The sequence below is a fragment of the Gobius niger genome (genome assembly GCF_951799975.1).
Source record: "Gobius niger genome assembly, chromosome: 23".
NCBI lineage: Eukaryota > Metazoa > Chordata > Actinopteri > Gobiiformes > Gobiidae > Gobius > Gobius niger.
Genome location: NC_136874.1, coordinates 7,433,533 through 7,577,711, shown reverse-complemented (window position 1 = coordinate 7,577,711; position 144,179 = coordinate 7,433,533). Strand labels below are relative to the sequence as shown.

The 144,179-nt window shown below is 42.2% G+C and overlaps 1 protein-coding gene and 1 long non-coding RNA gene across 2 annotated transcripts; both read left to right on the top strand.

Moving 5' to 3' along the window:
- Nucleotides 1-28,970: 28,970 nt before the first annotated feature.
- Nucleotides 28,971-91,532, top strand: LOC306982079. The gene is made up of 4 exons (XR_013794164.1): nt 28,971-29,106; nt 90,725-90,816; nt 90,895-90,955; nt 91,429-91,532. It is a non-coding gene; the product is annotated as an uncharacterized lncRNA (long non-coding RNA).
- A 19,596-nt stretch (nt 91,533-111,128) lies between these two features.
- Nucleotides 111,129-113,830, top strand: spry2 (sprouty RTK signaling antagonist 2). The gene is made up of 2 exons (XM_079581415.1): nt 111,129-111,676; nt 112,812-113,830. Exon 2 carries the CDS (start codon nt 112,860-112,862, stop codon nt 113,748-113,750), a length of 891 nt encoding a protein of 296 aa, XP_079437541.1. The 5' UTR covers nt 111,129-111,676; nt 112,812-112,859; the 3' UTR covers nt 113,751-113,830.
- Nucleotides 113,831-144,179: the final 30,349 nt, after the last annotated feature.

The window sequence follows — 144,179 nt, the reverse complement described above, 5'->3', positions numbered from 1 at the left end:
TTATGATAAGTACTTCAATAGCATTTTTGAAGATCTGTATTTTCCTTAAAGCAGCACTAAGTAACTTGTGCCCCAAGAGGCCATTAGCACCACTGCAGGTGTCGTAGCATGTTACAGTTTTCTGCTCATTAATTGTCCGTTGAGATCAAATACTACGCTGACAGAAAAGACAAAGGGAGAGTGGGATATTGTACATCCAATTACACAATGGAGATAATTCTTTTCACTCAAACTTAGCTGCACATTCTGTTTAAGTGGTGCCAGCCCGCAGTTAGCTTTGCCCGTTAGCCTGTTAGCTTCTTCTTCCTCGTGATTCCATTAATGTGTATTGGGGCCTCCAACCCGGTGCAATTGTGGTTTTCTGGCCCGAGACACCAGGGGGAGATGAAAGACCCCCCAATCATTCCATCAACACTTGTATTACCCCAGAGGGACTACGGAAAGGATTTATTAAGGTAAACAGTTACTTAGTACTTATTTCCTGATTTTTGACATAGGGCCTCAATTCCTAGTTATCCAGAGTGTTGTTGATTTCTGGAGATATATATCTATATATTTTTATTCATGCAGTCCTTATATTTGAAGACCAAGTGGTGCTAGGCTAGTGCATGTCTATGGTAACTAGTAGCCTGCATTAAAAACAGTCCGACCCAAGCACAGTGCCCCTGAGGCAAATCACTTATAACACCAGACTACCCATATAAATGTTTGTGTTGACTGAATAATTTTTGAAATATAACCATTTTGCTTATTTTTGAGCAGCATCAGCTTCCTGGTTGTAAGCTACACAGCGGCGGAGTCATCTGCTAGGTTACCGGATCTACAGTAGTTTGTTTACCGGCATTATGTGGAATGTGGACTGTGGAATTCACAAAGGAGCTTTCTACAAATCAGATATGGCAACGTTTGGAGGACTACCCCATGATTTTGAAGAAGTTTTTTAACGCAGGCTACTAGCTACCATACCATGCACTAGCCTAGCACTAGCCTAGCACCACTAAACTCTTCAAATATAAGGACTGCATGAATAAAAAAAAATAAAAAAAGGAAAAGCTGGCACATGGCTAAGCCCTATAATACTCACTCCAGAACCAACTTATGCATCATTTTACTTTAAATCCGTCAGCAGACAAACTGAAGCAGTCTTTACTCCCCTTGTGCATAAATTCTAACCTTGGTTCATCCTTCAAGACCTTTCGCCCGCAATCCCCGTTTTTATGATCTCACCATGCGCCGCTATGACATCACTCGTATAGTTTCAAGGCACACGCCATTATCCAAATTATCACTGGCATTTATCAAAAGTTTGAGCTTGACAGAAAATTACGTCAAGAGCTCCCGCGCACAAATACCATGTGCTCCACACGCGGTAATAAATCTTCCAAAATAAGCTATGAATGTTTCATGGCCTCCAGTAATTTCCACCCCTGCGCTGCTTCTGCTGTGCGAATTGAAAAATGTAACGCAAGGAATATTGATGAATGATATGCAGAAAATATCTGGATGTCTCGAAATGATAAGAATCGATATGTCATATTTGAAATTATACTCCAGCCAACCCTGACATGCACTTATTATGCGAGCGTTGAGATCATTTTCCAAGAGAGGCCCGCGAGCGAATGGCTTCACGTGATTATGCTAAGATCTCGTACATCATGCATTTACTGAGGGCAGTGTGCACATCAGTTTCTTATCAACGCAAATGCTGAATGTTCTGACTTTCCGATGACTTTGAGGGAAAATGATGTTGTCCATTTTTCAGAATGAAGCAAAAACTAGACATCGAGACATCTGCCAAGGCGTGTCAAGACGAAACGGTGACTTGAGGGATGTATGTAAAGGCTAAAATGAACAGACGTATTGTAAAGGTTTTCCATTTTGAAAGTAAACTAACAAAATCCTCATGGAAATTCTGCTACCTGACCTAACATTCTGCGCAGTGTAAGGCTTCGCAGGCTGACGCGACAAAAGCGAAAAATCCACAGAGGTTCATGTAAAAAGCTGCTTCTTCTTCTTTTTTTTTTAACTCCCCAATTCAGAGCCGCGAAGGAGATGATCTCAAACATTTCGTGGCTTATGCGCTGACCAAAACTGTTTAGTCTGAGCGGAGGGAGGGAGTAGAAAGACGGAAAGACTGTGTGCAATTTTAGCTGCTGACCTTTTAGAAGTCTGGCTTATGCTCGTCTAATAGTTTTTAACAATACCGCAGCTGGCAAATGTGTGAAGTGTGTGGAAATAGATTTAAATCCCACATCTTCAGAGCTCGAAATGCAAATCCACTCTGTTTGGCGACTGGCTTGCACTGCCCATACAACAGTTTGTAACTTCCAGTAAATATTGTTGAAGTAGTGGCCATAGCATTAGAAACAATACAGTTTGAATGCAATTTTTTGGTTGTGTACTGTATATGAAGATCAATATGTAAAATACTAAAGATACATACAGCATCTCGTCATAGAAGGGGGCGTGGCCTCACCGAGGGGAAAACAGAATCCTTTGAGAGGGAGACTCTTTTTAGCTATTTTCTGGTGAAATATGAACTTATTTATCACATGCAAATAAAGTCAAGTCTAAATCGGGTCCATATGGATGTTTATTCACAGCAGATTGATCAGTACAAGCGAAAATACGTGAAAAAGCTGTGACTAGCACTAGCAAGTGTTAGCATTAGCATGTTGTTTATGTATTTATGGGCTGTTGAACCACTTTGCGCCAAGTAGTTTTTGAAAATGTTGAGAAAGTTTAGATTTTTAGAATTGTTTTCCCCCTTAACTGTTTTCAAACATGGCCATATATGGGTAATTCCAGATATATGCGTCATAGTAAGGGGGTGTGGCCTCGCCAAGGGGGAAAACAGAATCTTTAGGGACTCTTTTTAGACATTTTCTGGCGAAATATGAATTTATTTATCACATACAAATAAAGTCAAGTCTAAATCGGGTCCATATGGATATTTTTGCACAGCAGATTGTTCCGTAGAAGCGAAAAAACGGCAGTCATTGCTAGGGCTAGCACGATGCTACCATGCAGCAATATGTTAGCATTCTCCGTTATTTATTTATCTATGGGTTGTTGAACCACTGTGCTCCTCTCCATGTCTTTGTATCTTTATATAGTAGAAAACTATATTCATAATTCAGCATTTGTTAAAGTAGTTTTTGAATAGTTAGAGAAAGTTTAGATTGTTCGCCAAATTGTTTTCAAAAATGACCATATATGGGCGAATCCAGATATCCGTCTGTAGCTTTCTATAACGATGGTAGCATAATCCATTCAGTCCGTCAAACACATGCGGACAAGTCTATTTGAAGTCATAGTCTGACCTTTCACACTCCCGGTCCCTGCATAAACAAATGGTATTGCTTCATCTCAGCTCCGTGCGTCGCGGGAGGTCGGCCGCGGCCAGCGATGTTTCAATCTCTGTGTGTCGAAAAAAATGTCAAATGCGCTTTCCCCCTCGCGCTGATGGGATTGATGAAATGCTATGGCGCCAACACACACACTAGTATGAGGTGAGTGTGTGGATCTGTGGACGTCTGCTCCTCTGCCGGTGCTGGGAGCGGATATTGATTTTGAATTATGACGGCGCGCTGCTTTGTGCCATCAAACGGCGGAAAGAATATAGACTGAATATACGGACAAGAGAACTATGCAGTGGGAAATGGTTAATATAAGACAGGTTTATGAAATTGTAGATGTGGCTGGCATCGAAATGAGGGAAATAAAGCATTGCGAGCTACGTGCAATTCATGGTTTTGAAACTGCGCTGTCCATTTCCTCCCGTTTTCAGTCAGTGAAAGGCACGATATGAAAAAAATCTGGGAAATGTAATCGAAATGAAGCGGGGGGAAAAATGCTGTGTTCATTAAGGAATCTTTTTTGTTCTTGACTGGCTCCGAGACATGTTTTGACTTCATTCTTCATACATGTTTTATGAGCGGCTCTAACTTCGCTGGTTGTTTCACGGGATATAATTGGAGAATGGCCACACACGGGATTCTTATGGTCCAAAACCGCCACAGAGATTTAAAACAAACAGGGAAAACATGAAAGAAGAAATCCTCAGTATAAAACACAAGTGGGAAAGATCAATACAAAACACAGGGTTTGGCAGGGGGGGAAAAAGTTTGTTGTATTGAGTAGAAAATCGAGTGGGAAAACAAAAGTTAAGGCACATGAAAGTACATCCAATATGCAATTCGAAAGGAAACATCTGGACATGTTTCAGTGGGTTGGTCTGGACACTTAGATAGCTTTTGCGCATTGCAGTATGTAACTCAAAGCCCAAGGTCTAAAGCGTACTATAACCCCCTCGCATAGGTACAATTGTGTCTTTTAATAGCCAGCAATTTCCATCCGAGCATGAAGCCCGAAAATGTCGTCATGTTTGTATAAGTTGCGTCAGCCATAATGGCTTTCTTTGAACTTTCGCCGGATCAAACGTACCCGAGTCATTATTTCCAAATTCAGCTTACCGTGAAAAGCTTTGCATCATTCCCCCCCCCCTCAGTCTCGATCCCTCAACAAAAAAAAACTACCACCCACTCGCCCACCCCATGTACTTGATCATACAGCCAAGACGTCCTTTTGTGCTGCAGCGGAGGTTTAACTTTAATGGTGTGAGATATAATACCTCATCCACGACTGTAGACGATGGCGGCGCGTGTGTGTGTGTGTGTGTGTGTGTGTGTGTGTGGGGGGAGGGATGGTGGGTCAGAGATGTGGGCAGGTGGGAAAAAAGATGGAGAACATTAGCTGTTCGCAAGGAGTAGTTCAGGATAAGGAAACTGTAGGGAGTAGTTCAAAGTGGGGGAGCGTTTTAAGGCATGAAGACATTAAATACAAAGATATGAAAAAATCTGAAATCATACAACAATTATCTGGCAGGAATTAGATAGTAGTACAGGCCTTTTCAGTGTTAATTACGTCGACTAAAATATTTAGTCTTAATTTTAGTCAAAGTGATATTTTTTCCGACTAAAATTGGACAAATTAAAAGTTTCTCATGAGACTAAAACTATGACTAAAATGTCCAGATATTTTTGTCGACTAAAATAAGACTAAATAAAAATGAAAGGGAGAGACTAAAATCATCCAAACTTGTATTGACCGTCTGAAAAAGCCTCAGATCATGTAAATTCTCTGCCAAAGGATCAGCTCTGAGCTTTGTTCATGTGGAGCAGCTCCATGAAGCAGAGGAACAAGATTAAATATGATTATAATGAATATTATCAATGCAGAGTCGACTAAATTAGTCTTAAATTTAGTCGACTACATTGACATGCAATTTTATTCGACTAAAACTAGACTAAAATTGAAACTTTTTTTTGACTAAATCTCGACTAAAATTAAATTACATTTTAGTCAAAAGACTAAGAAATAAAATAAAATATGTTGTCAAAATTAAAACTGGGCCTGTTAAGTTTGGAATCTGTTGGAGCAGAGAAAGAGTGCGAAGAAAGCCTCATTTCGAGAAAACAGGCCCCTTATAACATCTACATCTACTTTTGGATTTCAGTGTCATTTTGGACGCCTTTTGTGCCACACGTGTATACCAAACCTGTCAATATTTGTGAATGAATACGCATGGGAAAGACAAGGTTCCGCCGTGGCGCTGTGCTGATTTCCTGAGAAACTACACCGGGCAAGTCGAGAAAAAGTCATGATGGTGATTTTGGTCCTTTCGTTTTCTCCTACCATGTCTAGGACTAATAAAGAACTAAATCAGGGGCTAAACTAGAACAATGAGGTGTTATGCAGTCAGGTTGCTTTCTGGGACTGTCCCGATAGAGAAATGTGTCCTCTGTATTTGACACAACCTTAAAAACAACAATGTATCAGTCAATATAACCCCACAGGTACCCTTACACATAGCTGAAAATGTAAGGGAAAGTTCCTTACTGCCGAGATTACACGTATCCAGCCACTGTACAGGCGTATTCCCACGAGACCAAAGCACAAATCAATTTCCTGCCTCCGGTGAGAGCTTGAAGTTGCAACGTCACGAGGGAGGCGCGTGGCGAGAGGAGAACTGCGTATTACGTGGGTTTTCTAAGGAATTCAGATAAGGTTACATTGTACAAATACTCCAACGCGCACAAAAACCTGCAAGGTCAAACTCTGTTGCAAAGACTTGTCACTAGTGAATTTAATCCAGCGTTTTGCAAAAGAGTGATGAGACGCTGACCTTGGAACATAGTGCGAAAACTTTGATGACTTCTTTTCCAAAGTACGATTAGGCTTTTGCGAAGGTATTTCTCAACAGTTAGGTGTTTGCGGCACAAAGACACCACTCACAGTCTTACAGTTTACAAGGTCTCAAGTTTCAATTCTTTCTTTGTGGAGTGAGAAAAAAAACAAAACAAGGTAAAAACAAAATAATGTTGAAGAGATCTCTAGGATTCGACCAGAAGAGATGGAAAAATAATGGTGAACATTAAAAATGAGAACAACTGAAGTGGCTACTTGGGGCTTGTGTCATAGCGGTTAGCTCTCTTCGTTGGTGGGCTAATGGTCCCTCCTTACAAAAATGAAACTTTCTCCCATTATTCCAAAAATGAAATAATTCTTCTACTAAATAAAGATACAGAGACATGGAGAGGAGCAAAGTGGTTCGACAGCCCATAAATACAGAAATAACTGAGAATGCCAACCATGAAGCTATCGTTAGCTTCATGCAACATAATGATAACGCTAGCTATGAGTGCCGTTATTCACTTTTACTTGACAATCTGCTGTGAATAAGACATCCATATGGACCCGATTTTGACTTGACTTTATTTGTGTGATAAATATGTTTATAGTGTGCCAGAAAGCGTGTTGTCACGTAGCTAAATCGCTATACATTTACGTGCAGTAGTGCTAGCTAAAAGAAAAAATATATAAATGAAGAAAGAAAATAAAGTTCTAGAAACATAATGGCATAATATAAGTAATATAAGCAAGTATAAATATAGTAATAAAGGATGTACAAAAATAAAAAACAAAACTACAACATTTGGAGTCCTATCTTAACTAATACTCCTTTAGTCTTGAGTTGTTATGCCAGACCTGAACATGAGCAGTATGAGCTATCCTCCAGCTAGGTGCGCAACCTTGTAACTAAAGTTAGCATGCAATTGTTCCATGAGTCTGTGCCCCTCACTGAACTTCTCTGCTTTATATATAGGCTCTGCTTATATGACTGCGGTGAGTGCAATCTAGTGCAGAGACGTCTCGGTGGCAACTAGCTGAGATGAAAAAATAATGCTGAATGTTAAAAGTAATACAAATATTCTAGTCCCGATCACGGAGAAGTGGCTATATGGGGTTAGCTCTCTTCGTTGGTGGGTTGATGGCTCCTCCTTAGAAAAATGAAACTTAAGAGGGAAACAGATTACTCCAAAAATAAAAAAAAATACAAATTCTACTAAATAAAGATCCCATCCCATAAATACAGAAAAAACTGACAATGCTAACCATGAAGCTATCGTTAGCTTCATGCGACATATGCTAACGCTACGAGTGCCGCTATTCACTTCTACTGGACAATCTGCTGTGAAAAAGACATCCAAATGGACCCTGACTTGACGGGGCGATATCTGGCTATACGGTTACATGCAGTAGTGCTAGCTAAAAAAAAACAAAAAAATTAAATGAAAGAAGAAAAGAAAGAAATATAATGGCATAATGCATAAAAGCAGCATTTGTATAGACAAAGTATAAACATATAAACAAACGTAATATATGATTTAGAAAAATAAAAATCAAGAATATAAGCAGTATAAGCTATCCTCCAGCTCGGTGCGCAATCTTGTTACCAAAGTTAGCATGCAATTATTCGGTAAGTGCTCTCCTCTTCTCTGCTCCTTATTGAACTTTGCTGCTTTATATATAGACTACACTTATATATGACCGCGGTGAGTGCAATCAAGTGCATTTATCGAAGTAGCGCCTGGATATTGTCTTGGAACGGAGACCCGGTTCAAAGCAATATCCCTCCCCCTCATTAGACCAATTAAACAGGCATGCAGTAAAGTATGCCCGTGGATGGTGGCAGTTTAGTATAAGTCTAATGGCCACACTTGAATATAATCGCACATATTCAGAAAGCCATGAGGACAATGGGCTGATTTTCATATAGGCAATGGCTGCGTTTCCTATAGCGGAACTCAATGGGCGAGCGAACACTCAAACTTCCCTTACAATCACTTTTTCACCAGCCATTCTTAAGATTCTGAAAGCAGAGAATTACTTCAGAATTTCACTCTTTTTACTTATTCACAGCGATCTTACCAAATGCCACACTTTTACATATTTCCTTTGCATATATGCTATTGTAAGTGATATGGTATGACAAACAATGCAAAGATGACCAATAGTATTTGAATATTAAGGCACGGTTTGCAAACAACACGCTGGGAGGGTGGAACATTTTGTATTTACGCATTTGGATCATGATAGAAAGGCTGAAAACTAAGTGCTCTCCAAAGCTACTGCTCAAAATATTCTTTTCATGACCGAATCCAGACAATCTCGCAACTAAAAGTCCTGGAAACCTCACAAACGGCACCAAAACAGGTCTATGTTTGGACTGAATCTCCTTGAAACAGTCCTGAAGCAGTTTGTGTACCGCCATTGTACTCCCAGCACGATCCGAGAACCAGGGCAATATAATATAGAACACACTTTTCAATGCGGTAAACAACATCGCCTAGAGGCTACAATGGCAAACTTGCATATGCGTTTTCAGTGTGCGGAATGCTCTCTTTCCTCGAGCAGCTTCCTCAACACTCATCACCTACTTTTGCGAGAAACTTGTCTCTCTTCTCTGCAGGCGCGATCCTCTCCGCTAGACCTTCACCCACTTTGGTATTTAGGCCTGTCAGCGCAAGATCCACGGTATAGACTCCAGACTTTTCCACGACCCCATTTGGATGCCCCAGTTATATTCTGGATATGTGCCACAAGAAACAAAGTCACTGAGGCTGTCACAGTGTCAGGCGAACTTGGAGGTTGTCCAAATTTTCGTTGAAGGGCCTTGGCGCGGCGGAATATCGACGCACATGTGTTCTTTCCATTCTTAACGGAAGACCTCAATAACGACAATGCATCCTCGACACTTCTTTGACTTAAATCGCTGTTGTCATGCTGGAATGTCACGCATATACCCTCTATTGTAGATTTCTGCAGTGACTTTTTATAGAGTCAAGCAAACATGGTCATGAAGCTGTTCCTGAGCAACGACTTTATACAGTTCATGGTTGATTGGTTGGTTGCCTGATCCACGTAATGCACTTTCCATTGCATTATCTCTTCACTCTCACACCTCCCTGGGGCTGAATGTGGCAAACCAATATCCATCGCACAGTAATTCACACACAGGCGAAGGTGGATGAAGTAATTTGTCCTTGGACATAATGACAGCATGTTTTTATCTACGTGTGGTGTCATGACAAGACATGTTTCTACTGACAAACTATGTACACGTTTGTCCAGCAGACTAAGTTGTTGTTTGTGGCGCAGTTGGTAGAGCTGGTCGTCTCATGAACAGAAGGTCAGGGGTTCGAATCCCAGCTCCTGAAGTTGCACACTGGCACAAGACACTTCCGCAAGACACAAGACACTTCCGCCATACCGCCTTTGCTAGGCCCAATCTCGTAAGACCTTGGAAGCTAAGCATGGAAGGGCCTGGTCGGTGCTTGGATGGGAGACCGTTTGGGAACACCAGGAAGTCTGGCGAATGGAGTGAGTGAGTGAGTGAGTGAGTGAGTGAGTGAGTGAGTGAGTGAGTGAGTGAGTGAGTGAGTGAGTGAGTGAGTGAGTGAGTGAGTGAGTGAGTGAGTGAGTGAGTGAGTGAGTGAGTGAGTGAGTGAGTGAGTGAGTGAGTGAGTGAGTGAGTGAGTGAGTGAGTGGGTTGGTTGGTTGGTTGGTTGGTTGGAGGGGCCTAGGGCGCAGACCGGTTGCCTCGCTTCCGTCAGCAACACCAAAAGCCAGTCATTTTAAATTGTTTGTAGTCCAACTACTTGTCACATTACTACCCATTTGAGACCATTTCAGGGGAGAGTACACTGTAAATCCAAACAAGTTCAGTTTGTTTTAAATGTGTTATGTTATTTCCAACCTATAAGTTACAAGTTCTGTGGACTCATCTGTTTTTTTTTTAAAGCTTAGTAGGCTTATCATGTATACTGTTTTGACCATTTGAACCTAAAACTTACAAGTTCAGCACACTCATTACACTAACTTTTTCCTGTCAATTTCAACTAAAGGTTTAGCAGACTCATTATATTAACTTTTGTCTGTCTATCTCCACCTATAATTTATAAGTTTAGCAGACTCATCTTACTGACTTACAGGCACATGGTTGTAGCTCTGGTCCACGCTACACCAAAAGCCAGTCATTTTAAACTGTTTGTACTCCACTACTTCTACGTCTAAATATAAACCTGCGCAAAGCCTAAAAATCTGGTATTTTGAGCATGTGGGTTAGCTGGCATTGGCTTCTCACATGAGCCGAGCGACTGAGAACGGCCCCCCCGCTGCGAGTCAAAACCACCTCCTCCAGAGTTTAGTGCTTCCCAGTGCCAGTGAGCACGTCGCATGCCGTAGCGTAAATCTCAGGTGCTTCCCGATTCCAACGTACTGCCACTTTGTACGTGCGCAAACTGCCCCGAAGTGTGATTGGTCAGAGTTAGAAACCCTCGCCGAGCACTAAAGCACTAAACAAACCATCGGACGCGGTTTGTGCATCTACTGTGCTCTGAACAGCTCATCTGTGGGCTGTCACACTGCTGCCAATACTGTGTGTCATGTTTCATCATATGGATTGTCCAACTGTAAAGTAGACCTATGACTGAAGCACGCAAGGCTGGCCATATTGTCCAGTACATACTTGACATTTGGAGGATCTGCTGAAGACTTGGCATGTCGGTGTACTGGGTCCTGTAACGGCTGTGTCTATGTAGATTCTGTGAGGTGCGGTTGGATTTCTGTCATGTACTCAGAACATGGCATTGCATCCTCTGTTGAGTTCGGCAGTCATGCACCAACACGTGTAGTAGCGCTAAATGCTTAAAAGAACATATGGGCCGCGCACATAAGGCTGCTCCTGCCACTAGATGAGATTACAGCAACAGCTTGAGAAGGAAATCAGCAAACGGCACTCAATCAACCACAGTTTAAACATCGGATTAAGCAGCACACGCCGCCATATGCAAATCTGCGATCAAGGTGATACTGGAAACGCCAATGGAGTCACTGAAATCAGGTGGAGTCACAAAAGTTTTAGATCTGTTTTCATCTGTTCCACTGTGGCTCAGGCTCCAAACTCTCCAATCTCGTACTTAGCAATATTTTGAAGGTAATCGCTAATTCCTAGCTTGATTTGTCGACAAGAGATCCTTTTTTTTTTGCAACAGCAAGCTCCATAATCCTCCCTGAGAAAATCTTTGGAACTAATATTTCATCCAAATAAAAAAAACTTCTCCCCTCATATTTATATCAGTAATCAACAGCAAAGGTTTCAAATTGATATCTCGAAATGAATCTTTTTTTCCTTAGTCATCTGCCTTATTTTGAAGCCGCCACTTTCTCACTCCTTGTTTGCATCTAAAGTACAGCCTTGTTAAAATCCCGCTCTTTTTGACACTTCTACCAGCGGCTCTCCCTGACACCGTCTCGCAATGACTCACAGCTGTCCGCTAAAAATAGCTCCTAAGTCTCCTCGCAATCTCCCCTCCTTATCTGCCCCCCCCCCCCCCCTTCTCCCCCCGCTCCCTCGGTGTATACCCTCTTGTTCTGCACAAATCGCCCCGAACGGGTGAATTAGCATTACTGTGAATCATCCGCCGCGTCTGGGAGAAAGAAAAAAAAGCACAAAAATATATAAAAACCCACCAAAAAAAAAAAAGAAAGAAAGGGGAGGGTGGGGATGATGTAGCACAGCTGGGGGAGAGAATGTAGGTCAGATGGAGCTGATGGTATCAAAGCTTAACGCCGACAAAGGGGGATTTACATGGAGTTGTTCCACATGCATAACCTACTTCTCTGTCTGACTCCGCCATTGTCTTTATTATCTAATAGAATAAACCGGGGTTGAGTGGAATTTGAACGGATTACTTTTTATAGGAGTGTATTTTTGGACTAAAGTGTGCTTCTTGAGTACTTTTGTAGCCCTTTAGATACATAAAAGGGTTGGTACCAAGAGCTGGACCAGATGACTTGGTATTTAGCCTGATGCCTGATAAAGATCACTTGTCGCTGATGAAGCTTCTTGGTTGAGAGGCGAAACAACACTCAAGCGAGAACCTTTGTCTACTCACGAAACTCCTGAATGACTGAGCAACTACACACACATGTGATTTAGGTAGTTTAGAGTAAGTTTGTGTCACATTACTACCCATTTAAGACCGTTTCTGGAGAGAGTACACTGTAAAATCAAACAAGTTCAGTAAACTCAAAACTTTTGTGGAAACTCGATTTTGACATCAATTTTGAGTTAATGAACCTATAAGTTACAAGTTCACTGGACTACACTAACTTTTTTCCTGTCAAATGTAAAGGTTTAGCAGACTTATTATATTAACTTTTGCAAATCCATTTCAACCTAAATATTAAAGTTTAGCAGACTCATTACATCCAACTTTTGTCTGTCTATCTCCACCTTTAATTTATGAGTTTAGCAGACTCCAATTCGGCAAAAATGCTACCTATAATCAACTTTAAATACAAAAAAATATCCAAGCATTCAAAGCCCGAGAATTTTCACTGACTTACAGGCACGTTGTGTATAAGTCAGTAAAATGGTACGAGGCCAAACGCTAACCCCAGACATGTTCAGTTACGACCTGCACCTGTTGTACTGTACAGTGCATTGACAGAGCAGAGACAAGATGTGAATATTTAATGTGAGAACGATTTCTAGTCTTTAGAAGAAAAGGAGAGGACATGCTCACAAAAGCTTTTTCTGCAAAGCTGTCCTTGTAGACATTGTAGCCAGTGTATGAATACAACACGGAAAGGGAACTAAACAATTCAAGATGGAACAGTATGTAATAAATACATTAGGTTGTGCAATATGTAAATATCGTACAGCAGTGATGTGTGGTGAGGTTTGCAGCTGGTGAGGTGCGTCCTATAGACTCCAGTATGAAATCTCACTCTCGCTGTTACATGGAAATAACAACAGGTGCATTATGCAACTTTTTATGTGAAAATAAAGTTGATCTTTATGGTTATTTGACCTCGTGAGTGGTCAGCATGGCTTTCATTTCCATCCCAGTGGTCTGTAGGATCAATTGTTTTGTCGGTTTTCTGGTGAAAGGGCCTGTCAGAAGAGTAAACCTTCCAAACTATTGATCCTGGAGTGTCCGAGAGATCACAGTGATGGGAAGTAACGGCACCATGTGGAAAAGCCGGTCTAGTCAATAAAGTTTCCACTGTTAATCATCCCTTTATGTTGCTGTTTAATTCTGGATTCTTGGTACATTCTCTAGGCCTACTAATAAACCATCCATCATCTTCCACTAGTCCATTGCCGGGTCGTGGGGGCAGCCGTTGGGGCAATGCACAATGCACCAGCCCCTTATGGCTCCTCCTGCAGGTGGTAGGTCCACGGGAGGACGGCCTTACAATTAAACGGGCCCCCGACAACAGAGCTCCCGGATCATTCGGGTGCTCAAACCCCTCCACCACGTTAAGGCGGCGGTTCCAGGAGGGATACTAATAAACCTCGCTGTTTTAATACAAGCATTTGGACAACAACAGTGTTAGGAGTATAAACAGTGAAACATTGCTCATTACTGCACATTTCATTTATTTTAGACACCAACCTTCCACTATCTTTCTTTACCCACATCCACCGCTTTAAGAGATGAAGGCACTTCCCTTTATAAAGTGAAGAGCTTTTCCAGCCCAGTATCAGATGCTCTTTAAAAGGAGATGTTTGTCTGTCCAATCCGGTGCAGAAGCTTCAGCACCAGCGACATGGTACACTGGAGAAAATAAATCAAGAGAATGTTATAAAAAAGATTATCCAACACACTGTTTGAGCATCGTGAATTTGGGTGCATGTGTGGATATTTTCTCTCCATGTTTCTTCTTCCACTGTGTCCTTTTTTTTTCTTTCCAGAGCTAAGACAGGAAGGGTGCAAAAACACGTGAAAGCGAAATGTGCGCTTTTGATTTGGCCTTTCATCCGCGCTTATGCCGACAACACCGCTGTTACTTCGCACACCCCCTCGCCGCGTTCTTTTGCCAAGCTAACTTTCCCTCTCCCTGGCACGGCCGCTCTTCATTAGTAAATGTAATCTAGCCCGCATTAATAGACTTCCATCAGTACCGCTTTCTCCACACAAAAAAAAAAAAAAAAACCTGACCAAGTGTGGATCTGGCAGCGTCCAGCCAGACCCCGCTTCTGTCAGGGGTGTGATAAAGAATATGGTAATTTTCCAAGCTGCTAATAACAGGCACGGCTCCATAGGATCAACGCCAGCACCTGAGAACATGGAACGGCAGACTTGGAGGTTGGAGGAGCGCCACTTCCGCACTGAATTATTTAGTGCGTGTTGGACAAGGACAAAAGTCAAAGGACATTTAAAGGCGGCCATTATGTTGTCCCGTGTGTGGACCTCGCTCACGAACTGACTCTGGAACCAAAAGACCTTCTAATTCCACGCCGACTCTATAGACTGTTGCGGCACTGTTGTATCACTTTACCAATGAATTAATGAGTGTGTAGCTGTCAGTGTTGCCCCATTTTGTGAGGATTGGGGCGGTCTCAGCGAATACCACAACTTCTCAGAGTTTAGTTATTCCCTCTCACTGTCTGAAGGTTCGGGACTATAGGGGCCTCTGTAAATTTTTCAAGATTTGACGTGTTTAGATCGAGTATGGACTTTGAGATAGGTTGAGATACGGTGATGTAAAAGCTGTTTTCGCTTGCACTTTTGGTCCATTCAGAAAACAGAGTGAGCACTTTGAATTGTCAGATAGTGGGACTAAAACCAGTCTGCAATGACGACACAAGTACTCTCTCCAACTTTTAAAATCCCACCTCCTTTCCCCATCAGATTAGAGCCAGTACAGGCCTGTAGGTTTAAAGGAACAGGCTACAGTTTTTCCCATACTGAGATATGTTCTTACCTGAGCTTAGACGAGTTGATGCGTACCTGTGTTTAATTTTGTGCAACGAGACATGGATCGACTCACGTAACTGTATTGAAATAGGGAAAACGTGGAAGAGCTCGGTCGCTTCTAACTTCATCCCTGTTTGGCCCCGTAGAGCAGAGGAAGAGAGGCTACATGCTAGCAACATCTTTTGTCATTTTGCGTGACTGAGCACACGCGTGGAGACCAGACAGGTACGCATCAACTCGTCTAAGCTCAGGAAAGAACGTATCTCAGTATGGAAAAATGGTGGCCTGTTCCTTTAATGCCTTTTACCTGTGTCCTGCTACAGTATATCGATTTATCATTCAAAAAACAACAGATATACAACACATTTTTGTTCTTTATTTTTCACCCTAAGGAGGTTGTATTTCGTTGTTTATGATGGGATGGGCTAGTTTTTGTAGCTATGGTGACAGACATGTATTGTGTCCTTGCATCTCAAGACAGCTCAGGAGTTTGTTAAAGGGATGTTTCAGGATTTTTGTCACAGGGCCTCATTTCCTAGTTATCCAGAGTGTTGTTGATTTCTGGAGATTTTTTTTTTATTCATGCAGTCCTTATATTTGAAGAGTTTTGTGGTGCTAGACTAAAGCTAGGCTAGTGCATGTCTATGGTAACTAGTAGCCTGCATTAAAAACCATAAAAAATCATGGGGTCGTCCTCCAAATGTCACCATATCTGATTTGTAGAAAGCTCCTTTGTGAATTCCATGTGTAGTAATGCCGACCGCAGGTAAACAACCTACTGTAGATCCGGTAACCAAGCAGATCACTCCGCCGCTGCGTAGCTTACAACCAGGAAGCTGATGCTGCTCAAATAAAAGTTATTTTAAATCCAAAATATATTCAGTCAACACAGACATTTATATGGGTAGTCTGGTGTTATAAGTGATTTGCCTCAGGTGCACTGTGGGTCAGACTGTTTTCAATGCAGGCTACTAGTTACCATAGACATGCACTAGCCTAGCACCACTAAACTCTTCAAATATAAGGAAAACTACGCTTTACATACTGTCATAAACATATTAAACACCCTATCTCCTCACTGCATAGTAAATAAACTGCATCTCCGCTTCAGCGATAATTTTTTTGGAGAATGCTAATTTCGAGACACGTTTAATATTCATCGGCTTATTTTAGGACCCTTCCTTGAGGCCACGCAAACTTGTGAGTGCAGCATAAAAGTGGCGAGCCCCGGCCGCCTTTTTTTTTCCTCCTTTGCTCCGCTGTAATTAGCTAATGTACCAAACAAGTGCCAAGATCTGATACGAGTTTGCGGGGAGGCTCCACTAAATTAAAGCAACGACTAAAAATACCGGGCTTTTAATACCAAAAAGTAGCATTGGAAAAATAACATCTGAACTCGGCTGGCACGGACGGAGCAGCGAAAACGGCCGCATCCTCTTGCCTCTCGGTGATTCAGCGCTTATACGCACAGAGGTTATTGATATGCATTAGCGAGGTGCGTTCATTTTTTGGAGCAAAGCGAGATTAATGTAAACCGTGTAAACATCCGCGCTATCTCGGTTTTAGGCTCCAGTGGTCCCCCCCCCCGCCCCTCTGTCTGGTTAATTGCACACACACACCCCTAACTTCCTGCCCGGGCCCCAGCAGCGAGCGAGTAAATCAAGCATTCATTCCACACAGACCGCGGGAGCATGAAAGACGCAGACGCAACCTTTCATTGAGAAGTCTTTAAGAGTCTATTTATAGACTCTTATCAAGACCGAGCCAACCAAGCGTGGGGTCATCAACACCTGGCTGATGCGCTTCCCTACGTATCCGCAGAGTTTTGTCGGGGAATTATCTCCTAGTAATCGGAAGGAATATCTTGGGTAATGTTTCGTTTTCTTTTCAAAATCACAATCTCTGCTGCAGTCGATTTCAGTTATTGGCATCTTTAATTGCTCATATATTGTCAACAAACGAACAAACAAATACCCATTTCTTCCATTAGGCTACATTAAAGTTACACAATGCAACTTTTTAAGTGAAAAAAATAGAGTTTTTATTAGTGCGTAATTGAGTAATTGAGTGGTTAGCTTAGCCTCACTACGTTCAATCCCGATGATGCTTCAAGATCAATTTTATTTCTGTTTATTTTATAGGATTTCTGGTCGTTTTTTTGTAATGGAATCTATACGTAGCCATGGATACAGTTCAATCAACAGTTCAATGATCCAGGAGCATCCTACAGGGATCGGGATTGTAAGTAAAGGCACTATGCTAACCACTTACGCATCTGCTGGGTCACTGAAAGGTCAAAGACATGCACACCTTTAACAAATACTGTATTATGAGCATATTTTTATACATAGTAAAGATATAGAGACATTGAGAGCGCATAAATACTTAAAAAACTGGAAATGCTAACCAGGAAGCTACATTAGCGGCATGCTACATGTGCTAACATTAGCAACAAGTGCTGTTTTTTTTCTTAACTGTGAAATAACATCCACATGAACTCGATTTTGGCTTAAAAGGACTAGATGCAAGTTGGTCATTTTCATACTCGCTACTGCCACCTCAGGTCTTATGTGTAACTGCAGGTTCTGTATTAAGCTCGTGCATGACGGCACTTCAGACCTGAAGTAACACCTTTTTGAGTGAAAGTGCAGGATGTTAGAGGCAGTGGTGAATAGGTCTGAGCTCATTCTACACATTAGGTCATGGCTGGAACATTGAACATTTTTACTCCGTATAGTCACTTTAACTTTAATCCTGTGTGATAATGTTTATAGTCAGCCAGGAAACGGCTAAAAAGAATGAAAAATTGTGATTCCATGAGAGCTATCGTTCCATTCCATATCCTCTCCAGATATCTTGTTTAGTTTTAGAATATGTTAGCTGGTAGAGCCAAGAAAAGAAATAAATTATCAGCTTATGAAAACCCTTGTGAAAAAAAAAAACATTATACATGATGTTTTGCGTGAGTAATTGACAAAGGCAAGAGCTGTACCGCAGAAAATAACAAGGTGCTTCTGTTCTGCTCGATATCGCTAACATTTCCTAAGCATTTGAGTCAGAAAAAAATGACCCGGGCAGGAGCGAGCCGAGACCGAGGGCTGGCTAACTAGCTCCCTCGTCGCCGCAACAGTTGGTTCGGCCATCGATACAGCGCGGGCGGCAGCTCTGGGAATTATTAAGAGGCCCCTTGACCAATCACGACGGCACCTGTTGTGATGGAACCACAGTCGTTTCCTAAGGCTTTGTACGCAACGTTTGAAGCTTAAAAACAAAACTACTGTTACATGTTTCTATTGCAGAGATGCACATTTAAAGCTGAACTAAGTATCTCATGCCCGTGGAGGCCATAAGCGCCACTGCAGGTGTCGTAGCATGTTACGTTTTTTTACTAATTAATTGTCCGTGAGAGTAAATACTACTCTGACAGAAAAGACAAAGGGACAGAGGGATATTGTACATCCAATTACACAGTGGAGATGATTGTATTCACTCAATTTTGGCTGTAAACACTGTTTAAGTGGTGCTAGCCCGCAGTTAGCTTTGCCCCTTAGCCTGTTAGCTTCTTCTTTGAGATTCCATTAGTGGGTATTGGTGATACCGGCCCGGTGCAGGAAAGCTGCAAGTGTTGTTTTCTAGCCAGAGACACCAGGGGTACTACATTAACACTTGTAGTACCCCCAGAGGGACCACGAAAAGGAGTTATTAAGGTAAAGAAGTTACTTAGTACTGCTTCAACTGTGGTGTTGTTAAATCCATTTCCTGTCCAAGAAGCTTATTACAAAAAGAACTTTGCAACATACCTCCATTCTAACATTAACCATAGGAACTGGAAATATTCTCTCCGTGGCTTTGTTCGAAATAGTCCTGAAGTCCTTTTTTAAGTGCACTGATAAAATTTTGTTCACATATATAACAAATGCTCCGGGCGCTATAGAATCCAATGGACTCTCGTGTTATTTATAGCTTCCATCCGCCTTCTCTGCCTTCATTTTTGACGCCCTCTGAGCCTGTCTGTTCTGTGAGATTGCGGTTGAAGCGGCGTATCCCGCGTTAGCCGCGCGCCGGAGACATTTGAAGTTGTCAGGAGTGGTCCGAGCGCCCTGGAGCCCGAGCGGAGGAGAAGCCATCAGGGCACGTCAGGTGCAGACCATGTCGGAGGCAGCAGTGCTAAATCAACTCCAACACTCATGGGATCTTGTTACTTGGGGCGGTTTGATTGAGGACATTTAGGAAAGGATTTTGAACGTCTTCTTTTGGAGACGCTATACGAAAATAACCAGTCCTTTCAAAGGTAGATTCCTTCAGATTTTGTTGCCGGCAATACACCCAGCAAAACCGGCGTGTATAAGAAAGGCGATAACAGTGTCAGGGTAAGAATACCGGATTTTGCTCAAAAAATGTCACAAAATATGACAACGGTATTTATTATTCATAAGAGAAGGAAGTTTGAGACTGACGGCTTTCGTGTCTGCTGCTGCCTGCCTTATAGGGCTGTACATCTGGATCTTCAATAGTTTTCCATAGAGGCACAACCTTTCAGTGCATGACCTTAATATTAGTCATGTCTCGCTATTAGACATGGTTCCAGACTGTCAGCCGGAATAAAAACAGCCCCCGAGAAAAGTTTCCTTGAAGTGTTGATGTCTTGATGAACTTGTTGAATGTGTTTTCCCAACTCTCTAAATTTTTAACAAGAACACAATGGAACTTACACGTTCCTTTCTGCCTTCCACGACGATAACTAATCATCAAAGAAACATTAGAACCTCCTTGGCAGCCTTTGTCGAAACACCAGGGAGGGGAAATATGCTGAGACTGTATAGCTTGCCAACAGTATGTCCCACTTTTTCACTCCATAAAACAGCGCAGTTTAAATGTAAAACTTTGAATATGCACATATATAGTACAGTATATCTGTTTGAATGGCCGCCGGCGATGTTGGAGACGCGAGCCGCACTGACACGCAGCGCGAGGGAATTATTTTCATGCTTGGCCAACGTTTTAAAGCACAAGCTCCATGTCAAAGCAGGAGCTTCTGTTGTTTTGTTACAATAGGAGGTTTGGATGAGTAAATAACATGAAATATTTCTCACTATAGAGAAGAGGCCATTCATTACAACAGAAAGTTATTTACTTCTTAAGATACTTTAAAAAGACACAATGGTGGCTAGAAATGAAGTGAACTTACCAAACTGCTGTATTTCAGTGGCGCTTTTGAGGATCTGTGCTTAACTTTAACACTATTTGAACTTATTACTTTTTCTCCACTTCATTTGAAAGACTAATATAATACTTTATACTTCAGAAGCCTTAAAAATGCAGTCTCCACATCAGTAGGTGGCGCTGTGCAGCTGTACTGTCAAATGACGTTTACTTAAGACAATGAAGAACTTTTGACCCCGTGGTGTTGCCGCACACACATGAAAAGTGATTTGTATTTTTCTACTTTGAATCCTTAACCTCTTACCACCTGCCTGAGTGCATTTTCTCCAGTTCGGCTTTACCCAAATCTAAAAGCTTCTCGACTCGAGAGCAACAGTGTAGCGCCTCATTTGAAAGCGAAAGCCTGTAAAACTGATCATAACTTTTTAGTTGCATTTTTGTCACATTTTCTTCGCTTTTTGTTGCTTTTTTTGTTGTGTGTTTTCGTTTTGTGTTTTCGTCACGTGCTTGTCACCTTTTTATCGCTCTTTAGTTGCTTCTTTGTTGCTTTCTTTTGTTACTTTTTCGTAGCATTTTTGTCAAGTTTATGTTGCGTTTTATTCACGTTTTGGTCGCTCTTTTTATGCTCTTTTCAAGAAGCGTTTAGATTTGGTTCAAAGGAACAGGCCACCATTTTTCCACACTGAGATATGTTCTTACCTGAGCTTAGACGAGTCTGGTCTTTGTGCGTACGCTCAGTCACGCAAAAAGACCATAGACGTTGTTAGCATTTAGCATCTCCTAGCATGACTGAGCGCACGCATAAAGACCAGACAGCTACGCATCAACTCATCTAAGCTCATGAAAGAACATATCCCAGTATGTAAAAACGGATTTCCTCTATTGGAGCAATGTTGGACTAGTCGCATCTGTACTTTTACTCAAACAGTGAAGTACTTTGACTCATAACTTTGCTGCGAGCAGGGCGTCAAAAGAAAGGATGGAAATGCGGCTGCCTTGCTATCGCTACAAGTGGTCAAACATAAAGTTTAAAATATGAAGTCCATCTCCAGGTGCTTTATTTCAATGACCTTCCGCAATAAAACAGCATTGTTGGCGTCCCGTTGATCATTAAGGAGCATATTTGGTCTCTCTGGCATGTTTGTGTTTGGAGTCTTATGACATATAACCTGGGACGTTCCGCCGTGAGCACGGATCCAATTGCCACACATCACCGCTGGAAACCTGCGCTGTTTTGTTTTGACTAGACGCGAGTGGGCCGGCCGCAAATGTCACCGGAGGGATGCATCATGCCTTGTCTTGCGGCTAATATTACTGTACCAGCCGCGGCGAGCAGCGGTAGCAGCACAGGGCACTCTCTTAAACCCGTCCATCACGGTCCGCCCCCACAGCGTACCGTACAGTTGCTGCCGCGGTGCCGCTTCCCCTCTCCTCCGCGCTCCCTCGCTCCTCGCCTTCCATCGCGCGGACTCATTTGCTAATTGGTTTTTGCAGCAGGAACGCACTCGCTTGCTTCTGTCTTCGCGCGGCACCCTCGGGCTCTCTTCCACCGCCTCTTTAGATGATTCCCCTGTCTGCCGCGCCTGCCAACTGAGCCGAGCATTCACCAAGCCTTGTTATTCTGTATTTCCTTCTCCTTAGTGTAAATTCACTGAGGTGCAGGGGGCTAAGAAGCATGCAAGCTGAAATCTCAATTGTGTTAAAGCTGGGATGTGACATATCCTCTGCTTCTGAGACTATCGACTTAGTGCGCTATTGATCCAAAGTTTCAATCGATGTTTTCATGTTCTCCTGGAAGTCGTACAGTGTTTTGAAGTTTTGGCAATGAATTTCATGGGTATTCACGTAATTCCATAACATTCTAGAGCCCACTGATTAATATAGAGGTGAGGAACAGGTCGGAACTCACAGATGGAATATTGCTGGGCCGTGAAAATTGTCTTTTCTGTCAGTAAAATAAGATGTTTTATTCTTCTTTATTTTGTTTATTATATTGCTAAATTGTAGCAGGGAAGTAGGGAAATGTAATCACATAGTCTCGAGGTAAGCCACATAATAGGGCAGAAAACGGCTGGTCCCTAAACCCACGCAGAACCACATTTGGTGAATAATATTTTATCTTTTAAAGCAGCGAGCCTTGGGAACACTCTTCCAAACGAAATGAATAGAAGCGCAAACTATTGAACATTAACGGCCTGACCAAATGGTGGTTCTTATCAACGCAAACCGGTTCGCACTGAATGACTGTGATGTGAAAGAGTGATAGTCTCCTGAAGTGGGACGGTTTTCAAGATCTGAGCGAAATCGTGATGCTCCTCCGTGTATTGTATACTGTCTTTTTTAGGCTAATGTCTTTTGTGCATGGTCCCTGATCAAATAAGTACACTTCTGTTACAAACTCCACGTGCAACGGTCCCCAAAGGTTCAGAATTGTCTTGTTTTGAGGAAAACAGTACTAACAACTTTTAGCCTGGCGAGTCCAGAACGATAACCTTCGAGTATTACAACAGAAACGCTAAAAACATCGCAACAACACTCGTCAACCCTGGATGGTTTACAGTGGTTCTTATCAAAGCAAACCTGTTCGCACTGAATCACTGTGATGTGAAAGAGTGATAGACTAAAGTGAGACAGTTTTCAAGGTCTGAGAGAAATCCTGATGCTTCTCTTTGTATTGTCTTGTTTGTTTGCTTCATGACGTACTGTCTTCTTTAGGCTAATGTCTTTTGTGCATTGTCCCTGATCAAGCAAATACAATTCTGTTATAAACTCCACATATAAAGGTCCCCAAAGGTTCAGAAATGTCTTGTTTTGAGGAAAATAGTACAAAGAACTTTTAGCCTGGCGAGTCCAGAACAATAACCACGAATAACATCGCAACAACAACGGTAGACATTCATCATCCAATCAGAGACGTATTAAGATTAGGCACCAGCCCACTATCCTTAAGGTTAGTGGCTAGGGCAGAGGCAGAGTTAAGCTGATTGGTTGGTATATGCATGACATGACTTGTGACTGGTTGATCTACCAACTATCCTAGGAAAAATATTATCGCTTGTGCACGTTGGCCTAGCGTACATGGATAATACTGCAAAGATTCACAAGTGATGAAAAGCAATTAAAAAGAGTCTTTTCTATCTCCCTTTTTTGTTGACCTTTTGTTGAGTTTCAGTGGAGAAAAAATGTGGGAAAGAAGCTGCCGTTACAACTACGACCTGACCAATGGGCACTAAAATTGTCACAACATATTTAAAAACACATGCTATGCAATGTTTGTCTTGGAAACGCTTAGACAAATTAACCAAGACAAGACAGGAGTGGGAGAACTTGCAGTGTTCCTAGGAGGCTTTGGGGGGGTAGGAAACAAAATACATTTCCTTCGCCTGACAAGGACTTTAAAGTTTAGTTTTCTAATTAATTAGTTCAGGAGGTCTCGAGCGTGTGCACTGGGGAGTAGCTTGGGCCCGATAGCCTTAAGCAAGAACTGTAGTTTATATTTGGACGTGGCTCGACATTTTGCTTTGCTTTGCCAGGGAAAAGAAAATGGCACTGTGTAATTGCTGAGTAGCATTTAGTGTGTTTAAGCAGGTTTTTTCTCAAGGACTCTCTTTACATATCAGATTGCGTATGTTCCTTGAGTATTTAGGACTTTGGTGCAAAAGTAAATGCTTTCCTCGCAGCTCTATAGCATTTTCTCTGATAGTAAAGAATCAAACGGCGTCTCTTCTATTCTTAGCCCCGTCTTTTCTTCTGGACTAAAAATACCGTGACGCGATGCAGTTAGGCTCTTCCTGCTCGGATGCACTGGAGGTGGGATTCGCTTCAGTGCACGGTTTGTCTGTAGGAACCCGTAATATGGACTGACTTACAGAAGCTGTGAGTCAGTGGCGGGGCAGCAATCGGAGTCAGAGAGTTTGCCACGATGGCGGATGGGAAGTTCGTTGATCGGATTCGAGATGGTCGATGAGGCAAAGATACGGTAACGCAGAACCTTAACTACGTGAAGCAGAAATACTGTAGTGTGTGAAACTCCAACTTCTTGTGCTCATTTAGAAAAAGCAAATATCTTCTAAAGTTGGCACCGGTGAGAAAATGTTGAACGCCAAGGAGTACAACTTGGGCTGAGAATGATCTAGTAAATTTACAAACCAGTTCACACATTGTATATTTATTCCCTAATCTTTATTTTCTCAAAGGCATATTGTCGACACCTGCTTTTGTTGACGCTTCAGATGAACCCCTGCCACTCCCCACTTCTGACTGTTTATTTTCCACCGCTCTTCCTCATTCCCCCTTTGTCTTGTTTTGCACAGAATGTGAAATGAAAGGACACAAACCGCAGCGGTCGCCAGCTGCTCACGGCCGTTCAGAAAGCGTGCGCTGGTAACATTGAAGAAACTTGAGTAACGCGCAACCGTGCCGTGAATCTTTTCGGTTCAGTTACCACTCGCTCAACCCTTTTTGAAGTGCCCAAATGTTCGTATTCCAAGCATTAAATGGATATTTCAGAATTTTTGACATAGGGCCTCATTTCCCAGTTATCCAGAGTGTAGTTGATTTCTGTAGATTTTTTTTTTTTTTTTTTTGTAATTCATGCAGGCCTTATATTTGAAGAGCTTTGTGGCGCTAGGCTAGTGCATGTCTATGGTATCAGCTAGCCTCCATTAAAAACAGTCTGACCCGCTCCACAGTGCACCTGAGGTAAATCCCTCATAACGCCAGACTAATGATATAAATGTCTGTGTCGATACTATAATTTTTTTTAATATAACTGACCTCGTATCACATGAATTACCGCATTTGAGGGACTATTTTCTAGCAGGTCACTCCGCCGCTGCGTAGCTTATACAACCACAAAGCTGATGCTGCTGAAATATAAATGCAAACAGTTATAATGATTCTATTAACACAGACATTTATATGGTTGGTCTGGTGTTATAAGTGATTTGCCTCAGGTGCACTGTGGAGTGTGTCAGACTGTTTTTTAATGCAGGCTAGCTGATACCATAGACATGCACTAGCCTAGCGCCACTAAGCTCTTCAAATACAAGAACTCCATGAATTACAAAAAAAATATCTCCAGAAATCAACAACACTCTGAATAACTAGGAAATTAGGCCCTATGTCAAAAATCCTGAAATATCCCTTGAAGTTGTAATAGCACTGCTTCTAATTTCAGCGTGTTTCAATCCCTACTGTTGTCTGTAGAGGGCAGCAGAATCAAGCAATCTCAGTAATCTCTTAAAAGGACAAAGTGCACCAATTTGGGCGTTCTGCTCTCCCAAAATTTCATCCGATGGGCAGGGGAGCGGCTGAATTTTGCAGTGCATTATGGGTAACAATAGTCTTCGCAAGTTCCGGTTCTGCCGGAGCGTTTTCGTTCCCTCTGCTTGCTTCATCTTCTGCTAAGAGAGGAATACAATTCAGCAGCTGATGTTTGATGATGCAGACTTTGACTGTTCCGACTCCTTACATTTACATACCTCCCGCCCCCCCTTTTAGCCACGCACTGCCCCGCTGTACGGTCTCCCGCCCGGCTCGGAGCCTCAAAGGCCGGGCAGGATAGCTTAGCATTGCCCCTGGGGTCTGTGAGCTGTCCCTGGGAGACTATAGTAAAAAGCAGCCATTTCATAAGTACTGACAGCCTCTGATTATCTCTCTGCTCAAAACAACTTTATCGAGTCTGTGTTTTCAACGTGAGAACATCAGCCATGTCAAAAAATAAGTCCGTAGTCGAGCTGCTAACCGCTCGCTCGGAGCTAACTAGCTCCTTAGCAGCGCATAGATCCGGTGAAAACAAGTATTATGCAATAATAACGTCACTACAGCCGGTAACTATACAAAGCAGCCTTTGAGATGATCACACACTGAGCCGGGCTTGATGCATTTGTGGTTTATTGCAGACTTTTCATCAACAATGAGCGGTAGGCGATTGCAAGCTAACGGGACTAACCTGGAATAACCATTGTCCACTGGCACAAGTAATCGTCCTTTTTTCGGACATATGGGCTGGATGTGTGCTTAAACACGAGGGAGATCTTCAACTATAGCTATACACACGATCTACGTGTGTATAGCTATAGTTGAAGATCCAGAGCACATGGCAGTAACAAAGAGGGACTGGTTAGAACCAAAACTGCAGTTCTTTTTCAGTTAAGAGATCCTTCCTACGCTTCAGAAGTGGTCAGTGGTTTTGTAAAGCCCAATATCACAACAGGAGTCACAGGGCTGCACAAACCATTAAGGCAATAAAACAGAACAGAAAAGTCTCCATCGCGTTCAGTCTGAATGCAGTATAATAGCAGCATTTTTTATCACAGCGCCGCTCAGTGGATGAAATCTTGGAAGAGCAGAACGCCCGAATTAAAGACATGTTCCAATCAGGCGTCGTAATGTATGAGCTTCCAAATACCTGCAAATGCATAGAGCCAAACCAAGCGTCTTTTCTGTCTTTTATACGAGTCGAGTAATTAGCTCAGCGTAATTGAATCCGCGCTTTAGAAACAGGATTTTTTAACGCTCCTGGTTGCATTTGTGAACTTGCCTGGAAACCCACCGCGAGGCATTCACATCAAAAAGAGATTTCTGACACCTTTTTGTGGGAACTGCTTTATTCGAAAGTATGAATCTTAGCTTTTAGGGACATTCAAAGGCGCTGCTTTACATATCAATGGCGAACTGTGGCTTTTTAACTCCCCCTCCACCCCCACCGTAAAAAAGAAGAAGAAGAAGAAAAAAAAAATCTCTCATCAAGTCTTCAGAAAGCCGTAGCAAAAGAAGAGTCACCTCATTTCAGCAAGTTCACAGATGAAGTTTCAAGTTTTCTGCCGCCGCGTTCCTCGGGGTTATAGGAGCGTCTCACAGTCCCTCGGTGCTGCTTTGTCGCCTCTGGGATATCTTTTGACTCTTGGGACTTTGCTGCCGACTGGCACTTTAAGCAAAGCAGCGATCACGAAAACAGATACAGTGCACAGCAGGAAGAACGGATTGGAGAGCTTAAATTTGACGATTGGAATTGTTGGTGTTTCTCATCATCCTCTCAAGATGTTTTGCAAATCTTTCTTGTGATTGATCGATATGTTCAGTGCATATGACTATTTATTTTCTTTTTTTGCATAGAGGCACAGTAAGAAAGACAAATCACTCTTCCTAAATGGGTTTCTAAATCAATGTTGGAGTGAGTGCTTCCAGTATATTCAAACAGTCTATATCCAGCAAACCTTACCAGACATTTTTGCCCATCTGTGTGTTTCAAAAGCAGATATTTGTGGGGAGAAATAGACCTTTGTGCACTGTCCTGTTAATTCTGAAGCCCTTTTTAGCTACGGTTAGCTAGCAGCTAGTTTAGGTTGTCGTTTACCATGACAGTATTGCTCCCTCATAGTCGTGAAACATGGTTATAAACTCCATCCATCCATCCATTTTCTGCCACTTTTCCGATTCCGACTCCTGCAGGTGGTGGGTCCACGGGAGGACGGCCTCACGATTAAATGATGCTGTTGGTCTCTTATAAGGGGCTTCTGAAGCGCTCTTTGTCTGACCCGTCACCTAGGACCTGTTTGCCATGGGAGACCCTACCAGGGGCACGAAGCCCCCGACAACAGAGCTCTCAGGATCATTCGGGTGCTCAAACCCCCCCACCACGATAAGGTGGCGGTTCCAGGAGGGGGGTTATAAACTCATCTCTTTGAATAATTGTGATGTCAGAAATCAGTTGAGAAAGTTGCAATCTAGCAAGCACAAAAAAATCAGGTAAAGTGCCTTTAAAGGTGCACTATGCAACTTTTGAAGTGAATTTTTTTTCTATATATTTGTGTATATTTGACCTTTTTGACTCAGTGACTTTATAGATGCAGCACGGCACCTTTGCTTTCCCTCACAGAAACCCCAAAACAATTGATTCTGGAGCATCATAGAGGCCACTGTGAGGGAAAGCAAAGGTGCCGTTCTGCACCTATAAAGTCACTGAGTCACTAAAAGGTCAAATATACACAAATATTAACTTTTTTTTTTCACTTAAAAAGTTGTATAGTGCAGCTTTAAGGACCAAACTGTAACTGTCTAAAGAATCGTCAAACAGGGTGACAAACTGACATAAAAATGTTTTTGTAGCCCTTTTGTTCCCTCCCAAAACACCAAATAAGGCTTTCTATGTTGGTGCATATTCATTTTGTATTTTGATATTTTACATTCACATGATTAAAATGCACAATAAATGCCATGTTAACACAAAAGACAAAAAGAGCAATCTTTTACAATCACTTTAGATTGGTTTTATTATATTATATTATTTGTGTTATTTACATCATTGAATATCTGATAATTTATGTACGGAACTTACGAATATTCAAAATGATATTTGTTTAAGATAAAGTGAATTCCATAAATTAATTCCTTTCACTGTGACAATCCGTCCCATTGCTTTGCATCTGAACCTTTTTTTTTTTTTTTTGCATACCTCTGTTCCCCTGCTCATTGGTGTAAAACTCTCAGACCTTGATGCGCCGCACCTCTTCTCCTCTGACTCCGTGACAGCCCGGTGTAAATTGGCTGTGCATTGGTCCTTCCCGCAGCAGTCAGCTCTGTTAGCCGCAGACAGCACCCATTATTTCTCTCATCTCCTCTCTCCCTCTCCCCCCCTCTCTCTCCCCCCCTCTCTCTCTCTCTACACCCCACTGGCGCAGATCGACACAGACAGATGGTTCAACCTTCGCCGAGCTGTGCCCATTCTCCGGCGGTCCCCACGTCCTCCAGACGGGACCTCACAATGTGGCCGTCCAAATGTCTCCGTCCCATACCAGGAGCCCAGGTGGAGGCGCCGGGAGAGGTGGGTTTTCGAGCGAAAGTCATCAAAGTCTCTCCTGAGCTGTCTGGAAACTGCTTTTGTGGTCACTTTGAAAGCAGCAGGGTGCGATGGGCAACTTCATTCAGCGATGCTCGACAGCCGGCACAGACGCTCCACATTTCGCTGCACAACTGGTGAAGGATTGTGTCGCATACCTTGAAATATAAGCCGTATAGTGTCTCTTCAACCAAATTGAAATACTGACGGCATCTTTGCATTTATATGATCATTTTCAAAGCCACAAAACATAGAGAGAAGACAAAAGAATCTTCCATTTCTTCGCCATTACTTTCACAAATGCTGAATTATGAATACATGTTCCTTCTAAATAAAGAGACAGAGACATGGAAATGAGCAAAGTGGTTCAACAGCTCTTAAATCAGGAGTCTCCTACCTTTGCTTAACAAAGCCATCAGAGCTACTTATGCTTCAAAGGCACTTGTGTTACAATGCATCTTAGGAGGAGTTCACCCCTTGAGTTTGTAGTCAAGATGTTTCAGCAAAATTGAAGACAATTGCTTGAATTTTGTCCTTATACTTTATTGACCTTAATGTTTGCAGATTCTGTTCAGAGTATGAACAAAGAACAAAAAGAACATACCTGTGTAATGTGACTTATTAAACGCATGTAGAAGCAACCAAGAGCTACTGATTGGAAATTCCCAACATAAATCCTTAAAAATCCGACAATGTCAACCAGGAAGTCAATGGTGCGTTCCAGGCAACTGGTGACTGGTATTTTTCCCACTTGAAAATTGCGACTATAACAGTAACACAACCTCAGAGCGTTCCAGCTGAATAAACTTATATGTAAACAAAACGGCTAATGCTACAACAGTTAGCTAATAAGATGCTAACGTTATATGAAAGTTTCTAAGCACTAGGTATAATTCAAAACACGCTTTTCCAGGAAGGGAACAAAGCAAGGAGTAATAAGAAACTTGCCTTGGTAGATACTGTAAGTGTGGCAAATATATCCAAGGCACTCTGACGGACATTAAAAGTCCTTTACTAGGAGAAAGGGACGCCCCAATGCGTTTCGACCAACACACTGGCACATAAGCTCTGAAGAAGTCGTATAACTCCATGCTATAGGCACGATATATTGAAGGCTGTGACCAAAAGTAACCTTCACATCACAAATGCAGTGATTTTGTCAAAGTTTTATCATTAGCTGCACATATCCACTGGGGGGCGCCATTGCTGTCTTCATCTCATATCTGAACTCGGAGCAGTCTGAACATCTCCGAGATTGCAAGTTGTAATTACCAGTTTGAGCGCCGTTCCAATTCATTTTTCCAATTGGAAGGTGCGTTTACCAGTTGCCTGGAACACCTGATGATGTTAGCTTCAAGCTACATACGCTAACGTTAGCAACAAGTGCCGTTTTTAGCTTCTACTGCCAATGTGCTGTCAAAAACCATCCATATGGACCCTATTTGGATTTGACTTTTTTGTGTGTGATAAATATGTTTATAGTCCGCCAGAAAACAGCTAAGATTGAGAGGTTTTCTTCCCCCTCGGCTTAGCCACGTCCCCTTGCATGACACATTGCAGTCTGTATCTATAGGAGGCTACACAATTCAGCATATTATATTTTAATACTTCTTTAAACAGAACTTTGAAAGAATCCACATTTTGTCTCAAGTATTTAAGTTGGCTCTATTCTGAAAAGCTACATCTGGGACGCATCTAAATTAATTTTCCTGTTCCTTTTTCTTCCAAGGCCTTAAGTTATGACTGTGTGGACCTTCTTTATTGCGCCAACTCTAGAGAAAAACCCACTGAGGCTTGTGTAATGTGGGATATGTGAACCGCTGGGCTGTATATGGGGTATGTGTGTATAAAGCATGAAGGACAGTCTCATCGAAATACATATTTTCATCCGGCTGCGAGCCACAGACACCACTGGGATCGATGTGGGAAAGGCTGTACGTGTGAAAGATTTGAATTTTTTACGAGGTGACGTATATGGTACATCTTTGCGTGGTTTGGACGGAGGAGAAGTCAGTGGTAAATTAGGACTCTCGTCTATCCATCCATCTTCTTCCACTGGACAGAAAGCAGTAGTGTTATATACATATACTTATGCCGCCTTTTTAGCTGATTGTTTTGAAGCCAGCACAGGTTCAATGTAATTTCAATTCCCACTTCCTCAAAAGCGCTTGTATTTTCCAATTCACAACTACAAAGGCTCATCTCTCCCACAGCTCATGAAGGCAGCAGAAGTCCAGGGCGTCCTATAGGTATTCCCCGAGGCCTCTAAGCACTGAGCGCGTTGTTTGTCTAGTAAAAAATTGAAAAAGAAGCTAACTCCTTCCTTTTGAATTTGATGAGTTTGATTAAAAACGCTCTCTGATAAATCCATACGCCGTCACCGCTGTTGAAAGAAAATGAAAATAACTTCTACATCGGCGCATTTTATTCTGGGCCGACATTCTTTTGCTTATCATGAGTTATTGGCGTTTATGAAGAGTGCGAACGAAATATTGGATTTCATGTTCTTATATAAAAGACGCCGCTTTGGGACGCAAACTCGTAAATCAATACGGCCGACGAGCACAATACGTCTCTATTTTTAGTTTAGTCTGTAGGTTTTCTCGCAGCTTATTATGTCCTGCTTTGTCTGATAGCCTTGTATTGGGGGGAAACACTTCCTTCTGTGCAGGAGCGGTCCCACGGCTTATTGACTCAAACAATTCAAACATTGGTGGAAAATTATGACCACTTATTATATATACAGCTACGACTATTACTGCTCCATTGCAGCAATATATAATCTCTGCCTTGTGCTTGTGCTACTTTACTACTTAAACTACTGCTGTACTACTGCTACTATCACAAAGACCCATATGACTCATTTACAATTACTGCTTATATTCCAAATATAAACCACAATTGCTCCTGAGTCATATATTAATTTCATTTGCGCTTGATTTAAAGGTGCACTGCGTAAGATTTTGGATTATACTGTTGCCTATCCAAAACCTGCTCCAGCTGACGAGTTTGACGCAGAACATGGCATTTTTTGCAATGGGTAATCAAAGAATGGATTTGTCTCACCAGCCTGGAGACTAGTTGTAGACCGAGTTGCCGCTAGTCACATAGATGTCTCTTATATATCCCCTGGCAAAAAGGCGGATATGTTGGATGTCAGGGTGTCCACATGATCTCCAAGAGGTCTACATGGTCTCAAGCAGTTGTCTCGCGAATCCTAGGTGACGGGTCAGACGAAGAGCCGTTCAGAAGCCCCTGAGAGACCAACAGGCCCAGTTAGAATCGTGAAGCAGTCCTTCCGTGGACCCACCACCTGCAGGAGGAGCCATAAGGGACTGGTGCAATGTGATTCCATGACCCAGCAACAGTGGAAGATGGATGGATGGATGGATGGATGGATGGATGGATGGATGGATGGATGGATGGATGGATGGATGGATGGATGGATTGTATTCTCTTTATTGGGTGAAATGTTACTCAGTGTGGCTTTAACCAAGAAAAGTCTCACTGAAACCAAGAATAAAATGGTAAATGGTCCCTATTTATAGAGCGCTTTTCCACTCACCCAGGGGTCTGCAACCTTAAACATCAAAAGAGCCAAATCAGTTTTGAACCCAAAGAAAGACCTACGACTATTTTTATCCACACACAACAAAGCACACACTTTTCGAATTGATATTAAAAGTTAAAAAAAAATATGCAACATCTTTGAAACTGTCCTGATCGCAGGAACAAATTTCAACAAATCATTTCTCACAGGCCTCATTGCGGCGCAGATTTTGACTCATACTAATGCAGATTGTCGCTCATATAAATAAACATTATGGTTTTACTTTTCTTAATCGGCTACAGAGTACAGACAATGACTCAAGAACCTTCATATAGGATTATTTTTCATCGAAACAGCTGCATGAGGCTTGATAGCGGTTGTAGTATTTGTCATCATGATACTGTTGTATAGACACAGATTTGACTCACCCATGCTGTCTGCTCGTCTCCTTCTGCCTGTCCCTGCGCCTTAACCAACTGCTGTGACTCACGATCTATACAACTGTCCCTGTTTGCCAGCACACACTCACCAACTTAGACCAGAACCTTCAACAACCACTGGGTTTCTAACATGGACAGAAACCTCAAAAAGTTACTCTGCCTTTTGAATACTATGAATAGCCTATATCAGAACAAATGTATTCAAATAGGGTGCTAAGTCAAGTGCTTCTTTTGGGTTTTAAAGCTGGAAGTAACGCCATCATGCCACAACAAGGGCTATGAGAGGCAGAATATGCTCCATTGTCATGATAATTTCTCTCATTTCGAGGTTTCCATGGCGAAAAGTAGGAGATGGCGGGCTCCACGCAGCGATCCTCGGTCCTCATGAATATATAATTTGAACGGAGCTAAATCGCGCTGGCACGGAGAGACACCGGCTGCGGAGGGATGTCAAAGAAAACATGTTTGCAAATGTCCAAATATGTATGCAGTAAAACAAAACGAGACTCCCTGTAGTGTTGTGGATAAACCGTGAGGAGTTGAATAAGAAGCCTGTGACGGGCTACGGGGCTGAATACTTTTAGCACATTTTAGTCGGCAGTAATGTTTATGAAAGTCAGAGGAACGTGTCTTCAAAGTAAGTCCTCTCAACTTGAAGGGAAATGTAGTCGCCCAGATAGGAAGACGAGAAAGGTACTGGACGGAAACTGAGGTTCAATACAAAATGAACCGTTGTCATATGCAAATTGACTCAATGTGGAAAGACAAGAGTTTAAGAATAGAAAACTGTCAAATGATTGAAAAATGAATGACTGCAATGAACATTTTTTGATAAGCTTTTTGAATTTTAAAGAGTTAAAAGACATCGGCAAAAGTACTCCGACACCTTTGGTATAAATAAGAGTGGAGACTGAGAGCCAGGCCTTCTTGTCCAACGTTATGGATGAAGAAATGGATGTCACTAAAGTTGATTGAGTCAAGGCATGTGTCTGAATACTTTTGGCAATAAAGTGTATGTTGTGCTTTGTAGCCTGGTGAGACCAGAATGATCCCCCTCTATAGAGAGATCAGTCTGGAACCCCCACCCCCATTGGCGGCATCAGAAAAATCAAAACGATCTCGTATATCATCGGTAGACGCCAACTCTTCGCCGATTGGTTTACTCCAATTCCTGTTTGCTTGCATATGTACCACTGTGGGAAAGGCTAGGAAACAAAAGCTTTTGACTCAATGTGGAAAGAGAAGAGTTTTGTTTTTGTTTCGTTCAAGAATATAATACTGTTTCAGATAAGCTTTAGATATTTCTCGGACAAGAGATGAAAGATATCGCCAAAAGTACTCCGACACCTTTGAGATGAATTAGAGTGGAAACTGAGAACCAGGCCTTCTCGTCACACCATTCTTCAAATGCAGTACTGGAAGAACTGTCAAAATGGTCACAAGTCCCTATCAACATGTTGTGGCCAGCCTTCCCAGCTGCAAATGGTGGACCAACGTCATGAATGAAGAAATAGAGGTCACTGAAGTTCATATGTGAGTCAATACAGTGCATGTTGTCCTAAAGACGTAGTCATTTGCTGTTAAACACAGTCTGATTTCTCTTGACTCTTCTATGGGGCATGTGTCCTCAGCCTTTGACCCACCCTTCAACCAGAGCAGCGGGTCGCGGCGGGCAGAGGGCGACCGCAGTGCAGCGCCCCAGGACCCAGCTCTAGATCTTAAGCCAGGATCTCAGTCAGGAGTATTTATAGCTGAGGAAAAAATACCCTGTCTACGTGCTGGGAGTAGAGAGAGATGGCCACTCAGCATTAGCCTTAACAATCAAGTTCATTAGTCTAAAAATATAATCTGCTTTGGTTTACAGTAATTACATTTTACCATACAGGCTTCAAAGTCCTAAAAGGATAACCAGATTATTGCTGCAAACCCTATGTCCATAAACAACGTATAATCTTTTAATCCTTCGGGAAAAAAAAATGAGAAAAAAAGATTTATATTTATACATTCCCTCCCCCCCCCCCCCCCCCTCAAAAAAAGCACGGCCTTAAATCTCCCCCTTCCCCGGAGGCGTCTCAGTGCACAAAAGTCCGACTAAGCATAGCGAATTACCAGGCCTCCCCAAGCAAAGCCGATCTCTCACTCTCTCAAGTTCATCTGCAAACTGCTTACTTAGCGTTGGCCTGGCCCACGTCGCAGATTGTGATTAATAGTAGCAGATAGAGATAGCGTAGTGATAGCATAGCCGGGACAGTGGCAGAGCGGTTGAGGACTCTGCTGTTACTGTATCGCCTCAGGCCACCGCTGCGCATAGAGTCAGTGAACTGGAGAGGACTTGGCGTAATGTCTAAAACAGCAGTAATGGGGCAACGAGGCGTGCTAAAGATAACTTATGGAAATGGAGATCCTTCCTAAAAAAGGACCTGGAAGTGGAGGTTGTGGTTCCGCTTATACTTCAACAAACTACTTAATTCTGAGCCTGATGATCGTACTTCAACTCAGTAAAGCTCTAGTCTTGCTGAGATGGACTGTGTAAGACCAAGTTAATAGAACAACAAAAGGACAAGTTCAAGGATTTACTCCAACAACAAAAACAACAAGAGAACGTCAAAGGATTTGTTAAACTCAATCTGGAAACTAGAAACACCAAATTGGATGAAATATCAAAGGACATCCAAGTATGAGATGGTCGGCCCATTAGTCCGACAACCCATTAGTCCGACGTCTCATTGTTCCGAAAATTTCCCACTTAATAGGGGTTTAAGAATAAAATTAAGTTCAGACAAGTCTACTAGCCTTAAGGTTAGGGCCAGTGGTTGTATATGGCTCCATAATCCAACACAACTGGGTCGGACTAATGGCACCTCTGCTCAATGGTAAATTTTCGGAATACTGAGACGTCGGACTAATGGGTTGACCAATGGCATGGCACCGTGATGGTTTGCTCACCTTCTCGGATAAAATGGAGGTACCTGGAGGGGCCGAGGCGCAGGAACAAGCCGGTCTTTGAGGAAGTGATGGAAAGATGGGTAATGTGTCATAAAGTCGTCAAAAAGATGTTTACCGAGAAGCTCCAGCTGCAGGACTCCATTGTTAAACGGGGTCAGCAGAGAATTGATCTTTTAAGGAAACTGAACTCTTTGCATGTGAAGGAAAGTATTGTCTGCAACTCTTACTGCAATTCATTGAGAGGCTCTTCACGTTTTGTCTGTTTGCTGGTTCTAAGGTTTTTCAGTGAAAGACAACAACAATCTGCAAAACATTGTCAAAACCTGCTCTTGAAGCATTGGAGTGAAACAAAGAGACTTACATTCTCTATGGGAGGTGCTAAAGAAGGCTAAATGTCTGTCCTCAGAGTTTTTGTTGATTCTTCTGGATGTTGTTTTTATGGACCTTCTTGGAAAACTAATGGTTTGTGTGACCGTGGCTTTGTATCTTGTTAATATGAAGCGCAACCAAGTATTATATGGAGCTCACTCGATCATAAAGTGTTATGGCATGTTCACTTTGAATAAAATGTACAAATATTTAAGAAAACCTCCCATGCAGGCAGCAGCTGTATGCAAACATGTGCTCTAAGTAGGTCTATGGTAAACAAGCGCCCTCAAAGTCAACATGGCGTTTCGAATAATTCACAGAGACATGCTTAGAGTGAACACACGCCCAAGGGAGAGAGAGAGAGAGTGGGGTCCTCAGTAGTTAATCCACTGTGCTGTGAGTTCAATCGGCCTGAAGGTATAGCGTGTAGCATGTAGTATAAGGGATTGTGCGCTGTTGTACTGTGAAAGAAATGGCACAGACTGGTACAAAAATAAACTGTTGGTTGGAGGCGCATGATGTCGAGAGGTCAGTTTTGCTGTTTTCCATGTTTTCTGAGCGGCTAAGTGTCTCTTGTGTTTGGAAATCTGAATATTTATGAAAGTTTTCTTTCATGCCAATAGGCGATTGAGCAGCATGCTGGGTAATCAGGGGAGTCGGGATGTTTCCTGGTGGGCCTTGGCACTTTTGGGCCTCAAGAAACAGAAGATTAATAAACAGAAAAGTTTTTAAAAAAATAAAGAAAATAGAAGTACTTTGACCTCAGTGAGAAACCATTTGATGTTGAACCCATCCACACAAGCTTAAGTCCAATCTTCAATCTTTGTTGAGCTCATTAAACAAGAGCTCGTAAGTGGGACAAAAACATGGGAAAAGGTCACGTGGGGGGTACATTAGCTACCCATGTGTTAAAACCAGTGGTTGGACGATAATTGGGGATTTTACAATATCAGTTATTGGCCGATATCTCTGGGGCAGAAAGTGATGGAGACTCCCGAGAACAAGTCCTCCCACAATTCACTCAGCCTCAGGGAAACAGAGAAACATCACAATGAAAATTTGTTAGCCACAATATTGTTCAATATTGCTCAGTAAATATGGACATGGCTGCATGTCATTTTAAAGCACAGAACCTGGAGAATTCAATCGCTGAGTTAGCTCCATAATTGTATTTTTGGTCAGCGTACAAAATTCTGTGGCTAGCAACGGTATGTTAATGCTAACGGCATCTAATCAGAGGTGGGACAGAAACGATGATTGGATCAAGTAATAAAATAAAATCGGTCTCTGCTGCGACCAAGTATTCATGATTTTACAGGATTATAGACCAGACATTTGGAAAAATCGGCCAAAAATGGTGTCTGAGCATTTCGGCATCGGTCAATTAAACCCCCCAATGATCGGCATTGGCCTTAGAAAAACCCATACGGTCGACCTCAAGTTAAAACAATAGAGTTCCGGAATGTCATACCGCTTAGCATCATGGGATTAGCTGCAATAATAAACTAATGGAGATTTTAAAAGGTAAAATACTGGAGTTATTGTTCACATTAAAACACCGCAGTATATTAGATGTATTTAGAAAGTAGTGGCTCAACAGCTAGTTGAGTTGTTCTGCGGCGTTTTTTCCTCCACTTTTTGTACTGTTCTTAGCTAATATTAGTCTATGGAACATGTATGCTGACAACCTCAAAGATGGCGGATCTTGTTGTAACAAGAAAACGTGCCCACAGGAGTGAATTTGTGTATTTTCCAGGTGAGCTTATACCAACTGTCTGAAATGCTCTCAGTCTGTTGCACTGACTAGCTGAACGTGGGCCGGTCCAAAGCCTCAAACTCTAGGGCTAAAATGAGCTCCCAGCACGCCACTTTTACAGTCTATCCATGCGTGTGTTGCAAATTGCGAGGTAGTTTCCCAATGAGTCAAATGTAGATGGGTTCCATGATGACTCCTTGAGAAGAGCATTTGAACCATTGAGCCCTATAATATCTCGTTTAGTTGTTAATTCTCAATCCAGAACAAAATCTTAAATGTGAAATCTCAATTCAAAGATGTTCCGAAGCGTCTCCCCCCCCCCTCCCTGAGCTGCACCATTTCGAGTGTGAGACAGTCTGTGTGAGTTAAATAGAGTGGACGTTTCTCCTCAGTGGCTGTCAGAAGAGTATGGGCAGAGCCAGAGGAGCAGGTGGGTTGTTAATGTAAGTGCAGCCTTTGCCTCTCTGAGCGGAGGATCCCACCAGGTAACTCCTGTCAGTCCAGCGCACAATCACACAGCTGGCACTGGCTCCACTTAAATGTGCAATAACCGCGGGCTGCTTTTTCCTGACCGGCCTTATTCCAAATCCGAAAGACATGCTCCCGACCTGTTGACTCTCGAGATGAACAGAGGGGACATGCGGTACTAAAACACACAGCCAACTTCGCTTCTCGACTATGCAAATATGAGCTAACACTATATATGGTAAACTGCTTTAAAATGTGCAGTTAGATGGATTTACCAGCAGTGACCCAGCAGCTAACGGAGCTGTTGTACGGCTTCACTTTAGCTAATGTTAGCCTATGGAAAAGTATGCTAACAGCAGTGAAGCACCTTGTGTATGAATTGTCCTCTACAAATAAACTTGCCTTGCCTGTGGAATTTTTGGGATATGATCAATTAAAGTCAGATTGATTTATGTTAAAGCGATAGTTTGTAAGATAACAATATGAGGATAGAGATAGAGACAGAAAAAGTAAACAACCATGTCCCTCCCTCCCGTCCTGATTGGATCTGAAAGCCCCTCCTCGCTTCCTGTGCCCGCGATTGACAGGCCGGTTCACAGGGGAGCTCGTCTCATTGGTCAAGGCGATGGCACCGAGATTCTGACTAGTTTCTGAAATCAGCAAATGGAAGGAGTTTAGATACAAATAGAATTTATTAATGTTACTTACGTCAAATTGCAGACCCATGTAGCTAATTATACGCAGTCTATCAAGTTCGTAAAACATTTCAACTTACAGATTGTCACTTTAACCTCTTACGGGTCAGACAGAGTGGTTCAGAAGCCCCTTTTGAGAGACCCTATTAATCATGAGGCCGTCCTTCTGTGGACCCACCACCTACAGGAGGAGCCATAAGGGGCTGGTGCAATGTGATTTGGGCAGCTCCAACAGCCCCCACGACCCGGCAACGGACAAGTGGAAGAAAATGGATGGATGGACATATAATTGGTGTGAACTCAGGATTTTTGTTATGCAAAAGTCGCTTTTGTCTATTTTAAAACAAGCCTGGACTCCACCAGCACTTGAAGTCATGAAGAGCTCTCTTATTGTGTATCAAAATGAGACCTTTTCCACTTACTTTCTATAACATTACATAAAGCTGTTACACGTCCGTCCACATCTTCACACTTGTTGAGAACCCATGTGGACCGAAGTAACCAAGGCTACATCCAGACCAGTCCTGCAGCCACAGCGGGCCTCCTTTTATCACATTATTATTGACACCGAAACAGAGCAGCCGCCATTTTACCTCAAATCTCCCCGACACGTCTTTTAAAACTCCGCAGTGGCAGGAACGTCGTGACCTGACACCGCCTGAGAAATAAATGGAACATAATTTCAACTTCCACCGGTTGTTCGGGAAGATAAGTTCACGAGAGAAAGCAGTTGTGGGTTATCGAAATGTTGTGTACGACAAGCTGAATAATGATGCTTTGTTATCGGGGCAAAAGGAGAAAAAAAAAGTGAACAGTGTTTTTCAACAACCTGAATGCAGCGCAGAAATGAAAGCTTGTTCTGGTTTGGGACTCCAGACTCTAGGGGGCAAATAGGATAATGGATGTGGCCTAAATATGTGAAACTGGCTCACAACACAGCATGAAAGACTGTCATAGTTTTGCCTATATTATCGAGAAGGTATAACTTTGGCAGGGCTGTTTCTCATGTTTCTCCCTTATTTTTTTTAGGTATGGGCCTGTTTTGAGCTGCACACAGGGTGAAATGTTAGGCCCTGTCGCTTTAAGTCAATCTCTTAACCCCCACCTCAATCGGGCGCATTTTGCCCAGTCTGGCTTCACCCAAATCGAAAAGCTTCTTGGAAAGTTCAAATCCCAGCTCCAGCAAATGCACACTGTTGTTGTGTCCTTGGGCAAGACACTTCACCCACCTTGCCTACAGTGGCTGTGTACACTGGTGTATAAATGAGAGCGTGAATGGGTGACTGGTTCCTTACTGTAAAGTGCTTTGGGCCTGATAAAGGTAACTATCACTTGAAGCTCGTCTACAATAGATGGGATTTAGATTAAAACCACCTCACCCCAGGTAAACCCAGCGCCTGTAGCTGATCCACGTACCCCTCAAAGCTCCCTGGTGTAAAAACATGTCAGAGCGCTTTGTCTGAAACTCCGAATGAAGTGGCCCATTGATTCTAGGTCACTCTTCGATTTGAAAAGTGAGGTTTAAACACATGACACTTTCCCACGCTTGAAGATTGCAATCAGAGCGGCTTTGTTAGCGCCGTTACCTCAGCGCTCTTAGCTTTTTGAAGGCTTCTGCTCCTTCTATAATCAATGATGAAATTGCCGCCGCCGAGCGAGAGGGAAAACATGTAATTAAACAACAAATCGCGGGCGCAGAAGACAAACGAAGCTATCATGAAACGTCTTTTCTTCTGTGGACAATTTTAATGCTATTGTCAAGGAAAAACGAAATACAGCAGTGAATTAAACTTCCAAGAAACGCGCGGAGAAACATCAATACCTTTAGCTTCAGTAAATGGAGGTTTGGGGCTAAGTGTGACGGAGCGTTGGTGAATGAATGGTTTGAACATTTTAATTTGCAAAGAAAAAAAACAAGCCATTCAAACTCCCGTGGCAATGGCAGAAGGGACTAAAAGCATATCCATTAGAGTGTTTTGTCACTGTTTACTGTACTCTCCTTTCGACATAAATTACAACAACAATGTTTACAAGGTGGAAGTGAGTGCAGACTCAAAACATCGTCAGACAACTCAAGCTGGCTTTCATTACAGTCACAAATCCAAAGGTTGTTCTTTGGGTGTAACGACGCGTCTCTGATTTGTCGATATCTTAACCTCTTAACCCGAGCACATTTTCTCCAGTTTTCCAAATCTAAAAGCTTCTTGAACAAAGTGTCAAAACAAGTCTTGTCTTGAAACCTCCGTTGTCTTGACACTTCCGTTGTCTTCACACTTCTGTTGTCTTCACAATTCCGTTGTCTTGACACTTCCGGTGTCTTGAAGCTTCCGTTGTCTTCACACTTCCGTTGTCTTGACACTTCTGTTGTCTTGAAACTTCCGGTGTCTTGAAACTTCCGGTGTCTTGAAACTTCCGTTCTCTTCACACTTCCGTTGTCTTCACAATTCCGTTGTCTTGACACTTCCGTTGTCTTGACACTTCCGTTGTCTTGAAACCTCCGGTGTCTTGAAGCTTCCGTTGTCTTCACACTTCCGTTGTCTTGACACTTCTGTTGTCTTGAAACTTCCGGTGTCTTGAAACTTCCGGTGTCTTGAAACTTCCGTCCTCTTCACACTTCCGTTGTCTTGACATTTCTGTTGTCTTGAAACTTCCGGTGTCTTGAAACTTCCGTTGTCTTGACACTTCCGTTGTCTTCACAATTCCGTTGTCTTGAAACCTCCGTTGTCTTGACACTTCCGTTGTCTTGACACTTCCGTTGTCTTGACACTTCCGTTGTCTTGAAACCTCCGTTGTCTTGACACTTCCGTTGTCTTGACACTTCCGTTGTCTTCACAATTCCGTTGTCTTGAAACCTCCGTTGTCTTGACACTTCCGTTGTCTTGACACTTCTGTTGTCTTAAAAATTCCGGTGTCTTGAAACTTCCGTTGTCTTGACATTTCTGGTGTCTTGACACTTCCGGTAGGCCGCGAAGTCCGTTCATTAAGCGGAGAATGAGGGAAAATGTTCGCTGCAAAAATCTGAACTTCTCCAGTCATTAAGACATGCCAATCGCTTCATCTTTCTCAAATAGACAAACATATTTTCCTCGACCATGTTATGAGATATGGGCTCCCACCTATCGAAGTTAAATCCAGATGCCAACATGCGTTCAGTGAAGAGCTTACACTGTAGAAGAGGCTGGATTATACTTGACACAGAGTTCAGTTCGAAGCGATTGCTGATTGTTGAGACTTCCCCTTCCCACTTATTCTCTCCCACATCTATGCTTTAAATCCCACAACTTTATCCCCATCTCCATCCTTCTATAAATATGCCAAGAGTCTGACATGCCCTTTGGAAGATTGTCTTTTGCTTCACATTTGATTTCAATACTGGCCAAGCGCTATTAGCTCTAAGCATACGCACACATGCACGCCAGCAGGAATCGATGGTGTACTGCGGCCTGTCTCATAGCGTGGGTAAGCAGAAGTGTAAAAAATGTGCGAGTAATTAGCAGGAGGCGCAGGGTCGATCGGGGAGACAGTGGGGACGATATATGCGCAGTCGGCCATGTTTTGTTGGCTTTTGCGCTTGATTTTTATACAATGGTATAAGCTGCCTGTCACTAAGGGTACTATTGTTTTCTCAAGTCTGTCCGGTCAACTCCTTCCTCCTACACCTCCATCACAAAGACAAACCAATGGAGATAAAGTAAAGCTCAAAGTGCAGCTTCTCCCTCTGGCGGTGTTTATTCTTGTCCTACCACTTAAACACTGCAACTCAACGACTGCTAATCCACTCCTGATACAGCCGAGGTAGAACTGGACTTTTTACACAGGGCCTCCGCATTAAAGTCATTCAATTCATTATGTCAAAATTAAGGCATTAAATCTAGATTTCTTGGGGAAAAGTTTCACATTGTGGAATGGCCTTAAAGATGCATTATTCAACTTTTCTATGTGGGGAAAAAAAAGTTGATATCTGTGTGTATTTGACCTTGCAGTGACCCAGTGGCTGTATGGCGCCTTTATATTCCATCACAGTGGTCTCTAGGACGCTCCAGGATCCATTGTTTGGAAGATTTTCTCTGATGATGCACCCTCTGAATAGAAAACCAACACAACAATTGACCTTGGAGTGCTGTAGAGACCATTGTGATGGAAAGTAAAGGTGCCATGCTGACCACTCATGCACTTTTCGCTCCAATTTACCTTTTTGTTTTGGCTCAAAATGTGCCTGTTTTGTTTGATGAATTGTTCAATTTTTAAACAACAATAACACAAGAAAAAAAGCATCAAAATCACAACTAAGAAGTGATGAAAAGCTACAAAATAGAGCGACACAGAAGCAACAATAATGCAACAAAAAAGCCATAAAGAAAGTGATGAAAAAGCGAAGAAAAACAAAAGCAGAACAAAAAAAGCCAGAAAAAGTGACGAAAAAATTTGACAAATTTTCTTTTTGACAAAAAAAACGCAGTAACAATACGACAAAAAAGTTGCAATCAGTTTTGAAGGTCTTAGCTTTCAAATGAGGCTGGCCTGTAGGCTGTAAGCTCCCATCAAGAAGGTAAAGCTGAATTGGAGAAAATTGGTTAAGGCCTTAAAAAGCATTCAATTTGACTTGCTGCAGCCTGTATACGCCATGTCACAGGTTTAGCTCATTTAGGCAGTTGCTTCTCTCTGAACCAGACGATCAGGATGATCTCTTCTTCTCATTAGGCTTCCACAGGCTTCAGGGGCTTATAAGAAAAAGTGACTTTTGACAGTTCTGAGGTTCTGAGTCTGTTGATCGCCAATTGGTCTTTAAATCATCACAGATCCAATGATTTTGGTCGGATTTTGATCATTTTTTCCTGTGGAATGTGTCTACAGTCTGTCGAAAATAATGGCATATTGACTGATTCCATAACTGGGTGGAATAGTTGATTGCCAATGAAGTAAAGATAAAAGATAAAAACGCCTAATTTTTTTTGCATTAAATTGATGCTATTTTTTCAGTGGTTGTTCTCAGCACATGTGTTCTGTGTATCTGGAATGCATGTATTGAGAGCCTACCCAACCCACTGAGGATTTGAGGGAAAAAAATTGTTTTTCACATTTTTCTGATAAAAATACAGGGTGCATACACTAAAATGGCCACAATTGTTTTTTGCGATATTTCCAGCAGAGCAGACCCTCCAATTATTGGTCCTTAGGGTCAAAGTTAAAAGATAAAACACACATAAAAAGTATAGCAGACCACGTCAGGTTCAACCCAATTTAAAGACCTTATGAGACTTTGGGTCCCTGTCAGGTTGTTGGGACTCCCTTCACTCTGCTGTAGTGGGAGGCCAAACTAGAAGGAAGGGCTTCTGGTGGAATCCCGAAAAGCCATTGCTTGTTTTTGTGACACATTGGGAAAATGAATCGTAGCAAAAAAGTTTCCAAAATCTGACGGCAAACATATTCCCAACACCGTCTCGGCATCCTTGACTTCCTCATTATTTGCCCCCAAATCAAATCTTGGCATTTGCGTTCGCGCTAATTTACAACTCCGAGATTCTCCGAGCGAAAATATAGACGGGAGAGGAGAAAGTAGATAAATTCATTAAAAGTCTAGACTGCAAATGGAGAGAGCAAATCAAACATCGCTGTAAAAAGAAAACGGCGCGTCCTTCAGGGAGCGCATCATTTATCATAAGGCCGATTGCTCCAGTACCGACATGCCTTTTGATTTTCGATGAGGGCTTTCAGTGATGGGCTTGCAACATATGAAAGAAAGCGGGCTGTGATGTAACCTATTGAGTGGATTGAACGAGCGTATGGAACGGAATGTCTCCAATGATTTTGGTTCTTTCAGAAATTGCATCTTCAAGGCGCGTTATTTGTACAACAAGCTAAGAAAAATGTCTATTCGTTGTTGATCAAAGGCTTTGGACGGACATTACCCGTGCCACTTTATACGATCGGTAACCTTGCTTTTCCGACTTCAGAGCTTGCAATGTACCACCGCAAATTCCATCTCCACTCACCCCGTGTTGCTCCCTTGTTTCTTCTTTCCCTCTCCGTCACACCCTTTTGACCTTACACTATTCCCTTCACAGATTCGCTCCTCTGCTCCACCTTGACCCGTCGATCTCCCTCTCTCTCTCTCCACCCACCCCCTTGAATTCGTCTTCGGGTGACATCCGGAACAACAGGGGAAAAGGGTCTGATCAAACCGAGCAAAATCAAGGATGACGCGTGGAGGGATGGGGGTTTTGTACCGGAAAAAGCCTGGTCTATTCTTTCCCCTTCTTATAGTATGTGTGACTACAGGTGTGTGAGCGGTATAGGGGGCGGCGCAGTGGTGTTAGCGGATCACTGGGCTGTGAAGGGATACAGTCACCTTGAGGAGAAAGATGAGCAGAGAAACAGAAGAGTGGCAACATGTGCGGACAGAGATAGGAGGATGTGCAGATGCTAATAGGTCAATAGGGGACTGGATCAGAAAGTCTAGAGTTGAGCAATTTTCTGAATATTTCATGTCTACCAAGTTCGAGAATGGCTAGGGCTAATCCCAGAGCTAACATTAGGGACATACAGTATGCATCATGATTTGAAGCTGTACTGACTACTGAACGACTCGGACACATAAGCTGTATGGTTTTCGTCGGACACACAGTTTTGTGTATGGTGCATTGCCCTCACTAGACCACGGTTCCTGGGGTTTCACACGAAGTGCAGCTAATCCACGTCATGCCTGCTCTTTTCTGTTGCTGCCACAGAAATCCATATATCCAAATGAATCCAGCGATAGTTTTCCCCTTCAAAGTGAAACTTGCACTTTGGCAACATAAAAACATAGTCCTGGGTTCTTTTGGTTCTTTTGTCAAGAAAATACTGTAAGTATGAATAACAGGTGCAACAGGCATGTCCGAATATGGACAAAACTTTAGGTTTAAGTGAACAGGGTGTATGATCAAATATGGTGCCTGCTTTTTTCATGCTGTAATTTCACTTATTTCACTACGTTCTACAAAAACTAACATATATCATCACTTAGCACAATTATTCACCAATAAAATGTGAGTTTCATCAACTTACCATGGTTAGTTTTCAAGTTATGTAAAGAAATGTACCATGAACTTAGCCAGACTTGGGTCTTTTTCAGACTTCAGAGAAAACAGGAAGTTGAGCGACAGGTCTCTGCTGATTGGTCAAATGCCACAATAGTGTGATGTGTGATGTAGGGTGATCTCTTCTGATTGGCTGAGTGAGGACGACATGCTTCTTTACCTTATACTGATGTGCAGCAGGGAGGCCATATGTGCGGAAAGGACAAATTATCTTGCCTCTGAATAAAACAGGCCACAGCAGTTTAATAATGTGCAATTCGTATTTTTGTTTTTACATCTCTCACCACAAATCCTGCCCTGGTGCAGCAAAGTCACGTAACTAAACAGAGCTGGTTGTCAGATCTTTAAACTGTCAGATCAAACAAATGAAATCCACGCCTTTTCTACAGCTGCTGGCGCATTACTAAGTCGCATTGCTAATGTTCATCTCATCACAGAACAAACTCTTTAACCTCTGAAGACAGACTCTCCATTCTAACCACGGCGGAGTTCGTGGCGATCTGGAGCTCGTCATTCTCCCGTGTGTCTCAGTCTGTACCACGCAGCAGTCATTGTGCTTCTGTCACGCCGTCGTATGTGCACGTGGGCGCCTTCTCACTTTGGGACTGACTCAAGCACTGTCCAGTCATTAATATTCCTACTACTGCTGCTGCATGTCTTGGGCTGTGCTATATTCCCCCGTACAAAACGCTGATATTGACACAAATTTGAGGCAAGGAAGGAGTAAAAAATTGTGCTTTGTTGTTTGTTGTTGACGCTGTGATCCAAACATGGTCATGGATTAAGACGAGAGAAATATACAGGGCGTAAACATTACAAAACTTTAGGTCTGCTTTCTAGTGATGGGCGAGTGAAGCCTTTCCTGGCAAAGAAGTGTCATAAGCTCCGAAGTCTCTGAGCTGTTTCATTCTCCTTGAACACTGACCTCTTGTGGACAAACGTTATTATTGCGTCTGGATCTTCACAGGTGGGAGGGCTGTGAACTTTTAAAGTTTGAAACGATTGGATCTGGATTTTACCCAGTCGCTAGCGTTTGGTCGTCATGTATGTAATGCGCCCGAGTGAGAGAAGCAAACGATCATAACTCTTGGGGGGCAGCAGCCTTCAATTTCAATTTCTGGATATTTGGAAGCCAGAACGGATTCCTTTCCTTTCGTATCCGCCGCCATTGCCAAACTACATCCAGCAAATGCTTGACGTCACCGACAACACCCGCCTCCAGACCCAGCGTAACATGTAGAGAAATGATAACTGACCGGAGTTTATGGATGGCTAAGGCCAGGCTAGAAAATGGGGGGAAAACAGCACATGTATTTATCACTAGTAATCAACATTGCTTTATGAATGGAGGCCCTGAGACGAAACTCACAAAATGAGGCACTTTTGGAGCCAGTCACGTGACCAGCAGTTACTGAAAAAGGCTCCAACACAGTGTTTCCAATCTACTTCAGGAAGAGCGATACAAACTCCGGAGTGACAAGTTTCTTGGCCATCACTACTGTTTTCTCTAAATTAGGTTTTCTTTACACTCTTCCGACAACATCTCCATTTTAGTAGCTCCTACAGGCTTCAAACTGTTCGAGTAAGAACAAAACCTTTCCAATTTTGTACTTGTATCAAATATTTTTCTCATATTAAGGTCAGTAATCTACAGCAAAGGTTTCAAATGTAATCTCTTAATGAGTTATTTCCCCCCTAGTCACCTTCAGTGTCTCGCCTTAATCACGTCATAATGGTCTTCCCTTCATGGCGATAGTCGTCGTTGCTCACCATTTTGTGTAAGCCCCATGATTTTTTCCCCTTTCCCATTTAGGTCATAAGCCTTTGCGGTTTGGGGGATTTTTGGGCTGTGTGATTCACCTTTCCTCCCCTGCCTTTCCACCTGGCCTGACCGGAGCTTCGGGCTGATCCAAGCTGACACCTGTCTGCTCCCATGCGCCGCTACAGGAATCACACACACACATGCACTTACGCGGGCAATATGGCCGCCCATGCATAAAGAGAGAATCCCCACGCACACGTAAACGAAGGCGCCCCGGCTCGAAAGACACAAAGGGACAGGAGTTTGTATAGGAAGGAACGAGGTTGTGTCCACACTTTTCGAGAGCATCCTTGGGGTTAGTACACCTAGAAAGAGAAGGAGTGAATGTCAACTTTTGTCGGAAGGAGGCAGTGATTCACAACCTTATCCATAAAACATAAAACTCCAAATAAGCTCGGTGGAACTCTGGTAGGTTCCACTGTTTGGGTATTACTTTGAATATTCCAACAGGGAAATGTTATCTGCCATTTTAACAGTAAGATATGAGATGTCTATCTTCTCGGCTGTGACTTGCAAGGGAAATTAAGAAAAACGACTCCCTTTTACTCGTGACTTCCTGTGTTGTAAGATCCTTTGTCGTCAGCGGGACAATGGGGCGCGTGATTCACGTGTGATACTGTAAATAGCCCTGTCAAACACACTCACCCGATCAAAGACGTCCAAGTGTCAATACGGCTCTTCTGTTCTCTCATTGTCACTCGTGCACATGAGGGGACAGCCTTTTATAGCTGCTTATGCGTCTGTTCGGAAAAGACATCTTTGTGCCGTGTCTAAAAATAAAACGGTGAAGTGAAACGAGGCTTTTACGTTTGCTAGTAATGTTACAGTCCTGGCATAAAAGTTCAACATAGTGTGGGATATCTCTGTTTCATCCCAAAATCTAAATGCCCATCGAGCTATAGTCACCTGAAGACATATTGCTGACTATATTGATGTATCTCTTTCATTTATTTCTCATTTAGTTTCTCTGATCCAACAAATCAGTCCTAAAATTATGAATAATGTAGAAATCTATTACGCAATATCGACTTTTTAGAGCTTTTTACCCTGTGACAACATTGATCTCGCCGCTATAGCGCATCTTCGGATCTTCACCGGCGGCTTCTCTCATGCTGCCTTCATGTACGCTCTTGTAATTACGGTAAATACCACTTACAGAGTAAAGAATTGCACCTGAATGCCACCTCCACCGTGTGTTTTTCACAACAAAGAGCAGAGAAAATACATGTTTTGATTTAGCTGATTGTCATGAAGCTTTCACTATGCCTTTAGCTATTTACAGTGGGAGGAAATTGTATGTGGCCATAGCATGTAAACATTCACAGGACAGTGAATGTTTATATGTTGTGGCCATTGAAAAATATGATAACATGTAATCATTTGTATGATATTAGTTTATGCAGACATTAATTAATTAACTCATTCTTATGATTTTGATGAAGATCAGACCACATTTTATTAACAATTTAGACGGAAATGTGAGCAATTCGAAATTCCACATACATTTTCCTCCCACTGTAGCTACTAAATTGTAATATATCGTTTTTTTGTTGGTTGGTTGGTTGGTTATTGGTTTGTTTGTTTGTTTGTTGGTTTGTTGGTTTGTTGTTTTGCTGGTTGGTTGGTTATTGGTTTGTTGGTTTGTTTGTTGGTTGGTTATTGGTTTGTTGCTTTGTTGTTTTGTCGGTTGGTTGGTAGCTAGTAAATTGTAATATATCGTTTTTTGTTGGTTGGTTTGTTGGTTTATTTGTTTGTTGGTTGGTTGGTTTGTTGCGTTGTTGTTTTGCTGGTTGGTTGGTTGGTTGGTTGGTTGGTTGGTTGGTTGGTTGGTTGGTTGGTTGGTTGGCTTCTTTGTTGGTTGGTTGGCTTCTTTGTTGGTTGGTTGATTTTTTTGTTTTTTGTTTTTTTGTTTTTTTTCTAAGTTTCAGTCTAACTGGAAAGGATCATCTTTACCAGAGCACATGAAGGCAGCATCAGCACCTTGGCAAAAGTTCGACCCTCCATAAAGTCACTTCCCCTAATTTGTTTATTGTTTATTGCCTCAGTCATAACAACAGAAAGTTATTGCGCAATCCTACGCGTCCTGATGTCCAGTGATTCCCCGTCCGCCCACTCTCTCCCTCCCTCTGACTCAGCGCATGTGTCATCAGGCGCACACGGACATCTAGCTGTGTTGTGAACACAAAAAAAAAAGGGAGGAATGCTAATTTGCAGTCAGTACCGGTCTAGCTCTTACTGGGACTCTGCCACCGGCCAACGCCAAAGCACAGAGCATTTCGGGAGAGGAGAGGATCGCCCTGCAGTCGTTCTAATGTGTTTAATGAGCAGATAGAGTTGTGCCCGGACAGGGAGGTTGGAGGGAAGGAGAGGGGACAGGGGAGGGGAGGGAGAGCGGCGGCGACGGTAGTAAGTGCACCCAGGAGGGAAAGCAAAACAAAGTCTGGGCCGAGGGAGCAGGGCTTGTGTGGATAATCGAAGATAGCTCACGGCCAGGAGAAACAAAATAAAATGCTTTCCATATTTGCACGAGGTCTGTCACTCTGTAAGTCAGTGCCTTCTGATGGGCAGAAAATGTTCAGTATCTGCGGTAGCGTTACATTTGTTTGTTGTTGCCCCTTCTATATACTCATACTGTGTTTACACCAATGGTAGAGTACTCTTAGATTAGTATTTTTTCAATCCGTTAGAAACAGTAACACTGATTTAACCTTTAACCTCAAACTGTGTGGCTTTTTATGGTCTGATGTGAGGAAACATTGAGAGAGCTCCTTCATTGACAAATGTTTTAGAAAAATATACCATATTCTCCGGACTATAAATCGCTCCGGATTATAAGTCGCACCAGCCTTGGCAGCTACCTGGTCCTGGAGGCGTAACTGCACCGTTGACAAGCCTCTCCCGGCATCACGTTGTTCAAGCACCCGCTTGTGAACTCGTTCCTCTAGCTATGGCAGCTTTTAGCCCACAATAAGCTTTTTTTGTTTTCTTCATTGCAGTAAGAGTGACCTCCACTTTTCGCCAGTCACTCAGAGGTTTCTCGCACACTCCAAACTTTTTAATCTTCAGTGGTACAGGAGTAGCAGATACTGGAACACAAGCCGAGAGCAGCCTCTAGCGGCTGTCAGTGTGAGATTAACAAACATGTGAAATTACATATTTTGATACATAATTTATAGGTCACACCTGAGTATAAGTCGCACCCCAAGCCAAACTATGAAAAAAAGGGCAACTTATGCTGCGTTTTTCCTTTGTTTCGAAGACAAATTTGGAGCTATTGCAAATTTTACATCAAGATTCCTCCAAAATGGGACAGAATTGAATATAAAACCAATTAAAACAGACGGCATGAAGTCTATTTATGGTTTTGACTCAAGGTTGCCTTTGTATGGCAGCATTGGCATTGCAATTAAGAATTCAAAACAAATAAAATGCTACACTTTGATTGGTGAATCAAAGGATATGGTCCTATGTAGAGTTCGGGTTGCCATGCTTCCATCGTGAATTAAGAAATGCTCCATTGTGTCACAAAGTTGGAAGCTCCACTCATTAAACTTTTGGACTATCATGATCTCACTGAACCACCTGTTTCATCGTAAAATGTAAAAGCTCTTTTGTGACATGGATGTTTCCATGAGTGGCTCCTACATCCCTTTTGAAACATACTTGACGCCTGGCACATTGACTTGAAGAGGTGAGCCGTCACATTATGGTATTACTGAGTTAACGACACGCATTAGCGCTCCACGCACTCTTTCATACTCCTCCACTCCAGGGCCTTTTCCTCCTCGTCGCTCGGAAAGAAACTGTCGCTCTCCAAAGTAACGCCGCCCGTGTAACCACTGCGGCCACTTTCGGAGAGCACTTTCGGAGAGCGCCGTCTCCATGGCAACGGCGTGCTATAATGACAGCGCGTTGGTTCGCATTGTTTGGGGGGCTCCTTCTTTTTTTTTTTCTCAGTCATTTCGAGAAAGAAGTGTGAAGAATCAGTCACAGTTATGGGACGAATGAGGCGGCACACGATCCCCCCCCAGCCCCCCTCCCGCCCACCGCTCGTTACGTGGGTGATTTGGGTGCTGCGTGGGTGCCGCCGTGGGCTGGGAAACGAGTTGGTAGGCCACACGTCAGACCGTGTCATGGAAAAGAATAGCAGCGGCAGGCTGGTGATGTGCTACAAGGTGAGACACGGAGAGCTCGAGTCACCAAACCATCTGTGAGAAATATATATATTAATTTATATATGAGGACTGTTGTGAGTTATGAAGTAATTGTAGTTCTTAGAGTATAGTTTTATATAGATTTTTATGAATTAGCCAAATATAACTCGAGAATAACACTCTATTGTAGCTATGCCATTACATGGTTTCCACAGGGCATTCAATTAAGGCCTTAAATGCCATTAAAAGGCATTAAATCAGACTCCAGTGGGCAGCTAAATCTACATTTCTTTGAAAAAATATAATTGTTTGAGCTTTTGTGTCATAATACATAATACATTAACAGTATCTGCTTAAACTAATACCACCCAAGCAATTACATGATGTCATATTTTTATTGGCCATAACAACTGGTTGCCCCTCCTTTGACAGCGATAACTTCATCCAGCTGTTTCCTGTCGTTGCAGATTACATGCACAATGATCAGAATCAATCTTGGACCTTTCCTTTTTACAAAACTGTTGCTGTTCAGCGAGATTATGTCTGGTGTGAATCGCTTTCTTGAGGTCAGGCCACAGCATCTCAATTGGGTTTAGGTCTAACTGTGGATTTATGAACATAAAGACATTTAGAAAGAAGATCGTTCTTGATCATAGGTTTTCAGACAGCTCTTTTGAGTGAGGTATGGTGCTCATCAGACAATGCTTCTCAGCAAGAGACAATTCTTAGCTAGTGTGTGTTTTTCACAACTGACTCTAAATGTCTGCATAAATTAGTCAAATTAGCTCTTGGAACATCCTTAGCCCAGGGGTGTACTCACTTTACATGTTATGGCCTACAAAAATATGATAACATGTAATTGTTTGGGTAGTATTAGTTTAAGCAGACACTGTTGACTCATTCTTGTGATGTAAATAAAGATCAGACCACACTTGATGACCAATCACCAATCACCTAATATTCTGATTTACCCGGTCCCCAATTTGCAAACCACTTTGTTAGACAGGTCTAATTGTCTTCTCTGCATAACTTGTGTGTAAGTTATTTGATATTCCAGAAATAAAACAGTCTCGCCCGGATTGCGATGATGATAATACTCTTACCTTGTAATAGTTTCCCGCTGACTAAAATGGAATCAAAGTCTGTTGGCATTTCAAATAATTAAGTAAACAAATGAATCCATATTTGCAGGATAATTTTGCCTTTTAGAAGTTAGCCTGAACACAATTACTTTTTTTATTTCCATTTGGCAAAGAATTATTTTTGCACTTTAAAAAGGTCACACACGGCAACCAGGCTACATTTTTAGAGATGCGTCATCCCCTTTTCCCATTAAAGCAAAAAAAGAGCGGAGGATACAGAGGCGACCGGAGGAGAGCAGAGAAACGGTGACTAAAAATGTCACCCAAAATGGAGCCGTTAAATATGCTGTTTGGTCAGGGTTTGTGTGCCCCCCGCGAGGTGAGGGCATCACACTGGGCAAGCTTCTCCGACTCTGATGCTTTCCAATCTTAGCTCTGTCTTTGAAATTGTCCTGTTACCAGAGTGCTCATGTGTTGGGAGTAGATGTAGTCGTGTACTTAAAAAATCACTGCTTTGCAACAATTTCCAAAGGGCTAAACAGGTTTGGTAAATTGCTCTGTACTTATTTGCATATAATTTCATGGATCTTGTTTCCACTCCCTGATGTTGCCATTTTACATATTTCTTCTCAGTGTTACATGCCTATAAAGCAGAGTTATTTCATCGAAATAAATGTTTTACATTTGTGATAGTTAAAGGTGAACTCTGCAACTTTTTATGCGGAAAAAAAAAAGATATGATATGATGTATTTAACCTTTCAGTGACCTAGCGGCATGGTTAGAATGATTCCTGTTACCATCCCGGTTGCCCCTAAAACGCTCCATTATCAATTGTTTTGAAGGTTTCTGGTTGGTTTTCACAGCAGATTTAACCATCAACATGGTTACGTATCCATTCCTTTCAGAAAACCTACCAGACACCCAAGCAAAAAGGTAAAGAAAACAAAACTTGAAATAAAATGTATCAGGAAGCATCATGGGGCCATCGGGATGGTAAGTAAAGGCGTTAAGCAAACACCCAAACAGATGCTGAGTAACTGAAAGGTCAAATATGCACTAATATCACCTTTTTTAATTTATTTTTTTAAAGGTGCACTATGCAACTTTTTATGGAAAAATAAAAGTTGATATTTATCAACTTATATACATATATAACTTTTATAGTCATTTACTTACTTACTTATCATCCCGATGGCATGTATGACACTTCAGGATAAAACATGTTGTTTAGGTTTCACTATAGATTGAACCATGTCTATGGTTGCATACATTCTATTCCGACCTACCAGGAATCCTAAAAAAAAAAACTTTAAAAATGGCTCCTATGATCCTGAAGCATCATAGGAGCCATCGGGATGGAAAGTAAAGGCGCTAAGCTAACCACCCATACAACTGCTGGGTTACTGATAGGTCAAATACGCTGTAATATTAACCTTTTTTCTTTTTTTTTTCTTTTGTGCACTTTTAAGCACGAATTAGGATTGCACTTTACAATCATATACTTTGACCAGTCAATGTATTTGTAGAAAGAGGAGGAGTGGAAGCAATGGTAGTCATAAGTAACGGAACCAGAAATCAGTAAGTATAAGCACAATGAAGGTAGTGGCATTAGTATCCATGCCAATTTTAGAAAGACAGTACACAAGACAGATATAGTTGTGTTGGGGTTATAGCGTATCAACATTAGGGTGAGGACTACTATTATGCCGTATCATCAGAAAAAAAGTATTTTGTTTTAGTTAAGCAAGAATGTGGATAGCACTTGTCTAATTCATGCTGTTCATTTATAAATCTTTAATTGGCAAACTCCTCCCATACCTCACCCGCTCTGTTCGACATCCATAACCCCAGACGCACGCTCCGCTCCAGCGGCTGCACAAACCGCTCTGTTCCCGAAGTCCGCACGTCCCGTTGGTCAATTTCCATTTCAGTTCTCCGCTCCTAACGACTGGAATCACTCACTTCATTTGTTCCAATCGCATCGGTCAAAAAGCTTCATTTCGCTAAAGCGCTATACAGTACAAGCCTAATGCATCATCAGTACCATTATTTGTTGGAGTAACTTTTCATTTGGAGTGGCACTGAGTAAGCAATAATCAGCAAGCAGAAAAGTTAGAGGCAACACAATAAGTCTTGCCTTTAGAACTACATTGTGAAGTGTGGTAGTGTGGGGGTAGCAGTAGTAATGGCTCCATAAAAGGTAGTACTCTTTGTGCTCCTCGATTATGCTGGTTCTTTTGTGGTGACGGCGCTGGCCCCAGACCTCGCTGCTCCCTCCAAACACATAAACAGCTGACTGAATGAGATTTAGCAAATGACTCTGGACTCATTTGCATCAAATTTCATGCATCTTGTCTCTGTCTTTTTTTTTTCTCTCTCTCTTTTTTTTCCTCCCGCGGCGCCGCTTCGTGTCCTAAAGTCACCCGATCAGAACGCGGCGACAGTAAACTGGCTCCCCGCGCCGTCCAAAACAGGCAGCAAGGGCTTTAAAGCTATGAGTTTGGCAAGTCCTAGTGCCAGCGGACTCGAAAGGGGAACGTGGGACGATTTCAAATGGATTTACAGCGTGGTGAGTCCTGCAGAGATGGAAGAAGCAATCTGAATGAAGTAATTAAAAGTACTAAACTGTTTCTACCCATCTTTCAAAGGGGCAGATACCTGTATTTTTCACACTTTCTCCAGTCCTTGTGTGTCGACTCCCAAGTCTTTACAGGCCCATATTCGTCTAAATGTTAACAGCCCAGTCGTCATGATGGCTGTGAGAAGAGCCAGGACATAGAGGCATGATGGGATACCGTGGGGTTCCGGGCTAATGTTGTCTTTACCAGTCTGTGAGAGGCCATTAAGCATTCAAAGAGAGTGAATGGTTTTGGGGGCATTTCTTTGCAAAAAATACGTTGTCAAACATTTACAGCTTCAATTATGGATTTATTTTACTCTTCTTTTGTCATATTGTTCATTTCGAGTGCACCAGAGCGTAAAGTTTGGGGAATTACCTTTATTTAACAAGTCAAGTGAGAACCTGACTCTCTTTTCATGATGGTGACAAGTGACTACTTACTGGAACCCTTCCCCTGGCCCTAGAAACTTGATGGTTCACTCAAACCCCAGAGGAAGACAGACTCATCAGACTGTGTGAGTCTGGAGAGGCTGTAAAGGATACTCAACTTGTGATGTGCAAGGGCACGACCATAGAAATGTGTTGTGCGGTGATTTGTTTGTTGAAGAAGCTGAGACGTTCTGGATCGATGGCGACGACGAGTTGAAATGGTTGTTCAAGAGTAATGTTGTTTGTTAAAGCCTGGAAGAGGCGGCAGACGAAGTGTGAGTTGTGCCTACTGTCTGGAAACTGCTCTTTATGTTCTTTATTGGTGTCTTAGAAGCCCATAGTCATTCATTTATTCTTTTGGTTTGGTAAGGAAAACATACGTATACTTATCGAGAAACGGCGAAACTCCACACAGAAAGGTCTCACTAAGTCTAGGAGCGGAACTTAAGATTTTCTGGCTCTACGCGAAAGCGCTGACCATCTAGAGTTGGTTTGGTTCTGGACTAAACTTTTCATATGACTTTCCTAGTAAAAATATCTAAAATAAAGTCCAATTTGCCTTCTGAACGCTAGCTTGTCTGAACACTCTCGACAAAATCAAAGCAATATTGTCAAAACTGTATTGCTCCTACCTCTTCTGCTTCTCATCGCTTCCAGGCTGAATACTTATTTGACAGACAATCTTCATCTTTTCTGCGCCAAAACACTATTCCGTTATTGCAGTTATACACCTTTGTCAACCCCGTGCGTCAAACTCTTTCCATCTATCACAGTCTCCTCCAAAAGACTTTTTTAGTTTTATGTTCAAATGTTCTGCCTTCATGGGGTGACATTTTATATAAGGAAGTGATTCACAGGCAAAAAATAATAATTGCTTCCGGTGTGCATGCATAAGAAATCCGTGACGCACAGTTTCGGCCATCAGCGGCTTGTTATAATGACATGGCTCTCAAATGTCACAGGACCAGCACACGTCCACGTCAAAAGTTTTGTCAAGGCACATTGAACACGATGAGCTTAATTTAAAGCTTTGTTTTGTGATAAATTGGTCTATTCTTTTATGCTTCCTGAAACTTGACTTGACAGCGGCTGTGCGTCGTCTTTGTATAGAAAAACAAATTAGGATGTCGACAGCTTTGCTAGTATTGACTACCTTTGTCTTTAAAACGTATGTATCAGACTTCCATTAACCACAAAGTCACGCTAATGTCAAACTTCCACAGAACTGTCTCAGCGCCCTGGAGGATTAATTTGTCTCTCATTTATACAACCTATCTGCGCCTCGTATTAGCCGTGAATGAGGCAAATTCTATAACGGCGAACCAATTACTTATTTTCGATACAATAATCCCGCCGCGGCCCCATCCGCCCACACAGCCGACAGCAAACAGAGCCCTATATGTGCACAGCAGTGACTGAAAATCAATGACGTGTTTGTTCTCCATGTGCGACTCCCCACCTGCCGATGCGGACGCCATCTTTGTGAGGTCTTATTAGAGGGACGCCTTTCGCATTTGACGATTGCTCTTGGAGAAAGGGAGCGCTAACTCCTAACAAGAACAAAGGTCAATAATAAAGAAGTTGAATAGAAGCACCATGTGTATTATGGAGTTATATATTTGTGAAAGTTGTGAAACCTGCTTATACACTCATCTCATGGTAGAATTTTAGAAATGTGTCACCACGATTAGGGATGGACCACAACTTACAATTTAAGGAGAGAGACAGCAGCTGAAAACATAGATTTTTCACACAGTGGTCAATGTTGAGATTATTTTCTCCCTTCACGTCTTAGTTCGATGCTTATTTTATGACATTTCGTCTATGAGCAACCCCAAGCACCAGTTGCTTTAACACGCTTATTCATTTACAAATATTTACATCATGGGTTGAACTCGTTTTGGGTCGTGGGCCGAAATTCAGGCAGGTCGCTGTGGGGGGCTGAATTGTGAAGGTCACAGTCCTGCATATATTGAATGTCTTACACGTATTGCGCCTTATCAGCCTGTGACACACGTTTCTGAAAGTACTACATATAGTCATTATTCATTCAGTCCGCATGCGATGGAGGCAAGTTGCAGCCACAGCCGCCCTGGAGCAGACTGACCATTCACCACATGGCTATAATATGCTGTTTATGTCAGCGCCCTCTGCTGGACACATGTGGAATTCGTTCTTATATAAATTTAAAGCTACCCCCTAGTGGCTGGATTGATCATTCTGGCTATTTAAAAAAAAAAATTATTTTGACATACTCAGAAATTCATGCTGGGCCACATTAAATTGGCCGAGATGATGACCTAATCCAAAGTAGATTTTCTTCACATTCTTGCAACAATATCTCCAGCTCCTACAGACTCCAATCTTTCCAGGCTTGGACAATATTTTTTCAGTGGGATTTTTTTGATATATCTAATTCCTTGCCTGATTTATTGAGCTTTGAACCACAAAGTTTTTTTTTTTTTACATATCTTTTCACTTATAAATTGCTTATTGAAAAACTACGATATCCAAAATGTTAGTTTGTAAACCAACAAAAATCTATACCTGATTCGAGAGGCAGCCACTATATTAAAATGTTACTTATGGTCCACCTTTAAGTCTAATTTGTCCTTTAAAGAAGGGCATTGTGATTTTCACTGGTTTTTGGTTCTGCTTGAACACATAGTCCGTTTTGTGCTTCAGTAGAAAACACCAAGTCACAACTAAACTCTACCGTTACCTCAGGCGCGACGCCAACCTTATATTGTCGTTACTGAAGTGGCGATCCCCTCCCACTTACCAAGCAGACCCGTCCCATCCCCGCGCTCCGTTCCCACAGGCCGTCTGACCTCATCCAGGTGGGCCATCCTGCACACGTCGGCTCCGCTCTCCATCATCGCGGCGCTGGCAGCTTTCGAGCTCGCCGGGTCAAAAGCGACAACACTTTCTTCTCCGTCTCTCAACCGTCTCATGTCACGGGCGGCTTGACCGATCCCGCCTGGCAAGTCGGGGATCCGGGAATAAAAGTGGCACCCAAAAACACGCAATGGATTGGATTCAGATTGCGCCCTGACGTGTTGACAGTGTGGGAGATGGAGTGATGGATGTTGGAGGATTTTCATGTGTAGCAAGCAGATGCAGTCGAGAGAGGAGAAAGTGGGAAATACTTCACTCATTTTAAAATATACCATGGCTAAATATAGAAAATGTTGGATAACAGTTACAGAATTGGGACCTAATTGGGAGAGCGATAATTGAAGGAAAACCTGAAGGAAGACCACTCATAGGAATTGTGCCTACCATATTCCGTACTATGTTGTGTATAACTTGGGGTAGATACACAGTGGAATAATGTGTGCTAGTAGTTTGGAGGTGCATTTTTATCACAAACAATGAAACAGGAAGCCACTAAATTAAAATGCTATGCGGTCCAAACTCGTATAACTTTCCAAACATATTTGCAGCACCATAATTCTTCACAGGGCTGACTTTACAGGCACATTTCACAACTTGCAGGGTCACTTTTCAGGGTCACATTTACAGAAATGCAACAAAATGAGCGAGCAAGTTCATGGAATTGATACACATGCTTTATAATTACACAGTGGTTTCCCCACAAATGTCACAGTTTACGATATCGCTAAGCATCATGGGATTTGCAGCAATATAAACTCATGGAGATTTTAATGGCGTGTTACATTTGGACAGTACATTGAGTTGCATGGACTTACCAGTAGTGACTCAGCAGCTTACAGTGTTGGTAATTGTTAATTCCACTTTTTATGTTGTTTTGAGCTAATGTTAGTCTATAGATACAGACGCCATGGTGTCATAGAAGGGGGTGTGGCTTCACCGAGGGGTAAATGGCAAAATATATACTTGTTTATCACATACAAATAAAGTCAAGTCTTCATCAGGTCCATATGGATGTTCATTCACAGCAGATTGTTCAGTAGAAGTAGACGGCAGTCGCTAACTAGCGTTAGCATTAGCACGGTGCCAACATGAAGCATCATGTTCGCATTCTCCATTATTTTTATTAAAGCAGTACTAAGTAAGTCCTGCCCTAGAGGCGGACACTGCAGGTGTTGTAGCAAGTTGCAATTTTTTTACTTATTAATTGTCCGTGAGAGTAAATACTACACTGACAGAAAAGACAAAGGGACAGAGGGATATAGTACATCCAATTACACAATAGAAATATTTTATTTCACTCAAACTTGTAAATACTGTTTAACGTGGCGCTAGCCCGCAGTTAGCTTTCCCCATTAGCCTGTTAGCTGCTTCTTTGTGATTCTATTAGGGTGTATTGGTGACTCCGGTCTGGTGGCAGTCAAGCTGCAATTGTGGTTTTCTGGCCAGAGACTCCAGAAGGAGATGTAAGACCCCCCCAATCCTCCCATTAACACTTGTATTAAGTCCAGAGGGACTACAGAAAGGATTTATTAAGGCAAACAAGTTACTTAGTACTGCTTTAAGATACAAATTGTTTTACCCATAACTGTTTTTAAACATGACCAAATATGGGCGATTCCAGAGATTTGATTTATTACAGGAGGAAGAAACAAATTCTGTTCTATTCCTATAAAAAAAAAAAAAACATAAGTTATAGTACCTTTAAGCCTTGTCTTGTGTACCTCTGAACTACTAATACACATTATTTAATGATGTATGTAATACATAGGTACACATTGTTACACATTGTTACACATTGCTACACATTGTTATACATTGTTACATAGCACATTAAATTGTAGTAAATGTGGTAAGTACAATGTGTCAAGGGTAGTGTTAAATAAAGTGACCAAAAAAAAAAAAATCTTGGCCTCCTGTTCATACTTATACTTACAGTAGGTATTGTTTAAGAATTATTAGTAGCTGTCATATTAAAGGTCATAGTAGCAGCAGTTGCAGCAACATTGTTCAGATTGGTTTAATTCACTACAGCTCTCACAAATGATCGCCTGGATGTGACGGCTGTTTGGAGCATTTTGTAAAAAAGCGTGAGCAGCTGATTGCCTGCTCGCCGCGCATCAGTCACGCATGTCTGGCCCCAGGTAGGAGCCAAAACATCATTTGCCCGCTCAACTGTATACACAAAAACAGCCCCACATGCAATAACGGGAGCATCAAGTACACAAGACTTAATATGTTTAGCCTAGTCATGTGACCCCGGCAAAATGATGAAACGTGCACCATAAGCGCCTCACGGGTCGTCTCCGGAGCGAGTTCAGCCAAAGAGCGATTTCCTTCCGCGTTCGTGCTTTACAAAGATCAGAGGGTGATGGGGGAAACCAAGTAGAACGCGGAAAATAATTTAAAAGATTATTCATGTTTAGCGCCGCTTCGGTGACTTAATACAGGGCCGTGAGCACTTTGAAATATTGGGGATTTCAATACTTATTTATATATTATTGCAAGATAACCATACTATCACCTGCACACTCTTACTAATCCTACTTGCTTTTCTGTTCCTCTTTCTGAGTATACAGTATTTTTGCTTTATGGGAGCTATTAAGAGTTTTGAAGTGTGCAAAATAACTGACCTTTATGTGATTTGCAAACCCTTATTTTCCACACCTGAGAACAAGCCGTTTGTGGAGTTGTGTGAAATGCCACGCTCCTATAAAACAGAACCGTTTTCCACAGAGCTGCTTGTAACTTTCTTGTCCAGGTGGAATATTCTTTGATTGCATTATCCATGCAGTACACACAAATACACCACAACAACACAACCTCTCACACATCCTTGAAGACTCAGATGTGGTTTTAAGTTCCCTTGATAATGAGTTCCACAGGTTCTGCAGTGTGGAATCATGTAGTTAGTAGTAAAGATGCATTTCGATATTCATTGGGATGTAGTCTCTGATTACCTTATTTCCATCCACTTTCGACTTGTCCATTGCCGGGTCGTTGGGGCAGCTGTTGGGCTGTCCAAATCACATTGGACCAGCCCCTATGGCTCCCCTGCAGGTGGTGGGTCCACGGAAGGACGGCCTCACGATTCTAACCGGGCCTGTTGGTCTCTCATAAGGGACTACTGAACCGTATTTTCTCTGACCCGTCACATAGGACCTGTTTGCCATTGGAGACCCTACCAGGAGCACAAAGCCTCCGACAACAGAGCTCCCAGGATCATTCGGGTGCTCAAACCCGAATGAAGCAGTACTAAGTAACTCTTGCCACTAGAGTGAATCCATGAGAGTAAATACTACACTGACAGAAAAGACAAAGGGAGAGAGGGATATTGTACATCCAATTACCCAACAGAGATATTTTTTTCCACTCCAACTTTGCTGTAAATACTGTTTAAGTGGCGCTAGTCAACAGTTAGCCTTCTAGCTTCTTCTTTGTGATTCCATTAGTGTGTATTGCGCCTCCTACCCAGTGCAGAGAAAGTTGCAATTGTGGTTTCCTGGCCAGAGACACCAGGGGGAGATGAAAGACCCTCCAATCATGCCATTAACACATGTATTACCCCCAGAGGGACTACGGAAAGGATATATTAAGGTAAACAAGTTACTTAGTACTGCTTCAAGGTGGCGGTTCCAGGAGGGGATTAGCCTATTAATCGAAGTAATTCTAAAAACAGTAGGGCTGGGTGTTGCCAACAGCTTCATGATTTATATCCCGATACACAGTTCACAATACAATACGTATTGCAAATCAAGTGTATCACAATAGTGCCCATATATATAAGATATATTCTGAATTATTGGAAGGTAATAGGTGAACAAAATGAAGTTTTTTATAATACTGAATTAGCTCAATGTGCAATTTCAGCCTTTCATTAGGGTATTTAGTGTAAAGAGTATGGTTAGAAAAACACATTTCCGTATCACGATACAGGTGCCTTCCATACAATGCACGTATTGTCACGATATATTGCCGACATTATATTGTGCACAGCTTTACAGGGCATCCAGATGTGAGAAAGCAATGTGACAGACAACCATGAGCAGTTTAATAGACTGTCGCTAGTTTAACTGTAATTTAAAGCTCAATAAGGAATAAAAGAAAGTCGTATGTTCAATCAAAAGACATTTGTTTTACTCCTGTTCTACAACTGTTTCCATCACGATCCCTTTGGCTCACTTTTCTTTACTGCCACTCTTTTATCTATACATATATTTTTACTCTTTGCTCCGTGGCCCTTTTCGCAGATCAACTTTAACAAAAAAAGGAAAAAAGGACCAGCTCAGCACCAAAGTTGAAATGACTATAACTAAACTTGGCAAGAGGATATAGAAGCGGTGACCCCGTGTGGTGTACGTAGACCGAATCAGCAGTCTCGACTATCCTGGGACTTTGAGGTGAATTTACTGAAGTTTCTCTGAGCGGACAGGTCCAGATGGCCAGGTCGCCTCTGACTCCGGAATGGACGAGATTTCCGCATCTTGCTCACGGGAGGCGCAGAAAAAAGCTGAAAGACATCGGTGGTTTATTGTGTTGAGAGGTGGAAAGTGGGAGGGTCTAAAGACATTGTATGGTAATCCTTGGTTTCCATGAATATTTACCTTGTGTAAAACTACAGTACAATTCTCCAGTGTTATTATCTCTGACGCAGTGACACCTGTGGTCATTAAGTGAACTGCACCTGTGTCTCAAAGCAATTATAAAACTCCCTTGTCCTCTGCCCATTGAGGACTTATATTGACTTTTTCTCTCCAATATTTAAGTTGGCAATTAGACCAGGCAGTGCGCGTGATTCCTTTATGATTTACTCCTGTCTAATGGGCCTGCGAGGCTTTGAAGTTTTTAACAAGCTGTCACTGCGCGTTTTTAATACTTCAGCATAACTTTCATCAATACTGTACTTTCGCCATTACTTATAGTGTTGATCCCTTTTTAATAAATCCCAAAGTTCCGACAGAGTTAGTCATTGTCTTTGATCTCTGGTTAAATTGTATCTAAATTCTATCTCTGGACTTCATGACCATTTGTACTTTTCCCATTGGTGGATTGTGAGGGATTAGTCGTGGACGAAGGCTTTAATCGATTAAAAGCATTGTAAGTATTGACATAGAAATAAAAGAGAAGCAGTGGTCGATCCTTAAAGGAACAGGCCACCATTTTTCCATACTGAGATGTGTTCTTACCTGAGCTTAGACAAGTTGATGCGTACCTGTCTGGTCTTTGTGCCCGTGGAAGAGCTTGGTAACTTCTAAATTCACGCCGGTTTGGAGCTATAGGATTACACTGCGAGAGGCCAAATGCGAACAACATCTGTGGTCGTTTTGCATGACTGAGCGCAAGCACAAAGACCAGACAGGTACACATCAACTCGTCTAAGCTCAGGTAAGAACATATCTCAATATGGAAAAATGGTGGCCTGTTCCTTTAAGTATGCGAACAGTTAGCAAGTCAGCGTTCGTTAGCCTTCTCAGTGTATTTTTCCATTAGCCGTCAGCCATTAGCCATCAAACATCGCAGATAGTGAACGATTCAAATGTTTTCAGCTGTTGTCAACCCATCAACCACATGTGGGTGGGGTCAAAGCCTAGTTAAAAACCATTGAGAAATCTTTAGATAAGAATTGTTGTGTAAAAGTGGCCTCTGAGCTAAACGCTAAATCATACAAAGTTAAATTTCTAGGGACTTGCTTCTCCATTCATGCGCATGACGACAGATAAAACATTAATTATCAAAAGTTTTGGTTTGAATTTGTACTTTCTGTATTTTGACACCAGTTGTGTGTACTATATACAATCAAACATTCCACTGGTAGCGAGTGCTCCCGCTATGCCAGATCCTAAACAGCCTGGAGCCATGTCTTGCACATGGATTCCTGCGGGAGCAAGAGCAGTTGGAGATTGCAGCGTTGGTTGTCTGATTTGATAAGTTTATACATAAGCCACTGCTGGTCAGAGCCACAGCGCCGGGGTAGGGGGCAGCAGAAAGGGGCTCCGCAGGAGGAATACAATCAGAGAGAAAATAGTAGTAGCCAAAATAAAAAGCAATATGATTTTTAGGAAAGAACCTGCCTTTTTCCAGCAGCATAAAACCCAAAATACAACGGAAAAGGCAACAGGGTAGAGCTGCACGATTTAGTCTGACCACATTGGATTTGCGAGGAGACTGAAACATAATGGAAGAATCACATTTCAGAACATGTTCATATAGGGGTATAAAGTAAACATGTAGGACCCCTTAGACACTGGACATTCGGTTGTTTTACATAGTCTAGTAGTCTTAGCTACAGCAGGGTGAGAGGCAAGGCTAACTCCTAAAAATGGTTGCATCCGTATCCAGCTTTCTTTTCTGTGGAACTTCACAATTGACGACGCCTTTGAGACCAGACCTTGAAAGTCTCCAAAAACGTAAACAAATAATCTTTAGAAGACTTTGTTTTTGTCAACGGATGTGAAAACTTGCTTGACATAAATGCGCTTATGTTACCGCGACTTTGTGGTGGACATTTTCAAAGATCCTTGACTGGAGTAGATTAAGTAGAGCAGTGGTCAGAGGGTCAGATCATGAGTGATATTGTCTAAGCAAATGACATGGTTAAAAATCATCAAATATGACTGAGAAATTAATATGACTGAGGTTCATTAAACACTCCAATTTCAGATTATTTGTTAGAAATAATACTTATTACAGCACGCACAGGGGGGGCTTTGAGGAAAAAAGTTTGGGAACCACTGCTGTAGAGGATGCGTCGCTTCTATTTTCAGAAACTTCTAACGATTCTCAGACCAGAATAAAACGACTTTATAGTCTGATGAAGCCATTACTGTCGGTCTTCCAATAATGATGACAGCATATTTGTATAGCAATATTGTGTCATATTTCAGAAGTGTCACTTGATGTGTGAAAGGCAGCAGAAGCAGCTGAAGATGTCAAGGTCTAGCTATAAGAATATACAGTACTATCTTCAAATCTACTTTAATGATTGAAACAGTTTTAGTGTAAATAGGTGGAGTTGTGGCCCTTCCATCCTCAGTGTAGGCTTGTGTTGCCAGTCACATCAGAGCGAGAAGAACATTCAGCCAACCCAGTCCACTCATCGATATCTGGACGAACCTGTTCCATCAGCTTTTTTTAATTCCTGTCCTCACCACCTCCGGAAACATTGTCCAAAGCGCCTTCACACCGTTGCATTTTACATGTTTCCTCACAGTGCTTTCTCTCCGTCAGCAGAAAGAAAACAAGAGATGTTTTTTCTTTTTTTCCTTCTTTTCAGAGTGCAGTATTTTTCGGTCAGAGCTGCAGTTCTTATAAAAACCTCTTTGAGTGGCTTTTGGAGCCATGCCACGGTACAACACAAGAGCAGCGCGAGATGGACACAAAACAAATGAGATGAATAAATGATAATGCCGGGGATTCAGCTAGCTTAGCACGTAGCGGCTGCCAAGACCTCTGCTGGCTTCTGAATTATAGATAGCATGAGTGACAGATGAATGCTAGCAGGAGATTAATGCTTGTCAATGCTCCCGTGCAGCTGCGAATACATATTAACACTTCTCTTTGCGATCATTCCAGTTAGTAAAAAGTCCCTCGAAGTAATTACCTCGATGCCAAGACATTGCAACTGTTTTCATTCAGTTGGAATAATACGGAAAAGATCATTGCTATTATCTTGTCACAGTTACAGGATTGCTCACTGGAGGTAGTGTATTGTTTATGTTTTTCGGGGCCGGTAAGTCCATGGTACTTACAGTGGTAATTACTAGTATTGACAGTGGTACTTATTGTGGCACTAAAAGTGGTAGTTACTAGTAATTGGGGTTAGGGTTAGGGAGTCACAGTTACCACTGTATCTCTCATTACCAAGAGATACAGGGGTAACTCTTAGTAATGAAGGTTGTACTTCTATTTACTATGGTACTTACTGGTAATTCAAGGATACTACAGCAGCAATTCATAGGTAGTAAATGAGGTACTTCTACAAACAGAAGTAATTTCTAGGATTGTGTGACTATAAAACAACATAAAACAGCATTAGGGAAAACAAGAAGTACAACCTTCATTACTAAGAGTCACCACTGTTTCTAGAAGTACATACCTTGTAATTCTCACTATAGTATCCTTTAAGTACCACAATAAGTACCTAGAATTACCACTGTAAGTACAACCATAAGCACCACTGTAAGTACCACAATAAGTACCTAGAAGTACCACTATTATAACTAGCATTTACCACTGTAAGTACCACCATAAGTATCTTGAATTTCCACTGTAAGTACCACCATAAGTACCTGGAATTTCTACTGTAAGTACCACCATTAGTATCACTGTAAGTACCACAATAAGTACCTAGAAGTACCACTATTATTACTAGCATTTACCACTGTAAGTACCACAATAAGTACCTAGAAGTACCACTATTATTACTAGCATTTACCCTGTAAGTACCACCATAAGTACCTAGAATTTCCACCATAAGCACCACTATTATTACTAGTATTTACCACTGTAAGTACCATCATAAGTACCACTTTAAGTACCACAACAAGTACCTATAAGTACCACTATTATTACTAGTATTTACCACTGTTAGTACCACCATGAGCACCACTGTAAGTACCACAATAAGTACCTAGAAGTACCACTATTATTATTAGCATTTACCACTGTAAGTACCACCATAAGTACCTAGAATTTCTACTGTAAGTACCACCATTAGCACCACTGTAAGTACCACAATAAGTACCTAGAAGTATCACTATTAGTACTAGTATTTACCACGTAAGTACCATCATAAGTATCTAGTATTTACCACTGTAAGTACCAAGGACTTACCGGCCCGTAATGTAAGTGTTATCGTTTTGGGTTGATGGAGGCTGCCAGGACTCCAGAAGGAAAGCCCTCCCATTCCCCTGCATGGAAAGGCCCCTTCAGAACGCCGCAATCAAACCTTCGGGATAGCGACTACTGCTTTTACGGTACTACAGTACAAGTACGGTGTTTGTGAGGGATCCCAGTCTGGTGAAGTGATTGACCGGTCGTGCGTCAGACAGGAGTGGGAGACTCTGAACTCTGCTGCAGGCAATTACTTTGTTTTAGAGGCGGAGGAAGAGAGAGGGAGAGTGGGAGACGAAGGAGGGAGAAGCAGAACGGATGGGGGGGGGACGGGTTTGCAGTGACACCTACAGGCCACAACGATAAATGTTTCTCTCACATCTAACAAGCATGAGAATACAATTTGACAAGAGCTTTTACCTTGTAGTGAATTAAACACTTTTCATTTAGAGGCTGGAACGAGTATTTCTGCGATGATCATATGGTATTTTAGTGAAAGAAAAGCTACAAATGTTGAATAGCTGATAAATTGTCTGAACAACAGACTTTTGCCAGTAAATCATCAAAATTAATTTCCACTTTTGTATCATTTTTAGAAGTCATTCGAAAGCCAACCTTATAGTCTTTAACACGGAAGCCTTTCACGCCTCCTTCTCAACCAGAGACCAAAGCAAAAGTTTGAAAACAATTACGTATCAGAAGAGAGTTTGTCCACAGACAGGATCGGGATGATGATATATTAAGGGTTCTTTTAAAAAAGCGGATCTATTCCCGGCTCCGTCTCTTACACAATAACATCCTGGCGCTCCAAATCGAAGCATTTTCTTCAGACGACAAAAACAATCCCTTTAAGGTAGTGGGAATTTGCTGACCGGCTGGCTTGGATCGATAGGCCAGTCGTCTCTCGGCATGTGTTTAACCAGTTGTCTTTTCCTTGCTTGGACAACTTTTGCATGGTCGATAATGGCAGAAAAGCCCGGTCGTCGAGCCGTTTCAGAAACCCCACGTCCAACTCATGAACTTTGACGATTACGTACATTTCACTTCCCCAGCCTCTAACTCTTGTTCTCTTCGCTGTCCGCAATGCAATTTACTACCTCAATGTTGCAAATCCACACATTTTCCCAGCTATATTAGCCTCCCCATTCAGTCCAAGCCAGTGCTAATGATGACCAAAGCAAACACACCCACGCCTCTCCTGTCCGGCACCCTTGAGAACTCCCCCATTGATTGCATTGATCCCGCGGCCCTAACTCTATAACCTTAAGGCTGCACTGGTAGACTTTGACATATCAGGGTTTGGCTTTAGAATAATTGCATCCTACGTCTCACTAATTAGGCATTCATTAAAAAGCAAAGTAGACTTGCACAACCGGCATGACATCAAAGGTATGTGCACGTCTTTCAAGCAATCTTAAGGGCCTGATCTTGTGACTATAGACTTTGAAATCTTGAGTTTCATAAGTGGGCTGGATCGACACCTGCGGCGTTGTTATGCACAGCAGTGGTCCTTCTCCTGCAGACCATACCAGACTGGAATATTTTCCGCTACTGTGGGTGGCTGTGGGTTGGTGGCGGAGGGTGTGGGAGGGCACACTTTCTGGTCTTTTGATCTCCTTTCTGCAGCGTGGAGTTTGCCCCGCGCTCTTTAAAGGGACTAGATGCAAGATTGGCCATTTTTCTACTCACTACTGCCACCTCAAGTCTTACGCGTAACTGCAGGTTCTACACTAAGCTCGTGCATGACTGTATTGACGCATTTTTGAGTGACAGTGCAGGATTTTAGAGGCAGTTGTGGTGAACAGGTCTGGGCTCATTCTACACATTAGGACATTGCTGGAACATGTAGGGGAAGGAAAATACTTAATTTTAACATTTTTAAACTCCGTATAGTCCCTTTAATGGTAAATGGTCTCATCTTACATAGCGTTTTTCGACCTGCATAAAGGTGCGTACACACCTAACATGGATGGCACGGCAGGTGCAGTTGATTCCTGTGTATTGTCAATGTGAAATACGTGCACATGTGCGGGTGAAGAGTGTGTGTGGCGGCAGGTGCGTTGGAGCGGTGGGAATTAGCGGCAATGTGCGCCAGCTGTGCAGAGCGGCGAGAACCATGTGGAGGCAAACACACACATTCAAGGAAAATGTGTAGAATATCTGAATTTGGAGCAACATATCTGTTAGAGGTTAACATGAAATCGCTATTTATCACACTGGGTCAGGCTGTAAAGTCATACTATCTGTCATAGTGTCATGGTGTTCAAGCGCCGACTCTCAGCCACTGAATGTTTGCTTGCGTATCAGAATGACGCTCTGAGAGGGTATTTATCCCTTTTCTGTGGAAGCATAGACAGATTTGAATGGTGGGACTAGCGCAATGTCTCGAGTTCTTGTCTCCGGGTCCCGCACCGATGGTAAATAAACATCTCCTGTACATGTCTGTACAAGACATCCAGACTGCTGCCTGTTCGTCATCAGTCCTCTCGAACACCATAGTTAATTCTCTAGCAACAACCACCTCTACTAGATCATAAAAGACACAAGTGAAATGATAATGCCGTTTGAAAGAGGAGGAAAAGCCACAGCAGCTGTGGTTCCCGATTCCATTCGGATCAGAGGAATCATACGCTTCAATAAAACTTAGGCAAACACGGGCGAATTTAACAGGGCATTGGATTACAAATATGTTTTAAAGGGGATTTTTATCATGATCATTGGACAGACAGGTACTGCACACTCAAACCCACACGTATTGAAATAATATCTGAGAGGGGGACAGAGGAAAGAGGCGAGATTTGCCTCAAGTGTCAGAGAAATGTCGGCTGATAAAACTGTTCCACTGTCACAGTACAAACAAAGAATCATGTTATCTTTTCATTCATATCTTAATTCTTAATGCTCTGATTACAAGCCTTTCAAGCGTCCAGATAGAAGCAACAGCGCGGTCCGTGTGATGAGGTGTGTAGGCAGCATTAGGCACTCGAAGCGCTTTACACCAAAGAACCACTCACACTCTCATTCATACACCAATGTACGGAGACACTTGAGGCAAGGACACAACAACTGTGTACACATTCAAGAGGCGGAATTCGAACTCCGGACCTTCCGTGACCCACCGTTGTTTATGCGAGGCAAGATACCAACTTCGTCTTGAGCAAAGCTGTTGTTGTACCAGGCGGAAGATCAGGCCCGAAGTGTTCAATCATCCAGTTAAAGTTACATGTCCTCCTCAGTCTATCCAAATATGCACCCAATCCCAGAGCCATCCCAGTGAGAAATGTCTACAAACCCAACCTCAATAATGCAGACCAATACGGAAAATTGCATCGTTCATTTCTTGGATGTTTTCCTGATGTCCTTCAAAGGAATCATAATGTAGGTTATTGTGTTTCTGTGCCAACCTGTCACGTCTGCCCCCTATCTCCTCCGTCACCTTGAGCTCGCCTTGTCCCCACGGGAAATAAAATAAAAAAGAGGAAAAGAAAAAAAAATCTCGACAATCGTTTGCCGCGAAAAGGTCTTTGTGTCCTTTTTCTCAGTGATAGTTTCCGTCAGAGGAAGCCGGTGGGGAATAGTGACGGACTACGGGCTGTCGAGAAGGTCAGGCAGGTGGGTTATGCCTTTCAGATTGTGACAACTTCGATATGGGACAGAGGGAGATCAGCATGGAAACGAGCGGCGTTTCTTTTTTTCAAGAACCCATGCAAAACAACAAAAGGATGGACAGTATTTACGACTTCATATGTCATCAGATACATATTCACATCTTGATTTTTTGCAGAGAACAAACGGAATGTTTCGCTTCGTTCTTCAGAAACTACGTCTCGCTCTTGCAGTCAATTGTACGACTTAGTTATACACTTTGTTAGACATTTGGCTATACATACCAGAGGCCCAGTTGTCCCCCCTCCTTAGTGGAAGGGGGCGACATTTGTGTCTCAGGAAAAAAAAAAAATCCGAAGCTGAAATGAAAATCCATGGCATCTCGGTGTCAAAGAAGCAGCTTGTAGACAATGGCTGCCAAGTGTAACCATGACAAACTGTCAGACTAATCTTATCTGAGAAACACTGCCTCCCAGCGCAAACCCAAGGCCAATTTATTTTCTGCTTTCCGAATCCAGCTGCACCAAATGTGAACACACAGATCTCCTCGTCAACAAAAGCATGATGCCTGGATGCGAAGACGGCCGACCTGTTAGACTCTGAACCAAAACCAGGCGATGACAGACTGCACTGCTTGTAGAAATCATCCTACTTTCATTATTATTGTGCACTAAATCCAACAAGGCAAAGTCCTGCTTTAGTTGCATACCCTTATTAAGTATTTTAGTTGTATTTCCTGTTGTTTTGCCGTTTCAAACACCTCAAGCGTTTGTTTGTTGTGGGTAAGTCCCCTTTGATTCCCCAACCTCTTCAACTCTCACAGCTGGACATCCGGAAAGTAGATTTTTCTTTCTTCTCCGAGCCTGTTTTTGAGCACAACATCATTTACCATAAACCAACTTGTGTCCCCACTCCATCACGGAGCGGGGATTTCTTCAGGGAAAGAAGGCACACAGGCTTTTGTTTTTTTTCACGTTCATGCAAAAGGGTAGCCAAGGCCGCCAATATAATAGGCAGCCCAGGGAGAAGGAGGTACTCGGATGTGTGGGCGGTGGTGTGCTCTATAGCACAATTGGAGGAGAAATGATGAAGAGTGAAAGAGTGGTTTTCTGTTTCCGTGAAGTCAAGAATTTATCACTAAGGCAAATATATCCAATAAGCAAGTTGTCCTTTAAACCTTTTGCCCCTTGGAGGGAAATTTGACCCATCCTTCAAGTTCACTGTAGCAACCTGACAAAAGCAGTGGGCAACCGCAGCTCGGACACCCATCTCAAGATCTTAGCTAGGCTTGGTCAGAAGTTCTTCGCTGGAGGGTTTAGCCTGTTGCACATGTTTTTGGTTGATGGGGAAAGTCACTCAGACGCAATAGAATTAGAAAAGGTACTCCAGACAGATTGTCCCACTTTCAAAAGCCTGCCCCCAAATGGTCATTGTCCGAACATACATCCTAGCAACCGTTACTGTGTTTGCAAGGCCCAACAAGATGTGGACCAGGCAAAATGGGGAAACGAGCCGTGCTTTCTATTCCCAAAGCTGAAAGCTTATTAGCCTGTAGGTAGAACTAGATGAAAATGCCCCTTATGGCTCCTCCTGCAGGTGGTGGGTCCACAGAAGGACTAGTTTACCATCCTTCTTGTTGTTTGTGCAGAGTTACGTGTCCATCCATCCATCTTCTTCCACTTGTCCGTTGGCGGGTCGTGGGGGCAGCTGTCCGAGCTGCCCAAATCACATTGCACCAGCCACTTATGGCCCTCCTGCAGGTGGTGGGTCCACAGAAGGACAGCTTCATGGTTCTAACCGGGCCTGTTGGTCTCTCATAAAGTGCTTCTGAACCGCTCTTTGTCTGACCCATCACTTAGGACCTGTTTGCCATTTTTTTTACCGCTTAGTTCACCGGATTTCTTTGAGTCTGGCAAGAGTTTTGACTCATTTGACTGGCCTGCTATACCTCTCTCAACAATGTTTGTAGTGTTTTACTCCACCCTCTCTGCTCTGAGACACTGTGGGTAGATATATATATATATATATATATATCATATTAACCTCTGAACCCCCACCTTAATCGAGTGCATTTTCTCCAGTTCTGCTTTACCCAAATCCTTAAGGTCACAGACTATAGGCCAGTGTGACACCTCATATGAGCTAAGACCTACAAAACAGAAAATAGATCTTTTTCCTAGTGCTGTCGTCACTTTATTGACATTTTTTCCAGCGCTTTTTTGGGGGGGTTTGCCCCATTTTCATTGCTCTTTGTCACTTTTTCATTGCATTTTCATCTAGTTTTCTTCTAACTTTTGTTGCTTTTTTGACAATTTTTTCAAGAAGCTCTTAGATTTGGGCGAAGCCAAACAGGAGAAAATGTGCTTGGTTCAGGTGGGGGTTAAGGTTATGCAGTACTTCAAAGGTACACACTATTTAAAACAAAGGGCATGCGCATGTAGTGAGGTCACAGGGACATTTGCGGCGTGGTGCAGGGGAGTGCACCTCAGGGTAAACACATAGACCACATTTTTTACGTAATTGTTTTGTGATGGAGCTCAAGTTGTAAAGTAGGGTTATAAATCATACGGTCTAGTAGTTATTTAGTGTACTTGTTATTTATAAATTACACAAACATGCGTTCCCATCAGAAACATAAGCACTGTCGGTCCACTTCACAATAAAGCTGTTTCTGTAGCCGCAATCATGTGTCACAAGTGTTTAGTTGCTCTTTGCTACGCCTGACATTTTCATTAGCATTGGATTCTGCTCACATCTCATGTTCAATCAGACGACCGTCTTGTTGTGAGGGGGAAAAAAGCGTCAACAACTCAGCCTCTATTGCTCTGCTTCCCAAAAGGAACAAGGTGTGCGCACTCTGCTCTTGAAGAATGTACCACGCCATTGCACAATCAGGTAAAATACCAGCTATGAAAGCCTTGTTTCTGGCACATTCGTGGGAGGCAGAGTGAGGCTTTTGTACAAATCAAGGGAGAAGTGAATGGACTGTGTAGGTGCACTTCCACATGGCAATTAACCTTGGACAATTCTGCACTCAACCAAGACCCAGAGAAACTACAAACAAAACTGAATATCTTGTTTTAAGAAAGTCGAGCATGTACTTGAAGGCTGGATATAAAAACATTTTTGTTATTCCAGAACTGGTGATTTTTGCGGAATGTTTCTACTTTTTGCATTCTTTTAGAACATTATTGACATCATGCATGGTGGAATTTAAACTGTAGCTTAAAAAAGAAATGATCTTTAGTCACCCCAGCTGTGAACAAAGGGAAACATCAAACCACGGCTCTATAAATGATACTGGAGTGTTAAAAACTAAAGCGCCCAGACCTACTGAAAGATTTGATCATATTACTAATGCATCGCCGACTGCTTTATCTTCTATGCCGTTTTAAATGGAAGAAAAAAAAGAAATAAAACAGTGGAGCTCGGACGGAGAGGAGATTATTAATTTAAGGTTGCGGCAGCGGTAGCTTGTCTCCAGCTCCAGAGTGAGAATCTGGGATTTAAGCTACAGCCGTCTAAATGAGGGGAGTTGTGACCTGTTTCAAAAGGTTGCACCATCCGGCAATCACGCGGCAGCCTTTGAGTTTCTCTGTTTGAGGCACACGCTAATTTTTTCATGGGTTAGAAACATGAGAAGCCCGTGGCGGAGAAGAAGTGTTTTTTGTGAAGCATTACGTAAGTGGGAGACAGTCTATACCTTTGCATAGTTGGCCATATTTGATTAAGAGTGTGTTTGTTTTACCAATTGCAACATGGAAATCTGATCTTAAACATATGTGGTTTTATTATGCCAAATGTGAAATTCAGCTCTGAGAGTTTGGGCTTGTTTGCCCGACTCAAACACTTCCTCCCTGGCTCCACATGCATATGGCCGTATGCTTGATTTTCGGATTAGCATGAGCGAAATGAGGCGCGTTGAGATTCCTTGTGTACGAAATGCGCAAAATAAATAAACATGCCTTGCCATTTGCCTCAACCAATCAAGCCTCTTTTCTGAGAGAAATCAGAACTGTCACTCTCAAAACCAGAAGACTGTGGGCATGATCTTCTGCCTGGTGCAAGGACAGTGTTGCTCCAAACACGACAGTCATCTTGCCTGTGCACAGCTGTCGTTCTGTGTGCCTGCGCCACGAGCGAGAAGGCATCGATTATTAAAAAGAGGCGTTGACTAAGGCTTGGTGTATTACAAACAGCACTGAATGCTGCTCTCCTATATCAGCCACATTCTTTTCCTCATTGGCTCATGTTCTTCTTTTAGTGTCATTACAACAGAAGTGCCGATCTGTGGCAAAAAGAGGACGGGGTGGAAAAAGCTGAATAAGCTCTTACAGGTCAAACTAAAAACTGTATTTATCCCACCGTGAGTTAAACACTGTTCGTGTCCAGTGTCCCGAGAGAAAGAGATGTACAGCCAGTGAGGCGTGGGTCATGTCTAAGCACATGTTCACTCCCACTACCCCATCATCGCAGAAAGAGTCCGGTCACTGGCCATAGGTGTTTGTCCAGCCCACTCAAGGCCTAAAAGCCATAGGATATTTTGTAGTCTGCGTATACATAGAAACACAAGATCAGGCCCTTTGAACCGAGGGGAATGCATACTTTACTTTTTTAACACCTGGCAGCCATTTTGGCCAAATAAGACATAAAAAACCTAATTATTTGACAAATTGTAACATGCATTATTTGTAAATGTTTTATTTAGTGCCAAAAAGTGGCCAAATGTGTCACAATGTAATTGCCTCATTATTGGATTTATGCATTGATGTCCCAAGTGCAAATTGGCAGAGAAGGCCACCATATTGGCACAGAACGCCTGCAACTTTGTGTCCTAAATGTGGTATAAAATTGGCCTGGTTTATTCTTCCTGCACCAAGCCTTGCACCGGTAACATCCTGATATTGCTTGTACCAATATTAGCTGCTTAGTTTGTTTTTCCGATGTTCAAGATGTTATTTGCTATTTTCATGTAGTCATTTTTCTGAGGCGGAAATGTAATTCTCATGTTTACTAAATTGCCATTTCTTGATTGATTTTTATGGGAAATTTGGGAAAATGTCTCTAAATTTTCACACATTGTGGCGACGCATCTCCACGTAAAATAGCAGCTGTAGACACCAATATTTCGTCCGATTTTTTTTCTTTTCCCTGAAGGTTTCCGTGCGACCCCATCACTGATCACAGCACTTCACCATGTGTGTAAAATTTCACCCACGCCAGCTGCGGAACTCCTTTAATTCCCATGTCCATAAAGCGTAACCCCAGAGGTCACATAGATTATACAGCGCAAACTCTGTGATAGATGAGCATACAGTCCAATTAGACAGAAAGGCTATGGCCGCGCCGCACATCTTTATAACCGCATAATTATGAGAGAGAGGACAAATGTCAAGGCCTTTATTACGTCCCCCGGTGCCGCTGTGTCCAGTGTGTAAATCTGAGAGCGGCAGCAGGCCATGGCAACACTTAACCTTCTCATCGCCATCAAATCTAACAGGTCAGCGGCTGTGAAGAGGGTTCTTTATAGACAGGGAACAGACCAATCTTTTATCTTTGAGCGGCAAAGTTGACAATATAGTTGCTAATGTTTTCCAGGTTGTCATGGTTTCCACAGAGACCATGACAGAGCTGTGTCCGAATGTCCACTGTAGCCTCTAACTTTCTTCATTTACAATCTTCATTACATCTTAGACTAGATAAGCCACAGTTCCACATAACTTCTCGGTCTAGGTAAAACCCAGCACTCAACCCGGCACACGCAATGGTTTCCAGGAGTGTAGTGGCCCAAAGCGCGCCCATTTGCGGGCCGTCTCACCAGCCCAATCAAGCTCCAAGACGGGTGAAATACGGTAGTTACCCGGCCATAACGGGAGACTTGACAGCTGTACAACCTGGTGACGTTGCCACTCAGCCTTCTGCAGGCGGCATTTCTCGCGAGGCTAGTAACAAAGTTCAGTTTGGAGGGGCAGAGGACTGCTTTCTTTGCATTTTTTGTAATAATACGGGAAATCTACAGGATTAAGCTAATACGGGAAGATGGTGTAGTTTACCGTTTTGGGCGGGAAACTACAGAATTTTGCCCACTTGACAGCTATGGGTGTCTGATTGGCAAACGAAAGAGAGAAAAGCCCTTACTATTAACACACAAGTCATGCGGATTTGATATGTCACAACATCATAAATTACTGCTGTTCTAAAAGGGTATTTTGCCGATATTAGCATTTAGCCACTGGTAGCGCAATTTTAGCTGGTGTTAGCATAACATTTGCATGTTGCTTACCTTCATAGTTCGTATTTTAGCGGTTTCTTTTCAGCTTTACTTGCTTTGGCACCTCTGAATGATTCCATATGCCGCCTAATGTGGACAAAAAGCCTTCTGGTGGGGGTTATGAAAATATTCAGAGGTGCCAAGGCAAATAGGAAAGAAGTAGCTAAAAGACAACTACGTATGAGGGTAACACCAGCTAAAGTTGTGCTAAATCCCCTTTTTCAGCAGCTGTATGATGTTGTGAAATATTAAATCCATATGACTTGAATGTTAATAGTGAGGGCTGTCAGATACGTTTTATTCAACAGGGATTTTACATAAATGGATTTAATGCCTGAGAAGTGAACGATTGAATGATCATTTAACAGCTCAAGCTAGAGATCAGTGGCTAACGTTTGCGAGTTTTCACAACTGATATTTAAGTAGTTTATTAAGAAAATTATGCAAAATGTGATTAAATCAGTGTTGTGTGTCGTGTTTAGTTTAAAGACTTGTCCCTGTAAGCTTTTTTCCGACAACTCTCTGTTGTGGCAGAAGTTATAAATATATAAATCTTTCAAGTAGTGCACAGCAAATACTCCAGACAACTAATAGCTCCTGTCAAATATTCATTACTCCTCTTTTACAAACTGTGTTCGACTTCAATAAAGTTCTTCATTTCCCTGTCAAAAGTAAGAACATTTCAATTAAATCGACATTAGTAAATTGCTGCTAATTGTTTTCACTGAGCATAAATAGATCATCATAGCGGATTAGCATTTACAGATTTATTGTCAGTAGCACTACAGTGAATCCTATTTTCTCTGCTTATGTTTCCGACGTTGCGCTTGTCTAGCACTGGACAGTAATTATCACTCATAATTAGGTTTACATTAGCAAATGCGTTCTATTTGCATTGTATAGCGCTATTGTTGCTCTGACATGTATAGCTATAATACTGTATGAATCTCAGTATCAGCTCTACTACCACAGTCATACCGTCTGTTTTGTCTGCCGCGGATCACTTATAAATGAGACGTGTGTTTTGAGAATCAGAAGTCATGATTTTTTGATTTGCTCCTTGCCTTAAATGTACTTTTTTTTTCTGTTCCATTTGCAGATGTATTGTTTTTGTTTGTTGCGTAATCCCTTTGCTCGCGCTGAATATTTGAAGGCACATGGTGCAGTTTTGGAGCTCAGAATGGATTACAGCTGTACTTTTTCTATAGGAGCAAACACAAGCAAAAGGTTTTTTATTTGTTTTGTGTGTGGAACTTAAATGACCTTAGCAACCTGAAATCCAGTTCACATTTGGAAATTTGCTTGAGTAAGCTAACAGGCTATGGTTGTTGTTTATCAGATGCAAACACTATGTAGTTGTTTTTTAAGGATATGGGACTAGCCCTTATGTACTGTAAGGTTACCAATGGCCGTGGGTTGCTCTGCTTTATGACCACGACACTAGGGGCCGCCATTGCTGTGGAAGCTAGTTTCCCATTAGAAAGCATTGCACTTTACACAAGTTTTAAGCAACTGTAAAGCATGGTTCCTAATTATTATTATTTTACTTTCTACAGCTAGATGTTCCTCCTGTGATAACGCTGGGTTAGTTACAATTAAAGAAGCAAGGCTGGTTTTCGTAAGGCATATTTTAGAAATCTCGTATACCAATGAGGGCTGGACTCTAATTGACAAACCATTAGCATTAGAGCTAATAGCACGGGTGCGGTTACAATCGAACTACGTGCCCCGCCAGGCCCAAGTCTACTGAAGATCCCGCCCTTATGCCCTTTTTAGGAACATGCTTCATCAGAGCAGGGTAGGAGTGCAGTAGTTTTGTTATAAGTTTTGTCATCAGCTTAACTTCTCCAATGGGGGGCGCCATTGCTGTCTTCATCTGTATATGAACTCGGACCACTCTGATCATCTCTGAGTGTGCATGTTGTAATTACCACTTCAAGCAGCATTAGCCAAGACAAACGTTATTCTTAAGCCGTCAAGTCCATTCTGATTTTTGAGCAAAGGATTGGGATGTTGGCTGGGTTGTGAGGAACTGCTGGCTGAGGGCCCTCAGACATTTGACCAAACTCCTGTATATCTTCTGCTTTCACTGGTAATTGGATGGTACTTTAACCATCCACGTGTGATCCGAGGAGGGCGTGGCCTAGCGAGGAGGAAGGAAGTCTGTTCAGGAAATCCACATTTTCTCACTCTTTATACGTTTTCTAGCAGACTATATGCATATTTAGCACACACAAATAGGGGCAAGTCAAAGTCGGTTCATTATGAATGTTTTTGCAAAGCAGATTGTCCACAAAAAGTGAAGAAAAAAAGCTGGCACTCAAAGTTAGCCGTTAGCTTCTTGCTCATCTTGTCGCCACTGGTAGCTATTAGCATCCGCAGCTAATCAGAATCCCCCTTGCCATTGCGGTGACAAATGAGATTTCCTGTTAACCGGGGAGGGAGCTGGATTGAGTTTACCTTTGAAATTTCTCTCTCTCTCTCCTCATTTTGCAATCTTACATACTATCACGTTTGCTGCAGCTTTAAGCAATGATATAATGGAATTATTCGGGTTCCAAAAGTCTTCACAGAGCGACAAAGAAGTCGTTTTAAAAAAAGCTTCACCACAAAACGTAGCTTTTCACCGTCATAGAAAGCATCTCAACCTTGACTAACATAGCCTGTCTTTTCACTTGCCTGCAGTGAGCGACCGCCTGATGGATTGCGCTGTCGCAGAGTTCTGGATTTGCCAAGGCTTCAGAACAGTTTTTGAACCGGCCAAAAAAAAAAAAAAAAAAACATGTTGAATTTTCCTTTTTTTAATCAATACAGGTGTAGCCTGGCTTTCCAGTCGGCGGACCAAGCACAAACACTGCGGCCTTTTCAATCGAAATGGGCGCAATTCGAACACTCTGCCTCGTCTCAGGCTTTTAATTTCACTGCGTTGTGCTTGGCGGATTAGATATTCAATTATAGGAAAAGCTGTATTTTTTCTTCTTTTTTTTTTTTGTGGAGCCACCCTCTGTTGAATTGCTCAGGGAGAAAAAAAAGTAGGAAGATAGACAGACGGCCGGCGAAAGGAAACCGCCCGAGATGTTTCAAAAGAAATTAATTCCGCCGCTTTTTATTCAAGCTATATCTCGTCTATTCTATCTCGACTTATGTGAGGATTTTTGGACCAAAGCGCGAGGCGAGAGGAGAAGCAGGGGGCGGACAAAAACAGGATCAAGCCGGATCAAAACGGAGGTGAGTTTAAAATGAAGTAGGTCGGAGGTTTGGCAAAGAAAGCATTCTGAACTTCCTCTGGCTTCCTTCACTCGCGGAATAAAGCAGTCACAGGCCAAGAAGAGCCCGACTTTAGAATTCGGAAAATGGCAGGTGATATAAAGTTTCATGAAACTTAAAAAAACAACGCTTTTTGAAATCGCTTTTGTCACGCTCTGTATGTTGTTTTGCGAGTGCACTTCTAATTAAAGTGCTCTGTTGTGGGGGATAGATTTTCAGCATTGTAAACGATAATGGCTCGGATGTTGTAGGGCTTTTCTCTCTGAAAGTTTGAAGAAAATAAGGAGTGTGGCTTAAACGTGGCCTGTTTACTCTTCGCAGACACTTCAGCCTGCCCTCCAGCCCGCCGCTACTAATCACAAGTTACTTAGAATCGTGGAGGGAGTTGGAGAAATGGCTAAAAAGAAAATGGGTGAAAACAGACAAGTGAACTGATTGTGTAGAGCCACTTCACTCACCTCACCCAAGGACAAATGAAGTGTGTGGGTGATTGGTGGTAATCATAGGGGCATAAAGAGGCTAAAATAAACCTAAATTGGATGAAATGATGTCTGAATGATACTACAGTACTAAAGAACAAAATGAAATCCTCTATAATTACTGTCAAATGGAAATAGCAGCTAAAGAAGCTCAATTACCACCAGTTTAGTGCAGTTTGAGGAGCACTTAAAGCACGAGCTCGGTTGTATTCTGCCAAATAAAGGTGAGACACGGCAGGTGAAACATATGACGTATCAATGTTGGGATTCTTAGTTTAGTTTAGTAGCTCCAGACTCCAAATTTACCAGGCTTGTGCAATATTTTGAAGGTTTATTCAGCGGGATGTTTATTATCTAATTCCAAGCCTGATTTATTGAGCTTTGAACCTCAAATAAAATTTGTTTTTTTTTCTACAGATTAACAGGACATCCATAAATTTTAACTCATAAATTTGACTCAATCCATTATTTAGATGTTGTTGCTGAATGCAACTTGCATTATGCAACTTTTTTGCTGAAAAACAGTTGATATTTGAGCATATTTAACCTTGTAGTTATAATAATAAAATATTAATAATAGTACTAATGTATTGATTGTATATAGCGCTTTTCTGGACACTCAAAGTTGCTTTATATGGCACTATTCATTCACTCCATACTCGGTGGTGGTAAGCTACTATTGTAGCCACAGCTGCCCTGGAGTAGACTGACGGAAGTGAGGCAACCAGTCTGCACCATCGGCCCCTCCGACCACCACCAACCACTCACTCACTTACTACATTTGCTAGGATTACAGAGGAGTACCGACCAGGCCCTTCCCTGCTTAGCTTCCGAGGTCTGACGGGATTGAGCAGAGCAAAGGCGGTATGGCCACATGGTTGTACTTTCTATCACAGTGGTCTCTACAATGCTCCAGGATCAATTGTTTTGTTGGTTTTCAGGTGAGAGGGTCCATCAGCAGTGAAAACATTCCAGACATTTGATCCCAGAGACCACTGTGATGAAAAATAAAGGCTGGAGGAAAATGTCTGTGTCTCCACCCACTTTGATAACTTCATTAATAACTTCATTAATTTTAAATATGGTTGCCTTGTATATAAAGTATTGCATGGACTTGCTCCACCTCCATTGCAGGATTTCATCAAACCAAAGTCTGTTAGTGGGATGGGCACCAGGGCATCAGCTCGAGGAGACTGTGAGGTTCCACACAGGAGAACCTCCTCTGGACAGACTCTGATCTCTGTAAAAGGCACCAAGTACTGGAATAGTCTCCCTTTATCAGTCAGAGAGACTCCAACTCTGGCCACTTTTAAAGCACATTTTAAACTGTGGCTAAAGGAAAACCAGGCCTGTGAACACTTTTAGTTGTTACTGCATTTATTGTTGTCACATTATGTTAATTGTAAATTGTAAATTGTGTATGTGCTGCCTGCCTAGGGACTACAGATGGAAACTAGCATCCCCGCTATAATCTGGCATATTTACAGTGCTCATGTGCAACTGTTCATCAATATGCATTGTCCCTATCAAATAAATAAAATAAATAAATAAAAAACTTAAATGCGCTAAGTCTGGAGTGGCAAGATCACAAAATGTCACGCTATCGTCTCCGTTCTGATGCACAAGATCGGGCCCTTATAGTCTTTGCACAAAGTCCTTGGACACATGGAAGAAGAAAATAGATGCCATTATCTAGTAAAGATTTTTTGAACTGCGCACCATAATGGCCCTCGTAATGGTCACTAATTGCCACAAAGGCTGCTTGCAAGTTTTTCCTGTGCCTCCGAAATCCAATGTGAAGGACAAAGGAGGACACGCAATTTGAAGTCATGGAGTGATTTTTTTTTCCGTTCACGCCCTTTCCGAGGTTAATTTGCCCGGGGCTGTTGCATCGCGGCCGGCTGGGCGAGAGGAGCGCGCTGGTCACCCAAGTTCAAGTAGCAACGGGCTCAATTATTTAAAACAAATCCACATTTAGACTCGGGCCATTTTTTAAGCTTTCCAAATGCATGAATAAGAGAAACAGTGGTCAAGTCTATATAACCGCTTGTGATTGGGACAAAACATTTAAGTAGATTAATTTGAACTCACTATTTATATTTTCCAAACCATCCAGTTCTCTTTCCAAATTTACGTCAAGGACAAAAATAACTTTGACGCTTGATTGAGCGTTGAAATCCCATCCATTTCCCTTCGCTTTAAAATCAGCAGGAGTCCAGGGAGATGCTTTTTTTTTTACTTGGCAGCGGCATAATTAATTAGAAATGCCTTGAAGTAAACAACATTAAGGGATTGGATGCGTTTGGAAGGAAACAGGTGGGCAAGAGCGTAGCTTGGAAATGACTAAAAGCTAAAAGTGTCACTAATGAATGCGCTCCCTGGCACGTAAAATTCACCTTTGATATATATACGAATATAGAAGTGGGTTAGTGAAAAGCAGAAATGATCTCTCTGGGGTAATTGGCAGGTAAACATTTGTATTTACATTCGCAGGGGTTAGCGGCAAAAAAGATTACTTTGAAAACACTTCAGAAAGCGGCCTATTTCGAGGAGAGGTTTTTCAGTGTAGTGTAAGAAGCACATACTACCTATTTTAGCATAAAGATGAATGATTATGCAGGATTTCCTTTAGGTAGCACTGAAGGATAACTTGGCATACAGTTCCGGTATGTGGCAACCCTGGAAACAACTGTGGAAAAGGAAGCAGATTCATTCCTCCAGTCTAAATGTCAAATGCATCAAAAAAGTCGCCAGAAAAAGTCAAATGCGTTAATATTTGGTTGGACTGCCTTTAGCTTTGGATATAACTTTGTTTCAATAAGCTTCTGCAATGTCAAACGGTCTGGTGTCACATTCATTTTTCACCAAGATCTTGTATTGATGATAATAATAATAATAATAATAATAATAATAATAATAATAATAATAATAATAATAATAATAATAATAATAATAATGCATTGGTTTTATATAGCGCTTTTCTGGACACTCAAAGACGCTTTACATTGCACTATTCGTTCACTCCATGCTCGGTGGTGATAAGCTGACGGAAGCGAGGCAACCAGTCTGCACCATCAGACCCTCCGACCACCACCAACCACACCACATTCGCTAGGCTTCCTGGTATTCCCAAACGGTCTCCCATCCAAGTCCTACCAGGCCCTTCCCTGCTTAGCTTCCAAGGTCTGATGGGATTGGGCATAGCAAAGGCAGTATGGATGATGCGTGACCCTTGAGCTAAGCCTTCTCCGGGCACATCCCAAAGATTCTCAAAGAGGTTACCTGTGAAGCACTATGAATTGCCTTGTGTGAATGAATGAATTGTGCTCTACAAATAAACTTGCCTTGCCTTAAAGGGACTATGCAGAGTTTAAAAATGTCAAAATTATGTATTATCCTCCCCCTACATGTTCCAACAATGTCCTAAGGTGTGGAATGACCTGTTCACCACAACTGCCTCTAAAATCCTGCACTGTCACTGAAAACGGTGTTTATTCGGGTCCGAAGTGCCGTCATGCACGAGCTTAATATAGAAGGTGCAGTTACACGTATGACCTGAGGTGGCAGTAGTGAGTATAAAATGGCCAACTTGCATCTAGCCCCTTTAAGATATGGATTCTCATGCATCAGGCAAGACGTAATCTATTGGTGGAAGAACTTGGTGTTTAAGGATGTCCAGGTCGTCAGATGATCTCCCTCTTTGGGCGTTTAGTGTTCCTGAACCTAAACTTAACCAACTGCAGCAGCCCCAGATCAAAACAGTCTCTTTAATCCAGTCAGGGAGTGCATGTTTAATAATATTTTGAATAAGTTGAACACTGCTTTCATCAATGCCATCGTTCAACATCGTTTTCATCCCATTCGGCTTGAGTGTCCAAAAAGGGGCAAAGGTTGTACAGTTCACCGTTGACGAAAGGCCTTGGTTTTTCTAGTGGATTTTGAAAAGCGCTTCATAAGCTTTTGTTATGCAAGTAATGCAGACACAACGTGGTGTTTGCGGCTTCAACCTTCAGCTCGTCTTCGTCTCAGCAGCTTGTTCTTACACCGGCTTATGTCACGATTATATACCTCTAAAGAACCTTAAGCACCAAGGCTAAAGTGTTCGAATAGTTGTTTTAAAAGCTTGAGTTATGCGCAATACTCAAGGCTCGGCCCATTGTCAAAGGTGTCTATTTTCTTTTTTTTTACATTTCTGAAATACCTTTCCTTTTCGCTTCCCCTTAATGGTCCATTCCACGCATCGTCTGAAACAGGTTCTTGCTTTGTCTGCTTTGCTTTTGGTGGTAAAAATGTGTGGCTCTTACAAATTTAACCAAGAAACCATCCCTGTTATCGAAAACACCAGTTCGCGCAGCAATTTCTCAACTATAAATTGGCCGTTCAAACATGAAGAAGGAAAAATTGCCAACAAATGGAGTCTGTCGGAATAGATGAAACATAGGAGTTGAACGAATGAGGATAGCCGACCATATCAAACTAGAAAGTCAAAGTGGAGGGAGAGAGAGTAAGCGGCAACTAATGTGGCATGATAAAAGAAAAGGCAATTTGTGAGATTTCCAAAAGCCCCCTGCTGGGCGGAAACAATTACTGCGGATGGGCAGCTATGATGAACCAAACCAGTGTCTTGAAGGAAGAGATAACGTGGAGTACAATAGAGGGACAAAGAGAGAGTGGCGCTGCAAAGGGTGATTAGCTAATTCACTAGCAAAAAGCCACGTGGCGAAAAGTAATTGAAATTGAGTGAGGTGCGATGATGTGGAGTTTGATGTAGCGATGCGCCCGATTGTGGCAGCAGAGGAATATAAGCGCGTTTATTCCAGTAAAACCTATGTGCGATTGCATTTTACTGCCGTTCTATTCTCTACAGTTTGTCTTGATTGACAGGAAGCCGTCCCTGACACGTTGCTTTTGCTACACTGCACACATCACGCATAGTTCCGGCCGCCATTTTGAATTTCTAAGTAGAATTATGCAGCACTACAACATGGAACAATATCTCTACTCAGGATGAAAATGAAATACAACTGAGGAAATACTACAGTAACAGCTCAGCTCTGACCTCTGTCTGACATTGTATCTCAGGCCAGATGTTTGGAGTGTGGTTCAGGGCCTTCTGAGCTGTTGAAGCGAAATGCTAACCGGTAGCATGCTAACATCTTGAGCTGCTTAAACACTGACTCACTGTTTACTTCACATAAACGTGCGTCTCTGGAGCTGTGTTTTTACTGTTATCTTCCTGAGCAATGATTATAAGTAAATAAAAATGCCACTGTCAATTAGTTCTCTTTCATTTTCATCCTGAGTAGAGATATTGTTACATGTTGTAGTACTGCATGATTCTACTTTGGTATTCAAAATGGCCACCTTAACAAGTCCCATGACTGAAAATCATGTATTCTGTCAATGATCCTGGACATGGGATCATGACTGTGCTTGGTAGATTTGGTGACGCTGTTATTTTGCCTCACATCCAAGACAAAGACAAGTTTTTGGAGTACTATCTACTTCAAGAACTGCTCATCATTAACTGTATTGGTAGTAATGGGTAATATCATCAAAGTAAAAACGCAGGAGCAGCGTTCGATGCTAACATATGCGGACAGTTAGCAAGCAGGGAAGTTCGAGAAAGTTGGCAAAGTCTGTTGGCCTGTTCAATGTATTTTTGCCTTTAGCCGTTAGCATCACACCGTTAACATAGCACCATTAGCATCGCACCATTAGAATCGCACCGTTAGCATTGTAAATTATGAAAGATCAAAATGTTTTCTGCAGTTGTCAACCCATCGACCACATTTAAGTGAGGTCTGGTTAGAAATCATGCATGAATGTACAGATATTTTTAGTTTTTACTTTAAGAACTTGCATGTAAAAGCGGCCTCTGAGCTCAATGCTAAATCAAACCCCGTCAACTTTCTGCTTTTTGTGGCGTCGGATACACATCCAATGGCTTCTAAACATCATCTTATGATATGTTCATGATGGGAAAACCACTGAAATGATATAATACAACAACAACAAATCAAATTGTGGCGTGATCCCATGACAATCTGCCTGTTTTGGAAAGATTGTTTTATCCATTGATCCAGTGTCATTTCTTTTTCATGAAACTCCACCAACTCCAAAGAAAGATGGTTAATGTGTTAGACTTTTGAATGCTTCTTTGAAATGCCTCGGACCCCAAAGATTCAACTACTTTTACAATACAACAAGAGAGAATAGCTCCAAAAACACTGCTAATGTCAAGTCTGGACAAAAAAAGCAAGACTTTGTGTGTGTTAAGTTGAAAAGTCCTTACAACATTAAAAGTGCAGCTCTTTGGGGAGCATGAGGGATGGCAGATTTATGGAGGAGATGTTGAACTAAATTAGAATCTTCCTCCTGCGAAATGAGACTGGACGCTCGGAGGCTCTTTTTTGATGAGCGCACGGTCTGAATTTTAATTTAGGAATTCACCGTTTTTTAACGCAGGACTCTATGAGGAGTGGACGGATCGGTAAGTCCTTAAAAAATGTTTCGGAGGGAAGCAAACGTCTACAAAAACATGGGTTGTCGAAGGCGCTCAAAAACTGAGCGTTATTAAATAAATGTATTCATCACATTTTTTTTTTTTCAATGAATAATATAGTAATAATAATTGGGAGCGGGACATTTAATAGATTTAATGCTTGGAAGTTAGCGGTAAAGTCTAGCCCCATTTTGTCATAAGAAATATAGACACATTGCAGCTTTCAATTAACTTCGGCGGAGATTCATGTTTCATTTTGTGCATAAAAAACTGCGGCTCATAACAAGAACGCAGCGCCCCAGACTTTCTCATTCCAAAGCTATCATAATGTTATATAAGTCATACATTTATTTATGACAGCGCCTCTTAAGGTTCAGGGAAGCCTTAGAACATATTATATCTTATATTAGCGGGGAAACTGAAGGGTAGAGACAATGGGACAGTATTTTTTCATCTTTATATCTTATGCATGGAGTACTTTCTTAATTTGAATCTTTTTCAGAGTGCGCGTTCAGTAAGTTGAATAATTGAGCGTCTTTTTCTTCTTTTCGTCTAATTGTTGCTTATGGTGGAAAACAATGAATGATACTGAACTGCAGGCTTTGCTAATTCTGACTTCCTTGAGTCTTGAGTCTGGCTTTTATTCTTCCATCGCTTAAATCCCTCTTCATTAACTTTGACGAGTAAAAAAAAATCCCTTTTCCTACTCGTGTGGAAACCAGGTCATCTTAGCTCAATCTTGTATTTAAAAGGAGAAGTCCAATTATAATGGATTTCGCCTGGAGCAGGGCGCTAACACCAGTTGCTATGATACATTGCGTTTTTTCTTTTTCCTTTCACATCTTTTGACTCGATGGAAGTCTGGGTTTTTTGTCCAGGCGTATTACAGCGTGATCCCCATTGTTATGCACTCCCTTCACCCGATGCTTTCAAGAGACAAGATCAATGCTGCATGTGTGGGATATACATTTTGGAAGGTTATAGACTCAAGAAATGTGTATAAAAACTGCTGATAGAAAAACAAAGAATTACTTAGAGACTGGGGAAATCTCGCAATGGCTGATTTCAGTAAACTCCTGCAAAGTCAAAAGATCACAACATTTCACAGACCATGTGCACTAATGTGTGTCTAAATGTAGCATATTTTCCCCCAGTGCAAACCAGGAAGAGGCTAAATTAGCACAGTGTTAGCATTGGGCACAGTGTTAGCATTGGGCATAGCCTGGCCATAGCCATCCGTAAACTCCGGTCAATTATCATTTCCCTACATGCAAGTCCGACTTTCAGGGTTTGATTCAGGCTGAGCTGCTTTAACTTTTCACCAAGATCATTGATGATGGGAGAGTGTGACTATTGTGCAAAGCCTTCTCCAAGATCTGGACTCCGTGGTGGCCAATCCATCTCCCCTGAACCACTCTTTTCGCAACGGAAGCCCGATGTATCCGGGAGTTGGAACCTTGGAATATGCCCGTGCCATCAGGGAAGAAGAAATCCAGTGATGGAATAACCTGGTCCTTCGGGATGTCAAGGTTGTCGGCTGATCTCATTCTTTGGGCACATAGCGTTGATGAACCTAGACCTGCCCAACAGCTGCAACCCCAGATCATAACTGAACAGGTGATCACTTTTTGAGGATTCAGGCAGTGTATATAGGGTTTGTTGAGTCATAAGTTACAGTATTGGTGTTTCTAACACATCTAAGACACCTAATGACCTGCGTATGGGAGTGTGAATGGGTGACTGGTTCCTTGCTGTGAAGGTAGAAAAGCTCTATATACATAAGTCGAGACCATTTGCCATACTTCCTGTTTCATCTGGGCTTGTTCCAGTAATCCTGCGCATTTCGTTTCACTTTTCAGCACATTGCATGTCTTAAAGCACATTGGATTTATGTTTAGCTTGTTAGTTTTGCTCTACAGAGATTGAGTAGCACGCTTTCTGTGGATATTTGCAGCAACCTTAACCACCAGACATTCGGCTGCACAATAGCTGTATAACTGCGTCTGTCTGTCATGTATTTTTCATGAAAACAGAGTCCTGGAGATATTTTTGCAAGTTTATATTCAAGTATGACTAGAAAATACCGACGTGTCGAAAGCCATAATGCGTGTATCGGATTTTTGACTATATCTGTGATCTTTCTGCATCTTTCTCCTCCTGCCATGTCATTTCTCGAACATGACAAGCAGCAGGCTTTTTGAAACGAAACAAACTGGGTCAGAGGAAGCTCAGTGAACAACCAGCAACGCTCCGGCTTCGACAACAGCATCGAACCAAACGCAAATCCAAGCGCCGGTGCTAATTGTTGCTCCCTCTGTCTGTTCTCTGTTCTGCCAGTGTAGGCGGACATGCATAACACGGAGCAGCTGCAATGGGAGAGACGCGCACGCTGGAAGAGACAGGACGCGGTGCCCCCTGCTGTCTGAAAGGTGACATAACACGACGCATAGACAGAAGCTATAGCAGTGCAGCGTTGTTTCCCAGTGGAGTTTTTTTTCCTATTTAAGAATTCTACGCACCATTCCACCACATTCCCAGGCTGGCCCTCTTTCTAATAATGCACCAAAGGTCAGCGCATTCTGCTATTTACTGGAGTCACAGTGCTGTTTCAAATGCTACTCGCATTATGGGTGCATATTATAAAACAAATAGAGTCGGACCATTTCAAATTGACAGGTCTTTTTGTTATTCTCATTATTGGTTAGTTTGATGGAATAATACTTTGTGTACTTAATCTGAATGTATATTTATAGTAGAAAATTCAAGTTTAACGCAGTATTAAGTAACCTATGCCCCTAGAGGCTATAAGCGCCTCTGCAGGTGTCGTAGCATGTTACATTTTTTTTACTCATTAATTGTCCGTGAGAGTAAATACTACACTGACAGAAAAGACAAAGGGAGAGAGGGGTATTGTACATCCAATTACACAATGGAGATCATTTTCTTCACTCAAGCTTGGCTGTAAATACCGTTTAAGTTGTGCTAGCCCATGGTTAGCTTTGCCCATTAGCCTCTTAGCTTCTGCTTCGTGATTCCGTTAGTGTGTATTGGGTCTCCGGGTCGGAGCAGGGAAAGCTGCAACCCCCCAATCCTCCCATTAACACATATATTACCCCCAGTGGGACTACGGAAAGGATTTATTAAGGTAAACAAGTTACGTAGTACTGCTTTAATATGCCATCAATTAGTGCCATTTATATCCCTTTGGAGGTGACAAGTACAAGACTGGAAAGTTTGGATTCTGTAGGTTTGTTTTTTACTGCTGTCGTTTTCCAGAAAGGAAATGACCATATTTGTATTACAGAGTCATCTCGGTGGCCTTGTTTGCTACACGTGGATACCAAACATGTCAATATTTGTGAATGAAAACGCGTAGGAAACATCAGCAAATAAACATCATAAAGGGTGAGTTTGGCCTACTTTTTACTCTGACATTAAAACTCTGACCTTTAGGGGGAAAAACTCAACCTCAACATTGACCACTGTGTGAAAAGTCAACGTCTTCACCTGCTGTGTCTCTCCTTTAATGAGCCGACGTTGTAGCAGTGGCTAAAAGATAGATTTCCAACTTAAGAAGGAATACAGAGAAAACCGTTGAAGAAACAATAATGGTAAAGCCCTTTCATGTTTAGACAAAGTTATGTGCATTCATTATTTACTCGGCAAATAAGTGGCTCGGGATGTTTTTTTTTTTCCGTAAGTGCCCGGACACAAAATAAAAAAGTAACTTGAAAATGTCAAAACTGCGCAGAAAGGTGGAGCGGTGTGTCCTATTATGCAAATGGGCACCCACATGATTTTTAAAGGTCTGCAGCAGAAAAACTAACCAAGACTTTTATTTAGTTATACAGACATTTAATTTATCATTGTTTTACTTATTGATCATCATTTTCCAACAGTTTAGCAGCTTTACTGACATAACGACATATAACCTGGAATGTTCCGCTGTTTGGCGTTGGTTTCTTTCATTGCAGCAAGTCGAATCTAGCTGAAGACAGATTGAGATAAATGGAGTTCTCGGGGTCACGCTTGGACAATGGCCGCCGGTTCAGCCTGGGATAACCCTCTCGTGACCCTTGACCCCGGCAGGTGCGTGTGAAAATGTGCTTTCTCAAAAATTCAATGCCTTTCTATTTTTTTCTTTTTTTTTTCGTACTTGTTGATTTGATTTCAGCCGCAAATGGATTCAGAGCGGCTTTTGTTCATCCGCAGCTGTAGGAAAATGACATGGTGGAGACAGCAGTGTTGCATGATGGGATGTCACCACACAGCGATGAGGGGAGGGGGGGGGGGTCCCAGCACATACACACACATTGGGACTGGTTTGAGATCAGGCCCGAACCACTTAAGGCACCCTGAAGTCACGCAAAGGCTCCTCATTGGTCACATTCACTCGCACGCGGCTCCTCAAAACACTGAGAGAAACTAACAAAAGACCGGTGGATTATACGGATATTCTTCTTTCTTTTTTTTTGGACTACACTTTCGCGGGCAACACAAGATGAAGTGGGGAAGGTGCCATTGAGTTTTGAGTGGTTTAAACTACTGTTTACTCCACGGCTCTGCCTCAGTACAGCACTCCTCACTTTTAGCTCATTTATGGTCTCATATTTTGTGCTTAGGGTAAATGCATTGTTAGTTAATAGTCTGCTGTTTAATCTCTTACCCCCAGCCTTAACTAAGCACATTTTCATCAGTTTGGCCAATCTAAAAACTTCTCGACTGGAGAGTTTGTAGCACTTAATGTGGCAGGTACAATGTATCAAGGGCAGTGTAAAATTAAGTACAATGTAATGTTCTATGTAACAATGTGCAATGACTTGTATCTATGTGATACATACACAATGGAATCATGTGTGTTAGTAGATTGGAGGTACGTAATGTAATAAGACATAAGACCCAAACTCTAACCTTAAGGATCTTATGTCTCATTACATTATGTACCTCCAAAGTACAAATACACATTATTCAATTGTGTATGTACTACATCGGTACAAGTTATTACACATTGTTATGGAACAGGTTACATAGTACTAAATTTATCAAGGTAGTATAAAATAAAGTGTAATCCAACAGGGTAACACCGGATTTGAAAGCTAGGATTTTTGTTGCATTTGAAGCGTTTTTGTCGTGTTTTAGTCACATGTTTGTCATCTTTTTGTCACTCTTTAGTCACTTTTTTGTTTGTTTGTATTGTTATTGCTTTTCTGGCACGTTTTTGTCGCTCTTTTGTGGCTTTTGTTGCTTTACCAACGGTTTTCGGCACATTTTTGTTGCGTTTTCATCCGCGTTTTCGTTGCTTTTTTATACTTTCTTTTATGCTTTGGGTAGATTTGGGTAATGCCAAACTGGAGAAAATGTCCTCTGTATAGGTGGGAGTTAAGAGGTTCAATTATGTTATGTAAGATTGCAACAACAGCCCCACCTAGCGTTTACATCACCTGCCGCCACTTGTGAAAGGAGCCAATACACGACTTTCCTTCAGCTCTCGAACTTGTACCAGTCCGATCGATCGCCGCTCCGTTGCCCAAACCTTACCCGCTGGGACACACTTATCCTGGATTCCCCTTTTCCAGAACCAGCGATTACGCAACCTCCCCCCTGTTCCCCAGTCTGCTCACGTTAGCCACAAAAGGAGATTGCTACCTCATTCCTCGGCCCCATTAGAATGGAGGGTGCATCATCTACTATCCCGAACAACATTAAGATCCGCTCTTGCGTTCAGTGGCGAGGAGAGAAAGTGGGAGAGATCTAAAAGGGAATAGAAGAGACAGAGACATAGGTAATGCTTACTGACGGCCAAAAACAAGGTGATTTGTGTGTGTGTGTGTGTCACTTCTTACCTTAGAATGCTTCAGTAGCTTTTAGAGAACAAGAAGTGAGAGGAAAATTGACTTTATGTATATTGCAAACAGTACAAAATTGGATTGGATGTGACCAGTATATTCTGAAGCATATTATGGAGATTAATAGAGTTTAGATGTTACTTTGAAATGTTATGTGTTATGTTATATGATGTGTTCGAATAAGGGCCGGGAGCAACGTTTTACCTGTGTCTGAGCATAGAACTGCATTAAACAGAGCAGATCTAAATTCACTCTGTGCATAACTTCATATCATAACAACGCCGCCTGAGAAGTCACTTCCTGTTTCGATCCAGCACGCCAAAATAAAAGCGCACAGCTCGTCTCATGATGATTAGTTCAGTAGGTACTTGCAACATTGCTAGAATATAATTAAATACACACAGTTTGTCTGTTAATAGTTAGGCAGAAAGAAAGTTGAACTAATGAATAAGATGGCGCTTTTATTTTGGTGTGCTCAAGTGAAACAGGAAGTTACTTCTTGGGCGGCATTGTTCTGATTTGAAGTTATGCACAGAGTCAATTATAAAACCGCCTCTACAGATGCACAGATTCTTGAAACAAGATACAACAACACTCTCAGTATTGGCTATGCACCATGATGATTAGAACCTGTTAATCTCTCCCTTAAGTGTTCTATTAGCACATTTAACTCCAGCTTGGCTTCAGATCCCTTTAGATAAGTTTTGAGGGTCTTAGCTTTCAAATTAGGTGTTACACTGGCCTATAGGCTGTGACCTTTTAGATATGGGTAAAGCTGAACTGGAGAAAATGCACTTAAAGGAATAGGGCACCGCTTTTCCATACTGAGATATGTTCTTACCTGAGCTTAGACGAGTTGATACGTACCTGTCTGGTCTTTGTGCGTGCGCTCAGTCACGCACAAAGACCAGACAGGTTGTTAGCATTTAGCGTCTCCCAGTATGTTCCTATAGCTCCAAACGGGGGTGAAGTTGGAAGCTACCACGCTCTTTCACGGGCACGCACAAAGACCAGACAGGTACGCATCAACTCATCCAAGCTCAGGTAAGAACATATCACAGTGTGGAAGAACTGTGTGCCCTCAGTCACGCAAAAAGACCAAAGATGTTGTTAGCATTTGGCTTCTCCCGGTATATTCCTATGGCTCCAAACGGGGGTGAAGTTGGAAGCGACCAAGCTACGCATCAACTCATCTAAGCTCAGGTAAGAACATATCCCAGTATGGAAAAAGCGTGGCCTGTTCCTTTAAGGCGAGGGTTAAAGGTTAAACCAGATTCAGTTGATGTGTCTCTGAATAAGCAGCTTCCAGTTGTGTTATCACCCTATTTATTCCCGTTAATTCCCATGTCTCTCACAGTTCTCATTGAAAATATCACGGAATCTTGCAGCCATACTTTACAGCACATTTATTAAAGTATGCCTCACTTTTACCGCAGAATGACTCAGTAGTGAAGGCTCGCCTGGTGTGAACAATGAGCATAATATACAAGAAACGATTCAACACGTATCGTATGGTTTCACACAGTTATTTTCATTTATGTCGCCCCAGCCGGACAAGCTTAGGTCAACACAGATGAAAGTGTGGCCACAGACTGGTACCTATTGTACATACTTATGGAGTTTATTAACTAATGCTTTACTTACGACCGAAACACCTTACTCGCAGCTCCCATGTCGCCCGTGAATACACAATTCTCAGAGTGCCACATTCCCGTTTGAAAATAGCCTGGGTTTGTGTTAGAGATAGCTATGTTTACCGGTGATAGGAGCGAGCTGATTTCTCTCGAGGGGTTTTCCCGGTCGACATTTGAGCGTGTAATGAATATTCATAAAACGGAGGGATACAGATTATGCCTTATGGCTAAAGGAATACTTAATAAGGCCAGTCTGACACATGGGTATGTACAGTCAGAACAGTAAACACATGGAGCTCGGGCTTAGTGGATAATATTGAGGCTGCATAAGTACTTCACTTAATTGGAAATCCAAATAAAAAAAATTTCCAATGCTGCTATTGTCGGCGAAGGTTGAAGAAGTATTTGTATTACATCGTTTAGCACATACTGTATCTTCTGTGTGGTTGCTGCTTTGGGACACATTTCATATCTAGCGACTTTATGCTAAACCATTCTACTTTTAACATATTCTACATTTTCTCACTGCGCAAGGCCACCGGTAAGTGTCAAGCGGGATGGAGGTGTTGAAGGAAAAGATGAGTCACCGGTTGGAGAGAAGGCCACAGTTTCGAAAAAGCACTGAATGTGCAGCTCATCTTTACAAATGGAGAAAACGTTCAAGTTTAAGTGTGTTCCCAGTCATTGTCAACATCTGACCTTGGCATATTGAAATGGAGGGTTTCAGTCAGAGACGTTTAATATTGAGACGGAAAGAAGCACAAAACTCACAGCATTTGTGATCGTTTTTGATGATCTTGTTGACAAAATGAGAGGCCTTTGGGATTTTGGGAGAGTGTGGGTTCCCAAAGTGTTTTGTTTTTCTGAATTTATAACATTTCATTTGATGTGTGTTTCTATAAATGCTAATTACATCCTGAGTTGGTCGTATGCCATACCAACTTTATTCATAAAGGCCTTTAAAAACTTTACAGTTGGCCAAAGTGCTGTACACACATCATAAGACAGTGGAACATTTAATAAACAGTCTTAACACAACGCAAAGTCAAGTAAACACAACAAAATACAGCCAAAAATAATGAATCATAATTGGTAATGATATGAAATACATGGCGATGATAGATGATGACAGAGTCTTTCCCCCGCAGCCTGGACACCGGCGGTGGTAGAGAAGAGACCCGGGGCGGCCAGTTGACAACAGTGAGGAGAGCCGAGAGGCCAGGTGGAGGAGGGGCGGAGGAGGATCACAGCACAGCTGGGAAACAGCCGAGCGATAGATGACGAAGCTTAAGAAGGGGATCCTGGGAGATGAATGGCTGAAACAGGATCAAGCAGCTGTGGTGACTGGCTGTTGCAAAGGTGCGGCTTGAGAGGGGACTGTGAATGGATGACTGGAGAAGAGCTGCCGGTGATGAAGCAACGAACGACAACTGCAGGTAGGTCTTCCAGGTTGAATTTGCGCTTAAGCTTCATAAGGCAAAGACAAATCCAGTAATCCAAACAACCTACCATCGGAAATCTGAAACACAGGCAGAGACTGAGCCTGGCTAATCTCTTCAGGCAACACGGTCCCCACGGAGCTTCCTTTTAGTTTTTGGGACCACAGGCTGAAGCTGTTCTGCTGACCTTAAAGCACGAGACGGGGCATGGGGCCCTTCAGGTCAGAGAGGTAGGAGAGGGCCAAGCCATTGAAAACCTTTCAAAGTAAACAATTTAATTTATCAACTCTTTGGCACACTGGCAGCCATCATGTTTCTGTGTTCCTGTTAAAAGTCGAGCCGCAGCACTCTGAACGTGTTGCAGTCGCGAAAGTGCATTTTCACCCAAACCAACAAAAAGGCCATTACAATAGTCAAGTGAAGTCGTCACAAAGGCATGAACAACAGTTTCAAAATGATGCCTCGACAAGAGTTTGATTTGACTCTTGCAAGTGGTTTCATACGTCAGCCCAGCCTATACTCTACAGCCAGTACCGTATAGGAGCAGGCAACTTCTGCTTCTTGAAAAAAAATAATTAGCTTATCTTTGGTAGAAATGCTTTTTCGTCGTTTCATTTTTGTTTTTTGATAAAAGCCATTAGCTTTGAGATGAACACACAACAACATCCAACACGATATTCTTAACACGTAGCCAGTGTCTACCCGTAACTCTCCGTCCGTGTCCGTTTCTTGAGCTATTTATTGATTTGTGAAAGACACCGCTAATCCCTGTTGGGGAAATAGCAAGAGAGGAAGGACAGCGTTCTCCGGAGAATTCACTCGAAAGTCCTTTGCCGTACAAAAATATAATTATCATAGGTCTGACACCTGGCCTATTTACTGTGTAGTATCGCCGGAAACCCTCTGGGAAAATGTCTAATAGGCTTTTCTGAAACACAAGGTCCTGGGTAACGTTCATGCCAAGTTATGCGCTTGGGACACAAAGGAAAAAAAACCTGACCAGAAATAGTGTCAATCTGCTCCACTATAAGGCCCTGCGAAGTTTAGAAACGGCTCTGATGCATTAAAGTTTAGGTCTGCAGTAAAATCCACTCGATGCCCCTACAGGAATAAATAGCGGGGCATGGTTGCTTTCTAAACCCATGCATTTCTGAGCAGACATGTTCCTATTATGGCGGCAGTCGTGGGGTGCAAAATGTCCACGCGTCACACATTTGAATAGAGTCCATTCAGAGTCTGAATTTCACATCTCGTTCTCAGCAGGGGGAGGGTTAAGTGCAGGCTTTTTTTTTTCCTTTCTTTTTTTTTTTTCTTTGCGGTGACTAATGCCGCTGACACTGTCATTGTAAGGTTCCCGCTATTTCTGCCCCTGAACTAGAACAAGTGGCTGCTCACAGGAGTTAAGCGGAATTAGGGTGCGAGGAAATGTTGAACGCCACAATGCCAGTGTGATGATAGTTTAGCATACTGGTGATTATGAGAGTAAAGGAAGCGGGGGAAACATTTGACTGAGCAGGAGAGAGAAAGAAAGGAAGGAAGGAAGGAAGAAAGGAAGAAAGGAAGAAAGGAAGAAAGGAAGAAAGGAAGAAAGGAAGTAAGGAAGTAAGGAAGTAAGGAAGTAAGGAAGTAAGGAAGTAAGGAAGTAAGGAAGGAAGAAAGGAAGAGAAAGAAAGAAAGAAAGAAAGAAAGATTTTGCTGTAGGGTTGCACAATATATGGCCACAGTATTATTACAGTACTAGGTGGCTGGGATACACGTTTGTCACGATCCAATATGTATCGCGATACTCATGGGCCGATCCGATACGTATTGCAATAATCGTGGGCCGATCCGATATGTATCACAATACTCATGGGCCAATCCGATATGTATCACGATACTCATGGGCCGATCCGCTATGTATCACAATACTCATGGGCCAAGCCGATACATATCGCAATACTCGATCGGCAATCCGATACGTATCATGATACTCATGGGCCAAGCCGATACATATTGCAATACTCGAGGGGCAATCCGATACGTATCATGATACTCATTGGCCGATTCGATACATATCGCAAAACCCATGGGCCGATCCAATACATATCACGATACACATGGGCTGATCCGATACATATCGCAATATTCATGGGCCAATCCGATACGTATCACGATACTCATTGGCCGTTTCCATACGTATTGCGATAGTAGTAGTGTTCGGATTGAAAAGTGCATTAATACAAAGTTACTGGAAAACAAAGGAGGGCATGATAAAAATGCCTCCAAACCCAAGTATTGAAAGTATTGTGATAGTTGATATTGCAGCAAAAAGTATTCAATAAAGATCAGTAGAGATCAATAAAGGCTTATTAGGATACAAGGGTTTTCCGGTGTTGACTACAGTCCTTAAGCCGTCATCTGTACTGGGTTGTTTGAGTGTTGTGGATGTTTTGAGCCGACAATAAAACTCAATAAAACCCAATGCAAATGGTTTAAGGACAAAAGTTCAAGGCAAAGTTCGTTGTCATAGAGGTTAGTATATTACAGAATACAGGGCCGGTACTTATATTTTATTCCTATTTGTACTTCAAATCTTCAGTAGGACTTCTCCTCCTCTCCCTTATTGCAAACGCTTTTTTCTGTTGCAACCGATTACGAGTCGCGCAGCACTTTCTCCCGCAGCCCGTTCCGAATGAGGCGTGAGAAGGGTGTTGAGCTCAGCGTGATTGCGTCCTAATGGGAAATGACTTCTTGCATAAAATGGATGGAGATAGAGACGCACCTTGTGAGATAATAAGAATGTGGTTATGTACGTAGCGCCGGGGAACGAGGGAAAACCTGGTCCTGGTCCTGTTCCTCGCAACGTGACGCTCATTAGCTAGCGCAGAACTAATGCATGCTGATTTCTACTGGTTTTTGTCATGCGTTCTCCATCTCGCCAACTGTGGAAGAAAGGAAAACGACATGACAGGACATCTAGTTTTAAAAATGTGAATTTTCTTAGCAGTAGCGTAGCAATCTGAGCTTTTGAATTAACAGTAATAGCATAAATTATGGAAAAGGTGAATGGTGAGGCAGGTAAGAAAAGACTATTGAACGTTCCAGCGTAATTAGATTAGCGAGATCCCCCAAAGGCAACCGGTACTGAGGATACAATGGAGTTAAACATCCATTGTTAGCTCTTTAACAAGCTATTAAAGCGGTTATAGCTCTATTAGCCGCATTTTAAAACAGTACAGGGGAGTTTGTAATTAGCAAAGTTACATAAAGAAACAACAACAATTTCCTTGGTCGTATGTATCACAATACTTAGGGCCCAATTCGATATGTATCACAATACTCAGGGGCTAATCTGATATGCATCACGATACTCAGGGGCCGATTCAATATGCATCACGATACTCGGGGGCCGATTCAATATGTATCACGATACTCGGGCTAATCTGATATGTATCACGATACTCGGGCTAATCTGATATGTATCACGATACTCGGGGGCTAATCTGATATGTATCACGATACTCGGGGGCTAATCTGATATGTATCACGATACTCGGGGGCTAATCTGATATGTATCACGCTTATTGGGCCGATTCGATATGTATCATGATACTTGGGCTAATCTGATATGTATCACGATACTTGGGCCGATTCGATATGTATCATGATGCTTGGGCTAATCTGATATGTATCACGATACTCAGGGGCTAATCTGATATGTATCACGATACTCAGGGGCTAATCTGATATGTATCATGATACTTGGGCTAATCTGATATGTATCACGATACTCAGGGGCTAATCTGATATGTATCATGATACTTGGGCTAATCTGATATGTATCACGATACTCAGGGGCTAATCTGATATGTATCATGATACTTGGGGGCTAATCTGATATGTATCATGCTTATTGGGCCGATTCGATATGTATCATGATACTTGGGCTAATCTGATATGTATCACGATACTCAGGGGCTAATCTGATATGTATCATGATACTCATGGGGCTGCTTTGTTATGTATCGCGATACTCGGGGGCTAATCTGATATGTATCACGCTTCTTGGGCCGATTCGATATGTATCATGATACTTGGGCTAATCTGATATGTATCACGATACTCAGGGGCTAATCTGATATGTATCATGATACTCATGGGGCCGATTTGATATGTATCACTCTTCTCGTGCCGATATGTATTGCGATACAGTAGTTTTGAAATGTTAAAAGATCCCCCAAAGGCAACCGGTACTGAGGATACAATAGAGTTAAATATTCATTGTTAGCTTTTTAACAAGCTATTAAAGCGGTTATAGCTCTATTAGCCGCATATTAAAACAGTCCAGGGGAGTTTGTAATTAGCAAAGTAACATAAAGAAACACAACAATTTCCTTGGTCGTCATTAATTAAGGCGTGATTGTAAATAAATAAGCCAGAACGGTGAATATTTCATGAGTTGTTACTTCTATAGTTCGGTAAATTGCTTGTGAGTGTATTTGGGTGTGTGTACTTTACTACTACTACTACTTTACTTAACACTCTGTCACTCTCTCCTGTGTGTGTGTTTTTTTTTTCTCTCTCCCCGATGCCGTCAGTGGAATAAGCACTCAGTAATTCCGGGCTTCACCTCTGCTACGATAAAGGTTATCTCTGCAATTTAGTGCCGGGGATATCGCATTATGGAGCGAGTTATGAGGCGGAAATCAAATTCGGCTCAGAGTGGCGACGGGGGGAGAGGCGGAGAGGAAGCGCTAATGACAGGAGTACATGTGTGTCAATGTATAGGCCGGTGTTATATATTTTCACACTCCAATCAAGTGTCCACTATTTCATCACCTTTATGAATAAGAAAAGACAATCATACAACAGCAGATTATAGTCGACTGGACTGGATTGATTGAGTTGAGGACACACAAGTATTGACTAATGAAACATCCGCTAGTGATGAGGGCGCAGTGGCTTAGTTTCTCCTATATAGCACAGACTGTTGTGGTGTCATTGGGCAAGACTCTTCACCCACCTTCCATGCATTGAGGCTGAAATCGCTGCCATCCTCCACCGAGTACAAACAATATTCGACAAAGCGCGCTGGGAAAGCAATCAAAAAGCCACAAAAATGCGGCAAAAACGTTACATGAAGCTTAGATCAGTTTTGAAGGTCTTAGCTTTCAAATGAGGTGTTACACTGGCCTATTAGGCTGTAAGCTCCAGTCGAGAAGCTTTTAGATTTCTGTAATGCCAAACTGGAGAAAATACACTTGGTTAAAGCAGCACTAAGTAACTTGTTTACCTTAATAAATCCTTTCCGTAGTCCCTCTGAGGGGAATACAAGTGTTAATGGGAGGATTGGGGGGTCTTTCATCTCCCCCTGGTGTCTCAATCCAGAAAACCACAATTGTAGCTTTCCCTGCTCCGACCCGGAGGCGCAATACACACTAATAGAATCACGAAGAAGAAGCTAACAGGCTAACGGGCAAAGCTAACTGCGGGCTAGCGCCACTTCAACAGTATTTACAGCCAGACACTTGCAGTGGCGCTTATGGCCACTAGGGGCATGAGTTGCTTAGTTCTGCTTTAAGGCGGAGGGTAAGAGGCACTATACCTGATTGTTTTGTTTAGAAGTGGAGTGAAATTAGTTTTCGGTATATTGTAAAACCAGACATTTGTGGGAAAATACTGTGCATCTCATTACTGCATTTATATCAATATCATAAACTTGCCTTTGAGTTTTCTTAGCATTTCTGTAACCCTGAAAAGTGACCCTGCAAGTTTTGAAATCCCTGTGAAGAATTGGGAGGCTGTGAAAGTTAGGAAAGCATTTTGGACTTTTTTTAATGACATCCTCTTTCATTAAAATTGCTACTAAACTACATTGGAATAAAAAACAGCAGATAGCTTTGACAGATGGTGTTCAGAAGAAGTCGTAATAAAAACAACAGAATAAAACCAAAAACCTCAATTTGGCTTAAAAGAAGAGGGGGGGGGAAGGGATTCTATTAAGAGGTTGACGAAAATGTGAAACATATTTTCAATGATATTAAATTCCTAACAAACTTTTTAGTCAATTCCAAAAAGGAAATGTAGATTGCCAGTCGTCACATTCTTCAATGTTTGCGAAGACTGATACTACGGGTTGTTTTTTGTATCTAGTCTCGTCATTCACATATTTATACAAAAAAAATAAGCCTTCATATGCCTTTGAAATCTTGCTCCATAATGTTTACTCCCATCCTCTGCTCAGTTACGCAGTGGCACCTCCGTCTGTGAGGAAAAACACAGGAAATTACACAAAAACATGAGACTATAGCTACGGGCGAGTGGCTTCACACCTCTGCTGTTTATCACATTATTACATCCACAGCTTACCGACTCCCCGGGGAGAAAAATATGTTTTGGAAAGGAAAGTGTGCCAAAAGGGTTGCCATGACAATGAGAGCTGACGACTTTTCATATCGGCAGAGGAGGTCGTAAAGTTAACTGAAGTACTGTACTATTCTGTATTTTTGTTGAGTACTTTAACTCCATTATATGTTTGACGTTTACCCACATGGTGACCGTCAAAGTGAGTTCCCGTATGTAGACAGTATAATTGCAACCATAAAAATAAAATGGAGAAGTGGCTTAAGGCTAGTCTTGTGTGCCTGATCAGTTAATTTTACCTATAGCCGTTAGCATTTAGCCATCAAACATCGCAAATCATGAAAGATACAGATGTTTGCAGCTGTTGTCAAAGCATCTGCCACATTTAGGTGAGGTCAAAGCCTAGTTAGAAATCATTAATGAATGTACAGATCTTTTCAGATTAAACACGGACACCCGAGCAACACATCAAGCACCATCTCGCGCGCCCTTCCTTTAGCCCTGTTAGCCTTTTTTAGCCCCATTTTAGTCCTCTTTTAATGTATGTTTTATCCTGCTTTTTTATTGCATTCATGTCGACTTTTTTACCAACATTAAATTGTATTTTTTTCCTTTTTAATCTGGTATAATCATTGGCTGCACCACACCACAAAGTATCTCCAGAAAGTGAACCTGTGACATTAGCTTAGACGAGTTGATGCGCAACTGTCAGGTTAGCGTGGTTAGCATTTAGCCTCTCCCAGCATAGGTTTAGCTCCAAACTGGGGTGAAGTTGGAAGCTACCAAGCTGTTCCGGGTTTTCCCTATGTTACGTGAAAGAGCATGGAGAGAGCTTCACCCCAGTTTGGATCTATACCTATGCTAGGAGAGGCTAAATGCTAACAACATCTTTGGTCTATTTGCGTGACTGAGTGCACGTGCAAAGACCAGACAGGTACGCATCAACTTGTCTAAGCTCAGGTAAGAACATAATAAGTTTAAGTTTGTGCTTTTTGTGGAGTTGTATACACATCCAATGGCCACTAAACATAATCTTAGTTAATGATGTTGAAACCAGAGAAATGATATAAATGCCATGAAACGGACATGCCACTTCTTTATCACATGTTTTAATAGCCTTCTAGCACTACTGAACTACTTTTCTAAGACTTACGTTTCCAATGGTCAACTGCTTTGACGAACTCAAACGCTTTCACTGAACACTTCCATTTTAGCAAAGAGGCCACATTTCTGCCAAAAATCAGCCAAAGTATGTGTTTGTGAAAATAGCTTGATGCTTTCGTCTTTTGAGGACACTTCATTATAGTTTTTTCTGCAGGCGGCACATGGTTTTGGGAAAAAGAAAAAAAAAAACAGCAGAAGGCGAGGGCTAAATCAGTGCTGTGGCCTTATGGTGTTATGTATGTAACGAGGTCGTGTAATTTTAGGCAGAATTAGCACACACCTGGTCACAAATATGGAGACGGGTTTGCAAGATGGATATAGGGGAGAGCAGTGGAAAGAGGACAGGTCAGGAAATTGAAATGAATTGCCATACATTACGAAATGCGAAGTGAAGTGAAAGAAGTGCAGAAGTTTGAAAGCACTCTCCATGGTGCTGAAAGACGCCAAGTTATATACCTGATGCCTGCATACTGTATAGGCAGGAAGTAGAACTTGGTAAGCTAGGCTAAAGTGAATAAAACAACAGATCCGTCTTGTATCGATCGCTCACTCACCACCTGACCCCCTGACCTTTGAACCTTGGCCACCTCCTCTTCAGTTGGATTGATTTGGCTCATTAAGCCGACAGCAGGCTAAAGGGGTCAATCCAAACAAAACAAAATGTAGCTTTTTTAACAACAAAAGTACATTAAGTGGTGTAAAGGAGAAGGCCTGTACACAATTGGCCCTCAAACATCCAAAGCGATATCTAAACTAATGTACTTTATGCTTCTGTGTCCTTTACAGAAGCCGAGCGTCCCCACCGTCGGCTGTCGTCTGCTTGACAATCCAGACACACTCCACGTCCCGGGGAGCGGCGGGGGTCCGGGGTGTTTCATTTCAATTTTCTTTCCCTTTATGTGCGGGGCAGTCGGCGGGCACAGCGGGGGCACGTTCCACTCTTCAGGTATTCTGCGACAAGAAAAGGAAAAGGCCGCGGCTTCTGGCAGAAAGAAATAAAGTTGTTAAAATTGAGGAGATAGTGCAGAAGTAATAGAGCTTTTACAGGCTGGAGTGTGAGGATGTATAGAGAAGGCATTTTGTCAAGTAGACGAGCAGGAGAGGTGAAAATATGGAGAGGGGAAAGCTAAAAGTCTTACAACCTTTGTAGGTACCATAGATTTACCACAGTAACTAGTTGTGAAGTGCCATGATAAGTACCATGATATAGGTACCATAGATTTACCACAGTAACTAGCTGTGAATTGCCATTATAAGTACCATGATATAGGTACCATAGATTTACCACAGTAAAGAGGCTGTGAAGTGCCATGATAGGTACCATTGAAGTACCACTGTAACAGTGAAGTACCATGATAGATACCATAGAAGTACCACTTTAACTGTGAAGTACCATGATAGATACCATAGAAGTACCACTTTAACTGTGAAGTACCATGATAGATACCATAGAAGTACCACTTTAACTGTGAAGTACCATGATAGATACCATAGAAGTACCACTTTAACTGTGAAGTACCATGATAGATACCATAGAAGTACCACTTTAACTGTGAAGTACCATGATAGATACCATAGAAGTACCACTTTAACTGTGAAGTGCCATGATAGATACCATAGAAGTACCACTTTAACTGTGAAGTACCATGATAGATACCATAGAAGTACCACTTTAACTGTGAAGTATCATGATAGACACCATAGATGTACCACTTTAACTGTGAAGTACCATGATAGACACCATAGATGTACCACTTTAACTGTGAAGTACCATGATAGATACCATAGAAGTACCACTTTAACTGTGAAGTACCATGATAGACACCATAGATGTACCACTTTAACTGTGAAGTACCATGATAGATACCATAGAAGTACCACTTTAACTGTGAAGTACCATGATAGATACCATAGAAGTACCACTTTAACTGTGAAGTACCATGATAGACACCATAGATGTACCACTTTAACTGTGAAGTACCATGATAGATACCATAGAAGTACCACTTTTACTGTGAAGTACCATGATAGATACCATAGAAGTACCACTTTAACTGTGAAGTACCATGATAGACACCATAGAAGTACCACTTTAACTGTGAAGTACCATGATAGACACCATAGAAGTACCACTGTAACTTGCTATGAAGTGCCATGATAAGAACCATGATAGGCACCATAGAAGTACCACTGTAGCTAGCTGTGAACTACCATGATAAACACCATAGATGTACTATAATAGACACTATAGAAGTACCACTGTAACTGTGAAGTACCATGATAGCTACCATAGAAGTACCACTGTAGCTAACTTTGAAGTACCGTGATAGGTAACATAGAAGTGCCACTGTAGATGTCTAGGATGTACTGCAGTAACTAAAACTTACTGGGCCGTATTGTAAAGTGTTACGCGTTTTAAAAAAATAAAGTATATGCTGTAAACTAGGGAGAATTACTACCATATTTTTGGTCTCTACAATACAAGCGCACTACGACGACTATAGTTCACTTTAAGAACCTTAAGCCGTTCTGCGTTTTGTAACTGTCTGAATAAGAGTGTGGACTGCATTAGAAGTTCAGGCACATCGCAGTTTAATGAAGAAAAACTGAGATAAATTGTTTAAGGACACAAAGAGTCTGGGAAGCTTCCTGACCTGGATCCGGCCCATTTACAAAAACACACTCGAAGTTAATTAAAATCGCCCTCCATCCCCTACACCCCCTCCCCCTCCTCCTCCTCCTATAGCGCCGCAGTCACAACTTTATTCACCGTGGAATCACTGGAAGAGTCGGGGGAGAAGCAATTTGGAAGCGGCGATGTCTTGTGTAGGAGCAGTCGCAGTGGTAGTGATGGACACGACAGTGATAAGATGAAAGAAGGCTCTTGTATACATATGGCAGTGTGATGTTTTCCTGTCAGTATTGAACTTCAAATGTTATAGCAGAGGTGGGAGTAAGTCACTGAATGCAAGTCTCGAGTCAAGTCCAAGTCGTGAAGGTCCAAGTCCCAAGCAAGTCCAAGTCAATCGGTCATAGGGTCAAGTCAAGCCATAGCTTTTGTCAAGTCAAGTCAAGTCTTGCTTTAGCCTCTCAAGTCACAAACGCCAGCGTGTTTACTTTTCAAAATGTGTTTAATCTTGAAAATAACAAGTGCTTTCTCAAGACACAGCAATCTGGAATTTAGGCTAAAATCAAACGTTTTAAAATGTCATGGATTTGGATTTAAGGTCTAATTAATATTTAATCGCCACAAAATTCAAAATACATATATTTTAAATGTTCCAGTCTATGCACAAAATTACCAGGGCAGCATTTTAAATAAGGGGGCCGACTTAAAAAAAAAAACTGAAACAGAGTCTTTTAAACATGAGCTGTTTTTCCTTGCAGTCTGAAAGATAAGTATAATTTTTTTTTTTTTTTTTTTTATTGGTCTCTTGCAGTTTTTTCTGTCAGTGGTTCCCCTGTAATGCCCCAGCCCCTGTATACTCGGATTCGCCCCTGCTCAAAATAGATTCCGTAGCCTTCAGTCCCGCTGTCACTGGGCTGTGTGCGGATGCGTAAAATAACCACTAAATGCTGTAAACTTTGTGTGAACGCATTAAAACATCGAAAAGCCCCAAGATTTCTGTTGATTAATCAGCTCTTGTCTGTTGTTGACTGTTGGTACTGTTGTAAATTCTCTAATACAGTTGACTAGGTGGGAGGAGTCTATGGTTGCTAAGTAACGGAGCACCATATATATACAGTCGAGCTGTCAATTAACTTCAGTTGGGCAGCCACAAATGTCTGCGTCTGTGTGTGAGGTGGGCAATGACATATTTGACAGTTGACTGTTATTTAGTATAGTTTCACATAATAATTTAAGAAATGTGATTTAGGTGTTGAGTTATGTGTGTTGCTAAGTTACTCGTAGTAATAGTTGTCCCCATGTCCATTGTTTCAAACGTTTTCCTGTCTGTAAATCTCCTTAGAAAACGTTTAACTTCTTAACCCCCGGTCGAACCGATTCCCGGTTTCACTAAAATATACAGGCTAATAAATATAAAGTCACAGCAAGTCATTGAGAGTCAGTGACCTCAAGTCCAAGTTATGTCTCGAGTCTCAAACAGCAAGTCCCAAGTCAAGTCAAGTCTTTTTGGAGCTTTGGTCAAGTAAGTCTCAAAACCCGAAAATTGCGACCCTCTGTGTTATAGTGACATTATAGTTACATTATAGTGACTTACATCATCCTATTTTCGTCCATTTAATATATTAAAAAAACCTACAGGTATCTAAAGGACCATGCACTATCATCCATTAGTGAGGAACCACTTTGTTCCTTCATGGGGTTGAATAATCGTCCTCCTTGTCTGTCTGCTGCAGTGTCTGGTTCAATCCTCTAGATGGCGCCAGATCACAGTTCCTCAACTCACCGCTTGTGCTCCAGTTTTTCATTCATCCTTTGAGTTTAGTTTGGAGAAGTGTCTGGGGCACTTAATAATGTGTTATTTAGTATGAACAGATATAGACAAATACATTGGAATACTTTTTCAGTCAAAGTATTTGTACATAGTTGTGTGAGTTTGGGTAATCAGTGTCTTTTGATGACATAATTATGAAAAACATTGGAACTGGAAGCAAAGACAATGAGCTAAATCATTAGTTAACATATTCATAGTTGAGTGGCTAGTAGTAGTATTAATAGTAGTGTAAGTGATTATTGAAGAGACAGCGTTTTTTCCCCCAGAGGAAGCCGGCTCGTAAAACACGGTGGTAAAAGTAGTTCACTGTGACCTCATTGGCCTCGTAAATAACTGGAGGCTTGTGTCACTGGTCTTCAAACTGGAAAAGCATCAACAATCACCTCCTGTTTAGTCAATTACTCTGCCGTATGTGTTTCAAACGGCCGTTATGTAAACTGTGCACGGCTCGTGGGGCTGCAGGACTTTTCAGATTACATTCCTGAGATCGTGATATCGTTACATTGTTTTAGTGTTTCATGGAATATGAGATGTTATATACACACTTTTAAACATTGCTATTACTTGTTTTGGCAATTTTACTTCTGAGTGTAGTTGTTTGTTCAAGACAAATATGTTCCTTTAGGAAACCAAACCAACCATTTGTTCTTCTTTTGCTTTACTTTCTCTAAGCTGAATGAAAAAGTTGTTTATCCTCTTAACCCCCACCTGAACAGACCACATGCTCTCCAGTTCCCCCAAAAAAGTGACTAAAAAGTGTCAAAAAATGTACAAAAAAAGAGACAAAGAAGTGACTAAAAAGTGACAATGGCGACAAAAAAGGGACTAAGAAGTGACAAAAAAGTGTCAAAAAATGTACAAAATAGTGACTAAAAAGTGACAAAGAAAGTAATAAAAAAGTAACAAAAAAGTGACTAAAAAGCGACTAAAAAGTGACAAAAAAGCGACAAAAAAGCGACTAAAAAGTAACAAAAAGTGACAAAAAATTTACAAAATAGTGAGAAAAAAGTGACAAAAAAGTAATAAAAAAGTAACAAAAAAGTGACTAAAAAGTAACAAAAAGTGACAAAAAATTTACAAAATAGTGACTAAAAAGTAACAAAAAGCGACTAAAAAGTAACAAAAAGTGACAAAAAATTTACAAAATAGTGACTAAAAAGTAATAAAAAAGTAATAAAAAAGTAACTAAAAAGTGACAAAAAAGTGACAAAAAAGTAACTAAAAAGTGACAAAAAAGTGACAAAAACGTGACAAAAACGTGACTAAAAAGTAACTAAAAAGTGACAAAAAAGTGACTAAAAAGTGACTAAAAAGTGACTAAAAAGTGACAAAAAAGTGACAAAAAAGTGACTAAAAAGTGACAAAAAAGTGACAAAAAAGTGACTAAAAAGTGACTAAAAAGTGACTAAAAAGTGACCACAAAGTAACAAAAAAGTGACAAAAACGAGAAGAAAGCGAGGATGAAACGCAACAAAAAAGTGACAAAATAACATTAAAAAAAGTGACTAAAAAGCAATGAAAGTGTGACAAAAAGGTGACAAAAACGAGAAGAAAGTGAGGATGAAAACGCAACAAATAAGCCACAAAAAACAACAAAAAAGTGGTAAAAAAGTGACGACAGTACGGCAAGTTTTGCAGTTTTTCTCAGTCTCAGCTTTCAAATGAGTCGTTACTCTGGGCTATAGGCTTTTAGATTTGGGTAAAGTTGCACTGGAGAAAGTTCTCTCGGTTAAGGCGGGTGGTAAGAGGTTAAAAACAGCCCCACTTCTCCCTTCCCCTTTTGCCATGTCTCCCTGGCTGATCAGACTGGGCCTGTGTTGTTGTGAATGGCGGCTCTCGGGGTAGTATCCAATGGACTGAAGGCTTGGGTGCGTGTGCGCGCGCGCGCCTCTGCGTGTGTGTGTGCGCACCGGATGCGAGATATCCGCTGGAACAACAAGCGCTCTGTTCCCCCTGCCGCCCTGACGCCATTTACACAGCCAAAACCCCGAGAGAAAAACACACACACACACACACGCGCGCGCGCACATAGCCAACACACAAAAAAGTCATCGCAGCTCTTGTGCGCACCGTGGATACCTTTCGAAACCTTTCTACGCATTCTTTTTGAATGTGCTTTTTTCATTTTTAGGGGGGACTAAGTTAAACTACCTTAAAGTGAGCGTAACCAGGGATTTACGCGTCGTTTTTTCGCCTCGTGCTCGTCTTCTTCTCACGCGAAGGATTAAGCGTTGGATGAAAAAACTCCGCTACGGGAACCTTCCCCCGAAATGGATTTTACAAACGGCTTCCCCAACTGACTTTCCCCTCGACGCGCTGCTGCAGCGGGCGAAAACGTGTTTGCTAAAGTGTGGACTAATCTCACGTGAAAAGCGGAGGGACAAGCGTGTCGAAAAGTACGGTAAGTGCAGCAAACTAGCTTTACGAGGGCGAACTTGCTCGCTCTGCGTAAAGGCAGCGATCGATGCAACTTTTGCCTTTACTGGTGGAGCGTTTGCAGAAGTTTGGACGTGATTGCTGCACAATTACTGCTGGAGGCTCTGATAATATTGTGGCAAGGGAATCCAACTTGTATTTGGCATTACGCAAACTTTTACGCATTTGGTCTTCATCCACAACCGCGTTTTAAATGTACGTTCTTTAGTGGTTGGACTTTTCGTGCGCGCTGACGTCAACGTGCAAGTGTAAAAGCCAGAGTTTAGTATGAATTGTGTTACAGTTACATGTATTTATCTTTCACCAGCGATAAAACTCGCAAAGTTCATCCCACCCACTGTGCGTGCGCGGGACCATGCCGTGTCCCACCTTCCTGTGCAAAACGTGCCAAATGGGAAGCTCATAAATCCGACAGAACCACACGGGCCTGGTGCTGCACTGCTCGCCCCCCTCCCCGTCCCTGAATGCATCACCGCACTCACTCCAAACATGGAGCTTCCCTGAACGCCCCACTCAGGACATAGGGCTTTTTCTGTTCGTCCTGTCCGTCATCTTCCTTTGTGTCCCCTCGGTGTAAAGTGTGTGGCAGTGGGGATCGCACTCCCAACCCGCAAAGATGCCATTTGAAAGCTAATTAGAGGGAGTGGGGGATAAAACTAGGCCACTACTGACAGTTCACTGGTATTAAAGAGTATTTTCAAATGCATTCAAACATACAAGGTCAGATGTTTGTGTTAGTATAGTCAGTATGTAGGTTACCAAATGCAATCAAATTAAAATGCCAATTTCAATTATCAAGAACAGTGACTGACTGGTGGGTCAGGGATCAAAAGTGGGTCGAGGTCTTTTGCCAAAAGTCATTGAAATGATTTTGATGGTCAGCTTAACAGCCAATGCTTCGATTTAACATTTTTATTTAGGTCACGACTTGTGATGATGGATCAAAGGTGGGTCTCATAAGTACACGAGTTAAGAACCAGTGGTTTAGATCCTGTTACTGTCCCGGCCTGTACTTCCTGCTCTGTGCTGGATCCGTTATGATTTGCATGGACTATTTGCATGTTTTATGCTGTTATAAAGTCAATAATCTCTGTCTGCAGGACTTCAGATGTGTCCCATGCCTGCCATAGACGCCCTTCACTCCCAACATGGATCCCAGCAGAGAGAGCGACGGGGGAGGAGAAAGCTCCGGGATGACGCCCTCGCCAGCGGGGTCGTCTCCGGGCGAGTCTCCACTGAGAGGGTCCCCGCTGAGCGGGCCGCATGACGTCAGGAGGACACCTCGTCCCCCTGAGCCTGAGGACGTCCGGGAGCAGGTGGTGGTCAGCAGACTGGTGCTGTCTCTGGAGCAGATTAAAGTGACTGTCTGCAGTAATGAGTACACGGATGGACCCACTGCCGCCTGTCCCAGGACAGAGGACAGCGCCCAGGAGAGGACCAATAACCTGCAGAACCTGCAGTCTGCACGCGGCGGAGGGCTCTCCACCTCAGAGCGGTCCCATAGCCCGAGGACCAGCGGGGGCAGCCCGGCCTCCGGACACAGGACCGAGATCATCAGAGTCCAGCCCAAAGGCCCGGAGCAGAGCCCAGAGGAGCTGAAGCCTCTGAATGAGCCTGTGTGTGGGGAGCAGAGCGGTCTGCATAAACATTGGGACAGGTGTGAGGAGTGCGGGCGCTGCCGCTGCTCCGAGTGCGTGCGCCCGCGGGTGCTGCCGTCCTGCTGGCTGTGTGGGCGCAGGTGCATGTGTTCTGCTCAGAGCGCGGTGGAGTACGGGACGTGCGTGTGCTGTGTCAAAGGCCTGTTCTACCACTGCTCGTCGGACGATGAGGACACGTGTGCCGACAAACCCTTCTCCTGCTCTCAGCCGCACTGCTGCGCCCGCTGGGCCACCGTGTCCCTGCTGTCCCTGCTCTTCCCCTGCCTGCTCTGCTACCTCCCGGCTCGCGCCTGTGTCCACGCCTGCCAGAGCTGCTACGACCTCGCTGCACGTCCCGGCTGCCGCTGTGGGACCTCACCCACCCGGGCACGGGACACGTAGAGCCAGCGCTGGACCAGCAGACCTGTCCCATTGAAGCCCATCTCTGAGCTTCACCTGTTCATCAGCCCACGCAGCAGCAGGGCCAGTGGTGCCTTCACTGACCCGAGCAGGTGAAACAAGCGCTCCATCTTCAGGAGAATGAAGCTACTGTTTGATTCTGAAACCTTATTTTTTAACCCAAGTGCCAGCGACACTTCGAGCGTGCCTTTAAGTTTAATATATTCTGTAACAGGCTCCTGTTACTAACTTCTGAGTGTTACGTGCAAAGGATGTACACATTAGAGCTTGACAGATGTTTTATTTTTGTACATATAATACTTCGACTGTGAACGTTAACTGCCACACAGGCACCTTGACAAATCCACATTGATTTGAATCAGTTAAGTTTATTCATACTATGTTTTACATTCACTGGAATGTACCAATCATACAAATGAAAGCCCTTCTTATTGTAAAGTGTACAAAATCTATTTTCTAATTCCAACATTGCGTAGTGTAAAGTAAAAAGTCTATATTTATTTGAAGGTTTATTATTTTATAATGAAGATATTTATTTTAAGAAAGCTTGTTTGTGTAGCCGCTGGAGGGATAGTTGACTCTGACTTAGAGGACCAATATATTAATGTTGAAATTAAACTCCTGAAGTCTGACTGAGCTGGTGTGTTTTGTGCTTGCTTTGTGTTTCTCCGGTAACTACTTCCTCTGTGCAAACACTCATTGTTCGCTTCTCTGCAGTTTTAATTGAGCCGGGGCACGGCACCAGCTCCGGCCTGTCATCGAGTGTGTGCCATCTCCCTGTGCCGGCTCCGTTCAAGATGGCTCCGCGATGTTTACAAAGCACAAACAGGGAAGCATTAACGCTCGCCCTGGGCCTCCCAGCCAAAACATCTGGCTCTGCTCAAGAGTACAGGAATGCCCCGGTACACACATCTGTTTGTGAGCAACATAACGCGCTTTCCTCTCCTCCACTACGCATTTCGCTCGAGCCGCTGCTGCTGCTGCCTTCTGAGTATCCTTTAAAATCCACCCACTTTTTTTTAGTTAACTCTTCTCTCTGATCAAAATGTGGAGTATAAAAAAAAAAAGAAAAAAAAAAAGCGTGGTGGAGAAATTCCTGCGTTTTGAATGTCCCGGAGGCGAAACATAAGCTCTTGACACTCGTTGACAGGATACGGACGTGTTTGCGGCGCGGTATGCGTCCGCCAGCCGTGATTGACACGCAGAGGCCCAACCTGCTCTCACTTGTCTCTCTGAGCCCCCCCCACCCCCCCTCCCTTTCATCCTCCTCGGCTTTTTATATAAGCATCAATTTTCACCTGTGCACAAGTGTTTGTTCGATAGCGCCTGGTAAAACGCAAAGGCTGCAATTACCTCGGGCAAAGCAAAACAAGAGTGTATCTCCGTGTGATCTTGTGTATGAAACCTGTTGACCCTGTAGTTTAAACCTCCACATGTTTTCAAATGCATGGGATTCTTTGTATTAGTTCCGCCCTTCATATTTGAGCTCTCCCTGCGATGTCGGCGTGTGCAGTGAACTCGATCCGGGTTTGCATACATTGACAAATTCATGACTTTAAATTTGTAAATTGTAGAAGCGCAATTGCAGTAATCCTGTCTTTGCATTTTGTTTTGAATTGTTGTACATTGGTTGAGTTTTTTTTTTGATTGACCAAGTTTTTGGATGACTCTCTATCAATAAATGTGCTCAGAAACCCTTGCAAAAAAGTATACGTCGAGGAGAGAGTTTTAAGTGTGCTTATACTTGTACAAGACGTTTACTTACAAGTATACACTGCAAAAAGTACTCTTGAAATAAGTAAATCTGTCCTTGATTTGAGAGTCTAATTTCAAGAAATATGTCCATGGGGCAATTTATTTCCACTTTTATTATTATTATTATTATTATTAATTTACACTTACATTACGATTTTAGACTCAAATCATGGACAAATTGACTAATTTGAAGGAAATTTCACCTATTTCAAGGTTACTTTTTGCAATGTACTCCTTGGAACTAAATTGGCAAATTTGGTTTACTTCAAGTATGCTTTAAAACAGGGGTGTCCAAACTACGGCCCATGGGCCAACTGCAGCCTGCGGCCCACTTTTAATTGGCCCGCTGCAAATACTAGAAATATATATATATATATATTTTTTAAATATAATTTAATATAGATCAGAGGAAATGGAAAAAAGGAAGGAAAATCCATTAATAGAAAGCTGTGATGAAGGCTGTTTTTTTTTTCTTGAAGCTTTTTAGTTTTAATTAAAACTAATAGTTAATATTTTGTTGAATTTGCTAACTTTAATACAATAGAGGTCAAGTTATATATCTGACCTCTACTCAGTGCGGCCCAGTTGTTTGTATATTTTTCTGTGGCCCTCAGTGAAAAAAGTTTGGACACCCCTGCTTTAAAAGTACTCATAAGTATACTTAAAGTTGTCTTCGAAGTTTACTTTGAATGTACTTCTAATCAAAGCTGAGTCTACTTTGATGTTTGAACGTTTGCTGCACAAAGTAATCCACACTACGAAAAGTAAATATCAAGCATTGGCTTGATTGAGCTGTGGAAATGCTTCTTGTTTTGAGTGGTTTTCACTCATTTAGACTTTTTTCCTGATCTGACCAAGAATGCTTTACTTGTTTTGTGACATTCCAGGTGTCTATTCTGAAATTAGAGGGGAAATGATCTTAGCCCAACTTAATCTTAAGTCAAAACAACTCAAATTTGGATTATGCTCAAATTGAGACAAACTAATGTAGTTAATTACTTTTTGCAGTGTATATATACTATTAACTATACGCTTCTTTTTTTTTGTGATAATATACTTCATAGTATTCTGTAAGTAACCTTTTGCATAGCTATTACTTATGCAAAAAAAAATTCAAATCCACTATTCATGAAATACATTTTCAAACTTACTGCTTTTAAGTTTAAATAAATGTATGTCTTGTCATATTCAAACTTTAGATCAAGACATTCAAGTACGTAAGTTTATTGTTGTAAACTTCAGTATAATGTTAAGTATAATTTTCAGTATACTTCACTTAAGGGTAAGAGAGCTGCTCACTTTAAAAAAAAAAAACACACATTCTAATATCCCAAAGTGATGTTGAATTTTAATTTTTTACCCTTGCACTCGCAGACCTACTTTCTCCCCTTTTGTGTCCTGTGTGAAAGAGCAGGCCCGTAGACCCGCGTCGGGGGGGTCAGGAGGGGGGGGGTTGTTAGGAAGGGCCAAGGCGAAGGGTTAACAGCGTCACTTTGAATGACAAAGACCTAACAGTTTAGCCCCGCATTGAGCCTGGCGCGCATTCATCCCGCCTTTCAATGGGGCAGAGGGGGTAAATCTGGCCCCCCGGTACCTGCTCCTACTTGGTATTCCCATAGGCGGAGTGTGGGGGGGGGGGGGGACATTTGGGACGAGAGGCTTCCTTTTGGCTCGGGGAGAGAGGAAATATATTTCGGGAGGGCTGGCAGGAAGAGCGGGGTTAGGTAATCGCGCTTGGACCGACTGCAGGGCCTGGAGTGAGGTCGACACTGATAAATGTGGTTTGTGCTCAGAGGTGGAGGAAGGACTTTTTCTTTTTAGTGGAAAGCACTTGGTTTTGTTTCCTTTCAGTATAAACTTGGATCATTGAGTAAAGAATACTGTGCATCTGATTATGAAGCATTTGTATCAATTTCATGAACTTGCCTTTATAAAGTCATCCCTGTTAACCTCTTAACCCTCTTACCTGAACTGAGGGCTTTTTCTCCAGGTTGGCTTTACCCAAATCAAAAAAAAAAAAGTGTCAAAATTGCAACAAAAACGAGACGAACATGAGGATGAAAATGCTACAAAAAAGTGACATAAGAGTAGCAACAACGTGACAGAAAAAGCAATAAAAAATGGCAAAAATGTTACAAAAACATAAAAATTTGATGAAGACACTATAAAAAAAGTAACGAAAATGTGACGAAAATGTGACAAAAACATAGCAAAAAATTGACGAAGCCTCTGCAAAAAAGTGAGAAAACTGACAAAAAAAACAAAAATTTGACAGACACTATAAAAAATGTGATGAAAAACAAAAAAACTGACGAAGCCACTGCAAAAAAGTGACAAAACTGACAAAAAAACCAAAAATTTGACAGAAACTATAAAAAATGTGACGAAAACAAAAAAATTGACGAAGACACTGCAAAAAAAGTGACAAAAATGTGACGAAACTGTGACAAAAACATAACAAAAAATTGAAGACACTGCAAAAAAGTGACAAAAACATAACAAAAATGTAACGAAGACACACAAAAAAAGTGACGAAAATGTGACAAAAACAGGTTTTTTGATGACACTATAATAAATAAATTAGATTAGAAAGATCTATTTAGGTCATGTTTGTAGATCTTAGCTTTCAAAATTAAGCGCTACACTGGGCCTATAGGCTGTAAAATCTCCAATCAAGAAGCTTTTGAATTTGGGTAAAGCCAAACTGGAGAAACTGCACTTGGTTAAAGTGACAGTCTGGAAGCCTAAATGCATTACAAATGTTATAAAATGTGCAAAATCGACTCTCTGCTCTTGCATTTTGATGTAAAGTAATATATAATAACAATATACATACATAATATTTATAAATTTTTTTGTAAAGTCCCGACTTCCTGGATCTCCGTGACTAATCTGAGTCGGGTATCCTCTCATGTTGACCAATGACATGAGCTTTTCCTGTCGTCCAGCCTGTCAGGTCCAATCAGGAGGCAGGGGGAGGAGCTTGATTGCTTACTTTTGAAAATTCTGTTCCTGCTCTCATGTTTACAAACTAAGAAGGGCTTTCTTTCTGGGTAAAGAGTGTCTTTGTTGAACGTTTACTTTCAAATTCCACTCCTTACAAACTTAGACCATCACTTTAAGAATCGGGATGTTAAATGTACATTAGGAAGGTTTAGGAATGAATTTCGACCACAACTTGACAAACAAAGGCTAAAAAACTGGCATATTTAGCTGCTTTTTACAGTGTACTTTGAATTGCCTGGTGTATGGATTGTGCTCTACATCTTGTCTTGCCTTTTTGTGATTAAATTAAAGCTACTATTTTTATTCAAGTAGAGTAAAACCTCCTATTTCTGTATGCTAAACCATTTAACTTTTGAGAGACATCTACCAAACAATGCATAAAGGAAAGTGTTTTTTTTTATCTCTTCATTGTCTTTGCTCTCGTCATGTTCTTTTGTGGCGTGTGACTTCCTGTTCACTTCGGACTGTGGCTTTTCTTGTAACACGCTACAAAAGCTCTACTGCGTTCTCCGGAGAAACACGTTCATCACACCTAAACATTTTTTCGGTCATTTTTTTGCGATAGTAAGAGCCCGGATTCTTCTTCTCAGTGTAGGTGTGAAGCTTGTGTTGTAAGGGCTTTACCACAAACCGGGTTTTCACAGAAGCCAGACTTTTTTCTTTATTTTTTCCGATGTAGGCGGCTGTATCGAGGTTGAATCTGTTTCGCAGCCCCCTCACGCTCTGTGGTTGAACTTTCCATCGAGTGGAGTGGCACACGCTGTCAGCACGGCGCTTCAGCATGTCCTGAAAGCTACAGAACCAGATACAGGTCACAGTCACAATATCCAGGACACAAGCTTCTCTCAGACAGATTTACCATCAGTTTGTACTATTGAAATAAACCAGGTCCTCAAAAACAGCTTTACCCAAATCTAAAAGGCCAGTTTAAAGCCTCATTTGAAAGCTAAGACCCATGAAACTGATCTAAAATGATGTTTTATCAGATTTTTGCCAATTTCTCATTTGTTGCCAATTTCTCATCGCTTTTTTTGTCATTTTTTTTTCATTGGATTTTTGCGGGGGGTTTTTTCAATTTTTTTTGCACTTTTTGTTGTCATGTTTTTGTGGCTTATTTGTTGCATTTATTCCAATTTTTTGCCACTTTTTCATAGTTTTTTTTTTTGTCACTTTCTGTTTTTCCATCACATTTTCATCACGTTTTGGTCGCTTTTGTGTCACATTTCCACCACTCTTTTTTGATCACATTTTTGCCACTTTGTCATAGTTTTTTTGTCACTTTTTGTTGTGTTTTTGTCATTTTTTTCATTGGATTCTTGCATTTTTTTCACATTTTTTGCCACTTTTTGTTGTCATGTTTTTGTGGTAATTTGTTGCATTTTTTTCCAATTTTTTTGGCCACTTTTTCATAGTTTTTTTTGTCACTTTCTGTTGTGTTTTTTATTTTTTTCATCACATTTTCATCACGTTTTGGTCGCTTTTGTGTCACATTTCCCTCACTCTTTTTTGATCACATTTTTGCCACTTTGTCATAGTTTTTTTTTGTCACTTTTTGTTGTGTTTTTGTCATTTTTTTCATTGGATTTTTGCATTTTTTTCACATTTTTTGCCACTTTTTGTTGTCATGTTTTTGTGGTAATTTGTTGCCTTTTTTCCCAATTTTTTTTGCCACTTTTTCATAGGTTTTTTTTGTCACTTTCTGTTGTGTTTTTATTGTTTTCATCACATTTTGGTCGCTTTCGTGTCTCATTTCCATCACTCTTTTTTGATCACATTTTTGCCACTTTGTCAGTTTGCCACTTTTGTCACTTTTTATTGTGTTTTTGTAACTTTTTCCATCATATTTTTTAGGGTTTTTTTTCTCGCTTTTTCTTTTTGCTTTCTCCATCACATTTTCATCGAGATTTTGTGGCTTTTTTGTCACTTTTTCATCACATTTTTGCCCATTTTTCATTGCTTGTTTGCCACTTTAATGTGTTTTTGTCATTTTTTTCATCACATTTTTGCCATTTTTTATTTTCCATTTGGTTCAAGTCGAAGTGGAGAAAATGTGCTCGGTGAAGACAGAGGTTAGTTGAGTTTACTCCGAGTTACTTAGTTGTTGTTTTTTCTTTACCTCAGCTTCTCCGGAACCACTGAACGCACCATTTCCCCTCTTCCAGCGGAAATGGCTCTTAACTGAAGCTGAATGGGACAAAGGCTGTTATCTCTGGACTACATCAGATTTGTCCCACATGGGCTGCCGTACTCTTTTATCTCACGTACAGATAGGAGCAGCCGGAGTGGTTGGTGCATGTGTCGGTGACAGTTTTCTCACACTGACGGCTGTTGTGTGAATAAATAAGCACCACTGAGGATGTCATTTTAACCTCTTCACCTCCGCCTTCACCACATTTAAAGGTTACAGCCTATAGGCCAACAACACCTCATTTGAAAGCTAAGGCGAAGAATTTTCCTTGCGTTATCGTCATATTTTTGGTGCTTCTTTGTCGCCTGTTTGGTTGTTGCTTTTTGGAACCATTTTGTGACTACTTCTTCACTTTTTTGTTGCCTGTTTTGTTGCTTTTCATCACTGTTCTGTCGCCTGTTTTATTGGATTTTTGTTGCTTTTTTGTCGCCTGTTTTGTCAATTTTGTCACTTTTTTGTCACCTGTTTGTTGCCTTTTCATCACTTTTTTGTCGAACCTGTTTTGTCACTTTTTTGTCGCCTGTTTTATGTTTATTTTGTCACCGGTTTGTTGCCCTTTCATCACTTTTTTGTCACCTTTTTGTTGCCTCTTTTGTCACTGTTTTGTCGCCTATTTTGTCGCTTTTTTGTCACCTGTTTTATGGCCTGTTTTGCCACCGGTTTGTTGCCTTTTCATCAAAGTGTTTTGTCACTTTTTTGTCGCCTGTTTTGTCACTGGTTTGTTGCCTTTTCATCACTATTTTGTCACTTTTTTGTTGCCTGTTTTGTCACTGTTTTGTCGCCTATTTTGTCGCTTTTTTGTCACCGGTTTCTTGCCTTTTCATCACTATTTTGTCACTTTTTTGTTGCCTGTTTTGTCACTGTTTTATCGCCTGTTTTGTCACCGGTTTGTTGCCTTTTCATCACCTTTTCATCAAAGTGTTTTGTCACTTTCTTGTCGCCTGTTTTGTCACTTTTTCGTAACCATTCTGTTAGTCTTCCATCACTTTTTCATCCCCTGTTTTGCTGCTTCTCTTTGCGTCTCATTTTTGTTGCTGCTTTAAGGCGGGACTAAACAGATTTAACCTTTAACCTTAAGTGCCTTCATACAAAACCCAAAAATGAAGTAATGGTGGAAACAAAGTTAGTCGGCACGTGCTTGTCCTGAAATAGCACTGCTGTTGTTTTCTTATTTATCAGTTACGTCCATCCACATTTGACTCACAAATTCCATTACACCTGTCCTTTGTGTTCCTGTTTGATCATTTGAATGCCCCCCCCCTGTGTTTAATCCAACTTCCTTACGAAAACGTGCACCTGCTTTGCAAATTCAAATGCAACAAAACACGAATGACAAACAGCAAAGTGACTTCCCGCTCTCGGCTCTGTATTAAGTTATTAGTTAGTTGTCAATGGATGTCTCGAGTTGCCCCAGCGAGTTTGGCAAGTCTTTGGTTCTTTTTTTTTTTTTATGAATGGTTTTTCTTATTCTAGGCACAGGGCCAAGTGACTAATGCAGAAGGCAGCGGGTGACAACAGTTCGTGGCGTTTCTCAGAAGGGAGACACAATGTTTTGACAGTGTAAACATGTCATCGCGCTGAGAGGGCAACACCTAGTCGGCCAATCTGAACTGTACGACTTTATCATTCATTAACGCGGCCGACTGAAGGGGAAAAGAGTGGCATCACAGGCTGGTGGAGTTGGGTGTTTTCTAAAATTAGGCGAGATCTGCTACGGCTTGTTGTGGTTCATACTTCGACTTTTGCACGTCTTTAATGACAAACATGAGAGAGACCAAACCACAGGAAACGGCGCCGAGCTCGGGCTCCACCCCACACAGCGCCGTCTCCGTCTGCAGGTGAGCCGTGTGCTCACAGAAACAGAAACAGTGCTGCATTTGCTTTAAAGAGGGGGTATTATGCTTTTTTCAGTCACATAGCACCAGTCTATATCACACTACAATGATGACAAAACCTTCTGTTGGTCTGTAAATGCAGTAAATTAAAATAACTGCCTTGTATAAAATGTCTCTCTCAAAATGGCGGTAGTGAATGTCTTGAAATAGGACTCTGTCTCTTTAAGAACCTCTGACCCTTTCAGACACGCCCCCTCCACACGCTGTCTGTGGCATCAGTGGGGAGGGGGTTCTGCTGAGGAGCAGTGGTTGGTTACTCGGCTGGTGACGAAAGCTCGGAGGCGTCTCCAGGAGGTGGGGGCGTTCCTAGGAGGACTCAGGCAAACCTATCCCTAAAATGGCCGCAATCAGAGTTTTTACAGATTACTCAAAAATACGTGAATGTGCCAAGGCAACACTTCAGGCATGTTTTTAATGAGGGAATCTCTGAACCCTCACCCTAACCGGACGCATTTTCTCCAGGTTGGCCTTACCCAAATCTGAAAGCTTCAAAAGACGCAAGAAAGAAAGTGACAAAAATGCTGATTCCCACCTGGACGGGGCCTTTCTGTGTGGAGTTTGGATGTGTTTTGTGTATTAGTGAAGTTTAACAAACTCATGACGGTAAGAATGCAACAGCAGCTCATGTGGTCGAATGGTTCAGATACAGGACTTTAAGAAGTTTCCTCTGCCCTGTGGTCTTGTGTTCAAATCCCACCTGTTGTTTTCAAGTCTTTCCAATTGTACCTGTTGCTTTCACATCTGTCTGAGAAACAGAAATTTAGTAAGACTCAATCAAAGCTATAGTTTAGAGCTGCCACCTGGGAATGTGCCGGTATCGAACTCGCAGCCTTTGGATTATAGACGTCACAAATAAAACCAACAGCTCTAATCACTGTGCTACTGCCGTTCAGGAATTAACGTGATTAATCAGAATAAAATTAACTGTGCATCTGTTACGTAAAGTAAAATAAACTAATAACCATAAGAGACAGTGTGCTGATGTGGTCCAGTGGTTATAGCACAGGACTTTAAGAAGTTTCCTCTGCTCTCAGGTTGGGGGTTCCAGTCCCCACTGTGTCTGTCTACTGTTGCTTTCACATGTGTCTGAAAAACAGAAATTTAGCAAGACTCAAACGAAGCTAAAGTTTCGAGCTGCCAAGTGGGAATGAACTGGTATCGAACTCACAGCCTTTGGGCCATAGACGGCACAAATATAACCAACACGTCTAAACACTGAGCTACTGCCATCTAGAAATGAATGGCCTCAATGCCATTCATTCTGCCGGTATGTTCCAATGGTTCTAGCCGAGGGCTTTAAGAAGTCTCTTCTGCCCCGTGGTCATGTGTTCGAAATCCCACCTGTTGCATTCAAGTCTTTCCAATTGAAATTTAGTAATACTCAAACAATACTATAAGATCATACTTCCTGTGAGTGGGCGTCGAACTCTCAACCTTTGGATGATGGACAGTTCACTTCAACCAACAGCTCTAGTCCCTGAGCTACTGCCCTCACCAAACAGCAGGAGTTAAATGTCGTTAATATGAACAAAATGAACTGTGCATCTGTTATGTGAAGTTAAGTAAAATAAACACATGACAGAGCTAACGTGTGTACTCATGTGGTTGAGTGGTTAAATCCCAGGACTTATGAAATGTTGAGTTCACTGAGTTTCTTGGATCAAGTCCCACCTGTGCCAGTTTGACTTGAGCCAGTGATGGTTCTGAGAACTGCAGTGTTTTAGTGAAATTGTAGTTTAGCGATTACGCTTAATAATAAAAATACCTCATTTTAAGACAGTCCAGTGTCTGAAATGTCTGAGGGACCTGCTCATCCGCTCTGCACCCGCCTGGACACTCAGGTCAGAACTAGTGAGTCTGACTGGGGTTTGAACTCACAAGCGACACAGGGCCTTTACACCCATCCTCTAGTCCCTGAGCTAAGGCCACCTACAACCAGCAGCTCCTTGAACAAATTTAACCCGATAGGTACCTCAATGGGTTCTAATACTTAGTTCTGTCAGACACAGTTTCTTCGTGATCACTAATTGAATCAATAGTTTCTTCAGTATGAAGGAGGACCTGTTCACTGACTTCAGGTTACAGAGCAGTGTCTGAGAGAGTAGGAATTGAACCCATAACATTTGGTTTACAGACGACACACAAGTGCAGGAGTCTTTAAATGTGGATAATCTCAGATAAATGAAGATTCAGCGTCTACATCCAGATCCACCAGTCTGAGCTTCTGTCCTTGTGTTTCTTCACCTGATTCCGAGGCTTAAACTCATGTAGATCACAGAGGACCCAGGTCCCTGAGCTCCCGCAGGTCCCTCCATGGCCTTCATCACACGAGGACAACCATCCACATCTGTACATTGAATCTGAACCTTCACTGTTGACTCAGGTCTGACTGAGTACTTGAGGTCCTCTGGGCAGAACCTGTTGATGGTTCCACGAACACACTTTAAAACCCGGGGAGACCGCTCCTTCAAAGCCGTAGCGCCCCGACTTAGGAATAAACTTCCTCTTGACTTGCGCTCATTGGAGTCAGCAGCTACCTTCAAAAAGCACCTAAAAACTCATCTGTTTGAGAAAGCATTTGAGTGCGGCTTGTATCATGATTACTGAATTTTGAATTATTGCAATGAATATGCAGTTTTATAATTATGTTTTAACACTGTGAAGCGCTTTGTGACTATAAAAATAAAGTTTACTTACTTACTTACTTGAGCTGAAGCTTCTTCAACCTGATCATCTGCTGGACTCTCAGTGTGTTCGATGGTCCAGGGGTTAAAAAAGCCTCTGCTGCAACGACGTGCAGGGTTCGAATCCCGCCTGTGCCAGTGCTGTTGATCCACTTCTGTCTGTGATGTTTGTTCAGACTCAAATCACATTATAGTTTAAAACTAAAGGATCAGACGTCACACATTTAACCAACAGCTCCACTAAACGACACTGTACTTTAAAACTGCTGCTTTCTGTGAGAGAGCGGGAATCGAACCCTCAACCTTTGGATCAGGTTTGCTTTATTTCAACTGTCTGCTCTCGTCACTGAGAGAGTCAGTGCAGTTTAACAAACTCATGACAGTGACACTGAAACAGCTCCAAGGTGCTGATGTGGTTGAGTGGTTCAGATCTTGGGCTTTAAGAAGTCTCTTCTGCCCTGAGGTCCGGGGTTCGAGTCCCCACTGTGTCTGTCTGCTGTTGCTTTTACACCTGAGAAACAGAAGTTTAATAATGAATGAACTGTGCATCTGTTAAGTCAAATAAACTCATAACAGTGACAGACAGTGTGCAGATATGGTGCAGTGGTTAAGGCACAGGGCTTTAAGAAAACTCATCTGCCTGAGGTTGTGGGTTCGAGTCTCACATGTTGCTTCCACATCTGTAATTTAGTAAAACTCAAACAACACTATGGTTTAAAACTAGTGCTTTCTGTGGGAACCGAACTCTCAACCTTTGGATCGAGGAGGGTTCACTTTATCCAGCAGCTCTAGTCATTGAGCTCTTTCCACAGATAAGATCCGGAGTTAAATGTCGTTAATATCAACAAAATCAACTGTGCGTCTGTTAAGTTAAGTCAAATAAACACATGACAGAGAACATTGGCATCCAGATGTGGTTGAGTAGGTTAATCACAGGGCTTTAAAAGTGTGTTGACCCTGAGGTTCTGGGATCAAGCCCCACCTGTGTCAGTTTGACTTGAGCCTGTGATGGTTCTGAGAGCTGAGGGGTTTTAGTGACATTATACTTTAGTGATGACACCAAGTAATAAAACTACTTCTTGAGGATCCAGTGTCTGAACTGTGGAGAGGAGGAATTGAACCCACAACATTTGGTTCACAGACAACACACGAGTAACCAAACACTCTACTCACTGAGCTACTGCCCTGACAAACTACAGTGAATGTCTTTTCTTTTGTATCGTACGACTCCTTGACCGAGCCTCTTCCTCCCTGAGCTATACTTCTATAAGCACCTATAGAAGAACCTGAACCAGATGAAGCAGAGCCGCTGTGGCTCAGAGGTAAAGTCACTGCACTATGACAGTGGGTTTCACAAAGGTCTAAAGGTTGTGGGATCAAGCCTGGCTCTGGTCTCAGTGTCTCTGAGGGAAACAAACAGGTCAAAAACGGGTCAAACAAACAAAAGGTCAAAAAACAATAAAAACGGGTTAAAAAAAAAAGCATCAAAAACAAGTAAAAGGGTCAAAAACAGGGAGAGAAACAAGGGACAAGAGTGAGTGAGAAAAACAGGGAGGGGGGAAAAGGGACAAAAAGCAATAAAAAAATATTGTCGCATTTTTTTTGCCGGTTTTTTTTTGCCTCGTTTTTTTTTTTTTTTTGTTGTTGCATTTTTTGGTCAAAAAATCGCCAAAAATGGGTCAAAAATCGACAAAAACAGGTCAAAAATGACAAAAAATGGTAAAAAACGACAAACCGGGTCAAAAAAGCAACAAAAGTGACAATAACGGGGCAAAAACGATATAAACGGGTAAAAAAAAACAACAAGCGGGTCAGAAACGTGTCAAACAACGACAATATCAGGTCAAAAACAATAAAAACGGTCAAAAAAGCGACAAAAACGGGTCAAAAATGACAATAACGGGTCAAAAACGACAAAACGGGTCAAAAAAGTGACAAAAGCGGGTCAAAAACGATAAAAACGGGTCACAACAGTGACAAAAGCGAGTCAAAAACGACAAACCGGGTCCAAAAAGCGACAATAGTGACAAAAACAGGTCAAAAACGACAAAAAACGGGTCCAAAAAAAGCGACAAAGACGGTAATCACCAAGAAACTGTGTCTGACAGAACTAATTCTTGTAACGTGTGAAAGCAGAGAGAGGCAGAGCCAGGTTACTCTTTGGAGAAAAATGGCAGATCTCCGTTTATTGAAGAGGTGAAAACAGACTGGCCCCCTGAGTGACCACACAGTACTTCTCAAGAGTTCACAAATTCAAAATTAAACAGTGACTTCAAGTTACAGAGTAATGTCTGAGAGAGGAGGAATTTAACCCATAACATTTGGTTTACAGACGACACACCGGTAAACAATCTCTTTTTTTCCGCTTCGTTTTATACCGTAATTGACCGGAAGTGAGAGGACGCTGGCGCGTTTTGGCGGCCGCTTCTCACAACTGTTTTTACGTACCGATGTCGCCTGGTAACAGTCTTTGCCTGGTCGTCCGCATCGAGCAGCGGAATACAACCCGCTTACTGGCCGGCCTGCTCTCCGGAGCAGCCTGTCAGCAATGCGGCTACTGTTCGTGGCTTTCCTGCTGGCCTCTCCGCGGCTGTTGCCATCGCCGGCTCCGACCATGGCGCTTTACACACGCCCTCGCAGCTCCTCAGATTCAGTCACCGCGCACCTTCTCTCTGCTACAACACCGTCTTCTCCCTCGTCGTAATCTCCTCGACTACAACTTCAGTGGTGAAAACAGTAGCTAATCCATCTCTCCAGTCCGCCCGCAGCTCACTCCCTCTCGTACACCGGCACAACAACAACATCCGCATACGTCATCTGCGCACTCGTCACGTGACTTCATCTCCTGCCCGTCTCAACTTCAGCCACACGGACTTCACAACCAAAGCCTCTTAAGACAGCACTCTTCAATACAGGATCACTCAACAATAAAAGCTGCTCCTCTGTGATTTCATCACCGACAATAAACTGGATTTACTCTGTCTCACTGAAACCTGGGACAAACCCATGGACTACACTGCATTGAATCAGACCACCTGGATCCTCCTACACCGACATCTCCCTCCGCCCCGTCTCCATCCCAGCTGTATCTGAGTACAGCTGAGTCGCCGCCCCCACCCTTTGGAACTCACTCACTAACTTTAAATCAGTATCAAAACCCACCTCTTCAAACTAGCTTTTCCTTAAACCCCTTCTTTATTTTGTTTCCGTGTAAAGCGTCTTTGAGTGTCAAAAAAAAGTGCTATACAAGTTTGATATATGATTATTTATATTTTTATTTTTATTACTATTATTATTGTTATTATCATTATTATTACTTTACTCACTGAGCTACTGCCATGTCGAGCAGGAGTCTTTAAACGTGGATAATCTCAGATAAGTGAAGATTCAGGGTCTACATCCAGATCCACCAGAGTCTGAGCTTCTGTCCTTGTGTTTCTTCACCTGAGTCCGAGGCTTAAACTCATGTAGATCACAGGGGACCCAGGTCCCTGAGCTCCCGCAGGTCCCTCCATGGCCTTCATCACACGAGGACAAACATCCACATCTGTACATTTACTCTGAACCTTCACTGTTGACTCAGGTCTGACTGAGTGCTTGAGGAGCTGAAGCTTCTTCAACCTGATCATCTGCTGGACTCTCAGTGTGTTCGATGGTCCAGGGGTTAAAAAAGCCTCTGCTGCAACGACGTGCAGGGATCGAATCCCGCCTGTGCCAGTGCTGTTGACCCACTTCTGTCTGTGATGTTTGTTCAGACTCAAACCACATTATAGTTTAAAACTAAAGGACCAGACGTCACACATTTAACCAACAGCTCCACTACACGACACTGTACTTTAAAACTGCTGCTTTCTGTGAGAGAGCGGGAATCGAACCCTCAACCTTTGGATCGGGTACGCTTTATTTCAACTGTCTGCTCTCGTCACTGAGAGAGTCAGTTCAGTTTAACAAACTCATGACAGTGACACTGAAACAGCTCCAAGGTGCTGATGTGGTTGAGTGGTTCAGATCTTGGGCTTTAAGAAGTCTCTTCTGCCCTGAGGTCCGGGGTTCAAGTCCCCACTGTGTCTTTCTGCTGTTGCTTTTACATCTGAGAAACAGAAGTTTAATAATGAATGAACTGTGCATCTGTTAAGTCAAATAAACTCATAACAGTGACAGACAGTGTGCAGATGTGGTGCAGTGGTTAAGGCACAGGGCTTTAAGAAGACTCATCTGCCTGAGGTCGTGGGTTCGAGTCTCACATGTTGCTTCCACAGCTGTAATTTAGTAAAACTCAAACAACACTATGGTTTAAAACTAGTGCTTTCTGTGGGAATCGAACTCTCAACCTTTGGATCAGGGACTGTTCACTTTATCCAGCAGCTCTAGTCATTGAGCTCTTTCCACAGATAAGATCCGGAGTTAAATGTCGTTAATATCATCAAAATCAACTGTGCGTCTGTTAAGTTAAGTCAAATAAACACATGACAGAGAACTTTGGCATCCAGATGTGGTTGAGTGGGTTAATCACAGGGCTTTAAAAGTGTGTTGACCCTGAGGTTCTGGGATCAAGCCCCACCTGTGTCAGTTTGACTTGAGCCTGTGATGGTTCTGAGAGCTGAGGGGCTTTAGTGACATTATACTTTAGTGATGACACCAAGTAATAAAACTACTTCTTGAGGATCCAGTGTCTGAACTGTGGAGAGGAGGAATTGAACCCACAACATTTGGTTCACAGACGACACACGAGTAACCAAACACTCTACTCACTGAGCTACTGCCCTGACAAACTACAGTGAATGTCTTTTGTTTTGTATCGTGCGACTCCTTGACCGAGCCTCTTCCTCCCTGAGCTATACTTCTATAAGCACCTATAGAAGAACCTGAACCAGATGAAGCAGAGCCGCTGTGGCTCAGAGGTAAAGTCACTGCACTATGACAGTGGGTTTCACAAAGGTCTAAAGGTCTAAAGGTTGTGGGATCGAGCCTGGCTCTGGTCTCAGTGTCTCTGAGGGAAACAAACAGGTCAAAAAACAATAAAAAAAGGGTTAAAAAAAAAAAGCATCAAAAACAGGTCAACCAAAACAAGTAAAAGGGTCAAAAACAGGGAGAAAAACAAGGGACAAGAGTGAGTGAGAAAAACAGGGAGGGGGGAAAAGGGACAAAAAGCAATAAAAAAATATTGTCGCATTTTTTTACCGCTTTTTTTTTTTGCCGCGTTTTTTTTGTTTTTTTTGCATTTTTTGGTCAAAAAATCGCCAAAAATGGGTCAAAAATCGACAAAAACAGGTCAAAAATGACAAAAAACGGGTAAAAAACGACATACCGGGTCATAAAAGCGACAATAGTGACAAAAACAGGTCAAAAACGATATAAACGGGTAAAAAAAGCAACAATCGGGTCAAAAACGTGTCAAACAACGACAATATCAGGTCAAAAACAATAAAAACGGTCAAAAAATGACAATAACGGGTCAAAAATGACAAAACGGGTCAAAAAAGTGACAAAAGCGGGTCAAAAAATGACAATAACGGGTCAAAAACGACAAAACTGGTCAAAAAAATGACAAAAGCGAGTCAAAAACGACAAACCGGGTCAAAAAAGCAACAAAAGTGACAATAACGGGGCAAAAACGATAAAACGAATGAAAAAAGCAACAAAAACGGGTCAAAAATGATATAAACGGGTAAAAAAAAGCAACAAGCGGGTCAGAAACGTGTCAAACAACGACAATATCAGGTCAAAAACAATAAAAACGGTCAAAAAAGCGACAAAAACGGGTCAAAAATGACAAACCGGGTCAAAAAAGCGACAAAAACGGGTCAAAAATGACAAACCGGGTCAAAAAAGCGACAAAAGCGGGTCAAAAAATGACAAAAACGGGTCAAAAACGACAAAACGGGTCAAAAAAGTGACAAAAGCGGGTCAAAAACGATAAAAACGGGTCACAACAGTGACAAAAGCGAGTCAAAAACGACAAACCGGGTCCAAAAAGCGACAATAGTGACAAAAACAGGTCAAAAACGACAAAAAACGGGTCCAAAAAAAGCGACAAAGACGGTAATCACCAAGAAACTGTGTCTGACAGAACTAATTCTTGTAACGTGTGAAAGCAGAGAGAGGCAGAGCCAGGTTACTCTTTGGAGAAAAATGGCAGATCTCCGTTTATTGAAGAGGTGAAAACAGACTGGCCCCCTGAGTGACCACACAGTACTTCTCAAGAGTTCACAAATTCAAAATTAAACAGTGACTTCAAGTTACAGAGTAATGTCTGAGAGAGGAGGAATTTAACCCATAACATTTGGTTTACAGACGACACACCGGTAAACAATCTCTTTTTTTCCGCTTCGTTTTATACCGTAATTGACCGGAAGTGAGAGGACGCTGGCGCGTTTTGGCGGCCGCTTCTCACAACTGTTTTTACGTACCGATGTCGCCTGGTAACAGTCTTTGCCTGGTCGTCCGCATCGAGCAGCGGAATACAACCCGCTTACTGGCCGGCCTGCTCTCCGGAGCAGCCTGTCAGCAATGCGGCTACTGTTCGTGGCTTTCCTGCTGGCCTCTCCGCGGCTGTTGCCATCGCCGGCTCCGACCATGGCGCTTCACACACGTCCTCGCAGCTCCTCAGATTCAGTCACCGCGCACCTTCTCTCTGCTACAACACCGTCTTCTCCCTCGTCGCAATCTCCTCTACAACTTCAGTGGTGAAAACAGTAGCTAATCCATCTCTCCAGTCCGCCCGCAGCTCACTCCCTCTCGTACACCGGCACAACAACAACATCCGCATACGTCATCTGCGCACTCGTCACGTGACTTCATCTCCTGCCCGTCTCAACTTCAGCCACACGGACTTCACAACCAAAGCCTCTTAAGACAGCACTCTTCAATACAGGATCACTCAACAATAAAAGCTGCTCCTCTGTGATTTCATCACCGACAATAAACTGGATTTACTCTGTCTCACTGAAACCTGGGACAAACCCATGGACTACACTGCATTGAATCAGACCACCTGGATCCTCCTACACCGACATCTCCCTCCGCCCCGTCTCCATCCCAGCTGTATCTGAGTACAGCTGAGTCGCCGCCCCCACCCTTTGGAACTCACTCACTAACTTTAAATCAGTATCAAAACCCACCTCTTCAAACTAGCTTTTCCTTAAACCCCTTCTTTATTTTGTTTTATCCCGCGTGTAAAGCGTCTTTGAGTGTCCAAAAAAAGTGCTATAAAGTTTGATATATGATTATTTTTATTTTTATTACTATTATTATTGTTATTATCATTATTATTACTCTACTCACTGAGCTACTGCCATGTCGAGCAGGAGTCTTTAAACGTGGATAATCTCAGATAAGTGAAGATTCAGGGTCTACATCCAGATCCACCAGAGTCTGAGCTTCTGTCCTTGTGTTTCTTCACCTGAGTCCGAGGCTTAAACTCATGTAGATCACAGGGGACCCAGGTCCCTGAGCTCCCGCAGGTCCCTCCATGGCCTTCATCACACGAGGACAAACATCCACATCTGTACATTTACTCTGAACCTTCACTGTTGACTCAGGTCTGACTGAGTGCTTGAGGAGCTGAAGCTTCTTCAACCTGATCATCTGCTGGACTCTCAGTGTGTTCGATGGTCCAGGGGTTAAAAAAGCCTCTGCTGCAAGGACGTGCAGGGTTCGAATCCCGCCTGTGCCAGTGCTGTTGATCCACTTCTGTCTGTGATGTTTGTTCAGACTCAAACCACATTATAGTTTAAAACTAAAGGACCAGACGTCACACATGTAACCAACAGCTCCACTACACGACACTGTACTTTAAAACTGCTGCTTTCTGTGAGAGAGCGGGAATCGAACCCTCAACCTTTGGATCGGGTACGCTTTATTTCAACTGTCTGCTCTCGTCACTGAGAGAGTCAGTTCAGTTTAACAAACTCATGACAGTGACACTGAAACAGCTCCAAGCTGCTGATGTGGTTGAGTGGTTCAGATCTTGGGCTTTAAGAAGTCTCTTCTGCCCTGAGGTCCGGGGTTCGAGTCCCCAATGTGTCTGTCTGCTGTTGCTTTTACACCTGAGAAACAGAAGTTTAATAATGAATGAACTGTGCATCTGTTAAGTCAAATAAACTCATAACAGTGACAGACAGTGTGCAGATGTGGTGCAGTGGTTAAGGCACAGGGCTTTAAGAAGACTCATCTGCCTGAGGTCGTGGGTTCGAGTCTCACATGTTGCTTCCACAGCTGTAATTTAGTAAAACTCAAACAACACTATGGTTTGAAACTAGTGCTTTCTGTGGGAATCGAACTCTCAACCTTTGGATCAGGGACTGTTCACTTTATCCAGCAGCTCTAGTCATTGAGCTCTTTCCACAGATAAGATCCGGAGTTAAATGTCGTTAATATCATCAAAATCAACTGTGCGTCTGTTAAGTTAAGTCAAATAAACACATGACAGAGAACTTTGGCATCCAGATGTGGTTGAGTGGGTTAATCACAGGGCTTTAAAAGTGTGTTGACCCTGAGGTTCTGGGATCAAGCCCCACCTGTGTCAGTTTGACTTGAGCCTGTGATGGTTCTGAGAGCTGAGGGGTTTTAGTGACATTATACTTTAGTGATGACACCAAGTAATAAAACTACTTCTTGAGGATCCAGTGTCTGAACTGTGGAGAGGAGGAATTGAACCCACAACATTTGGTTCACAGACGACACACGAGTAACCAAACACTCTACTCACTGAGCTACTGCCCTGACAAACTACAGTGAATGTCTTTTCTTTTGTATCGTGCGACTCCTTGACCGAGCCTCTTCCTCCCTGAGCTATACTTCTATAAGCACCTATAGAAGAACCTGAACCAGATGAAGCAGAGCCGCTGTGGCTCAGAGGTAAAGTCACTGCACTATGACAGTGGGTTTCACAAAGGTCTAAAGGTCTAAAGGTTGTGGGATCGAGCCTGGCTCTGGTCTCAGTGTCTCTGAGGGAAACAAACGGGTCAAAAACGGGTCAAACAAACAAAAGGTCAAAAAACAATAAAAAAGGGTAAAAAAAAAAAAAAGCATCAAAAACAGGTCAACCAAAACAAGTAAAAGGGTCAAAAACAGGGAGAAAAACAACGGACAAGAGTGAGTGAGAAAAACAGGGAGGGGGGAAAAGGGACAAAAAGCAATAAAAAAATATTGTCGCATTTTTTTACCGCTTTTTTTTTTTTCCGCGTTTTTTTTTTTTTTTTTTTGCATTTTTTGGTCAAAAAATCGCCAAAAATGGGTCAAAAATCGACAAAAACAGGTCAAAAATGACAAAAAACGGGTAAAAAACGACAAACCGGGTCAATAAAGCAACAAAAGTGACAATAACGGGGCAAAAACGATAAAACGAATGAAAAAAGCAACAAAAACGGGTCATAAAAGCGACAATAGTGACAAAAACGGGTCAAAAACGATATAAACGGGTAAAAAAAGCAACAATCGGGTCAAAAACGTGTCAAACAACGACAATATCAGGTCAAAAACAATAAAAACGGTCAAAAAATGACAATAACGGGTCAAAAATGACAAAACGGGTCAAAAAAGTGACAAAAGCGGGTCAAAAAATGACAAAACGGGTCAAAAAGTGACAATAACGGGTCAAAAACGTCAAAACTGGTCAAAAAAATGACAAAAGCGAGTCAAAAACGACAAACCGGGTCAAAAAAGCAACAAAAGTGACAATAACGGGGCAAAAACGATAAAACGAATGAAAAAAGCAACAAAAACGGGTCAAAAACGATATAAACGGGTAAAAAAAAGCAACAAGCGGGTCAGAAACGTGTCAAACAACGACAATATCAGGTCAAAAACAATAAAAACGGTCAAAAAAGCGACAAAAACGGGTCAAAAATGACAAACCGGGTCAAAAAAGCGACAAAAACGGGTCAAAAATGACAAACCGGGTCAAAAAAGCGACAAAAGCGGGTCAAAAAATGACAATAACGGGTCAAAAAAGTGACAAAAGCGGGTCAAAAACGATAAAAACGGGTCACAACAGTGACAAAAGCGAGTCAAAAACGACAAACCGGGTCCAAAAAGCGACAATAGTGACAAAAACAGGTCAAAAACGACAAAAAACGGGTCCAAAAAAAGCGACAAAGACGGTAATCACCAAGAAACTGTGTCTGACAGAACTAATTCTTGTAACGTGTGAAAGCAGAGAGAGGCAGAGCCAGGTTACTCTTTGGAGAAAAATGGCAGATCTCCGTTTATTGAAGAGGTGAAAACAGACTGGCCCCCTGAGTGACCACACAGTACTTCTCAAGAGTTCACAAATTCAAAATTAAACAGTGACTTCAAGTTACAGAGTAATGTCTGAGAGAGGAGGAATTTAACCCATAACATTTGGTTTACAGACGACACACCGGTAAACAATCTCTTTTTTTCCGCTTCGTTTTATACCGTAATTGACCGGAAGTGAGAGGACGCTGGCGCGTTTTGGCGGCCGCTTCTCACAACTGTTTTTACGTACCGATGTCGCCTGGTAACAGTCTTTGCCTGGTCGTCCGCATCGAGCAGCGGAATACAACCCGCTTACTGGCCGGCCTGCTCTCCGGAGCAGCCTGTCAGCAATGCGGCTACTGTTCGTGGCTTTCCTGCTGGCCTCTCCGCGGCTGTTGCCATCGCCGGCTCCGACCATGGCGCTTCACACACGTCCTCGCAGCTCCTCAGATTCAGTCACCGCGCACCTTCTCTCTGCTACAACACCGTCTTCTCCCTCGTCGCAATCTCCTCGACTACAACTTCAGTGGTGAAAACAGTAGCTAATCCATCTCTCCAGTCCGCCCGCAGCTCACTCCCTCTCGTACACCGGCACAACAACAACATCCGCATACGTCATCTGCGCACTCGTCACGTGACTTCATCTCCTGCCCGTCTCAACTTCAGCCACACGGACTTCACAACCAAAGCCTCTTAAGACAGCACTCTTCAATACAGGATCACTCAACAATAAAAGCTGCTCCTCTGTGATTTCATCACCGACAATAAACTGGATTTACTCTGTCTCACTGAAACCTGGGACAAACCCATGGACTACACTGCATTGAATCAGACCACCTGGATCCTCCTACACCGACATCTCCCTCCGCCCCGTCTCCATCCCAGCTGTATCTGAGTACAGCTGAGTCGCCGCCCCCACCCTTTGGAACTCACTCACTAACTTTAAATCAGTATCAAAACCCACCTCTTCAAACTAGCTTTTCCTTAAACCCCTTCTTTATTTTGTTTTATCCCGCGTGTAAAGCGTCTTTGAGTGTCCAAAAAAAGTGCTATAAAGTTTGATATATGATTATTTTTATTTTTATTACTATTATTATTGTTATTATCATTATTATTACTCTACTCACTGAGCTACTGCCATGTCGAGCAGGAGTCTTTAAACGTGGATAATCTCAGATAAGTGAAGATTCAGGGTCTACATCCAGATCCACCAGAGTCTGAGCTTCTGTCCTTGTGTTTCTTCACCTGAGTCCGAGGCTTAAACTCATGTAGATCACAGGGGACCCAGGTCCCTGAGCTCCCGCAGGTCCCTCCATGGCCTTCATCACACGAGGACAAACATCCACATCTGTACATTTACTCTGAACCTTCACTGTTGACTCAGGTCTGACTGAGTGCTTGAGGAGCTGAAGCTTCTTCAACCTGATCATCTGCTGGACTCTCAGTGTGTTCGATGGTCCAGGGGTTAAAAAAGCCTCTGCTGCAAGGACGTGCAGGGTTCGAATCCCGCCTGTGCCAGTGCTGTTGATCCACTTCTGTCTGTGATGTTTGTTCAGACTCAAACCACATTATAGTTTAAAACTAAAGGACCAGACGTCACACATGTAACCAACAGCTCCACTACACGACACTGTACTTTAAAACTGCTGCTTTCTGTGAGAGAGCGGGAATCGAACCCTCAACCTTTGGATCGGGTACGCTTTATTTCAACTGTCTGCTCTCGTCACTGAGAGAGTCAGTTCAGTTTAACAAACTCATGACAGTGACACTGAAACAGCTCCAAGCTGCTGATGTGGTTGAGTGGTTCAGATCTTGGGCTTTAAGAAGTCTCTTCTGCCCTGAGGTCCGGGGTTCGAGTCCCCAATGTGTCTGTCTGCTGTTGCTTTTACACCTGAGAAACAGAAGTTTAATAATGAATGAACTGTGCATCTGTTAAGTCAAATAAACTCATAACAGTGACAGACAGTGTGCAGATGTGGTGCAGTGGTTAAGGCACAGGGCTTTAAGAAGACTCATCTGCCTGAGGTCGTGGGTTCGAGTCTCACATGTTGCTTCCACAGCTGTAATTTAGTAAAACTCAAACAACACTATGGTTTGAAACTAGTGCTTTCTGTGGGAATCGAACTCTCAACCTTTGGATCAGGGACTGTTCACTTTATCCAGCAGCTCTAGTCATTGAGCTCTTTCCACAGATAAGATCCGGAGTTAAATGTCGTTAATATCATCAAAATCAACTGTGCGTCTGTTAAGTTAAGTCAAATAAACACATGACAGAGAACTTTGGCATCCAGATGTGGTTGAGTGGGTTAATCACAGGGCTTTAAAAGTGTGTTGACCCTGAGGTTCTGGGATCAAGCCCCACCTGTGTCAGTTTGACTTGAGCCTGTGATGGTTCTGAGAGCTGAGGGGTTTTAGTGACATTATACTTTAGTGATGACACCAAGTAATAAAACTACTTCTTGAGGATCCAGTGTCTGAACTGTGGAGAGGAGGAATTGAACCCACAACATTTGGTTCACAGACGACACACGAGTAACCAAACACTCTACTCACTGAGCTACTGCCCTGACAAACTACAGTGAATGTCTTTTCTTTTGTATCGTGCGACTCCTTGACCGAGCCTCTTCCTCCCTGAGCTATACTTCTATAAGCACCTATAGAAGAACCTGAACCAGATGAAGCAGAGCCGCTGTGGCTCAGAGGTAAAGTCACTGCACTATGACAGTGGGTTTCACAAAGGTCTAAAGGTCTAAAGGTTGTGGGATCGAGCCTGGCTCTGGTCTCAGTGTCTCTGAGGGAAACAAACGGGTCAAAAACGGGTCAAACAAACAAAAGGTCAAAAAACAATAAAAAAGGGTAAAAAAAAAAAAAAGCATCAAAAACAGGTCAACCAAAACAAGTAAAAGGGTCAAAAACAGGGAGAAAAACAACGGACAAGAGTGAGTGAGAAAAACAGGGAGGGGGGAAAAGGGACAAAAAGCAATAAAAAAATATTGTCGCATTTTTTTACCGCTTTTTTTTTTTTCCGCGTTTTTTTTTTTTTTTTTTTGCATTTTTTGGTCAAAAAATCGCCAAAAATGGGTCAAAAATCGACAAAAACAGGTCAAAAATGACAAAAAACGGGTAAAAAACGACAAACCGGGTCAATAAAGCAACAAAAGTGACAATAACGGGGCAAAAACGATAAAACGAATGAAAAAAGCAACAAAAACGGGTCATAAAAGCGACAATAGTGACAAAAACGGGTCAAAAACGATATAAACGGGTAAAAAAAGCAACAATCGGGTCAAAAACGTGTCAAACAACGACAATATCAGGTCAAAAACAATAAAAACGGTCAAAAAATGACAATAACGGGTCAAAAATGACAAAACGGGTCAAAAAAGTGACAAAAGCGGGTCAAAAAATGACAAAACGGGTCAAAAAGTGACAATAACGGGTCAAAAACGTCAAAACTGGTCAAAAAAATGACAAAAGCGAGTCAAAAACGACAAACCGGGTCAAAAAAGCAACAAAAGTGACAATAACGGGGCAAAAACGATAAAACGAATGAAAAAAGCAACAAAAACGGGTCAAAAACGATATAAACGGGTAAAAAAAAGCAACAAGCGGGTCAGAAACGTGTCAAACAACGACAATATCAGGTCAAAAACAATAAAAACGGTCAAAAAAGCGACAAAAACGGGTCAAAAATGACAAACCGGGTCAAAAAAGCGACAAAAACGGGTCAAAAATGACAAACCGGGTCAAAAAAGCGACAAAAGCGGGTCAAAAAATGACAATAACGGGTCAAAAAAGTGACAAAAGCGGGTCAAAAACGATAAAAACGGGTCACAACAGTGACAAAAGCGAGTCAAAAACGACAAACCGGGTCCAAAAAGCGACAATAGTGACAAAAACAGGTCAAAAACGACAAAAAACGGGTCCAAAAAAAGCGACAAAGACGGTAATCACCAAGAAACTGTGTCTGACAGAACTAATTCTTGTAACGTGTGAAAGCAGAGAGAGGCAGAGCCAGGTTACTCTTTGGAGAAAAATGGCAGATCTCCGTTTATTGAAGAGGTGAAAACAGACTGGCCCCCTGAGTGACCACACAGTACTTCTCAAGAGTTCACAAATTCAAAATTAAACAGTGACTTCAAGTTACAGAGTAATGTCTGAGAGAGGAGGAATTTAACCCATAACATTTGGTTTACAGACGACACACCGGTAAACAATCTCTTTTTTTCCGCTTCGTTTTATACCGTAATTGACCGGAAGTGAGAGGACGCTGGCGCGTTTTGGCGGCCGCTTCTCACAACTGTTTTTACGTACCGATGTCGCCTGGTAACAGTCTTTGCCTGGTCGTCCGCATCGAGCAGCGGAATACAACCCGCTTACTGGCCGGCCTGCTCTCCGGAGCAGCCTGTCAGCAATGCGGCTACTGTTCGTGGCTTTCCTGCTGGCCTCTCCGCGGCTGTTGCCATCGCCGGCTCCGACCATGGCGCTTCACACACGTCCTCGCAGCTCCTCAGATTCAGTCACCGCGCACCTTCTCTCTGCTACAACACCGTCTTCTCCCTCGTCGCAATCTCCTCTACAACTTCAGTGGTGAAAACAGTAGCTAATCCATCTCTCCAGTCCGCCCGCAGCTCACTCCCTCTCGTACACCGGCACAACAACAACATCCGCATACGTCATCTGCGCACTCGTCACGTGACTTCATCTCCTGCCCGTCTCAACTTCAGCCACACGGACTTCACAACCAAAGCCTCTTAAGACAGCACTCTTCAATACAGGATCACTCAACAATAAAAGCTGCTCCTCTGTGATTTCATCACCGACAATAAACTGGATTTACTCTGTCTCACTGAAACCTGGGACAAACCCATGGACTACACTGCATTGAATCAGACCACCTGGATCCTCCTACACCGACATCTCCCTCCGCCCCGTCTCCATCCCAGCTGTATCTGAGTACAGCTGAGTCGCCGCCCCCACCCTTTGGAACTCACTCACTAACTTTAAATCAGTATCAAAACCCACCTCTTCAAACTAGCTTTTCCTTAAACCCCTTCTTTATTTTGTTTTATCCCGCGTGTAAAGCGTCTTTGAGTGTCCAAAAAAAGTGCTATAAAGTTTGATATATGATTATTTTTATTTTTATTACTATTATTATTGTTATTATCATTATTATTACTCTACTCACTGAGCTACTGCCATGTCGAGCAGGAGTCTTTAAACGTGGATAATCTCAGATAAGTGAAGATTCAGGGTCTACATCCAGATCCACCAGAGTCTGAGCTTCTGTCCTTGTGTTTCTTCACCTGAGTCCGAGGCTTAAACTCATGTAGATCACAGGGGACCCAGGTCCCTGAGCTCCCGCAGGTCCCTCCATGGCCTTCATCACACGAGGACAAACATCCACATCTGTACATTTACTCTGAACCTTCACTGTTGACTCAGGTCTGACTGAGTGCTTGAGGAGCTGAAGCTTCTTCAACCTGATCATCTGCTGGACTCTCAGTGTGTTCGATGGTCCAGGGGTTAAAAAAGCCTCTGCTGCAAGGACGTGCAGGGTTCGAATCCCGCCTGTGCCAGTGCTGTTGATCCACTTCTGTCTGTGATGTTTGTTCAGACTCAAACCACATTATAGTTTAAAACTAAAGGACCAGACGTCACACATGTAACCAACAGCTCCACTACACGACACTGTACTTTAAAACTGCTGCTTTCTGTGAGAGAGCGGGAATCGAACCCTCAACCTTTGGATCGGGTACGCTTTATTTCAACTGTCTGCTCTCGTCACTGAGAGAGTCAGTTCAGTTTAACAAACTCATGACAGTGACACTGAAACAGCTCCAAGCTGCTGATGTGGTTGAGTGGTTCAGATCTTGGGCTTTAAGAAGTCTCTTCTGCCCTGAGGTCCGGGGTTCGAGTCCCCAATGTGTCTGTCTGCTGTTGCTTTTACACCTGAGAAACAGAAGTTTAATAATGAATGAACTGTGCATCTGTTAAGTCAAATAAACTCATAACAGTGACAGACAGTGTGCAGATGTGGTGCAGTGGTTAAGGCACAGGGCTTTAAGAAGACTCATCTGCCTGAGGTCGTGGGTTCGAGTCTCACATGTTGCTTCCACAGCTGTAATTTAGTAAAACTCAAACAACACTATGGTTTGAAACTAGTGCTTTCTGTGGGAATCGAACTCTCAACCTTTGGATCAGGGACTGTTCACTTTATCCAGCAGCTCTAGTCATTGAGCTCTTTCCACAGATAAGATCCGGAGTTAAATGTCGTTAATATCATCAAAATCAACTGTGCGTCTGTTAAGTTAAGTCAAATAAACACATGACAGAGAACTTTGGCATCCAGATGTGGTTGAGTGGGTTAATCACAGGGCTTTAAAAGTGTGTTGACCCTGAGGTTCTGGGATCAAGCCCCACCTGTGTCAGTTTGACTTGAGCCTGTGATGGTTCTGAGAGCTGAGGGGTTTTAGTGACATTATACTTTAGTGATGACACCAAGTAATAAAACTACTTCTTGAGGATCCAGTGTCTGAACTGTGGAGAGGAGGAATTGAACCCACAACATTTGGTTCACAGACGACACACGAGTAACCAAACACTCTACTCACTGAGCTACTGCCCTGACAAACTACAGTGAATGTCTTTTCTTTTGTATCGTGCGACTCCTTGACCGAGCCTCTTCCTCCCTGAGCTATACTTCTATAAGCACCTATAGAAGAACCTGAACCAGATGAAGCAGAGCCGCTGTGGCTCAGAGGTAAAGTCACTGCACTATGACAGTGGGTTTCACAAAGGTCTAAAGGTCTAAAGGTTGTGGGATCGAGCCTGGCTCTGGTCTCAGTGTCTCTGAGGGAAACAAACGGGTCAAAAACGGGTCAAACAAACAAAAGGTCAAAAAACAATAAAAAAGGGTAAAAAAAAAAAAAAAGCATCAAAAACAGGTCAACCAAAACAAGTAAAAGGGTCAAAAACAGGGAGAAAAACAACGGACAAGAGTGAGTGAGAAAAACAGGGAGGGGGGAAAAGGGACAAAAAGCAATAAAAAAATATTGTCGCATTTTTTTACCGCTTTTTTTTTTTTCCGCGTTTTTTTTTTTTTTTTTTTGCATTTTTTGGTCAAAAAATCGCCAAAAATGGGTCAAAAATCGACAAAAACAGGTCAAAAATGACAAAAAACGGGTAAAAAACGACAAACCGGGTCAATAAAGCAACAAAAGTGACAATAACGGGGCAAAAACGATAAAACGAATGAAAAAAGCAACAAAAACGGGTCATAAAAGCGACAATAGTGACAAAAACGGGTCAAAAACGATATAAACGGGTAAAAAAAGCAACAATCGGGTCAAAAACGTGTCAAACAACGACAATATCAGGTCAAAAACAATAAAAACGGTCAAAAAATGACAATAACGGGTCAAAAATGACAAAACGGGTCAAAAAAGTGACAAAAGCGGGTCAAAAAATGACAAAACGGGTCAAAAAGTGACAATAACGGGTCAAAAACGTCAAAACTGGTCAAAAAAATGACAAAAGCGAGTCAAAAACGACAAACCGGGTCAAAAAAGCAACAAAAGTGACAATAACGGGGCAAAAACGATAAAACGAATGAAAAAAGCAACAAAAACGGGTCAAAAACGATATAAACGGGTAAAAAAAAGCAACAAGCGGGTCAGAAACGTGTCAAACAACGACAATATCAGGTCAAAAACAATAAAAACGGTCAAAAAAGCGACAAAAACGGGTCAAAAATGACAAACCGGGTCAAAAAAGCGACAAAAACGGGTCAAAAATGACAAACCGGGTCAAAAAAGCGACAAAAGCGGGTCAAAAAATGACAATAACGGGTCAAAAAAGTGACAAAAGCGGGTCAAAAACGATAAAAACGGGTCACAACAGTGACAAAAGCGAGTCAAAAACGACAAACCGGGTCCAAAAAGCGACAATAGTGACAAAAACAGGTCAAAAACGACAAAAAACGGGTCCAAAAAAAGCGACAAAGACGGTAATCACCAAGAAACTGTGTCTGACAGAACTAATTCTTGTAACGTGTGAAAGCAGAGAGAGGCAGAGCCAGGTTACTCTTTGGAGAAAAATGGCAGATCTCCGTTTATTGAAGAGGTGAAAACAGACTGGCCCCCTGAGTGACCACACAGTACTTCTCAAGAGTTCACAAATTCAAAATTAAACAGTGACTTCAAGTTACAGAGTAATGTCTGAGAGAGGAGGAATTTAACCCATAACATTTGGTTTACAGACGACACACCGGTAAACAATCTCTTTTTTTCCGCTTCGTTTTATACCGTAATTGACCGGAAGTGAGAGGACGCTGGCGCGTTTTGGCGGCCGCTTCTCACAACTGTTTTTACGTACCGATGTCGCCTGGTAACAGTCTTTGCCTGGTCGTCCGCATCGAGCAGCGGAATACAACCCGCTTACTGGCCGGCCTGCTCTCCGGAGCAGCCTGTCAGCAATGCGGCTACTGTTCGTGGCTTTCCTGCTGGCCTCTCCGCGGCTGTTGCCATCGCCGGCTCCGACCATGGCGCTTCACACACGTCCTCGCAGCTCCTCAGATTCAGTCACCGCGCACCTTCTCTCTGCTACAACACCGTCTTCTCCCTCGTCGCAATCTCCTCTACAACTTCAGTGGTGAAAACAG

Excerpts from the sequence above, each read along its gene's own strand:
- spry2 (XM_079581415.1), top strand. The coding sequence starts at position 112,860 with ATGGATCCCAGCAGAGAGAGCGACGGGGGAGGAGAAAGCTCCGGGATG.